The sequence below is a fragment of the Myiozetetes cayanensis genome, unplaced genomic scaffold (genome assembly GCF_022539395.1).
Source record: "Myiozetetes cayanensis isolate MyiCay16 unplaced genomic scaffold, myiCay2020 scf32, whole genome shotgun sequence".
Lineage (NCBI taxonomy): Eukaryota > Metazoa > Chordata > Aves > Passeriformes > Tyrannidae > Myiozetetes > Myiozetetes cayanensis.
In genome coordinates this window covers 5,572,448-5,708,448 of record NW_026087544.1, presented here as the reverse complement: position 1 = coordinate 5,708,448, position 136,001 = coordinate 5,572,448, and the positions used below count along the sequence as shown (strand labels likewise).

At 58.4% G+C, this 136,001-nt stretch overlaps 6 protein-coding genes across 12 annotated transcripts; 5 read left to right on the top strand and 1 right to left on the bottom strand.

Annotated features, from left to right (window-relative positions):
* Nucleotides 1-1,796: 1,796 nt before the first annotated feature.
* CSF1 (colony stimulating factor 1) lies at nucleotides 1,797-9,616 on the top strand. Of its 3 annotated transcripts, none has more exons than XM_050327161.1 (9): nucleotides 1,797-1,880; nucleotides 3,119-3,250; nucleotides 5,082-5,144; nucleotides 5,403-5,582; nucleotides 5,790-5,967; nucleotides 6,792-7,612; nucleotides 7,808-7,863; nucleotides 7,952-8,004; nucleotides 8,281-9,615. In XM_050327161.1, exons 1-8 carry the CDS (start codon nucleotides 1,860-1,862, stop codon nucleotides 8,001-8,003), a joined length of 1,503 nt encoding a protein of 500 aa, XP_050183118.1. In that variant the 5' UTR covers nucleotides 1,797-1,859; the 3' UTR covers nucleotide 8,004; nucleotides 8,281-9,615. The 3 variants fall into 3 exon arrangements, with proteins under 3 accessions (XP_050183118.1, XP_050183120.1, XP_050183119.1); XM_050327163.1 differs by having other exon boundaries at nucleotides 1,798-1,880; nucleotides 7,485-7,612; nucleotides 8,281-9,612; XM_050327162.1 differs by lacking the exon at nucleotides 1,797-1,880 and adding an exon at nucleotides 2,810-2,845 and having other exon boundaries at nucleotides 8,281-9,616.
* Nucleotides 9,617-13,135: 3,519 nt separating this feature from the next.
* AHCYL1 (adenosylhomocysteinase like 1) lies at nucleotides 13,136-37,060 on the top strand. The gene is given in 17 exon segments (XM_050327124.1): nucleotides 13,136-13,402; nucleotides 27,408-27,519; nucleotides 28,248-28,391; nucleotides 28,980-29,080; nucleotides 29,612-29,714; nucleotides 30,617-30,711; nucleotides 31,660-31,766; nucleotides 31,852-31,968; nucleotides 32,077-32,140; nucleotides 33,536-33,624; nucleotides 34,108-34,178; nucleotides 34,820-34,914; nucleotides 34,995-35,030; nucleotides 35,032-35,094; nucleotides 35,588-35,656; nucleotides 36,425-36,503; nucleotides 36,936-37,060. Coding segments are annotated over 17 exon segments (1,575 nt in total). The 5' UTR covers nucleotides 13,136-13,297.
* A 2,933-nt stretch (nucleotides 37,061-39,993) lies between these two features.
* On the top strand, nucleotides 39,994-54,286 carry STRIP1 (striatin interacting protein 1). Of its 3 annotated transcripts, none has more exons than XM_050327112.1 (21): nucleotides 39,994-40,147; nucleotides 41,676-41,745; nucleotides 41,995-42,069; nucleotides 43,278-43,412; nucleotides 45,340-45,460; nucleotides 45,900-45,968; nucleotides 46,561-46,667; nucleotides 47,029-47,156; nucleotides 48,048-48,230; nucleotides 48,398-48,615; nucleotides 48,843-48,908; nucleotides 49,207-49,270; nucleotides 49,637-49,708; nucleotides 49,867-49,941; nucleotides 50,066-50,163; nucleotides 50,489-50,615; nucleotides 50,715-50,815; nucleotides 51,067-51,133; nucleotides 51,815-51,919; nucleotides 52,733-52,937; nucleotides 53,511-54,286. In XM_050327112.1, exons 1-21 carry the CDS (start codon nucleotides 40,097-40,099, stop codon nucleotides 53,756-53,758), a joined length of 2,385 nt encoding a protein of 794 aa, XP_050183069.1. In that variant the 5' UTR covers nucleotides 39,994-40,096; the 3' UTR covers nucleotides 53,759-54,286. The 3 variants fall into 3 exon arrangements, with proteins under 3 accessions (XP_050183069.1, XP_050183067.1, XP_050183068.1); XM_050327110.1 differs by lacking the exon at nucleotides 39,994-40,147 and adding an exon at nucleotides 40,171-40,334; XM_050327111.1 differs by lacking the exon at nucleotides 39,994-40,147 and adding an exon at nucleotides 41,493-41,603.
* Nucleotides 54,287-55,744: 1,458 nt separating this feature from the next.
* On the bottom strand, nucleotides 55,745-61,505 carry ALX3 (ALX homeobox 3). Its single transcript, XM_050327145.1, is given in 7 exon segments — nucleotides 55,745-55,921; nucleotides 55,924-55,976; nucleotides 55,979-56,108; nucleotides 57,021-57,083; nucleotides 58,212-58,513; nucleotides 61,260-61,334; nucleotides 61,337-61,505. Coding segments are annotated over 7 exon segments (912 nt in total). The 3' UTR covers nucleotides 55,745-55,801.
* Nucleotides 61,506-86,055: 24,550 nt separating this feature from the next.
* SLC6A17 (solute carrier family 6 member 17) lies at nucleotides 86,056-106,006 on the top strand. Its single transcript, XM_050327115.1, has 12 exons — nucleotides 86,056-86,480; nucleotides 93,730-94,145; nucleotides 96,333-96,490; nucleotides 96,648-96,774; nucleotides 97,362-97,543; nucleotides 98,040-98,150; nucleotides 98,980-99,221; nucleotides 99,525-99,717; nucleotides 100,053-100,245; nucleotides 100,448-100,607; nucleotides 101,137-101,299; nucleotides 101,621-106,006. The coding sequence occupies exons 2-12, from the start codon at nucleotides 93,860-93,862 to the stop codon at nucleotides 101,987-101,989; spliced, it is 2,184 nt and encodes a 727-aa protein (XP_050183072.1). The 5' UTR covers nucleotides 86,056-86,480; nucleotides 93,730-93,859; the 3' UTR covers nucleotides 101,990-106,006.
* A 2,460-nt stretch (nucleotides 106,007-108,466) lies between these two features.
* Nucleotides 108,467-130,378, top strand: KCNC4 (potassium voltage-gated channel subfamily C member 4). 3 transcript variants are annotated; one of them, XM_050327116.1, is made up of 5 exons: nucleotides 108,467-108,789; nucleotides 110,625-111,371; nucleotides 115,685-116,621; nucleotides 118,123-118,308; nucleotides 123,140-123,825. In XM_050327116.1, exons 2-5 carry the CDS (start codon nucleotides 110,721-110,723, stop codon nucleotides 123,274-123,276), a joined length of 1,911 nt encoding a protein of 636 aa, XP_050183073.1. In that variant the 5' UTR covers nucleotides 108,467-108,789; nucleotides 110,625-110,720; the 3' UTR covers nucleotides 123,277-123,825. The 3 variants fall into 3 exon arrangements, with proteins under 3 accessions (XP_050183073.1, XP_050183075.1, XP_050183074.1); XM_050327118.1 differs by lacking the exon at nucleotides 108,467-108,789 and adding an exon at nucleotides 109,288-109,781; XM_050327117.1 differs by lacking the exons at nucleotides 108,467-108,789; nucleotides 123,140-123,825 and adding an exon at nucleotides 129,493-130,378.
* Nucleotides 130,379-136,001: the final 5,623 nt, after the last annotated feature.

The following is a 136,001-nucleotide window of genomic DNA, read 5'->3' as shown; positions in this document are numbered from 1 at the left end:
TCACCTCCCCTGTGACAGCGCTGTGTCGGTGGAGAGCTTTGTTTGCTGCTTCCCTGTGCGGGTGAGGAGCCCTTGGCACGGCCCTGGATCACCTCGTGGTCGCTGATTGCTCCCAGTGCCTGCAAAACAAACAGGAAGCCAAGGGGAAAATCCTGGAGTTGGGAATGGGGCCGCTGCTGCATGGCCCTGGATCCACCCCACAGGGATCTGTGTGTGCTTCCCTGACCATGGATCCACCTCACAGGGATCTGTGTGGGCTTCCCTGTGCATGGATCTGACCCCACAGGGATCTGTGTGTACTTCCCTGAGCATGGATCTGACCTCACAGGGATCTGTGTGTGCTTCCCTGACCATGGATCCACCTCCCAGGGATCTGTGTGAGCTTCCCTGAGCATGGATCCACCCCACAGGGATCTGTGTGTGCTTCCCTGAGCATGGATCCACCTCCCAGGGATCTGTGTGTGCTTCCCTATGCATGGATCCACCTCCCAGGGATCTGTGTGTGCTTCCCTGTGCATGGATCTAACCCCACAGGGATCTGTGTGTGCTTCCCTGTGCGTGAATCCAGCCATGCACTCATGGATCCCTGCTGCACACATGGAAAAATAGATGTGCACCAACACACAGACCATCCATGCCCATGTGGATCCATCCATGCACACAGATTTGTCCATGCCCACATGGATCCATCCACTCACACAGATCCATCCATGCCCATGGATCCATCCATGCCCACATGGATCCATCCACTCACACAGATCCATCCATGCCCATGGATCCATCCATGCACACAGATCCACCCATGCCCACGGATCTGTCCATGCCCACGTGGATCCATCCATGCACACACACGTGTGTGCAAGCGTGTGGGTGTAGCTGTTTGTACACGTGTGTGCGTGGTGTGTGCACACGTGTGGGCCTGCACATGGGTCTGGGCGTCACGTGTGGGGTCTGGGCACACGGTGTGAGGGCTGGGCACGTGTGTGTGTGTGTGTGATGTCAAGGGTGAGCACGCACACACACACACGTGTGCAAGGCCCAGGGCCCTGTGTGTGTGTGGAGTGTCTGTCCCTGGTGCATGCACATGGGTGCACACGTGTGTGCGTGTGCTATGGGATGATCATGCACATACACACACGTGTGTGTGAGCACATAAAAAAGTTCCCAGGGGTGTTCCTGCCCTTGGGAGATGGGTCTGTTCCTGCTGTGCGTGTGCACACATATGTGCACATACATGTGTGCCTGTGCCCATGCACACACGCGTGTGTGCAGGGCCCGGTGCTGGGCACGTGTGTGTGCATGGACGCGTCCCCAGGGGTGTCCATCTGTGCACACCTGTGTGTGTGTGCGCGGGGTGAGCACACACGTGTGTCCGTGGGGTGGGCCGGGTGTGCCACACGCGGGGTGGGCGCCCCGAGCCGAGCGGTTCCGATCCGCCCCGAACACACCCGAGCGGTTCCGATCCGCCCCGAACACGCCCGAGCGGTTCCGATCCTCGCCGATCCGTGGCTGCCGATCGTACCCGAGCGGTGCCGAACCGCTGGGCTCGGGCGGCCCGGGCGGTGCCGAGCGGTTCCGACGGGCCCCGAAGCGGTTCGGAGCGGCCGCGGTGGCCCCCCCGGTACCGGCGGTGGCCGCGCTGTGCTCGCCCGGTGCCGCTCGGTGCCGGCCCGGCCCGTCCGGTCCCGGCGCGGGGCCCTGGCCGCCCGCCAGCCCCTTTCTCATAAACCACATGCTGCCGCGGCGCTATAAAGGGGAGCGCGGCCGCGGCGGCGGCTCAGCCCGGCCCCGCTCGGCCCCGCCGCTGCCGCCGCCGCCTCGCCCGCTCCGCCCGGCCCCGGCCCCACGGCAGCCCCCCCATGCCCCGCCTCGGAGCCAAGGTACGGCGGCCCCTCCCCGAACCCCCGCGCCCGCTGCCACCTGTGCGGGATCCCCGGTTGTCCCCGGGTCGGTCCCCTCCTCGGGGGGTCCCGGCTGCCGGTGGGGGATGTTCCAGCCCCTGCTCGGTTCGCGGTTCCAGCCCCGGATCCGCGGGATGGAACTCCGGCTCCAGTCCCATTTCCCGGCTCCAACCCCGTCCCGATTCCCATTCCCGGCGCGGGGAGGCCCCGGCTCCAGTCCCGATCGGTCCCCGGCCCCAGCAGAGTGATGCTTCAGCCCCGGCTCCATTCCCCGATCCGCTGGATGAGGCTCCAGCCCTGTCCTGGTCCTCGGTTCTAGCCCCGGACGCGCGGTGAAGCCCCGTTCCCGCCCGGGTTCCGAAATCCAACCCCATCCCGGTCCCCGTTGCCGGCGGGGGGAGGTCCCAGCTCCAGCCCCGTTCCCGGCTCCAGCCCCGGCTCCAGCCCCGCTCCCGGCTCCGTTCCCGGCTCCAGCCCGTCCCCGGCGGGGTGAGGCTCCGTTCAGCCGTGGCCGCATCTCGGCGGTGGCCCGGGAGGCATCTTGGAGTTTCACAAGAGGGGAGGATTCCTGGACACCCTCCAAGGGAAATTCCCCCCCCACCCATCACCCAGGCACCCTGTCCCTGCCGGTGCCCCGGCAGAGGGGCGCACCCCCCACCCCGGGGGTCCCCTCCGTCCCCGCTTCGGGGGTCTTGGCTCTGGGACAAGCCCCCCTTGCCCACCGGGGTCCCGCCACGGTCCGGGGCCTCCCCGTTCCTTTGCAGGGGGACTGGGAGGGGAATTTGGGACGAGGCCAGCGCTGCTGCATGGAAAGAGCCCGGCGGGTGCAGCTGGGGGGGTCCGGAGGGTGGGAAGAGGATTTTTGGGGCTGGGTGGGTCAGTGTGTCAGACGGCTCTGGAGAGCCGGGGCGGAGGAGGAGATTTGCAGGAGAGACGGAGAAATGGTGGGGGAGAGGGGAGAGGGGCTGGATGGGCAACGTGGAGGTGGCCAAGAGCCACATCCAGGCTTGTGTCACTGGGCCCTGGGAAATTCCCTGCTGACCTGGTGCTCCTAAAAATAGGATGGGGACGGGCGCGGGGTTGGAGGACCACAGTGGGATTATCCCGCTGGACCGTGGCCAAGCCTCGTCCACCACAGAGGTGGGGGGTGGTGGGGAAGGGCAGGGGGCTCGGTGTGGGGTTATCCCTGCTCCAAGCTTTTCCTGTGCCGTGCTCAGGTGTCCCTGCTCCGCTGCACCCTCCTGTCGTCCCTCCTCCTCCTCCTGGTCTGCAGCATCCATGAGACGGAGCAGAACAGCTACTGCCAGCAGATCATCACCGAGAGGCACCTGGCCGAGCTGCAGGAGCTGGTGAGTGCCCTCCGGGGGCTGTGCCGGGGGATGGGGGATCGCTCGGGGCTGGGCGGGCACGGATCGACCGTAATTTAGGGCCGAAATAGGGAAATCAGGTGGTTTTCAGCTCCCCCTGTGAAGGGATGGTACCCAGGAGCTGAGCATCCGCGGGCACCGCGGACAAGTGGGCACCGAGGGGTGACAGTTGTCGTGCCTTTAGTAAGGGGTGGCTGTGGAAAAGCGCCAGCAGGAGGGATGGGAGAAGAGGGAAGCAGGAGTGTGGTCGCGGAGGGGTCAGGAGAGGGGCTGGGTGGGCGCGGGGACGCTGGGGAGCGGTGGAGAGGCCGGCGCTGCTGGCTGGGGTGTTTTCCGGGCGGTTCTGCAGGGGTTAAGCGGAGGAATCCGGCTGCATTCCTGAGTCCAGCTGCTTGCCTGGAAGCTGGGCTGGCAATGGGGCTGTGGGTGGGTGGCAGGCAGCGAGGGGGGCCGCTGGCCAGGCCGGGTGGGCGATGGAGCCGGCGGGGCTGGGGCGGTGGGTGCCGGCGTCCCACGGGCAGCTCCGGGGGCCGGCACCCCCACACAAACCCCCGGCCCCACCGGAGCCGCTGCCGGGGCCGTGTCTCCCTCTCCGTGGCCCTTGGCTCACCTCCGAGCGGGGAATCACGCGGATGTTCAGGGCAGAAGCGGGAATCGGGGGCACGCAGGGATTTGCAGGGTTGTCGCAGATTAAATTCCGCCGGGAGTGCGGGAGAGAGGCGGGAGAGAGGCGGGAGCGGCGCCTCCGGATCCGCGGCTGCTTTTGCTCCGAGCTCCGTGTAACCGCCGTGTCCGGGCTCCTTCACCTCTTCCTCTTCAGCCACCACTTTAACCAGAAGCTGCTCAGCTTCCTCTGCCCGAGCCCTCCCTGCCACCCCCAGCCCTGGAGCCTTTGCTTTGCACTCCCGGGGTTTAAAGCTGGGTGCTGGTTGTGAGGGAAGAGGAGATTCCTCCAGCCCCGGAGCCTTTTTGCTCTGCACCCCCGGGGATTCAAATTTTGGCGCTGGTTGTGGGGGAAAAAGGGATCCCCCATCCCTGGAGCCTTTTTACTCTGCACCCCCGGGGGGTTCAAGCCGGGTGCGTGGCTGTGGGATGGAGCAGGTTTGAATGGAAGCCGTGCTTTTCCTGCTGGGGATTGCAGCCCCTCTCCTCGCTGATGGAGGAGCTCCAGCGCCTGCAGGATAATGGAGCAATTGTTTCCGGGCCGGCATCCCAGGCTGGGAGGAGAATCGCCGGGGCCCGGCAATTCTGGCAGCCCTCGCTCCTCCAGGCCTGGGATGCCGGCCCGGAGGGAGGGGATTTTGCTCACAGGGTGGGTTTTTACTCCGCTTGGAAAGGGTCTCGTGGCACGGGGGGCCGGCGGCGGCGCCGCGGGGGCGACCCCGGCGCTGTGGGATGGCGGGGGATGTGTGACCTCGGTGTCACGGTCGCCTCCTGCGAGCCGGGATGCTCCTTTGCAGCCTGGGTTGGGCGGAGGGGCAGACCCGGGGAGGATTCAGCAGGGCTGGGGCTTTGCTGTGGCGCTGGCAGGAAGAGGAAGAGGAGGAGGAGGGGGAGGAAGACAGGTGGGGTGGGAGCAGGCAGGGAGAGGCAGCCAGGGGACTGCAACATCCCGGTGGGAGGAGAAATCCCAGGCTCACCCCTGCCAGAGCATCGGCCTCGGGGATGTGGCTGTGTGAGGAGGAGGAGGATGGCGTGGGATGAAGCAGAGTTGGGAGATTCAGGGGACTCAGGTGCTCAGCTCCAGCCCTTTGGAGCCCCTGCCCTGTCCCCTGGGAATGTGGGTGACGCCCCCCCTGCTCTGTCCTTCCAGGCTGACACCCAGATGCAGCACCCGGGCAGGGTCTCCTTCAAGTTCATCGACAAGGTGCAGTTGGTGAGTGGCTCCTTGCTGGGGACAGAAGGGGACAAGGACCAGGAGTGGTGCGTGGTGGGGGGCTCCCAGATCCCAAATCTCCCCTCTCCTGTCTCCCTGTGTGGGAGGCAGCCCAGGAAGGACCAATCCTGCTTGGCCAGGTGGCTTCCAAGTCCCAGTTTGGGCATCCTGTGGGACTGTAGAAAGGTTTCCCCCAGGCAAGTGCCCACCCAGTAACCACTCACTCTCCCTTTTTTTGGGGGGGGTCTGTGTCCTCAGAACGACTCCATCTGTTATGTGAAAGCCGCCTTTCCTCTGCTGGGCAAGATTTTGGAGCGAACAGAGTTCAAGGAGAACTCCTCCAACGCCAGGAAGATGCAGACGGTGCGCAGGATGTACCGCAACATCGACGAGAACGTCGACCCCTGCATCAGGGAGGAGGACGATGAGGAGAGGATGGTACGGTGTCCTTGGCTCTGGGTCCTCACCCTGGGTTGAAATGGGGTGTCCAGACCATCCTGGGGTGGGTGCACGGGCAGAACCGTGATGTGGAGCAGAGTTGGGGGTGTCCACGCTGTCCACGGACATGAGGAGCCACCAAACCTTGCCCTGAGGGGGACACTGGGTGGGTCACAGGGCTGATGCTGAGCCTGGCACTTCCTCCAGCTGTCCCAGATGTGCTTCAAGGAGTTCACCACCTCCCCCTACGAGATGCTGGTGCTGGTGAAGGATTTCTTCCAGGACATCAACCAGCTGCTGCAGAACCAGGAGACCTTCGAGAAGGATTGCAGCCACGTCTACCGCAGGGCCTGCCCGGGGCCCAGGGGGGCTGAATCCCCACCAGGTGAGAGGCCAGGGCTTTGCTCTGCCCAGTTAAACCTGTGCCAGGCTCGGGGGGGCTTGGGCTGACCTGCATGGAGCAGCTTGAGAGCCACGTGTCCCTGCGTGTGGGCACACGTGGGCACCTCGGTCCTTGTCACTCGGGGCGGGTGTGGTGCTGCGTCAGCGAGCTCTGTGTCAGTGGCAGGGGGAGAAGGGGCTGGCTGCCCTTTGGAGGTGGGGTGTGCTGGAAGCAAGGCCAGGGAGAGGTGCTGAGGGGGGCATAGGGAGCTGTCTCCAAGGGCTGGCTGGAGGCATCAGGCTCGGCTCCCGACTCAAAGGCCCGCAGGAGAAACGGAGGGGCTGGGACTGCCACGCCACCGACGTGCTGCATGACCCGGGCTGTGTCACTGCAGCTGCCTCAGTGTCCCCTGGCCAAGCCTTCAGGGAGAGTGATGCTGCCCCCCCCACCCCGTGCTGTGTTTGCATGGCCCTGGAGGAGCTGTGTCCTGTCACCTGTGGGAGCTGTGTCGTGTCCCTGTGCCCTGGGGGATGTTAAACGTGGCTGGCTGGCTCCTGCAAGTCCTGGATAACCAACCCACTGCCATCGGCTCAGGGGACCCGGTGACACGGGTTTGCTTCATCCCCCCTGCTGCTTGTCACCTCCCTGCCCTGCCTGCTCCTGCCTGCTCCTGCCTGTCCCCTGCCTCTCCCGTTTTTTGGGGGGCTGTTTGACCCGCTTGCTCTGGGGCAGGGCCGGGGGTGCTCCCCCCGCCCTCGGATCTGCTGGCTGTGCCCCTCTTGGAGGCTGGTGACCCCACGGCCCTCTCTTCTCTCTGCTTCTTTCAGGTGTGGGGACAGATCCTGACTGCAATTGCCTGTCCCCTGCCCTCCCTCCTGCCACCCAGCCCTCCCTCTCCGCTGCCACCCGTTCGGGCAGGGCCGTGACCCCCGTTAGCACCCGGCTCCCCCCCAGCCCCCTCCGTGCCACCCTGGCTGACTTAGAGACCCCATCCCAGCCCCCCGGTGCCACGGACGGGGGCTCGGGCACCGAGGAGCTCCCGGGTGCCGCCGTAGGTGACACGGCGTCGGTGCCGCCCCCCGGGATGCCGCAGATCCCGCAGATCCCACCGGATCCCGCCGACAGCGCCGAAGCCGCGCCGGACGCAGCCGGGATGCTGAGCCTGGCGGCGGAGGAGGACGAGAGCCCCGGGGATGGAGAGCTGGGCGAGTGGGGCACCGTCCCCCGGCCGGAGCCGGCCCAGCCGCGGGGAGCCCCCGCGCTCCCGGAGCAGCCCGGCGGGCTCAGGACCACCCCGGCAGCACAGCCCGGCCCCGGCCCCGCGGGCGGAGCCCGGATCCACCCGGCCCCGCCGGCCGAGCCCGTCACGCAGCTCCGCTTCTCCAGGATGGCCCCGGAGCTGCGGGGCGGCCCCGGGACGGGGCCGAGGGCGCGGGGCTGGGGGCTCAGCAGGATGAGGGGCCCCGAGGACGGCGCGGGAGCCGGGCCCAGCTTTGACTCGGGGTTTGTTCCGGGCACAGAGCAGCGCAGGAAGGAGCCGCCCGGCCGGGAGGGCCTCCAGGAGCCCCTGGTGTTCGTCGTGGTGCCCGGCGTGGTGGCCGTGCTGCTGGCAGTGGGGGGGCTGCTCTTCTACAAGTATAAGTGCAGGGTAAGAACCCCCCTGTGCCCGCCCCAACAGCCTCTCCTGCCTCAGTTTCCCCGCGTGGCCAGTGTGGGTTGAGCCTCGTTTTCCCTGTCATTTTGAGATGGGGCAAGTGGAGGAGCTGAGTGGGGTTGGGGGGTGTTATTGGGGAGATCTGCCCCTTCCCCAGGGCTCATTCCCTGTTTCCCTCCCTCCACACAGGTCCTGCAGCGGCCGCTGGAAGACGGAGGCTGTGACCCCGAGGAGCCAGAGAGGAGGTGGGTGTGATACCATCCTGCCTGGGGAGGGCTTTGGGAACCCCCACCCCAGCGACTCTGCCCTAAGCTCCCCACCTTTCCCTCCCAGGGCACTGCAGGGAGCGAGGGAATGTCCAGAGCTGGAGACTCAGGACCTCTGAGGTGAGCAGGGGGCTGGGTGGGACCTCCCCGGGCTCCTGTCCAAGCCAAGGTTGACTCCCTGGACTGTCCACAGGCAGGGAAATTGCGGGTGGGAAGGCGCTGGAGAGGAGCAGGTCTGGGCCCCAGCGCTGCCAGCGTGCGGTTTCTCAGCTCGTTAATCCATTACCGACCGCTTTCTTAATACACCAACTATTTTTTCCTGTGGTTTCCATGCGTTTCTCCCCCTCCCTGGCAGATCCTCAGCTCCCCCTCACGTCTCTCCTGCTTTTTTCCCAGGGCCCCAGGCGGGATGTGAAGCTGGTGGGGGACGGATCCGGGTGGAAGGATCCCGGCGCTCCCTCTTCCCTCGGCCAGAGACTGCAAACCCTCCCTGGCAGGGCCCAAGGGACGGGGGGATGTGCCCCCAGTGGGACCCCTAGCACCGGGAAGCGACGGGCTGGACGGTGTTGGACTGTCACGGGGCGGTGCCAGTGGCTGAGGTGACAACTGTGGCGCTGAGCAGGACGCTGGAGATGCTGGATTTGGGATGGTGGATCCTGCTTGGACGTGGCCGGAGATGGAGAGGTCCAGCTCCCGAATCCGCCGGCTCTTCTGGTTTGGAGCAGCACCCGTTGCCTCCCTCCACCCTGCCTTTCCCGAGGCTTCAGCTGGAGCATCCTGGATGCTGTGGGGGGGCTCCCCCCAGCCCTGACTTGCAACTCAAACCCTCACACTGTGAATATTTAAAATCCCCCACCCCGTGCCCGTGTGGGGCCGGGTTTGGGGGTGACCCTTGGCACCGTCCCTGTTCCCATCCTCCTGCCACTCCGTGTCCGAGCTGGCCTCGGCCTCGCCCTCCTTGGGGGCTGTTTCTGACAGAGCTGATGAGAGTTTTTATCCTGCACAAGTATTTTGGAGGGGCCCCCTTTGCCCCTCACGGGGTCTTCGCCACGAGCTGGACTCGCCGGGATCCCGTTCCTGCGCTCGGAGAAGGGAATGGGGCCGGGAAGGACGGGATCCACGTGGGCCTGAGAGATGGAGCAGCCCCAGCCGCGCCCCCCAGGGGGGCTTTTTAAGCTCAGCTGGATTTGGGAAGAGCCTGGTTTGGGATGCACCAGCCTTGGAGACCCCCTAAAATCCAGCGGCTCCGTCCGGCCCCGGGTGAAGCGTGGCCTGAGCTGCTCTGGGGGTTTGAAGTGTTATTTTTTTTCTGGGAAGGATGAAAATATGGACAAACCAAACTGCTTTTAAGGAAAAGCATCGCTATTAATTTGGGGGTTTTATATATTATGTGTATTTATGAGTGACAGAGGAAGGGGGTTCCTGCGTGAGGGACTGGTGTAAAGCAGGAGGAAAGCCCTGATGCAGCAGGAAGGCCGGGGCCAAACTCCTGCTTGTGGTGTAAATTTACACCGTGGAGGAGCCGATCCTGGAGGGGGAAAACTTGCCTTTACCCCCATTGGATTGAATTTGCCTTTTTTTTTTGTTTGTTTTGTTTTGTTTTGTTTGTTTGTGGGTTTTTTTGTTTTGTTTTTTATACAATGAAATGTTGAAATATTTTATACAAAGGCATTTAAAAAAAATCTATTTAAAGAAAATAATGGAAAACCAGCTTGTATATTTAATATTATTAATAAACAGAGAGGTGTAGCTCGGTGTAAGTGAGGGGGGGGGTGGAGCCTGTGACACCCCTCCTTCCCCCCGGGGTCCCTGAGGGGCAAAGTCCTGGGTTGTGTCACCGTGCCCTGATGCCCTGTGGATGCACAGGGGAGTTCATGGCCACTGGAACGAGGGCAGAGGGATGGGATGGGATGGGATGGATCCATCCTTCCTGCCCCCGGCACTGGGAGCTGCAGGCACCGGATCTGCTGCTGGGGCCCCCCCAAAAAATCTACGTGGAGCAGCTGCCTAAAGCAAACACACTTGAGGCAAAAGTTTCCTGGAGCCGCTTTGCTCGGAGAGACGGCGCTGGAAGAGGCATTTCCTTCCTCTCCCTCAGCCCCCTTGGCTCCGCTTCCCTCTTTCCAGGAGTGGGGGAGCCCCATGTCCCATCCCCTGCGGGGATCCAGCCTTTCCTGGGGGATCCTGGGGCTTCCACCTCATCCTGAGCCGCTCCCAGCTGCTGGGGGGTGCGGGGTGACCCTCCCGTTGCTCATCCCCGAGGAGGGGGGGATGTTGGGAAGGGCAGGATGGGATCCAGGAGCGTTTGTGGGTGTTTGTTTGCTGACAAACAGGATTCCTCGAGGGGAGCTGAGTCAGCCCAGCTCTTCCTCTCCTCAGCGGCAGCCGGGGGTTTCCCAGGTCCACATCCCCTTCCCAGGGAAGTGGGACCTATAAATATCCTATAAATAGCCCTCTGGATCCGGGCCACCATCATTATGGTCGGATTTGGGGGGGTATTTGAGGTCAGAGGCTGCTCTTAGGGGTGGGCAGAGTGCCCAGATTTGAGGGTGCTGGGGGCAAACAGCCCCTTCCCTGCTCCGGGATGCTCCAGGCAGCTCCAGGTGGATGCTGCCCAGGAGAGGGTGTTCCCTCTGGAGCTTAAAGCTTCGGGAGAGCTCGGGGTTTACACCCCACAGTCCCTCAGCCCCAGCTTTTTCTGGCTGTTTTGTGCAGCCCAAACCTGTAGAAGCAAACGTGGAAAATGCAGTAAGAAAGCAAAAGTAAAAGCCTTTCTCCTCATCCTGGGGTTCAGACTGGGAGGGTCCTCCGTGCCTCTCGTGTCCCCAGCCTTTCCCCCACCCTACCCCCGACCCGAGTGGGAGCAGAGAGGAGATTCTGTGCCCCAGGCCCCTGTGATTTGGGAGGGTAAAACCTTCTCTGACCCCCCCACACACACTTTGGGGATCCCACAGCTGGGGGGGGGACACCGAGTTGTGTCCCTGTCTCCCTCCACGCGTGTAGGGAAGGGTGGAAAAGAAACCCCCGTGCCAGGGTTGAGTGACAACAGGGGGTGGTGGCACCCCGGGTGTCCCAAATGGGTGTTTGTGCCTTAAAAAGCTGCTTTGACGGGGTGAGAAAAACGGGATTTGGGGGGAAAAGGTGGATGCTGGGAGGGAAAGCGGCTCCTGGGACTTGGAGCGAGGGCTGGCACAGGACGGGACAAGGCGGGACGGGCTGGGGTCGCCCCGGGGGTCCCCAACATCCCTGGTATCGGCAGGGCTGGGACCTCCCAGGCTCATCTGGGACCTCCCCTTCCCCCCAGGCACCCTGAGACCACCCCAAGAGCCCCCCCCAAGCGCCTCGCGAGCCCCCCGAATGCCCCGAGCGGGCCGTGCCCACCCTGGGAAGCGTCCCCGGCGCGGCCGCGGGCACCGCAGAGCTGCTGACGGGGCAGGAGCGCCGGAAAGGCCCGGGGGCTGCGGCTCCGGGGGCACGGCCGGGCCGGGACAGGGGTTTGGCCCGGGAGCCGCTGCAGGATTTTGGTGGCCAGAGAGAGCGTTTTGCGGCCAGACGGAGCGATTTTGGTTAAAAGCCCTTATCTGTACTTCCCCCTCTTCCCTCCCCCCCCCCTCGGGGTTTAAAGCCAAGTGCTGATGTTTGCCCGGCTTGTGCTTTTTCAGGGAATGCCCTTGGGAAAGAGGGGCTCGGCCCCCCCCGTGCTGTGTGTGGGGTCGGGTCAGGGTGCCCCGGGGTCAGGGGGTGCCTGTGCTGGGACAGGGGCACAGCGGGGCCCCAGAGCCCCTTTGGGGACCCTACAGATGGGGCCCCTCGGTGTCCATGGTGGGGTCAGGGCTGAGCCTGCCCGGGGTCCGGGGGGCTGAGAAACCCCCCACGGCTGGGCACCCACTTCTTTGATTTAACTAAGAATCAGGCTAATTAATCGAATTTATTTGATGAAAATATTGATAGCTAAACGTATATAATGTATGCGTAATGTACGTGTAATTACGTAGTGTTTATGTAATTATTTATTAAATTATTACAATTAAATAATATAATTTAATAAAATGATATGTAAATATTTATTTTAATAAGTTATATAAATTGAATAATATTTAATAACATTAAATAATAAAATTAATTAATATAATTAACATATACATTTAGATCTGATTTATATAAAATTATATAATTAATTTATATAATTTTTGTATTTTTTGTATACAACTAATAAATATAAACATGTGTAACTATTTTAATTTACACAATTGCTATATATTATTATACATACAATTATTATTATATAATTTATTCAATTATATACAACTGATCGTTGATTATTAAAATTAATTAAATTATTTTATAAATCCACATACACATTTAATTTATATATTTATATTTAATTTAATTCCTGTAATAGTTTATAAAAACCCCAATTATTTAATTTATATAGTAATATATATTAATAAACGATGTTGATATAATTTCTTTTAAATTTCTATTATAATTTTATTTAATTCACATAGTTTAATAACTATTAGATATGTATTTATGCATATAATTATAGTATACATAACTATATTATACATTGTATATATAGCATATAATTATAGTATTTCTATTATATACAATATAAAGTATATATATACTAATACGTAATATATATTATATATTGTAATATATATTATATGTCATTATATATGATATATACAATATTTAATACATGATTATAGATTATATATTATATATGACATACATCATATATGTAATATATAATGCATTATGAATATATTATATTATATTATATTATATTATATTATATTATATTATATTGTATTATATTATATTATTATATTATATTATATTATATTATATATAACTATAAATATTAAATATAAATATATTATTTAGAAACATAGAAATATATTATAAATATATAAATAAAATAAAATAAAATAAAATAAAATTCATATATGACGCTTAATTATATAATTTTTATATATAAATTTAATTAATATAATAATTCTATTTAATTCCGATTCTGACCGGTGAATATTTCTATGACCACGCCCCCACCTCTGACCACGCCCCACATCTGACCACGCCCCCAACTGTGACCACGCCCCCGTCCCCTCCTCTCCCTCCCCTCCCCGCTCCGCCAGGGGGCGCCACGTCCCCCGCCCGCTCCTCCCGCCGGCGCGGCGCGGCCTCACCTGCCCGGCGGGTGCGCGGTGACGTCAGCGCGCGGTGACGTCAGGCGGCCCCGCCCCCGGCGCGGCGGCCGCAGTCCCGCCGCAGCCCCCGGAGCGGAGGGACCGGAGGGCTCTGAGGGGACCTGGGAGCCCTGAGGGGTCTGAGGGACCGTGAGGGACCCGCCGGCACACGCCGCCCGCAGCCCGCCCCCGCGCTCCCACGGCCCCGCCGCGCCACCATGTCGGTGCCGGAGCCCGCCGGCGGCGAGGAGAAGCAGGCCAAGGAGGTGGAGGACGCCGAGAAGTATTCCTTCATGGCCACCGTCACCAAGGCGCCCAAGAAGGTAGCGGGGGCGGCGGGCACGGACAGGGGCAGGCCCCGGGTGGGGGGTGGGAACAGCCCCCTTTTGGGAGGGCAGACCCCCGGTGATGGGGGAGAGCCCCGGTGATGGGGGAGCAGCCCCGGTGATGAGGGAAAAGCCCCCGGGGGTGGGGGAGCAGCCCCGGTGATGGGGGAGAAGCCCCAGGGGTGGGGGAGCAGCCCCCGGTGATAGGGGGGTGTGCTTGGAAAGCCATAACTGGTCCAGTTTGGGGTAACTGGGAAGGGTGGGCTGTGCCCCTTCAGTGGAGGGGATGGGCACTGGTACCATCAAGGTGGTCTGGGGGCAGCAGGTACGAGCTGGGAAGGGGCAGAGATGCCCAGCGGGGCTGCTGGCCCAGTTTGGGGTGGGAGGAGAGGGGTTTGGGTACTGGGGACAGAGGGGTCTGTACTGGGGGTGAGGGGAGGGCTGGTTTGGGGGGGCTCTGGGGGGCACAGAGCGGGGCTCGGCTGTGCCACAGGGGTGTGTGGGGACAGGGTGACCCCTGTAAGGGTCGGGGGTCCCTGTGTGGGACTGTGGGGTGACAGGGACAGAGCAGGGCAGCCATTCAATGGGACGAGCCCTGGGATCTGGCTGTGGGTCACTGGGAAGGGCAGCACCGGGAACTGGGGGGCTTGGACTTATTTTGGGACGGGGGGGTGTGTTGAGGGTGTAGGTGGGAGCAGGTTTGGGCTTGGGAAGGGGCTGCTGGTGCTGAGCTCTCCCGAGTCACCCCTGAACCCTTCCATCCTTGAAGGCCTGGAAGGAGCTCTGGGCTCTTCAGCCCCTTCCTCCCCAAACCTCCCCAGTCCCGGCGCTGCTCCCGAGGGATGCACGGGTGGCACTGAGGGTGGGCAGGACCCCCCACTGACCCGGGTAACCCCTCTCAGCAAGGGGGAGAGCTCCCAGCCCTGTGCTCCGGGCTCGGGGCTGAATTCCCGGCGTTCCAGGAGGCAGATCCGTGCTGGGATCCATGTTGGGATCCGCCGTGCTGAGCATCGCGTTCCCCTCGGGGCTGCAACAGCCTGCGAGTGGTGGGGGAATGGCAGGGAATGGGAACATCCTCCCCCTCTGTGGGAATCTGCTCCAGGTGGGCTCAGGGAGCTCTGCCCCTCGGGGAAGGTCGGCTGGGTTGGAAGCACCTCCTCACCCAGGGAGTTGGAGGCTCCTGTTTATCCGGGACGTGGACGTAGCCTGGAGGAAGGAGCAGAGGAATGTGGAGCTGGGATCTTGTGTCTTCCGAGCTCAGGGGTTGTCTGTACCTTTTCATAACCGTCCTCTTTGTCAGAGTGGGGGGACAGCAAACCCCAGAGCACCCAGGGGGCCAAAGCAGGTGAAAAGGAACCGATGCAGCCCCCTCAGAGGCAGAAGCTGTGGTGGCTGAGAGGTGGGGGGTGTTTTGTCCCCCCCCAGATTCGCAGCTGGTTGTTCAGGGAGAGGAGCCCCACTGGGCTCGGCAGCTTTTCCCTTTTCCTGGCCGGGTGAGGATGTTGGAGGTGCCCAGAGCGACACCCGACATTTGAGCTGATAACATCAGCAGGCAGAGAGGGCTGTGCTTGGCCACAAATCGCTCGGGGCCACTGTTTTCCTTGCCTGGCTAATTCCTGCGAAGAGCTGGGGAAGGGCAGAGGCGTTGGCAGGAGGATGAAAGGCCGGGGCAGGACAGGAGAATTTTGCCCTCCTGAGATAAGCTGAGTGCCCCCAGCTCCGCTCCTGGAACAGCAAGCGCAATTAAACCATTAAAGCTCCTTTCTGCTTCCACCAGAAGTGACTTTGGTGTCAGAGGCTGGTGGAGATGGTGGGGGGAGATGATTCCCAGCATGGGGAGCAGCTGGAGCAGCTCCCTCCCGGCTGTTTGGGGCTCCCTGAGCGTGGCCAACGCGCTCTGCGGGCAGGGTGGGAATGTGGCCAAGCTCGGGGCAGGCTCCCTCTCCCCCCTGTGAATGGCTTTTCAGAGGAGCCTTAACTTGTGCTGGAGCTCAGGGAAAGTGCCAGTTTGGGCACTGGGAGCTGGGGGAGCGCCTTGGATGCAGCTGGAAGCTGTGGAGGAGCTCCTTGTTGGGGTACCCGGAGCTGGGATCCAGCCCCAGGGATTGCTGACGTCTCCCTTGTCAGGAACTTGTTTGAGGTGAAAAAGTGAAGCAGCAGGAGGTAAGAGATGAAATATGATCATCCCCAGGTTGAAGCAGGAGCCGGTGAAAGGTGAATGGAGGGGTGGGGGTGAGTTCCTCCCAAAATTTGGCATTGCCTGGCTCTGCCAGAGCTCCCCTTTCCCCTATAGTTCTTCAGGATTGGGCTGTCACAGCTTGCTGGGAGCGGGGTTGTCCTTTGGTGGTCTGCAGGCAGGGGTGGGCCATGCTGAGCTTCCCCCCTTGTCCCGCTGGGGAAGGCTGGGAATGCTGGGGGGGGGCTGGATGGGGCTGGGGGAGCTCAAGGGCAGGCCCTGCCCCTCCCCATCCCCCTGTGCCGTCCCTGCTGGGGCTGGGCATCTGCTCCCCTGCCTCCCTGGAGACTGCAGGTGCCCTTGGCAGCACTTGCTCTCCCGAGCCGTGCCAGTGGAGCCCTAAATCCCTGGGCAGGCCGAGCCGTGGGTGCCCTGGGGCGGGAAGGACGAGCTGTGGGAAGGATGCAGGGCAGGGGGCACTCGGGGCTGTCCCCGTCACCTCCCCGTGCTGTGTCCTCCCCCCCGGGCTCCCCCACCCTGGGGAACCCTGCAGGGCTGTGGAAGGGGCTCTGGGGTGGTCCCTGTGCCCCGGGGGGGGTGTGGGGGGCGCGGGGTCCCTGCGGATGCCGGCGCCGCTCCCGCTCCGGAGGGATCCCCCGCGGAGCCGTGGCAGGGAATGCTGATGCTCCGCGCTGCAGCTCTGCGGTGCCAGCCGGGCACTGCCTGCCTGGGAGGGAGCAGGGGGGGATGGAGCCCCTGGGCAGGGCTGGGTGTCCCCTCTGGAGCCTCCATCCCGGAGCCGCTGACTTTGCCGCATCCCAGCCCCTTCCAAAGACCTTTTTTCTGCCCCGTTTTGCTCAGGTCCTGCAGCTCAGCCAGGCCGGGGGATAATAAAACCACCTTCCCCCTGGGCCTGCCAGGGGGACGGGACTGTCCTTGTTAGTCCTGACAGAGCTCCCAGAGCCGCCCGTTTTTCCTCTTCCTTTTATTCCATTCCTTAGTCTGGGTGTCCATAAATCCTCGGGGCCTTTATGAGCCTGCCTGGGGTCGTGGCCACCACCTCCTGTCCTGGCTGTTCCACAGGCTCCACACACCCGGCTCTCCTTGATCCCTGCCCAAAAATCCTCGCTTCCTTGGCTCCTTTGCTCCATCCCTGCGGTTTTTCCTTCTCAGGATGAGGTGCTGGGGTTGGGATGGGCTGGACAGCTCATCCTCCTTCCTATGGATAACCTGGGATGTGCCTGGCCTTCCTTGGGGTGCAGGAAAACCCTAAAGAATGAAGGTGTTGCTGTGTTAGAAGGTGCCAGGCTGAGCTGGTGGCAGCCTGACCCAGAGCAGGGCAGGGAGGTGTTTGGGGTGCAGGGGATTTCCTGGGGTTGGCAGCAGCCAGGCCCCCCCTCTGTGCTGTGGCACACGACAGGAATGCTCTGTTTTCCTCTCCCAAGTTGTTTCTGGGTCCTTCCTATCGCTCTGGTGTTTTGGGGGGGGTCTCTCCTGGCTGTGCAGAGGGCAGGTTTGTCCCAGTGACCAGCACTGCTGCAAGGCCAGAAGGTGCTTCACTGATTGTTGAGCTGGAGAGCAGGACACAAGGAGATTTTTGGGGTTTTGATGGGCACAAACCGCCTTCAAAACATTCCAGGGCTCGCTGCATCCCTGAGAGAGGCCAGGTTCCCACTCCACATCTGCCCTTTGGAGGTGGGACAGCAGTTGGAGGTGTTTGTTCTCCCCAGCCTTTCGTCACCTTTCGATTGGGTGGGTGTGTGGAGATCCCCCCCCTTCCCGTGGGAGCAGCCAGGTCTGGGCATGGGAATCGTGCTGCTGGTGTTTTCCTGGGCCTGGCATTTTGGGGGAGTTCTGTCTGTGCTGGGGACCAGCCCCCCACAGCAATTCCGTGGGGACCTGAGCAGTTTCCAGCCCGTGCAGGTTTTGGAGGGAGTGGCTGCGCTCCTTCTAAGAGGTTGAAACTGGGTTATTTTGGGTTTTTTTTGCTCTGGAAAACAGGTTCTCAGGGTTCAGGTTGGAGTTGCTCCTTTGCAGGTGAGGATTGTGTCCGTGTTGCTCCTCTGAGGGGTCGGTGGGTGCCTCATCCCAGCTGCTGGAGCAGGGAAGGGCCGGGATTTCAGGGATATTGTCTGTGGTTTGGTCACCTTTGCAAAGGGCTCCTCGTGTTTCCTGCTGAGCCCTTTGGTCAGAGCTGCTTATCTGGAGCCTCTGGCTCACCTTCACTCAGCACGTGGTGGTGACATCCCAGGTGAACGTCCCAGGACCTGCTGGTGGCCTCGGGGGATCGTGTGGAGGAACCTGTGCCAAAACTTCTCCCTCGGTGGATCAAAAGGAAGGGCTGGGAGGAGGGTCAGGGAGTCCCACCAGGGAGCAGCATCGTGGTGACCTCTCAGCAGGCTCTGGGGAGCTTCTTCTCAGGGCACTTGACAATTCCAGGGCTTGGCCCCCCTTGGCAGCGCTGGAATCTGCTCTGCATTGTCCCCCTCTGCCCACATCAGCTCCATAGGCTTCCCTGGCATGGTAAACCTTGGGAATGGCTTGGCTCTGGAGCTCTCTTCCAAGGAAAAAGCTGCTGTGGTTTGGGAATGCTTTGGGTTGGAATGGACCTGAAAGCCCATCCAGTCCCACCCCCTGCCACGGGCAGGGGCACCTTCCACTATCCCAGGCTGCTCCAAGCCCTGTCCAACCTGTCCTTGGACACTCCCAGGGATGGGGCAACCACAGCTTCTCTGGGCAACCTGTGCCAGGGCCTCCAAGGGCAGAATTTGGGGTGTTTTTTTGGGCTCTGTGCCCCTGGGAAAGCTGAGGAAGCTGTTCCTGCCTTCAGGAAGCCGCCCCTGTGCAGTTGGGCTGCCTGGGCTGTGACTGCTCATTACACTGGGGGATCAATACGGTGGCCTTGGCAACGAGCTCATTGCTGCTGCAGAGCCTGTTTGCTCCAGGTTGGTGACAGCCAAGGGACGGAGGTGGCCGAGGACAGGATGTTCCAGCTCCTCCGGCAGCCTCCGTTGTCCCGGGCTGAGCCCTCGGAGGTGGGAGCAGCTTCCCCTTGGCAGCCCCCACGCCCCAGGGAGGGCTGGCAGCACCCATTCCTGCCGGGATTCAGGGGCTGGCACTGGGGTGGGGGCTCTGGGAGCCTGCATTTGGGAACTGGCATTTGGGAGCCTGGATTTAGGAGCCTGCATTTGGGAACTGGCATTTGGGAATTGGCATTTGGGTGGGGGCTCTGGGAGCCTGGATTTGGGAAGTGGCATTTGGGAAGTGGCATTTGGGAAGTGGCATTTGGGAAGTGGCATTTGGGAAGTGGCATTTGGGAAGTGGCATTTGGGAACTGGCATTTGGGAACTGGCATTTGGATGGGGGCTCTGGGAGCCTGGATTTGGGAACTGGCATTTGGGAGCCTGGATTTGGGAACTGGCATTTGGGTGGGGGCTCTGAGAGCCTGGATTTGGGAACTGGCATTTGGGAAGTGGCATTTGGGAACTGGTATTTGGGAATTGGCTTTTGGGTGGGGGCTCTGAGGGCCTGCATTTGGGAACTGGCATTTGGGAACTGGCATTTGGGAACTGGCATTTTGGGAACTGGCATTTGGGAACTGGCATTTGGGAATTGGCATTTGGGAACTGGCATTTGGGTGGGGGCTCTGGGAGCCTGGATTTGGGAGCCTGGATTTGGGAGCCTGGATTTGGGAGCCTGGATTTGGGAACCGGCATTTGGGAACTGGCATTTGGGTGGGGGCTCTGGGATGGGAACCTGGTTTATCTCCAAGGTGTGGGTGGCAGGAATGGCTCCTCCCAGCCCGGAAAAGGAGGGTCCTGGGGCTCTGCCTTCCCGAAATTCGTGTTTTGCTTTCCTCCTTCCAGCTGGCCCCGGGGCTGAGGTTCAACCTGTGTGGCTGCTGTTTTCTGTCCCTCCTCCTTTCCCCTCCCAGCGGGGAGTCCTGGATTTCACACATTCCTGCTCTGTGGGGAGAGTTTTGCGTCCAACCTGGGCATGTTTTGGAGCGGGAACATCTGGCTGGTCCTTGTTGACCTTGGAGCCATCAGCTCTGACAGGCAGCACAGCTCCTCCTGCATTAACCAGCCCCTTCTCCAAGCATTCTCCAAGCTCACCATCCCCAAAGGAGAGGATTTTGTGTCCCTCTCACCTCATTTAAATGGAAGGGGCTCCGTGGAATCAACCCTGTGGAGCAGGAAGGGTTGGCTTTGCTGCCAGGGGCCAGGAGGGTGATGTTTGTCCATCCTGGTGGTGATTCCTCGGACTCCTGAGGGAGGGAACAGCCTGAGGTTTCTCCTGCTTTGCCTCCAACCAAATACATCACAATCCAAGTCATTTCCAGGGCTGAAAATAGCATGTTGATAAAGAGGAGTGGGCAGCTCTGGTGGGAACACCCCTGTGAGGGGCCTTGGGGGTCAGGGCAGGAGCAGGATGGATTCCCACTTTTCCAAAACAGGCTGTTCCTATTTCCATGCCGATCCTGCTGGGAGTTTCCCCCTTTAATGGAGCATCTGCTGAGGGAAGCTGAGAGTAACTGGACCCTCTCCCAGGTGGGATTTGCTCTTTTGGTCCCTGGAAAGACCAAAAGAGGTCTTGGAATGCTGGGATTTGAAAGGCAGCTCGGGGGGAGGGCAGTTCCTCCCCCAAAGCACAGGGGCTGCTTTAGGGATTATGGAGGAGGGGTTTGGGGTCTGCAGTTTGGGGTTTGCCCTGGCCCAGCCTCCCTTCAGCCCACGTGGAGCTGCTGCAGGACCTCCTGGCAGCACTTCCCAGTGTTCCTCTGGTCTTCCACAGCTGTGCTGGGAGAGGAGTTTTTCTAATTAGTTTAAAACTCGATGCTAATTAGAGCTGATTTCCCCTCTCAGCTCTGACACACAAACACATTTCCCTGGGATTCCAGCTCCGCAGCTGCCAGTCCTTGGATTGCCCCACAGGCTGCTGGAAGGGATTTGACCCCCAGTCATGGAATAATGGAATATTTTGGGTGGAAAGGGACCTTAAATCCCATCCAGTTCCACCCCTACCATGGGCAGGGACACCTTCCACTAGCCCAGGTTGCTCCAAGCCCTGTCCAGCCTGACCTTGGGTACTTCCAGGGATGGGGCATCTCCTGGGAAATCCATTCCAGGGCCTCCCCACCCTCAAAGGGAGGAATTTCTTCCCAATATCCCATCCCACCCTGCCCTCTGGCAGTGGGAAGCCATTCCTTGTGTCCTGTCCATGCAGCCCTCCCAGTGTGGTAACTCCAGTTAACACCAGTTATCCCAAATCCTCACTGGGCCCCGGGGATGAATCCAGAGGGGAGAAATCTGGGATGTTGTGAAACCAGCTGCTGTTTGGGTGATCTCCCTGGATACTTCAGGAGCTCTCCCTGTATTCCAGGCTTTATCCCTCTCCATTAAAGCCAGGCCCAAGCCTTTGCCTCCATTCCTGCAGTCCAAGGACTGGATCCCTTATCTGCTGGTGGGGATCTTTCCCTCTGCTCCTGCTGGATCCCACCTTTGACCTCCAGGTGTTCACAGGGCAGGAGTTATTCCTGGAGTTATTCCCAGTTACTGTTTAACACCCAAGATCTCACCTCTTTCCTCGAATCCCTCCTTCTGTTCATTTTCCCTGGCATTTACAGTGATTCCCACCATGACTGGTGTGATTCCCAGCCTGGAAGTGGAGTGGATCCATTTCTTTCTGGGGGGTTTCTTCTTTGGGATTTGTGTGGAAGTCCTTAATTCTCCTCTTGGACTCACAGAAACTTGGTTTGTTGTTTTTTTTTCCCCTCAACCAGCCCTTCCCTGGCCCTGGGAGGAGGGAGGTTGGTTGGGATCAGGGCTTGGCCAGTTTGCTTTGCCAGGAACCTCTGTGTCCTTGTGGGGAGCGCTGGAAAGGTTTCCAGGTGGAGCTTTGGCAGCGATTCCCGCTCAGGGAGCGTGCCAGGCAGGCAGGGAGAGCGACCTGCCCTGGGAGAACCCTCTGGAGGGAGGGGTTGCAGATCCAGGAGCGCTGAATCCCACCCTGGCCGTGCTTCCCTTCCCTGTATTCTCCGAACACAACGCTCGAGGTTTCCTCTCGGGAACCACCAGGAGAAAGTTCTGCTGTGCCTGGAGCAGAAGCAGCTCCTGCTCTGAGGGCTGTGCCACTTCCAGCCCTGCCCAGGCTGTGGAGGGCCAGGAGATGCCTGCTGAGCACCCATCCTGCTCCTCCTGCATCCCTGTGGAATGCTGGGGCTGGAGATGTGGGCGCTGCCCATGAGACCCCCCTGCCTTGCCCTGGGCTCTGCCTGGGATTCCTTTGCTGCTGGGGTGAACTGGGAATGTGGCGCTTCTTCCATGGCTGGGCCGCAGCCCCCTGGGAATTCCTGCAGCCCCCTGGGAATTCCTGCAGCCCCCTGGGAATTCCTGCAGCCCTTTTTACATCCAGGTGTGTCCTGGCTCGCTTGGAAGTGGGAAAAGGGGATGGTTTGAGTCCGGCAGCCGAATCCCCCTCGGACCCCTCCCCTTGGCAGTGCTTTGGGGCTGAGGATGAGGTGGGAGCCTTACTGATCCTGCTCCCCCATCCCTCCACTCTGAGTACCTGGGTTTTATCTTCCCTTCCATCCTTAAGGGCTGCTGGGATCCAGGAATGCCCCTCCAGGCTGGGGAAGCCCTCAGGAGAGGAACCCTAAAAACCCCCCTGCCTGCCTCGCTGTTCCCACCCCAAAAATCCAGAAGGGTTGTGGAGCAGGAGCCGTGTCCCTCCGTGTGTCCCCTGTTCCCAGCCCCATCCTGTGGGAACAGGAGCTGGCTCTTGCAGCCTGGAAACGGGACAGAGGGGGCCTGAGGGGACAGGGCAGCTCCAAACAAACCCAGCGCCCTGGCACGGCCCCGGCAGGACTGGTGCCAACCCCGGGGCCAGCACGGGGAACACGCACAGGGAGCTGGGCTGGCCTCAGCCCCTCATCCAAGGGGGAAACGGGTCAGGAACGTCCTCTTTTCCTCTGGTTGGGAACTGTGGGGGACTGTGGGAACATCCTGGAAGGGTCTGTGCCCTCCCTTGGGGAGGTGGCACAAGGGAACCTGTTCCTCTCCTCTGTTTGACCTGGAAAGGAGGAAATTACTGATTTTCTGGGGTTTTTTTTCTCCCCTCTGCTGATGGGACTGAAGAGTCCCTGGGGTACCTTCATTCTGCAAATAAGTGGATTAAAACAAACTTGTCCTTTAGAGACCCAGCTCCTTCTTGGGAAAACCACAGCATTCCCAGGAGGAAAAGGTCCCTCTGCAGATAAGAAATCCTTGGAACCCGAAACCTGGAGGTGCCCTGGCCGTGCAAAACCCAGCCCTGATCTGAGTGCTGCGGGGCTGGGGAGGAGGAGGGTGATGAGGATGATGCTCATTGGAGCCATGGAACATTCCTAGTCTGGCTGAATTCCCAGGAATGACAGAGAAATGATGAACTTAAAAGACAGGTCACGCCAGGGAGCGCTGGGCACCCCCAGCTCTGCCAGGGGAGGGTTTGTTTGGGAGGACAGATTAAACAAGGGGAACTGGCTGCTCTGAATAGTCTGGGGCCACGGGAGAGCTCCCAGGACTGTGGATCCTTCCAGGAGGGTGGGGTTTGGAGTCTCTCCCTGCCTTTCCAGGGGGTTGCTCCGCTCCTGTTTTGCTGTTTGTCCCCGGGCGGCTGGGCCATGTCCTCACGTCCCTGGATGTGAAACTCCGGAATCTGGAGGGGTTTGGGGGTGTCCTGCTGATCTTGGGTGACGGGGGGGGCGCTGCTCCTGCACCCCCCTTCCCATTATTATCCAGGACAGCAGGGGCTGGGAGGGCACTTTCCCCCCCACTCTGGATGTGCCGATGCTCACGTTGTCCCCAGTTAAAAGTAACAATTAAAACCAGGGGTTGCTGAGGCAAACCTGGGGCTGGTGGGAATAGAGCCTGGAGCTGCTCCTGGCACGTGTCCTTCCTCTGTGGAGCCTGTGCCTGGCTGAGCTGGGTCAGCTGGGAGCTGGTGGATGCTTTCCAAACCCTCCTTCCGCAACCTGCTGTGCCCCGGGGATGGAATCAGGGGTGTGGAGCACGGCAGAGGAGCTCAGCAGCCTCTCTGGAGCTGCTCTGGGATGGAAGGAGCGTTAAAGTGAGTTTTCAGGTGGAAGTGGGGCTGTTCCCCCGTGAGAGGGACGCGCCGGCGGCATCTGCAAATCCGGCCGTGTTTACAAATCCCTCTGGGGTTCGGAGCCAGAGGGTGGAACTTCCCTTACCCTGACAGCTCCAAAAGCTGCTCTCTGGGCTGACTTGCTGGGAAGGTCCTTGGGATCCTGGGGTTTTTGGGGTCTCGGTGTGGGGGCTTGGGAAGGTGCCATGGAGGATGGCACGCCCGGCCGAGGGTGCCCGTCCACACCCGCAATCTCTGCCCTCCCTGTGCCATAATCATTAACCAGCCGAGGCTGTGGGTGCTGGGGACACTCTGCTGCTGCTCCGGGGCTTTGCTCCCACAGGATTCATCCTTAAGAACCCTGGGAGGAGCACCTTGTTCAGCTTCCCTGAGGTTTGGGATGCTCCAGGCAAGGGAGTTGGTGTTGGGAGCATCCAGGGGGCCCTGGTGCCTCATCTGGGCCCTTTTTGGGATGTGGGGCTGTACCAGCAGATGCTCCCTCAGCTCCAGCCCTGGAAGGGGTGGATTGAGCTGAAAACGAGCGGCTGTTGTTGGGAAGGGTCGGATCCGTGTGGGAATGGGCACAGCAGCTCCAGCTTTCCCAAGGGATCGGAGCGTCCTCCTGGCTTGGAGGTGTGACTGGGAGCAGCAGTGCCCTGGGAGAACTTGGCAGGAGACGGTGGATCCCGGTGTTTTCCTACAGGACACCTCCCAAATCCCTGCTGTTCCAAGCCCCTTTGGCTCCCCCCCAGCCCCTTCTCCTCATCCTCCTCCTTTTCTGGGATAGCAACTCTGGAAGCCCCTCTGGAAGCCCCTCTGGAAGCCCTCCGTTCCTGTGCAGGGAAGTGGGTCCTGCCTCATTTTCCCTCCTCGACCGAGAATTCTTGGACAAAAAAAAAAAAATAAACCCAACATTTTCCTTGCTCTCAAAAAGCCCCCTCGCGCTCCACCCGCTCGGAGAAGCCGCTCCCAGCGGGACGAGGTTTGGGATGCGATTCCCAGTGGAGCTGCCTCCAGCTGGGAATGCTGCTCGTCCCAGTCCCAGTGACAGCCCAGGGATTAGGAGATTTTCTCTGCCTCGTTAATGCAGCTGCAGCACTGGGAGGGCTCCAGTCACGCACTCTGCTCCAGAGCCTTTCCCGGCCTCCCTCCGCTCGGGAACATCCCGGGCTCCCAGGGCTTGGATGTGCCCCTGGTTGGTTGGACTCGGGACCTGCCCGTGGTGCTGGAGGGTAATTTTAGCCAGGGCAGAGCTTGCTAAGCTGGGGAGTTGGGCTGAACCTGGTAAAGCCCTGACCAGGATTACTGAGGGTGGTTTTCCTTTCCCCGTGGATTCGATCCCGCTGTTCCCGTGTTTTCCACAGGGGCTGTTTCTCCTGCAGAGTGGGGCTGTGCCTCGCAGCTGGCTCAGCACCCATGCCTGCTGCTCTGAGGGGGTGAGGGAAGATCCATCACGTGGGATGCTGTGGGATCAGGGAGCACAAGAGCCCTCCATCCCCATCCTCTCCTTCCCAACGCATCCCAAACTTTGCTCCGTGGGATCAGCCAGGCAGCCTGTTTCCCTGCAGGGAAGTGCCCTATCCCAGGATTCCCACATCCAGGACAGACAGACAGACCTGCACCCTGGGCTGGAGCACCCTGGGGTGTCTGTGTCTCATTTTTCCCTCTGGGATTCACCTTTTCCCTGGAAACCTTTCCTGGAGCTGGAAGAAGTTCCCTCTTCAAGCTGACCCTTGAGGCTGTTCCAGTGCTTTGTGGGCGTGGGTTTTATTCCCTCTGCCACAGGAAGAGCTTGGTGGGAAGGGATGGGAATCTCGTCCTGGAATTGCTGATATTTTTCCCTCCCTGGAAGTGCCCACTGGGAATATTCCAGCACAGAGGTGGCACAAACCTTTCCCGGAGTGTCCAGGAAGGATTGATCCAAGCAATACCATTCCTTGTTGGGAAACCTGGAGACACTGTTGGTACCTGCCTGGAAGTGCTTCTGCCCCTCTTCTCCCTCCAGCTTTCCTATGGGAATGGGGGTTGTGGAGCCCTCTGGATCCTTTCTCTGCTCTCCCGTGGGAATGGGGGTTGTGATTCCTTCTGGATCCTCCCATTGCTCTCCCATGGGAATGGGGGTTGGGAGACCCTCTGGATCCTTTCTGTGCTTTCCCGTGGGAATGGGGGTTGTGATTCCTTCTGGATCCTCCCTCTGCACCAAACTGCCTCGAAGCAGTTGGGAAATGAAACCTCCACACTCCATTTACCGTTCCCATTCCTTCCACCCACACAAGTGCAAGCAATTCGTGTCAGAATCCAACTGGAATCTGCTGGGAAGTCCGGTCTGGGAAGCAGATCCATGTCCAGGATGGAGGAGCTGGCTGGAAACCTCTCAGCAGGAGCACCCCTGGGAATGCCTGGGATGCTGGTCTGGGTGTGGTGATGGATCTGATCCGTGCTGGGCCATTCCTGGAGTCCCACATCATCATCCCACCTGTCCTCCTGTGGATTCCATGCCCCTGTGTCCCCTCCCAGGGGAATCCCACGCTGCTTTTGACCCATCCTCTGGGATTCTGCAGGATCCATGGCTCCATTTCCCACCCCGAACTGCCCCGCTCAGATTCCTCCTTTCTGGAATGGATCATCCCAACTAAACGCTTGCATTCCTCTCCCTTCCAGGGCTGTTTCCCACATCAAAGCTTTCAGGGGGTTTTGGGGATGGCTGTGGCATGGGAAGCCCCTCCTGGAGGCCTCTCTGGGCTGTCTCTTCCCATCCTCTTGATTTCCCCAGGACTCTCCTCGAGGTCTCCTGGGTGGGGGTTGTCAATCCACTCCTGCCGTGCTGTCTCATCCCTGTTCAAGTGGCAGGATTAAATCCTGGAGAGACACAATCCCAGGGGAGAGGTCACACCAGGGGGACTCTCCTGCACTGCAGCATTCCAGGGAGGGGGCTCCAGGCTGGATTCCCTGGTGCTTTCCCTAATTCCCATTCATCTCCCTTGTCCTTCCCTGGCAGGACCTCATGCCGGGTGAGCGCAGCGGTTTTGGGTGATTTCCCCCTCTTTTAATTAACTGAAATGTGATGATCCCCTGGAAGGTGCTGGATTCTGGAGTTGCCTCTGGCCCAGAGAAGAAGGAGGGGTGGCTTTTTTGCGGGGCTCCTCTTCCAGTGGAAACATCTCCTGCCGAGGAGGGTGGGAGCCAACGCAATGTCAACTTCCCTTTGTTGAAATGTTCTCTCCTGCCGAGGTTTCAGTGTCAGTTTTGGAAGGATGTGCCGTGTTTTTAACCTGTGGGGTTGCTCTGCTCCCAGGGAGGAGCCTGGAAGCACCAGGGATCTGCTGGGACCATCCCAGCTTTCTTGATGCTGCGGTTTTTTTGGGCAGAAATCCGGCGGAATCGGGGTTGTGGATTTGGGTTGGACAAACGTGACCCTTGAAGGAGCCTCCTGGAGCTGGGAATGGGTTAAAGGGGATGTCCCTGGGTGCTCTTTTCACACTTCAGGTGTTGTGTCAAATCTGCTTTAACCTTGGGGTTGGATCAGATGGCAGAGGGGCCAGGGCAGGGGGTTGGATTTTTGGGATCTGCACCTTGTTGTGTTGGGCGACGGTGATTTTTGTGACCGGGGCAGCCCAGGTGGGATCCCATGGGCAGCCAGGGCAGGTGTCATGCCCTGAGGATCACCCTCCCTGATCCAGCACTTCTTCCCTTCGCTCCCAGCAAATCCAGTTTGCAGATGACATGCAGGAGTTCACCAAATTCCCCACCAAGACGGGCCGGCGCTCCCTGTCCCGCTCCATCTCCCAGTCTTCCACCGACAGCTACAGCTCTGGTAGGTGCCAGCTCCTTGTCCCTGTGTGTCCCACATCCCAAATCCGACCCTGGTGCTGCTGGGAATGTGCTGCTCACACCCCGTGGTGGGATCAGTGCTACTCTTTGTGCTTGGACACAGAGGGGATGGTTCCTGAACCAGCTCAGGGAATCAAGTTGATTACTTGAGTAATGTACTATCAGTAAATAATCAAGTTGATTACTGATAACCCTGCTGTGGTAGAGAACAGGAGTGCAAAATTCCTTTGGGATGTTGGCATTCCTTAGGAGATTGGTAGTTTGAGCCACGAGGGAAAGCAGTCCCACTGGGCTCTGCTCAGCAGCCAGGGAGGGCAGGCTGGGATCCATCCTGCATCCAAAGGGGACAGCAGGAGGGGTGGACAGGCTGGGAGAACTGGGAATGCTGAGCCTGGAGGAGAGAAAACTCCAGGGAGATCTTGGAGCCCCTTCCAGTGCCTAAAGGGGCTCCGGGAGAGCTGGAGAAGGCAAGGAGTGGAGGGACAGGACACAGGGAGTGGCTTCCCACTGCCAGGGTTAGATGGGATACTGGGAAGAAATCCTTCCCTGTGAGGGCCCTGAGGGGCTGGGATGGAATTCCCAGAGAAGCTGTGGCTGCCCCATCCCTGGGAGTGCCCAAGGCTGGGCTGGACAGGGCTTGGAGCAACCTGGGCTGGTGGGAGGTGTCCCTGGGCTGGGCTGAGCTCTGAGGGTGTCTCCTCTCTGGTGCAGCTGCCTCATACACAGACAGCTCCGATGACGAGGTGTCCCCCCGGGAGAAGCAGCAAACCAACTCCAAGGGCAGCAGCAACTTCTGCGTGAAGAACATCAAACAGGCCGAGTTCGGGCGCCGCGAGATCGAGATCGCTGAGCAAGGTGCGGCCGGAACGTTGGGGTGGTGGAATCTGGGGCAGCCCTGTGCCCTCTGCAGGCCAGGAGCTGAGCCCTGGGGATTCCCACTCCTGCTCCAGCCTTGGAGAACCTGTTTTTTCCCCTCCAGATCAGTTAGGGAAGAGCTGTATGTGCCAGCAAACATTGGTGCCCTGCCACAGCCATTTTCCAGGGCTGGATTGTTTGGTGGCTTTGGGTGGACGAGGATCTTGGGGTGTTTTGGGAAAGTGGGAGTGCCAAGCTCTTCCCATGAGGCTCGTGGGAAGCTGAGTTCCCATTTCCAGGGGGTGATTGGGTGGCTCTGCTTTCCTGTTGGAAGGGGGAGATAATCCAGGCCCGTTTGGAGCTGTGACTGTCCCTGTGATTGTCCCTGGGTGCCTCCCAGGGCACAGCCAGCCCCACACCTCTCTCCAAGTGACAAATGGCCCCGTGGTTTGGGCCTGCTCTGCACGGGCCAGGCATGGGGAGTTTCCTCTTGGGCTCCAGCACAGGAGGAGGGATCCTGGGAGAGCCCCAAAAAACGGGAGAGGAGCTCTGGCAGCTCTGGCATTAAACCCTCTCTTCCTTTTGCAGACATGTCTGCTCTGATTTCACTCAGGAAACGAGCCCAGGGGGAGAAGCCTTTGGCTGGAGCCAAAATCGTGGGCTGCACCCACATCACGGCCCAGACTGCGGTGAGTGCCGGGGGAGAGCCTGGCCTTTCCCTGGGGAACAAAATCCCAGCCCTGGGGAGCAAAATCCCAGCCCTGGGAAAGGGATGAGGCACCTTCAGAACTCCAGCGACGTTTTGAGAAGATCCTGCTGCAGCGTTTCCCCAGGAGCTGAGCTGGGATCGGTTCCTGTGCCTGTCACTGCTGCCCCAGGCCTTCCATGATCCCAGAGTATCCCTGATACCAGGGTATCCCTGATCCCAGCGGGTATCCCTGATCCCTGGATATATCCCTGATCCCAGGGGTATCCCTGATCCCTGGATATATTGCTGATCCCTGGGGTATCCCTGATCCCTGGGGTATCCCTGTATCCCTGATCCTGATCCCTGATCCTGATCCCTGTATCCCTGGGGTATCCCTATATCCCTGTTCCCTCTGCAGGTGCTGATCAAGACACTCTGTGCCCTGGGTGCTCCTGATCCCTGGGGTATCCCTGTATCCCTGACCCTGATCCCTGTATCCCTGACCCTGATCCCTGTATCCCTGCATTTCCAGGTGCTGATTGAAACACTCTGTGCCCTGGGTGCCCAGTGCCGCTGGGCCGCCTGTAACATTTACTCCACGCAGAACGAGGTGGCAGCTGCCCTGGCAGAGGCTGGTGAGTGCTGGGGGTGCTTTGGGGGAGAATTTCCAGGAATTTCCTCCTTAAGGTTTTTGATTCTATGTTTATTTATGGAATTTATTTTGGTTTGGTTTCATTTAAGCCTAGCCTATTTTATTTATTATTATTTGGTTTTAATGAAATATTTTATTATTATTATTTAGCTGAATCGTGTGTATTTTATTTATTTATTTAAATTAATTTTTATTCACTTTTATCTTATTTTAAGTATTTCCTTATCATTATTTATAATTTATTTCACTTAAATTTGTATTCATAATTTATTTATTATTTTAATAGTTTCTTTTAATATTTTATTTCTTTTATATTTATTTTAATAGTATTTTATTTATTTTTAATTAATTTTATTTATTTTACCTTATTTTATTTAATTATTTATGATTTATTTTAATTTTTATTTGTTAATTTTAATAAATTTCTTAATATAAAAATAATTTTAAAATAATTTTTAATGTAAAAATAATTTAAAAATAATAGTAAAATAATTTATTTTTTCTGCATTTATTTTTACCTTAATAATTATTCATTTATTTTATAATAACATTTTTCATTTTACGCCTTTCCTCTCCTTTATTTTTTACCTCATTTCACTTCTCATTTATTTTATCATTTACTTACTTTTATCTCATTTATTTTATCTTTTTTTGTTTGTTTGTTTGTTTGTTTGTTTTTTTCTCATTTCGTATTTATCTTTTAGGGAATTACTGTTTTCAGGGAGTGTCATTTCGGGAGGGACGGGCAGGTGTAAACGCTGTCCTTGGCTGTGCCGTGACCCTGGCACGGCCCTGGCTCCCGTGCCCGTGTTTTCCCGGAGCTGGCGGGGCAGGGCGGGGCTCTGCCAGGCCCAGGAGGTGCCAGGGATGCTCCTGTTCTTCCAGGGGTGGCCGTGTTCGCCTGGAAGGGGGAGTCGGAGGATGATTTCTGGTGGTGCATCGACCGCTGTGTCAACGTGGACGGCTGGCAGCCCAACATGGTGAGGGCTCCTCCTGCTCCTGCTCCTCCTGCTCCTCCTCCTCACCATTCCCGCCGTCCTGGGGCTGTCCTGCCATCCTGGGGGGCTTCCAGGCAGGCCCTGGAGAAACACAGCTGGGGATGGGCTGGGAAAGGCCATGGGAGCTTCAGGAGCTGCAGGGACAATGTCCTAGGATCAGCCCCTGTGGATCTGCTGGGACAATGTCCTGGTCTGGGAACAGCCCCTGGTGGAGCTGCAGGGACAATGTCCTGGTCTGGGAACAGCCCCTGGTGGAGCTGCAGGGACAATGCCCTGGGCTGGCACATCCCAGTAACACGGGAACAGCTCCTGATGGAGCTGCTGGGACAATGTCCTGGGCTGGCACTTCCCAGCTCCTGAGGGAGCTGGAGAGACATTGGCACATCCCAACAGTGTGAGAACAACTCCTGATGGAGCTGCAGGGACGATGCCCTCAGCTGGCACATTCCAGTGACATGGGAACAGCTCCCAATGGAGCTGCCGTGATCCAAGAAACACAAGACCTCTTTCCTCCTGTGGGAGCTCTCCCAGAGTCGGGATCTGTCCCTTGCTGTGCCCGTGTCCCCCTCGGCCGTGGGCCGTGGTCCCCAGGCCGTGTCCGTGTCTGTGGCAGCTCCCGCAGCCTCTCCTCTCCCGTTTGCTTCCAGGGTGGATGTTGTGTCGTGCTGAGCTCAGCCTGGTTAGTTAGTGCTGCCTGTGCTCACGTGTCCAGGCTGCAGAGCAGTAGGAGAGGCAGGAAATCCCGTTAGGATCCAGCAGCTCCTGGCAGGGGTAAGGAACCCTCCGTGCTGGGAGGAGACCCCGAGTTGCAGGCAGGAGTCCTGGCCCTCCAGCAGTGCCTCAAGATGTTCTCCACCTCTTTTCCCCCCGTCCTGTCCCCAGCCAGTGCTTTCCCCAGTGGGAGGCCTGACTGCTCCGTGTTTTCCCCAGATCCTGGACGATGGTGGGGACCTGACCCACTGGGTTTACAAGAAATACCCCAGCGTGTTCAAGAAGATCCGAGGCATCGTGGAGGAGAGCGTGACTGGCGTGCACAGGTGGGGGATTCGGGAATGCTGATCCTTGGGGCCATCCCTTAGGCATTGCTGCTGCCTGCCCTGACCCCCCCGTGCCCCCTGCCAGGCTGTACCAGCTCTCCAAGGCTGGCAAGCTGTGCGTCCCGGCCATGAACGTGAACGACTCGGTCACCAAGCAGAAGTTTGACAACCTGTACTGCTGCCGGGAGTCCATCCTGGATGGGTGAGTCCAGCTTGTCCCTCCTGGCACCTCCCCACGGGTGGGTTTGGCTCAGGCTCTGGTTCTGGGGGGCTGGGCTGATCCCAACACGGGTCTCTCTCTGTCCCCCAGCCTGAAGAGGACCACGGATGTGATGTTTGGAGGGAAGCAGGTGGTGGTTTGTGGCTATGGGGAGGTGAGTTCCGTGTGTTCAGCTCCCCTGAGCCCAGCCAAGATCCCCCCATTGTCCTTGCCAGGAGGAGTGGATCCAAGCTGGGCACTGATTACCAGGGAAATCTCGCTGCAGGTCAGGGCTCAGCTTTCCCAGTTTGCTGCAGATTAGCTGGGGCTGCACAGCTGACACTGCTGGGAACACTGGCCTGAGTCACAGCTCCCCACGGGGCTCCATCTGCTCTCCCTGGCCCCAGTTCAGCTCCAGCCTGGCTGTCACCGAGCAGGGACAGGCTGGGAATAATGCTCTGGCAGAGGGGGATCATCTCACAGGCTTGTCACTGATTCTGCCCTGGAACTGCAGGGAGCTGCCACCTTCCCTCCATCTGTGCGTGTCTGTGTGGGTGTTTGTCTTCCCACGCTGTGCAGGGCCTGGCAGGAGCTGCAGAGGCTCTTCCCAGCAGGAATTCTGCTCCCTGATTTATTGAGGCACCAGCAGAGCCCAGCTCTGCCCCACTAGGGCTCTGGGCTGCTCTCCAGGGGTTGTCCCCATGGCCTGTCCTGAGTTTTACTGGACTTCTTCAAAGCAAGGGAGTTGTGGAGCCATGGAATCCTGGGATGGTTTGGGTTGGAAGGGACCTGAACGCTCACCTCATTCCTGCCGTGGGCAGGGACATCTCCCACTAGCCCAGGTTGCCCCAAGCCCTGTCCAGTCTGTCCTTGGACACTTCGAGGGATGAGGCAGCCACAGCTTCTCTGGGAATTCCATCCCAGCCCCTCAGTGCCCTGACAGGGAAAGATTTCTTCCCAGTATTCCATCTAGCCCTGCCCTCTGGCAGTGGGAAGCCATTCTCTGTGTCCTGTCCCTCCATCCCTTGTCCCAAATCCCTCTCCAGCTCTCCTGGAGCCCCTTTAGGCCCTGGAAGGGGCCCCAAGGTGTCCCTGGAGCCTTCCCTTCTCCAGGTGAACATTCCCAACTCTCCCAGCCTGGCTCCAGAGCAGAGGGGCTCCAAATCCTGGAATCCCAAATGGGTTTGGGTGGGAAGGGACCTTAAAGCTCATCCACTTCTACCCCCTGCCATGGGCAGGGACACCTTCCACTAGCCCAGGTTGCTCCAAGCCCCATCCAGCCCAGCCTTGGACACTTCCAGGGATGGAGAAAATCCACCCCAGCCCCTCACAGGGAGGAGGAGGAGGAGGAATTCCCTCCCAGTATCCCACCCAACCCTGCCCTCTGGCAGTGGGAAGCTGGAAACCTTGACAGGGGGGGTTGGAGCTGGGCTTGTGTCTGCTGTGCCACTCTCCAGGTCCATCCTGAGCTGCCCCTGGCACCGGGCAGAGGGTTGGGATGAGGATCTGGCAGCCTGGGATGGGTTGGGAAGGGGCTGTGGCCGTGCCCCCCTCACACTGATCTCTGCAGGTGGGGAAGGGCTGCTGTGCCGCCCTCAAGGCCCTGGGGGCCATCGTGTACGTCACCGAGATCGACCCCATCTGCGCCCTCCAGGCCTGGTAAGGGGCTCCCTGCTGCCTGGGAGTGTCTCTCCAGCTGCTCTCCAGCCTCTTCCAAACCCTTCCCAGAGGCTGGAACAGAGCCAGGATGACCTGGGGATCGTTTTTGGGGGAATAAACACCTTGTTGGAGTGTGACGGGGTGGATTTTGGGGTGGGTCCCACACAGAAGGTGTTCCCTGGCTGGCCTGGGGAAGCTGCTCCTTTGGAAATAAGAGGGTAAAACACTGGAATCAAGAGTGGGAGATGTTTCCATAGCCGGTTGTTTTGGTAGGAGCTGTTGAGGGGTGTGAGGTGTTTGGAGGGGCAGCTCGGACATCCACTGCACACCCTTCCTCGTGCAGCCACTGTTCCTGAGGGGGTGGAGGATTCCCTGGCTGGGCAGGAGCAGTTTTGAGCTGTGGGATTCCCTCCTGGCCCGGTGGGTGGGGAGGGAAGAGGCTTCTCCTGCTGGCTGTGATCCCTCTCTCCCTGTTGGTTCCAGCATGGATGGATTTCGGGTGGTGAAGCTGAGCGAAGTGATCCGTCAGGTGGATGTGGTCATCACCTGCACAGGTAGGGCTGGAGGAGGCCATTCCCAAGGGAACTCCCAAGGACACTTTGCTGCTGTGTGCTCCTTATTTTCCAGGAGCAATAGCTGGGCTTTGGAAAGAGCTCTTCCTCCTCCTCCTCCCCACTCTGATATTTGGCCACGGTCCCATGTGCCAGGGATGGAGGGACATCCCAGTGTCCTGAGGGGATTTGGGGGTCTCCTGGTTAATTCATGGGACAAAAGATCAAAGATTTGGGGTTCTGCAGCTCGGATCTCTGCTCTGTGTGAGCAGGGACAGGGCTCAGGGCAGGGCTGGAGCTGTGCCAGGGCAGGGCCAGGTTGGATCTCAGGGAATGGCTCTTCCCCCAGGGAATGGTCACGGCCCCAAGGCTGCCAGAGCTCCAGGGGGTTTGGGTAACACCCTCAGGGACAGGGTGGGATTTTGGGGTGTCCTGGGCAGGGCCAGGGGTGGCTGATCCCTGTGGGTCCCCTCCAGCTCAGCACATCCCACGACAACACCCGTCCCATGCGTTCCTCCCTGTCCCAACCAGGAGCCTCGTCCTGGTGGGAAGTTCATCAGGTGCCGCCCCAAACTGAGCTCCTCCAGATGGAGTTTCAGGGAGGGAGGGAGGATCCAGCGGGGTCGTTTTCGCTGTCCCTGCAGGGAACAAGAACGTGGTGACCCGGGAGCACCTGGACCGGATGAAGAACAGCTGCATCGTCTGCAACATGGGCCACTCCAACACCGAGATCGACGTGGTGAGTCCCGGCCCCTCGGGCTGTTCCCGCCCCTGCTCCTCCTCCTCCCGTGGCTCCAGCTCCTCCTCCTCCTCTTGCAGACCAGCCTGAGGACCCCGGAGCTGACCTGGGAGCGAGGTGCGTTCCCAGGTGGATCACGTCATCTGGCCCGACGGGAAGCGGGTGGTGCTGCTGGCTGAGGTCTGTGTGTGTTGCCTGGAGCTGGGCCGCGATTCCCGGCGGGAAATCGTGGGTTTGGCCAGGTGGAAAAGCGCTGGGGAGGAGCTTCAGGGCTCAGGAAAGGGTTTATTATTGGATTTGTTCTTTTTTATTATTTTGGACGTCCTCTCCCGGAGGCGGGGGCGTGTCCCATCCCACGGGCAGCCACGGCTGGGGCTGTTGGAACGAGCTGGGAGCCATCCCTCAGCCAAACCCCCCTGCTCCAGCTGTGCCAGGGATTCCCAGGCAGGAATCTGGCTCGTCTTCCCACTGGAGCTGCTCTGGCAGGAGGGAGGGACTGGTTTTGGAAAAAACCACAGCACTCCCCAGCCTTTTAGCTCAGGGTTGGGGTGGGAGCTGGGACAGAATTGGGGTGCTCTGGCCACAAAGGGGGCCCTTTGGGAGGGGGTGGAGGTGAATCCCGCCTGGAATGTCGGCTGGGTTTGGATTTGGGGTGACTCCTGCTCTCCCCCAGGGCCGGCTGCTCAACCTGAGCTGCTCCACAGTTCCCACCTTCGTCCTCTCCATCACAGCCACCACTCAGGTCTGTGCCCAGGAGGGGCCCTCAGGGTGGGAGGATTCTTTGGGAACACCCTGGGCTGGGGCCTTGGAATGCCACAGGAACCACCTCTTCCCTGGGCTGGAGTTGATGGGAGTGTGAACTCGGCCTTTTGGGTGCAGGAAGTTTTGGGGAGAGCTTTGAAATGACCCGGATTTCATGGCACAGCTCCTGCTGGGCTGGGAGATGGGCTTAGACCCCTCTAGCACAAGTTTAGGCCCCTCCCAGCACAGGTTTCAGCCCCCAAGCACAGATTTAAGCTCCTCAGCAGAGGTTTAAGCTCCCTAGAACAGGTTTAGGCCCCTTAAACCAGGTTTAGGCTTACCTCAAAGCAAGGCTGGTGGGACTGGGAACATGGAAGGGAACTGGTGGGACTGGAGGGGACTGGAAGGGTTGGGAACAGGGAGGGGACTGGTGGGGCTGGGAACATGGAGGAGATTGGAGAGGTTGGGAACTTGGACACCGCTGGGACTGGGAACAGGGAGGAGACTGGTGGGATTGGGAACACAGAGGGGACTGGTGGGGTTGGGAACATGCAGGGACTCACAATCATCCCCTCCTCCCTGATCCTGCCCCCCTTCCCAGAGGGATTCTGGAGCCCCAGAAGGGGCTGGACATGCCCTGAGCTGGGAACTTGGAAAGGGTTGTGCCCTCCTTGTGGCTCCCAAATCCTTGTCTGTGCTGCTGTGGCCATCCCTGGGTGTTCCTGGGCTGTCCCTGAGCATTCCCAGATTATCCCTGTGCTCTCCACAGGCTCTGGCTCTGATTGAGCTCTACAACGCTCCCGAGGGCCGCTACAAGCAGGACGTTTACCTGCTGCCCAAGAAGATGGGTGAGTGGAGAATTCCTTGGGGAATTCTGTGTGCCAGCAGTGTGGGATGCCAGGAAAAAAACTCTGGGAAACACTTCCAGAGGGAGGAGGGTTGAGGGAAACGAGCAGAGGCAGCGACTTGGAAAGGTTTAGGCCCCCTAGGACAGGGTTGGGGGCGGTTTGATTGATATCCCTTGGGGTCCTGCAGCGTGGGAGGCGTCCCTTCTGCCTGTGCCTCCCTCCTCCAGGGGTATTTCCAGGGTTTTCCATGCCATCCTGGTGCCTTTTGGGGGCTTGGGCTCAGCTCTCCTCTCCAGGCTTCGGGTGGCGGCGGCTCCGTGCGGGTGATGATGGGGTGGTGACTCCACCCCTCAGCTCCCCCCGGGGATGGGGATGGGGTTGGGGGGGGTGTTTGGGCCCCCCCTGATCCCGTTTTCCCTGCCCCATTCCCAGATGAGTACGTGGCCAGCCTGCACCTGCCCTCGTTCGACGCCCACCTGACGGAGCTCACGGACGACCAGGCCAAGTACCTGGGGCTCAACAAGAACGGCCCTTTCAAACCCAACTACTACAGGTGAGGGGCCTGGGAGCAGCTGCCACCTCCACATCCACGCTGGAGCTGCTGGAGTGAACACAGGGAGATGCTCCGAGGGCTGGGAGAGCTGGGAATGCTCAGCCTGGAGAAGGGAAGGATCCAGGGAGACCTCAGAGCCCCTTGCAGGGCCTGAAGGGGCTCCAGGAGAGCTGGAGAGGGACTGGGGATAAGGGATGGAGGGACAGGACACAGGGAATGGCTTCCCACTGCCAGGGGTTAGATGGGATATTGGGAGGAATTCTTCCCAGGGAGAGTGGGGAGGTGCTGGAAGAGAATTCCCAGAGAAGCTGTGGCTACCCTTGAATCCCTGGAAGCGTCCAAGGCCGGGTTGGACAGGGCTTGGAGCAGCCTGGGCTGGTGGGAGGTGTCCCTCCCCACCCAAACCAATCTGGAATTCCATGATTTGGGATCCCCTGGCACAGCCTCAGCTCCTGGGATCTGTGTTCCAGCCCTCTCACTGTGCCCCTTCTCTCCTAGATACTGATGGACCATTCCCAGAAGGACCAGACCACACAAGGCAACATTCGAGAGATTATTTTTAAAAATCATTTTTATTTTGGTTTACCTTTTTTTTTTTTTTTTTTTTGTATTGTTCCTTTTCCTCCTTTCCCCCAAACCCCATTTTTTTTCCCCCCTGTTTTTACATTTCTCGGTGATTTCAAGGCCAGGATTTCTCTTCCCCCCCCTCCTCCTTTTCCCACATCTCAGCCTGACCTCACCACACAAACCTGGCATTTGCTTCTTGCTTCCATGTGCTGGAGCCTGTTGATTCCCCAGCCCTGGATTCGGGAGAGGTTTTTCCCCCCTCTCCTGCTCTTCCCAGGGCACTTCATTCCTGCAGCAAAGTGGGTTTATTTTCCCCTCTCCCTTCGGGGTTTTCTTCCCCTCCTCGGTCTCCCCTGCGGATCCGGAGATGCTCCTTTTTTAATTCCTTTTCCTTTTTCTTTGTGTGGAATTTCTGCAACTTCTTCAATTGCCTTAAAGAGCCCAGTTTTAGCTGCTAGATCCCTGCTCCGGGCGCTTCCCGGGAGCAGAGCGGGGCCTGCAGGGCACCTGGAAGGGGCTGGGGGGGTCCCCAGGCTTTGGGCCCGGCTTTGGTGGCCACAGACCCGGCTTTGGTGGCCACCTGGGGCTTTGGGGGGGGGAAGAGGGGAGGGAGGGGAGGGGAAGTTTTTTCAGGGTGCTAATCTTGAATCCGGATGGGGGTCGCTTTTCCCAGCATTATCCTCATCTCTCCCAATTTTTCTTTTTTTTCCTTTTGTTTTTGTTTTTTTTTAGCCAAACTGCACCTTAATTGAGTTTTAAACCTTTTTTTTTTCTTTCTTTTTTCTTTGTTCAGTCGTGGTGTTTGGTGTTTTTTTTCGCTTCCTCTTTTCCTTCTCCATCCTTCCAGAGCTGTTTTCCAGAGTGGGGATGTTCCAAGGGGATGTTTTCCCAGGATGTGGCTGCTTTCCTGTCTCTCCCCCACACACCGGGAAGCACCGAGGTGGTGGAGGGGGGGAGGAGCTTTCAGGTGGCCTGGGGAGGGGTTTTTTGGGGGTATTCCCTAATTTTTTTTCCCAGCTGGATGCAGAGATGAGCCTTCCCCACACCCAGGGCTCTCCCAGCTCTCTCGTGGCTGTTTTCCAGCCTCTTTCCCGGCTGTTTTCCAGCCCCTTCCCCCCTCTCCAGCTGACATTTCCCTCCCCCATTCCCACAGCTTTTCCCGGGGGTGGAAGAAGCTCCTTCCAAGCCCGGGAGGGTTTCTCTTGCCTCTTTTTCTCCTCCCCAATCCGCCTCTTTCCTTGCTCCAGCCCCTGGGAGGGGTGGGAACAGCCCCCAATCCCGGCATCTCCCGGTACAGGGATCATGGAGATGCTGCGGAACCGGGATTGGAGCTGCTCCTTCCCCCCAGCCCTGGGATCCTCCAGGGAATTTGCAGGGCTGGGGACAGGAGGGGGGATGGCAGAGGTGCTGGTGGATCCCCCCCCTCTCATCCCCTTCCCACCCTGGAATGTTGCTGGGTCGCTCCGTAGATTTTGGGGATCGCCCTCCTCGCCTTCCCCGGAGATTTCGGGGGTCACGTTCCCCTCCACCCCCCCTGCCCCAAACCTCACTGGGAGGGCTCAGTGAGCATCTGTGAGGATGGACTGGGAGTGGGAGCATCCCCCCTTTCCCGGGATTCTCCCACGTTTGGGAATCCCGGCATCCCCCCATCCCCCTTTTCCCACCTTTTTGGGGCGCAAAGGGCTCCGTGTCTGGACAAGCCATGGCAAGGGGAGGGGGCCCGGGGGCAGCAGCAGCAGCAGCAGGGAGAGGTTTATTTTGTATATGAATGATTTTTAATGAATGCAATATTAATCCTCGCAGATGAGCAATAAATCATTAAATCGAATTAAACTATTAGGAAAAGCCGAGCGCTCGTGGTTCCCGAGGGTTTATTTGGTGTCGTGGTGGGGGGACCCTGAGCTGTGTCTGAGTAGGGAATGGGACCTGCCTTGGGCCACCTCCAGGTGGATTTTGGGTCCCAGCAGAACTCCCTGAGCATCGTTAAAAAGGTGGAATTTTGGGGTCTCACCCCCACCTTGGGCACTTTCACTTGGGCTTCAGACACCATCAGGTCCCTCTGCTGGGGTCTGGGTCCCTTCCGAGCACTGCCAGGCCCGCCCTCTTTGGGGTCTGAGCCCCCCAAGCCCCTTGATTTGAGAATTCCCTCAATTCAAATTGAGGGATTTAAATTAAATCCCTCAAATTTGGGATCTCCCCCCCGCCCCTCCCAACATGGCGGCCTCCAGCGGCCGGGGGCACGTGGGGCGGAAGTGCCGCTCCCAGCATGGCGGCGCCCATTGCCGCGCCACTCCCAGTATGGCGGCGCGGGGGCGGAGCCCCGTTTGCCCCGGTCGCCGCGCCGCCCGCGGCCGGCGGGGGCGGGCAGGGCCGGGCCGTGACGCGGCGGCCTCGACGAGGCGGCGAAAGCGGCGGCGGAGCCGCATCCCACCCCACCGGACACACCGAGCGCCACCGCGGCGCCACTCCCAACATGGCGGCGGCGCTGCCCCGGCTGTCGCTGCCGCTCCCGCGAGAGGAGGGGGTGAGTCCTCGCGAGAGCTGGCGGCGGAGCGGCCGCCATGGAGGCGGGCGGCGGCCCCGGGCCGGGCCCGGCAGCGGCTCCGGCAGCGGCTCCGGGCAACAACAACAACAACAACAGGGCCCGCGGCGGGGCCGCCGCGCCCAACCGGGGCCGCGACATGGCCCGCCCGCCCAGGAAGGACTCCGAGGTCAGCGGGGAGGCGCTGCCCGCGCGGGGCCGGCCGCGCCGGGGCTCGGCGGGGCCTGCCCGGCCGTGCCGGTGGCTGAGGGGGTGCCCGTGCCAGGGCAGAGCCGGTGTGTCTGGTGTTTGACGGTGCCGGTGTGGCCGTGCCAGGGCTGTCCGTGTGTCCGGCGGTGCCGCTGTCCGTGGGTGCCGGTGCCGGTACCTGGGCGGTGTTTCCAGCCCCTCTTTGGTCACCGCCTTCCTCCCGGTCAGCCCCGGAGCAGCCGCTGTGCCGGAACCGGCTCCGGTACCGATGGCCAGGGGCGGTCCCGGTGCCCCCCGAGCCGCGGTGGCAGCGGGGCCGGAGCCCGGGGTCGGTGCCGGTTCCCGTCCATCCCATCCCGGTGTGACCGCGATGGTGGCTCGGCCCCAGGAACCCAATCCCGGGGCTCTCCCAGCCCGTCCCGGGGCTCTCCCGGTGTTCCCGGCCCGGAGCAGGGATGGATCCGGGAAGAGGGGTCCGAATTCCCCCCGAGGGGTCTGCTCTGGGTCTGCCCCTCGCTCAGAGCGGGTGCCCCAAAATCCTGCCGTGGCTCTGCCTTCCCCTCAGGGGTGGGTGCCCCGAAATTCAGGTGGTTTTACTGTGGATCTGCCTCTCCCGCAGGGGTGGGTGCCCCGAAATTTAGGAGAGGGTTTTGCTGTGGGTCCGGGTGCCCCGAAATTCAGGAGACTTCTGCCCCACTCAGGGCTGGAATCCCCGAAATTCTCTGGGCCTGCGTTGATGCCGCCCTGAAGGGAGCTGATATTTTGTGCTCTGAAGCTTCTCCTGGGTGTTTATCCCACCTCTCCAAAGTGTTTGGAGTAGTTCCATCCTCACTAATCCTGCTGGGAGGAGCCACGGGGTGGGGGCAGGCAGGGATAGCCCGAATTTTTTCCAATTCTGTGGGAAACGTGGGAGCTCTGAGAGCTCCCTGATCCCATGGGACCTGTTTTCTGATCCCACAGAATTCCCTCCCCGTCTCCTGCCGTTTTTATTGAGCTCTGGGGGTTCCCTCAATGTTTTGAGGGGGTGTTTGGGGTTGTTCTGAGAGCATTTTGGGGCGTTCCGGGGGTGTTTGCGGCGTTCTGGGGGTGCTGCAGCGGCTCCAGCCGGGCGATCCCTGCGGCGCATCCTGGATGGAGCCGCAGGGAGGAGGGGATGGGCTGGAGTTGCCTCGGTAACGTTTGTGCTGCTGCAGGGACATTCCTGGTCCCTAAACCGGGAAAAACAGCCCTGGATTTGCAGGAGGACGAGGTGAACTGTGGCTGCTCGGGGTTTTCCCTGGGATGTGCTGCAGCTGAGTTGGTTTTTCCCGGCTATTTTCAGGGCTATTCCGAGTCTCCGGACCTGGAGTTCGAATATGCAGACACGGATAAATGGGCAGCAGAGCTGTCAGGTGAGGAATTCTCGGGATGAGTCAATTAACCAGTGACTTCCTCTGCTGGGACAATTAGAGGAGCTCTCTCAGCTCCATCATTATCCTTAAACACCTGATGGATGTTAAAAGGGAAAGGATTAATTTAGGGAATGTTTTTAGCCTTCTGCTGGGTGGTGTTTTTTGGGGGAATTTTGAGTATTTGAGGCTAAAACTGCAGTTCCCAAGTTGCAGCTGTGCAGGTTTTTGGAGCTTCCCCTCTCTTGGCAGAGCTTTACAGTTACACAGAGGGGCCAGAATTCCTGCTCAACCGAAAGTGCTTCGAGGAGGACTTCAGGATCCACAGTAAGAGCTGTTCCAGGTGGAGGGACAGGATCTCTCTTCCTGCTCATTGGGATCTGCAGCTTTCCTGGGATGGGCAGCTCGGATCTCTGCTCTGTGTGGGCAGGGACAGGGCCCAGGGCAGGGCTGGAGCTGTGCCAGGGCAGGGTCAGGTTGGATCTCAGGGAAAGGTTCTTCCCCCAGGGAATGGTCACGGCCCCAAGGCTGCCAGAGCTCCAGGACAGGGTGGGATTGGTGGGGGTGTTTGTGCAGGGCCAGGGGTTGGACTGATGATCCCTCTGGATATTCCCTGAGTCCATGACTCATCTGGGAGGCAGAAGAATCCCTCTGTCCATCACATCCCTGGGTGTCCACTGCTCCCAGCAGCACCGTGTTCCCTGTGGTGCTGGATCCCTTGAGCATGTCCCATTCCCTCATCCCACTGCTGTGCTTTCCCATGGTGCTGGATCCCTTGGGATTGTCCATAAGTGTGTTCCATTCCCTCATCCCACTGCTGTGCTTTCCCGTGGTGCTGGATCCCTTGGGATTGTCCATGGGTGTGTCCCATTCCCTCATCCCACTGCTGTGCTTTCCCGTGGTGCTGGATCCCTTGGGATTGTCCGTGGGTGTGTCCCATTCCCTCATCCTACTGTTATGGTTTCCCATGGTGCTGGATCCCTTGGGATTGTCCGTGGGTGTGTCCCATTCTCTCATCCTGCTGTTGTGTTTTCCTGTGGTGCTGGATCCCTTGGGGTTGTCCATAAGTGTGTTCCATTCCCTCACCCCTCTGCTGTGCTTTCCCGTGGTGCTGGATCCCTTGGGATTGTCCATGGGTGTATCCCATTCCCTCATCCCACTGCTGTGCTTTCCTATGGTGCTGGATCCCTTGGCTGTGTCCATGAGTGTGTCCATCCCCTCATCCCACTGTTGTGGTTTCCCGGGGTGGTGGATCCCATTCTCTGGGTCCGGTGTCCGGCCAGCTGGTGGGTCTTCCTCCGGGTTGGCATGTTTTTCCCATGATGGTGGATCCCGCTCCCTCCCGGGGTTGGTGGCCGTGTTTTTCCCGTGGTGGTGGATCCCATTCCCTCCCGGGTTGGTGTCCATGTTTCTCCTGTGGTGGTGGATCCCGGTCCCTCCCGGGTTGGTGTCCATGTTTCTCCCGTGGTGGTGGATCCCGGTCCCTCCCGGGTCGGCAGCCGCGGTTCCCGAGGTGTTTCCCGGTGTCCCCGCAGTGCCGGAGCGGCGCTGGGCGCAGCTGGAGCGGGCTCAGCACCGCACCCACGCCATGCGGCTGCTGGACGGGCTGGAGGTGACGGCGCGGGAGCGGCGCCTGCGCGTGGCCAGGGCCATCCTCTACGTGGCACAAGGTGACACCGCACGGCAGGGACGGGGGGATGGAGGGCAGGGAGGGAGGCACGGTGTGGGTCTGTGGGATTTGTGTGCCTAATTCAGGGAAAATGTATTAAATAGGTGAAATAGATGAGTAACTTCTTGATATGAGCTATATATTTATATAATATGTTATATATATTGTATAACATATATGTGTAATAGAGATTATATTATGGCTTAATAAAATGTGTGTGTTGTATATTATATATGATATATAATGGATTTTATTATCGTATATTAATTATATATTATATAATTATATAATAAATTTATATCTAATATATAGTATGTACATACATATAATTCATAGAAGCTGTATATTCATAGAATATACATATATTACATATAACATATACTATATATAATATATATTATAATATATAATGTATAATATATAATATATAAAATATAACATAATATATAACATATATGTAATATAGATTATGTTGTCTTAATAAAATGTATATGTTGTATATTATATATAGTATATAATAGATATTATTGCCATATATAAATGATATAATATTATATTATTATATAATAAATTTATTTATAATATATGATATATATATGCAATTCATAGAAGCTGTATATTCATGTACTATATATAACATATGATATAGGTTACATTATATATTATTTAATTATATATGTTATATATTTAATTATATGTTATATACTATATATGATATACAATACACATTATAACTATATATAAATTATACAATATTTATATGATTATATAATAAATTATATAATATATATGTAATTTATTTGTATAATATATATATTCCTATATTATGTATAATAATATAGTATGTAATGTATATGTAATATACATTACATATATAATGTATATGTAATATACATTATATTATGTGTTATTTAATAAATTATATGTTTTATATTTTATAAAGTATATTATATGTTATTAATATATATAAATTATATAATATTATATAATTATATAATAAATTATATAATATATAATATATGTAATTTATATAAGTTATATATTAATATAACATATATTACATATAATAATATTTACTATATGTAATATAGATTACATTATGTGTCATTTAATAAATTAAATATATAGTGTAGTTTATAAATAGTATACGATATGTATTAAACATTATTACTATATATGTTATGTAATATGTATATATAAAAATTATAGACTGTGTATACATATATACATATATAAATTACATGAATTATGTATATAGTATGTTATATATAGCATATCTAATATGTTCTTATATATTATATATGTTATTTGTATATATGGTAATATATATGTTATATACTACATGTATACAATTATGTATTATATAATTATTGTACAAATATGCAATGATATGTTGCATATTTTATATGTTATATATAGTATATGTTATATACATTATATAAGAACATGGATGAATATATTATGCATACTCTGGCAATATATATTTATATAATCTATACATAACATGAAATATATTATGAAGTATATATTGCAATATATAATTTATGAAAATCACATATTTATATATTATATATTTTATTTAATATCGTATGTGTTATATATAATATAGTATATTACATATATAGCGTATCACATATATAACATATAACAATATACAACCTATCAATATGTAGTGTAATTAATATCCCATACTAATTTAGTGCAACAATTAATAATCAATATTTTCAATAATTCCCATTCCCCGTGGGTTTCATCCCCCCGGGATGATCCTCACGGATCCAGACACCTCGGAGCAGCCCGTCCCCGTGTCCCTGTGCCCTCCCAGCCCTGCCCCCCCAGGCTGTGATTCCATGGGGGCACTTCCAGCCTGTGCTTCCCACCTTTCCTGCCCCCCTCCCGGCTCCGTGCTCAACGGGTTCTCCCCACAGGGACCTTCGGTGAGTGCAGCTCCGAGGCCGAGGTGCAGGCCTGGATGAGGTACAACATCTTCCTGCTGCTGGAGGTGGGCACCTTCAACGCCCTGGTGGAGCTGCTCAACATGGAGATCGAGTGAGTGTCCCGGGAAAACACCCTGGGAATGGCCCTGGAGCAGCCGGGCAGGTCCCTGGGCTGATTCCTGCATCCACCAGAGCAGTTCCCAGCGTTCTGGGTGGATATGGAACGTAGGATTAGACCTGATACGTTCAATAATTTTTATTTTTTTTAAATATTTTATTTATATAAGATTTTTAATATAGCAGCAACATATATAAGTATGGTTTGTGTTCTATTTATAGAATAATAATTGGTTAAGTCCCAAAGTTCCTCCTGCTGTGAGGAGGGAATTCCTGGCAGGGCTGTCTCTCCCAGAGTAGGCTCTGGCACATGGGATGCCTGTGGCAGAGTCCAGATTCTCCCAGATCCTCCCAAAATCCCCCATATCCCCCCCAGATTCCCCCGGATCCCCTAAATTCCCCCAAATTCCCTCTGGGCTGTTTTCCCTCTGCAGCAACAGCGCAGCGTGTTCCAGTGCCGTGAGGAAACCGGCCATTTCTCTGGCTGACAGCACGGACCTGAGGTATGGAATGGGAATTGTGGGGCTGGAATGGGGGGGACAGGCTTTTCCAGGAGTTTTGGGGAGCTGGGACAAACCCTGGAGGGGTCCCAGAGCTCCGGGAGCATCCACAGGTGTCCCTCGTGCTCAGCAGGAACGGGGCAGGTTGGGGATGTGAGAGCAGGAAAATTTGGGAAAGGAGGGTTTTTCCAGCTTGGATTTGGAGAGACCTTTTTCCTGAGCACTGGCGTGGAATGTGAATGTGGTGTGGGCTGCAAACACTGGAAAAATCAATTCCATTCCAGCATATTCCAGGAAAACCTAAATCCCTGCAAACATCCACCATCCACCTCGTCCTCCTGTGAATCCAGGGCCGTTTTCCCTGGTTTAGAGCCCTAAACTCCCTGAAAACATTCACAATTCACCTCATCCCGCGAATCCAGGACCGTTTTCCCTGGTTTAGAGCCCAGAAAACGTCCCTGCAGGAGCCCAAACCTTACCTGGGCAACTCCAACCCACCTCCTACATCTCCATCCCGGGATGCTAGGTGCCAGCAGTGCTTCCCAAACTCCTCCCAGCTCATCCCAAGCCATGGTTTTTGTTGTTTTTTCCCCAGGGTGCTGCTGAACATCATGTACCTGATCGTGGAGACCGTGCGCCAGGAGGCCGAGGGGGACAAGCCCGAGTGGAAGAGCATGAGGCAAACATTCCGAGCGGAGCTGGGTGAGCATCCCGGAGCTCGGGATGGAGCTGCCCAGGCCTGGAAAGAGGGGGGACAGTGGGATGGGATTTGCCTCCAGGCCTTGGTTAAAACAAGGACTGGCAGCGTTGGGGTGGTTTGTGCTCAGCTTGGAAGGGCGAGCAGAGGGAGCCATCCGGCCTTTCCTGCTGCTCTTCCCGGGAAAAACACGGGGTGTTAGGGCTGTTGTTTCCTCTGAACACAGAGGTGAGAAGTGATGGGGGTTCTGAGGCCTTGGAGAGGAGAGGGAGCTGTCTCTGGGGTGGAATGGGGATGTCTGAGATGGTGGGGGCGAGACCAGGAATGAGGAATTCCTGGGATAAATTCCCCATGTGTGGATTCCAGGAGCCCCCCTGTACAACAACGAGCCCTTCTCCGTGATGCTCTTCGGGATGGTGACCAAGTTCTGCAGCGGCCACGCCCCACATTTCCCCATGAAGAAGGTGCTGCTCCTGCTCTGGAAGACTGTGCTGGTGAGGAGAGGCCGTGGGATGTGGGATATGTGCTTGGATGCTTGGCACAGGAGGGAATTCTGCCCTCAGATCGGGCTGTAAAACTGCTCCATCCTCTTCTGGCATTCAGTTTGCACCTTGTTAAACCCAATCCCAGGCTTTGCCCCGCAGGGAAGTGTTGGATGTTGGGATCTGGAGCTGAGTGGGTATCAAGGAGGGACCCAAAGCGAGGTCCCTGCTGGGATCCAGGAAGGGAAAGCTCTGGACACTCCAGTTGTGGATTCCTGGACACCCTCCTGTCACAAGGACAAGGGGGGAACAGGGACAGGCAGCTCCTGTTTTACACCCTGGAGAAGGATTTAGACCCCCCAGGACAAGAAGGATATTGAGGGGCTGGAGCGTGTGCAGGGAAGGGAGCAGAGCTGGGAAGGGGCTGGAGCAGCAGGAGGGGCTGAGGGAGCTGGGGGGGCTCAGCCTGGAGAAAAGGAGGCTCAGGGGGACCTTCTGGCTCTGCAATCCCTGACAGGAGGGGGGAGCCGGGGGGGATCGGGCTCTGCTCCCAGGGAACAGGGACAGGAGGAGAGGGAATGGCCTCAAACTGTGCCAGGGGAGGGTCAGGTTGGATATTGGGGAAATTCCCTTCTGGAAAGGGTGTTCAGGCACTGGCAGGGGCTGCCCAGGGAGGTTTGGAGTCCCCACCCCTGGAGGTGTCCCAGGAAGGCCTGGCCGTGGCTCTCAGTGCTCTGGGCTGGGGGACCAGGTGGGGATGGGGCACAGGTTGGGCTCGGTGACCTTGGAGGGCTTTTCCAACCTCCGGGATTCCACGACTGGGATTCTGGAGAGCGGTTTTGGGAAGGGCGGGCGGAGCCGCCCCGGGAGCCCCCCACGCTCAGCTCGGGGTGTCCCTTGCAGTGCACCCTGGGGGGCTTTGAGGAGCTGCAGAGCATGAAGGCGGAGAAGAGGGAGATGCTGGGGCTGCCCCCGCTGCCCGAGGACAGCATCCAGGTGATCCGCAACATGAGGGCGGCGTCGCCCCCCGCATCCGCCTCCGACCTCATCGAGCAGCAGCAGAAACGCGGCCGCAGGGAGCACAAGGTGGGGACGGGGACAGCGACAGGGGGGACAGCAGGGAGGGGGTGGTGGCATCAGTGAAGCATGGTGACATCATCGAGGGCATGGGGACATGGCTGAGGGGGTGGTGACACCCACGAGGTCTCTCCCAGGGGCAGGAGCAGACCCATTCCCATTCCTCTTTCCCCCAGGCCCTCATCAAGCAGGACAACCTGGACGCCTTCAACGAGCGGGATCCCTACAAAGCCGACGACTCCCGGGAGGAGGAGGAGGAGAACGACGACGACAACAGCCTGGAGGGGGAGACCTTCCCCCTGGAGCGGGACGAAGTGATGCCCCCCCCCACCCAGCACCCCCCCAGCGACCGCATCACCTGCCCCAAGGGGCTGCCCTGGGCCCCCAAGGTCCGGTGAGTGCAGGGGGGGACGGGGGGCGCAGCTGGAATGGGGGCAGGAAAAGAGGCCGAGCCTCGGGTGGAGGAAGGGGTTGGGGGCAGGGTGGTCACTTGGATGGTTGTTTTTTGGGGGTGGATGGGTTGGGTGTCATCCCCTCCTCAGGCTTTTCCCTGGGGGCTGGAGCTGGGGCATTCCAAGGGGGACAGGGAGAGGTGACTCTTCCCTTCCCCCTTGGCTGCAGGGAGAAGGACATCGAGATGTTCCTGGAGTCCAGCAGGAGCAAATTCATCGGATACACCTTGGGCAGGTGGGGCCAGGGCTGGCCAGGGTGTGGGGGCAGTTTGGGGGGCTTGGGAAAAGGCCAGTTTGGGGGGCTGTGGGAGAGGCCAATTTGAGGGGGCTGTGGAAGAGGCCAGTTCAGGGTGGGGTGGAAGAGGCCAATTTTGGGGAGCTGGGGGAGAGGCCAATTTGGGGGCTGCTGTTGCCTCCATGTGGCAGCAGCAAAGTCCTGGCTGGCTCATGGGTCCTTTCCCACCCCTGGGGGTCCCTTCCCCACCCCTGGGTGCCCCAGCTCTGCTCCCAGCCTGGCTCTGTCCCTCCTGCAGTGACACCAACACGGTGGTGGGTCTGCCCAGGCCCATCCACGAGAGCATCCGCACCCTGAAGCTGGTGAGTCCACCCAGGAATTCCCCCCATCCCTTCCCCAGCCCCTGCTCCCAGCACAGCCCAGGGTGGGGTTTCCTAAACCATCTCCCCCTTCCTCAGCCCCAGGGTGGGAGCAGCCTGAAGTTCTCATCCCATCCCTGCTCTCCCAGGCTGTCCAAACCACTTCCTTAGGGGGCTTCATCCCTTCCATGGGGCGCTTTATTCCTTCTTGGTCTTCCTTTGCTCCTGGGATTGTCCATAGCTGAGTCCAGCAGCTCCCACCCTGCCCATGAACATGGGCTACCCCTGGGACAGGGATCCAGGAGGGATATTATGGGATGGTGGGAGCTGAGGGGAGGGGGCTGTGCTGACCCCCCTGTCCCCCTGCAGCACAAGTACACGTCCATTGCCGAGGTGCAGGTGCACATGGAAGAGGAATTCCTGCGCTCCCCACTGTCTGGAGTAAGTGTGGGATGGTTTGGGATGGGATGGGATGGGATGGGATGGGATGGGATGTTTGCTCTGCTGGGAAGGGGTTTCTCTGGGCTGAGGGTCTCCTGCCCTTGGGATCCTATCCCATGGCTCCTGGGATGAGGTTTTCTGGTCTCTCCTGGCTCCAGGGGGAAGAGGAAGTGGAACAAGTCCCTGCAGAGATCCTGTACCAGGGGCTGCTGCCCAGCCTGCCCCAGTACATGGTGAGCTGGGAGCACTGGGATCCTCTGGGATCAGTCCCTTCCCAGTGGTGCCTCCCAGGTTTATATCCCTGGCCACACCCACACCCCTGCTCCCCTCCCCTCTCCATCTCCCCCTGCTCCCCAGATTGCTCTCCTGAAGATCCTCCTGGCTGCAGCCCCCACCTCCAAAGCCAAGACAGACTCCATCAACATCCTGGCAGACGTCCTGCCGGAGGAGATGCCGTGAGTGCCCCGGGGCAGGGGGCTGGGAAGGGAAGGGGGGACAGGAGGGACCAGGAAGGGGTTGGGTTGGGGCTACCTGGCTGATGTGACCCTGCCCTGCTGCAGGAGCACGGAATCATGGGGTGGTTTGGGTGGGAAGGGACCTTAAAGCCCGTTCCAGGGGCAGGGACACCTTCCACTATCGCGGGTTGCTCCAAGCCCAGTCCAACCTGGCCTTGGACACTTCCAAGGACGGGGCAGCCACAGCTTCTCTGGGAATTGCCTGCCAGCCCCTCCCCACCTCCCAGGGAAGCAGTTCCTGCCAGTGGCCCCCCTGTGTCCCCAGGACCACGGTGCTGCAGAGCATGAAGCTGGGCGTGGACGTCAACCGGCACAAGGAGATCATCGTCAAGGCCATCTCGGCCGTGCTGCTGCTCCTGCTCAAGCACTTCAAGCTCAACCACATCTACCAGGTTAGAGGGTCTGGATCCTCCTCACTTCCCCATTTTGGGGGAATTTAGGCACGGGCAGGACCCCCCTGGTCCCCCTTCACCTGCTTCTCCCCTCCCCAGTTTGAGTACATGGCCCAGCACCTGGTCTTTGCCAACTGCATCCCGCTCATCCTCAAGTTCTTCAACCAGAACATCATGTCCTACATCACTGCCAAGAACAGGTAGGGCAGGGGGGCTGCTCCTCTGCATCCCTGTGGGCTGTGGGGAGGCTTCCTCTTCCTCTTCCTCTTCCTCTGCTTCCTCTTCCCTCTGGAGTTGCTCCCTGGGCGCAGGCACAGCGGGCAGTGCCCACCACAGCTAGTCTCTGGTGGGTGGGAGGTGGGGTCTGCGTTGCCCCCCAGGCCAGGGGGGTCTGGGAGGGATCAGTGGGGGCTCTGGGGGATCAGCAGGACCCCCCCTCTCCTTCCTGCAGCATCTCTGTCCTGGACTATCCCTACTGTGTGGTGCACGAGCTGCCAGAGCTGACGGCTGAGAGCCTGGTGAGTCCAGCTGTGCCAGTCCTGGGGGGCTCCCCCACCCAGCTCTGGCACCCTCAGCACTCCTGTGCCCCTGGGGGCTTTGGGGAGGATGGCAGATCCCTGCTTGGGGTCAGTTTTGGGCCCCTCGGGATGAGAAGGACATTGAGGGGCTGGAGCGTGTCCAGGGAAGGGAAGGGAGCTGGGAAGGGGCTGGAGCAGCAGGAGGGGCTGAGGGAGCTGGGGAGCTGAGAAAAGGAGGCTCAGGGGGGACCTTCTGGCTCTGCAACTCCCTGACAGGAGGGGGGAGCCAGGGTGGGTCGGGCTCTGCTCCCAGGGAACAGGGACAGGAGGAGAGGGAACGGCCTCAGGCTGTGCCAGGGGAGGGGCAGGTTGGACATGAAGAGGGATTTTTTCCTGGAAAGGGTGTTCAGGCACTGGAAGGGGCTGCCCAGGGGGTTGGTGGAATCTCCATCCCTGGAGGTGCCCAAAAATCCTGCGGATGTGGCATTTGGGGTCATGGTCAGGGGTGGCCTTGGCAGTGCTGGGGGATGGTTGGACTTGGTGGTCTGGGAGGGCTTTTCCAACCTTACCAATTTCATGACTGGATCATTCCATGCCTGAATACTCTTTGGACAAGCCCCCCACAGCCTTTGCTCATCCCTGCTCCCTTCCCTGTCCTGACCCTGCCTGTCCTCCCCGCAGGAGGCCGGAGACAACAACCAGTTCTGCTGGAGGAACCTCTTCTCCTGCATCAACCTCCTGCGCATCCTGAACAAACTGACCAAGTGGAAGCATTCCCGCACCATGGTGAGGGCTGGGAACGCTCTGCAGCTCAGCCTGGCTGCACTGGGATCTCACTGGGGGCTTGGAACACCTGGGGGCAACCCAGCCCTCGGTGGGGAGGGAGAGGGGAGCAAGGGGGGATGGAAAGGGGAGAGGAAGCTGAGGGGGGGGTTGACACAGGACCCCATCCCATCCATCCCATCCCACCCACTCCACTCCATCCTGTCTCACCCCACCCATCCCACACTCTTCACCCCGTCCCATCCCACCCCACCCCTGTCCTCCATCCACCCCATCCCACCCCATCCCTGTCTCATCCCATCCCACCCCACCCCATCCATCCCATCCCACCCCTGTCCCACCCCATTCCACCCCATCACCCAATCCCATTCCACCCTCTCGTCCCCCCATCTCATCCCCACCCCATCCTACCCTGTCCCATCCCACCCCACCCCATCCCACTCCACCCCATTCATCTCCTCCATCCCACCTTCCTGTCCCATCCATCCTATCCCTGTCCTCCATCCCACCCCCCATCATCCACCCATCCATCCCACCCCATCCTTCCCATCCCATCCCATCCCATCCCATCCCATCCCATCCCATCCCATCCCATCCATCCCATCCCATCCCATCCACATCCCATCCCACGCTATCCCATTCATTCCACCCTGTCCCACCCCATCCCCATCCCATCCCACCCCATCCCTGTCCCATCCCATCTATCCCTGTCCCACTCCATCCCACCCCATCTACTCCATCCCATTCCACCCTGTCCCACCCCATCCATCCCATTCCACCCCATCCTAATCCCCCATCCCCCGTGTCCCGTGGCAGATGCTGGTGGTGTTCAAGTCGGCTCCGATCCTGAAGCGGGCGCTGAAGGTGAAGCAGGCCATGCTGCAGCTCTACGTGCTCAAGCTGCTCAAGGTGCAGACCAAGTACCTGGGGCGCCAGTGGAGGAAGAGCAACATGAAGACCATGTCAGCCATCTACCAGAAGGTTCGGCACCGCCTCAACGACGACTGGGCCTACGGCAACGGTACCTCCCGGCATTCCCATGGCATTCCCATGGCATTCCCATGGCATTCCCACGGCATTCCCATGGCATTCCCGATGCCTTCCCGCTCGGGGGGCTCTTGCACGTGGGGCGGGGTGACCTTGGCTGGCTGACCTTGACCAGTTGACCTTGACCAGGTGCCCACCAAGCTGCTCTTCCCAGTTCTTTCCCAGCCCTTCCTACCCCTTCCCAGCTCAGTCAGACCCAGCCCAGCTGAGCCAGACCCAATCCAGAGGTCTGGGATGCAGGAGGGATTTCGGGTGGAGGCTTTGCAGGGCTCAAGGGCTGTGCCAGGTCCCTTAGGCTGAAAACCTTGGCTTTTGCCCTAAATCAGGCTGGAACAGCAGGTTCAGTGCCCCCCTCACCCCCCCATCAGGATTTGGGAGCCGGGATGAGGGGACATCCCAGTTTTTCGGGACTCATTTTTGGCCCCAGGGGTCCGAACCAGCGGCGTCTCCTGTTGGAGATGCTCTGGAGCTGCTGCTCCCGCCCTGGCCAGGACCTACAACCCCCTTTTCCCTGTGCCCTGAGCTGTTTGCTCTCTCTCCTGCCCAGACCTGGACGCCCGTCCCTGGGACTTCCAGGCCGAGGAGTGTGCCCTGCGCGCCAGCATCGAGCGCTTCAACTCGCGGCGCTACGACCGCGGCCACGGCAACCCCGAGTTCCTGCCAGTGGACAACTGCCTGCAGAGCGTGCTGGGCCAGAGGGTCGACCTGCCCGAGGACTTCCAGGTCAACTACGACCTGTGGCTGGAGAGGGAGGTGTTCTCCAGGCCCATCTCCTGGGAGGAGCTGCTGCAGTGACGGGACACACACACACACACACAGGGGGTGGGGACGGGGCAGCTCTGCAGGGGGGGTGTCTGGAGATTTTGGTGATGGGAGGGTGGTTGGGGAGAGAGGGTGGGGTTGGGGGGGTCCTTGCTGAGGTGCCATCCTGCCCCTGTGCCCTGTTACAGCTCATCCCAGAGCTGAGGGGAGGAGGGGGTTGGTGTGGTGCCCTGGGGGGGTCTATAGATCCAGGGATGTGCCCCCCTGGGATCTCCCCAGCCCTGGGTGGGATCTGCCCACCCCTGGGTGGATTTACCCCCCTCTGGGTTTGTGCCCCCCCCCCCGAGGTTGCTGTCAGGGGCACCTGCCCCTCCCCAGTGCCCCCTCCATCCCAAAAAAAGGGGGGCAGGTGGCAGTGTGGGAGGGGGTCCCTTGGGTGGGACAACAGGCTGGCCCTGCCCAGCCCCTGCTGGGGGGCTCGAGGGGTTTAGGGGGGTCTCCCCTCACCCCCAGGGGGGGATGAGCTGTATATAAATTATATATATTTGGTGATATCTCTGCCCTGAGTGTGCCCAGGCTCTGTCTGTGCCCCCCACCCCGAGCTGGGAGGGGGGGTCCTCATCTCCCCCCATCACCCCTCCCGACCCACAGGGGTCCTGATCCGTCCCCAGAAGGTTCAATGTTCCCCCCTCTTGTGGGACGAGCTCAGGGCTGAGCCTGTGGAGCTCCAGGGGTGAATCCAACCCTGATGGTCACAGCAAACCCCATTCCCAGAGCCCACCCCAGATCCAGGTGTGAATTTCCCCCCCCACCCCTGCTGGACTTCATAGGCAGTGCCAGAGCCGTAAATAACTTATTAAAAATGTGGTTTATTGCTAAGAAATGAAGAACCAAATCCCCCCTGCCAGGAGAGGGGGGGGTGAGATGTGGAGGGGGGGAGCACCAGGCTGTGCCAGGTTTGGGCTGAAAACCCTGGGGATTGGCCCAGATTGGGCTGGAGCAGCAGGTTTGGTGCCTCCCCAGGAGGGGGTCCAGGTGCCCCACCAGGGTGTGTGTCCCCCCCTCCCCCAGTCAGGATGGGACAGGGTGACATCACAGTTTTGGGGGGTGTTTTTGGTTCTTGGAGGGGCTTGGGGTGACTCCCCCCAGGACCCCCAGAGAAAATGAAATGAGTTGGATGCCATGAGGTGACTCCCCCCATTCCCCCCCCCAGGACTGCTCATACAGGCACCACCACTCAGACCCCCCCCAAAATGGGGAACCTCACCCAGATTGACCAGTTGTGCCCCCAACACTTCCACTTGGGGGGGGGGGGTCCCACCTGGGGGGATTAAAGCACCTCCCACCTCATCCCTACAAGGGGTAACAGGTGACACCCCCCCTCCAAGGGAAACAGGCTTCAATTTGGAATCTTTACCCCCTCAGCCCCCACCCCACGGATTTATTGCCCATCCCGGGGGGCTCCAAGTGCTCCAGAACTGGGGCTGTGCCAGGGCTTGTCCTGGGGGCTTATTTCCCCCTTAAAATGGGGAACAGAAAGGACTGGGGGGAGGCTTTGGGGGCTCCTTGAACACAGCTCTGCCCCCAGTAAACCCCCCCTGAGCACCAGTAGCTGTCCCAGTCCAGGGAGGGCCTTCCCAGTATGGGACTGGGAGTGGAAGAGCCCAATTTCTGCCAGTGCTGGTTGCACTGGGAGGGGGGGTGAGCAGCCAAATTCCAGCTGGGGAGGGCAGAGGAACCCCCAAACACCCCATGTCCCCTGCTGGGAGGGGAGGGCTGCAAACCACCGGGAATCTCCATCAAACCCCCTCCACCAAAGGTGCTTGGGGGGGCTCAGGGAGCCGCTTTTGGGGTCCTGAGCTGCCAGTGCCAGCCTGGGGGGTGGTGGGAGGGGGTGTGTGTGACCCTCTTCCCTCCCCACAGCCCCCCTTTACCCCCTCCCCAGTGCAGCAGCGTCGTGCTGGATTCAGGAAAACTCCTGGAGATCCTGGAGATCGGGGTGTGTGTGGGGTGGGGGGGAGGTGATCCCACCGCCCCGCTCCCAAATCCTGGTGCCGGGGATGGGGGGAAGGAGGATCAGGTGGCCCAGCCCAGCAGGTTCCCGGCCCCCTCTTTGCTCTTCATCCTCAGCGGCATCAGCGGGGGCGCTTTGTAATCGTGCTGGGGGGTGGGGGGCTCGAAGGGGTGGGAGGCCAGGCCCGGGGGGGCAGCCCGTGCAGGGAGTAGAGGCCGCTGATGGCGGGGGGGCGCCGGGGGAGGCGGGAAGGGCCACGAAGCCGTTGCCGTGGGCGGGGGGATACGGGGACAGGCAGGGGGACGGCAGGGGCTCGGCGGGCAGGAGCCCCAGGGGGCTCCCAGGGCTCGGCCACAGGTTGTTCTGCAGCTGAAAAAACCAAAATAAATAAATAATAATAATAATAAACAAACCCAAAGTGAAATTGTGGGGGGTGGGGGGGCAAAGGGAGGTGAGGGTGGGGATGACACCCCACCCTCTCCCCTCAGATCCCACTCGTTCTGTCTTTAGTCCCTCTTAGCTCTCCTTCAGATCGCACTCACTCCCTCTCACATCCCCCCCTCCCACCTCGGATCCCCCTAATCTGCCCTTTGGATCCCTCTTATCCCACCTTGGGCCTCCCTCATTTCCCTTTTCAGACCCCCCCTTGGCCCCCCCATCGGATCCCCCTCAGGTCTCCCCCAGCTCCCCTTTGGATCCTCCTCATTCCCACCCACCTCAGATCCCTCCCACTCCCCCCTCAGATCCCCCAAGCCCCGTTGGATCCTCGTTTTTCCCCCTGGGATCCCCCTCATTGTCCCCTCTGGGATCCCCCTCAGACCCCCCCCAACCCCCCTCGCCTTTTCTCTGTTTTAAGGCCCTGCAGGGGGGAACGAACCTGTTGTTTCCACCCCGGGACAGTTTGGCCTCAGGGATGTGGGTGAAGCCGAATTTTCAATTATTTTTATGCTTTTCAGTATTTGGGGAGGGCGGTTCTGTAGAAAAGGGAGGGGGGGAGCAGGCAGGAAGCCCTGATGGGTCTCTTAAGGTGGGGGAACACCCCAAAACCTGCCCCAAAAGGGCACAACCCCACGGGAGATGGAGTGGGACACAGAGCAGCTTCTTTCCTGCGTGTGGAAAAAAATGCTCTTTTCCCTCTTTTCCATCCAGGGCCACCCTTTTCCCGAGGGTGGAGGGAACCGCGGGGTTCGTGGGGGAGAAAGGGAGGGAATGGGCGATGTGGAACACCCCCGGTTCGGGGGGACGAGCTCCTTCCCCCCGGGAATGGGGGACATCGCTCACCTCCTGCATTTTCCCGTAACGTTCCCGTTTCCGCCACTTGGCCCGACGGTTCTGGAACCAGACCTGGGGATGGAGGAAGGGGGGAGTTAATGAGGAGTGGGGACCCTCCCCCTGCTGCCCTCAGCCTCTCTGCCGAGATCCACCCTCCTTCCCGCACGGAAAATGCCCGGACGCGGTGCCCCCTCCTCCCGGAGAGCCGAGCTGAGCGCAGGGACCCTGCCCGTGCTCGAGTCCCCAGCGGCCTTTTCCGCTACAGACAGTGGGAATGGCTCTTATCCCGCCTGGAAAAACATCGGTCCCGCTCCGTGAGTGGCCCTTTCCCCTCCCTGGCGCTTCGGAGCCTCGTTTATCCCACATTTTGCTGCGGGACGAGGCGGTTTTGGGGTCCTGGTGTCCCTCTGTACCGGGGTGGGGGGATCTCTGGTGCTCCCTGGGGCGGGAGCGGCTCCAGCGGCGATTCCCGGGGAGGAGGAAAGAGGAGATCGGGATACTTGGCTCGGGCCTCCTGTGTTACAGGTGATTTCCTCCAAATCCACCCCAAATCCAGGCCCCGGTGGGCGCTGGGTGGGTTCAGGCTCCGGGGGGCACATCCTGAGCCTTGTCCTCGCTCCCGCCCCTGGGAAGGGCAGTTCCAGCTCCCGGTGGGAGCTCACTGCCTTCATTCCCTCCCTTCTGGGAGTGCTCCAGACTCCTCTTCCCACCTGGAGCCACAACTCCCCCCCAGAGACACTTCTGGAAGCAGCTCCCGGCGGGTGCGATGCCGGTGGAGCCCAGGATAAGGGTCGGGCTCATCCTGCTCCACATCCCAGGATGTGCCACCCCCAGCCCCGCCCGTGCCGAGCTCCCGGGATCCCTCCTGGGCTGGGGAGGGGGCTGGGAATGACGGATTCTGGGGGGGAGGATGCTCCGGGAGCAGGTTGGCAGCGACCTCCCAGATTTCGGCTTCTTCCCACCCCTGGGGTGCTGGAGAGAGGGGAAAAGGGGCAGAGTTTTTAGAGGCAAACAGCGCCCACATCCCAGCGGCGGGTGACGGGCACACGGAGCAGGATTCCCCATCTGGGATTGAACATAATCCTGGGAAAACCAGCTTCCACCTCGGCATGGAGGAGGGGAAAAACACCTCCCAGCCCTGCCTGGCAGCGGCCGGGGTGTCCATTCCCAGCCCTCTGGAGCCAGAGATCCGTTCCTTACCTGCACCCGCGCCTCCGTCAGGTCCGTCCGCAGCGCCAGCTGCTCCCGCGCGTAGACATCGGGATAATGCGTCTTCTGGAAAACCTTCTCCAGCTCCTCCAGCTGGAACGAGCTGAAGGTCGTCCTGTTCCTCCGCTTCTTGCTCTTGCTCTTGCCCAGGGGCTCGGGGAGCTCGGGGACCCCGCGGTCCCTCAGGGCCCCCAGGGGCGCTGCCAGCGGGCACCCCAAATCCCCCGGGGCTCTGTGGGGGGCTCGGCAGGCTCCGGGAAGCGTCTGGAAGCCACTTTTGCAGCCCTTCTCACCTGGGAGGGGGAGATGTCAGTGAGGACACAGCCCCATCCCATCCCTTATCCCGAGGGGTTGGGAGACGGCTCCGAGAGAAAGGACTCGCAGCGGGGCAAATCCATCAGTGGGGAGGGCAAAATCCCGCTCGAGGCGTGGGAGATGAGGGCAGGAAAAGCCCCCCGATGGGGTGGGAAAACCTTGGATGGAGCAGCGGGGGGCTCAGGGACCCACTGGCAGAAAAGCCCCGAGGGGTGGGAAAAGCCTGGATGGGGCAGCGGGGGGCTCAGGGACCCGCTGGGGTGGGGGTAGAGGAGGGGGGCACGGGGTTGTCTTGCAGACGGGGCTTAACTCCCCCGTTCCTCTCCTCCCGTTCCCTTCCCCCCCAGGTCAGAGCCGAAGGACCCCAGCTCTGGGGGTATCGAGCCCCCCCAAAACTCTTGGAAAGGTGTAAAAAACACGCTCCCCCCCTTTTTTTTTTCTTTTTCTTTTTTTTTTTTTTTTCTGGAGAACTTCCCTTCCCCTGGGATGAGGGCAGGAAATTTGGGGGCTCTCCCCTTCCCCTCTGTGCTGGTCGATGGGAAGGGATCGAGGCTCGGGGGTCGCCCCTATCCCCCCGCGAGGGTTGTTTGTCCCCACGTGGGGACACACAGAGCTCGGCGACTCCGAGGGGGCTGTTGGGATCCCGAGGAGCCGAGCCGGGAAAGGGGGAGCTGAGGGGGGAATTAGGGGATGGGGGGAATGGTTTGGGGTCCCCCAGCAGTCGAGGGGACACAGGGAAGGAGACAACCTAAAAATGTTAGGTTTACCCACATCCCACCCCAATCCCCAGCTCCAGGGATTTGGGGTTCCTGGGGGAGCGGATCACTGGCCCCCCTCGGAGGGGCAGGATCAGGAGAATGCCTCCTTTGGAATGGATCCTCCTTCCCAGCCCTTTAACCACCATCCCAAAGGAGCGGGGGAATGGGGTCCCCAAAACCCCCCAAACGAGCCTCTGCACCTCCCAAACCAGCCCCTGAACCCCCCGAACCAGCTCCCGCCGCGGCCTTTTCCGGCCTTTCGGTTTTGATTTTTGGTTGTTTCCTAATTAAGGCAATTTGGGGGTTACGGCGCAGCCGAGCCCGGGTGCAGCTGCTTTGGATTAATGGGTAAATGGAATCTGGGGGAGGTTTGGTGGGACGGTTGTTCCCCGTTCCCCTCCCCGGTACCGACCTGTCCCCGCTCCCGGTCGCGGATAACGGCGAAGGGATGACGCCAAATTCCCGTTTCGGCCTCCGAAGGGCTCGGCCGGAGGGTTTTAGTGATAAAAAACAAGCCCCACTAAAGAGCAGAGCGAAGGCGAAACCCCCCCAGTATCACCAAAATCAGGGAAAATGCGACCAAAATAAACGCCCACTGCACAAAGCATCGAGTTTGGGTTGTTTTTCCCTCCTTTCCAGAGGCAACGTGGAGCGTTTCCGAGCGGGTTTTGGCACTGGGGACAAATAAATAAAATGCCCAGAAAGAAGGAAAAGGCAGGGAGGATCGGGATCCAGGCACGCAGCTCAATAAACACCGAGACAGGGGGGACAAAAGATGGGAAAAAGGGAAGGCAGAGATATTCCCCCTCCCCTCTCCTTCCTAAACTGACACCCCCCGAAAGATTCGGCGGCGCTGGGGGAAGGGGCAGCTGGGGAACAGCTGCACAATTCCTGGGATAGCGGGAGGGGAAAGGAGAGCTCGAAGGGATCATTAGCGAAGGGATGGAGGCACGGAAAGGGCTCCAGGGAACGGCAGCAGGTAAGCGCTGCGGGATCATCCCGGCATCCCCAGCCCGCTGTTCCCGGGGTGTTCTCTACCTGTTCCCCCCCGAAGGGAGGGGGGGCTTTGCTGGGTCCCACCTGGTTCCCATTTCCCCCCGCGCCGCTGCCTTTTGCTTCTCATATTAAAGCGAAACGGGGGATAAAAGAACCCGGGGTTCTCCGAGGAGACCCCGACGGGCCTGGCCGGGTCGGTGCGGGGAGAAGGGGATGAAGCCGGTCCTGCCCGAGCCTGGAGAGGGGAGCGGAGCTCCAGGAACCCCGAGCCGAGGGGAACCGGGAGCTCTGGATCTCCGGAGCCGGGTACCCGGGGGGAGCCCGGAGATAGCAGACACCGGGAAACTGGGATTGCTGGAACCCCGGGGAACTGGGAGCGTTGGAGTCTCGCACCCGGCGGACCAGTGCCCCGGTCCGCCCACCCCCGACCCCAGAGCCCCCCCGGCTGCTGCCTCCGGTCTTGCCCGGGGCGTTCCGCGGACGGGGCGGCTTTCCGGTCTCCTCCGGGGAACGGGGCCGTTCTCTGCCCCCGGTAACGGGCACCGACCCCGCTAAGGGGCTCTGTCCCCGCCGCTCCCCGCCCGGGCCGGTCCTGCCGTCGCAGCGGGGCCGGGTCTCTCCCGCCGCCTCTTCCCCCCTCGTTTCGGCAGAATGGGAACCATCCCGGACCCCGCGCTCTGTGTCGCGACACAGTCCCGGCCGCCGACACTCGGCGACACCGGCGCGGCCTTTGCCGGCTCCGGTTCCCGTCGGGGGGATGCCCTGGCGGTCCCCGATGGGGCCATGTCGCGACAGCGGCCACCTCACTGAAGCCGCGGGGGAGAATGTGGGCGATAGGACCCTCGGGGGGGACGGGGGGGTCCCGGCAGAGCCCGCGGGGGGGGCAGAGAGGGCGAAGAGAAGCAGAGAAGGGGCCAGGAGGGGCTCGGCGGCCGCGCCCTCCCCCCATCACCCGGCGCTCCCCCGGTACCTGCGGGTACCCCGGGCGGGTACGGGGGCTTCCCATGGACGGCCACGGCAGGGGGGCCCGCGCTGGAGACCCCGGGTATCGGGGCTGAGCCCGGGCCGGCGGGCAGCGGGCGGGGCGGGGGCTGAGCGGCGGCGGCCGCCGGGGGCCCAGTGGGCCCAGGGCGAAGGCCGTGGGAGGCCGCGGGACCCCAGGGGAACCCCCGGGCCGGCGAGGCGGGGGGAAGGCCGGGCAGCCCGGAGCCTCCATGGCGCAGGTTGGAGGGGCCGGGGATGGGCGGCGGGAGCGGATTTTGTGCAAGGGACCGGGAGGAGGGGGACGTTTTTGGGGGGTGGAGTGGGGGTGATGGGGAGGAGGGAGGGATCGCCCGGCAGCCCCCAGCCCAGACACCCCCACCCACCGCACCCCCCACTCCACAGTCACGTGCGTCGTCCCAAGCGCTTCGTTAACCCTCTAATCCCAAATCCAACCCCCCCTCCAACCCGGGGGCTCTTTCCCGAGTGGGTCAGACCCTCCATCCTCGGGGCAGTGGCCGCGGGAGGAGCTCTGCTCCCCCCTCCCAGTGCTCCCAGTGTCTCCAAGCCACAGGAAGTGCCCAGGGCCCTTCCTTGACTTAAAACTCCATCCCTGTCCGCTGAGAGCTGCGAGAAATCCCAGGCACGGGGAGAAACTTCCATTCTTCCAACGTCCTCTGGATTATTTTCCCCTTCCCAGGGTCTACTGGGGCAAGTTGGTTCAGGGATGATTGTGAACCCGGGACGTGGAATCCAGATCGGGAATACGGGATTGAGGGATGGTGGTCACCCTGGGACAAGGAATCCAGGCAAAATCACCACCCTGGGACACAGGATCCAGGGATGACAGTGATCCTGGGACACAGAAGCCCTTGGAGCAGGAGCTGGGAGCTGCTGGGCTGGGTGCTGGTTGCTCCAAGCACAGAGGAGGTCCCATCCTGCTTCCCACGTGTCCCTGCCGTTGCTCCCACGCCCCAGGATTTGGATCCTCTCATCCCAGGATCCTGACTTTGGCTTTGGCAGTGGGGACAGAGCAGGTCAGAGCTCACCAGGACTTTTTCCCTTCCCATTTTTACTCCTCTGCTCCCCAGGACTGAGGGTTTGCCTTGTTTGGGGTGAGGGGATGCAGTTTGGGGGGGGGGAGTTTTTGCACAAAACAAAGGGGGCAGATTTGGCATTCAAAGCCTCGGAGAGGGGATTAAACAAAAGGGCCGGGAGAACTGAGCAGAAATCTTGGCCCGGGGGTGTGTGTGTGAAGTTTTACCCTCCCTTTGCCGTTTTCCCCCGGCCACAACAATTTTCGCTGCTCCTTGGGGGTCATTCCTCGCTCCAGCTCCAGGGAAAAACGGCCCTGCAGGTCTAGGGGGGCTGCAGGGCAGGGGATGAGCTGGGTGGGAGCAGCCAAAAGAGGCGGGGAAGGAGCCAGGAGAAGGAGCCAGCAGATCCCAGATGAGTGTTGGGATAACACCGGCCATAAATAACGTTATCACTTTTATTGGTGTTGGTGCTGCCGGGGCAGGACCTTTATCCAGGCACCGGAAAAAAACCCTGGAACGATGAGACAATCCCATTTCAAAGAGTTCATGGCATAAATATAATGTCAGCCCCTCTGCCTGGGCTGAGGGTGGGGTGGTGTTTGGGGGAAATTGGTGGAGCAGCAGGAGAGATGGATTTGGGGTGTAAATCACAGCTGGATTTTCCAGCCCCTGCTCAGGGAGAGGCAAATCGTGGCTGGTTGCTCCAAATTATTCTTCTGGAGGCCTTTGAGGTGCTGGTTCTGCACTGGGAGGGGGTTTGAGAGGGCAGTGCCCCCTCCTCACCCACCCTGGGCATTCCCTGATGGTGGAAATTCCCCAGCTGGAGCTGCCAGGACTTTTCCAGTTTTCCACTGCCCTCAGCTCCCTGTGTGCTGGAAACTGTGGTTAAATTAAGACTGGGAGGCCTCTGGCACGGCACAGATCATTGAATATCCTGAAACACAACTCCTGGAAAGGCTGCTCAGCTTTGACTCCTGGGTTTGTCACTGGTGTTGAGGGGGATTTTGGAGCAGGACGAGTCTCCCCACCTGGGGCAGGGCTGTGGAGCAGGACAGGCTTTGGAAAGGGATCCCTGGGATCCTCCTGGGCAGGTGGAGAGGCCTCAGGCAGGTGGGGTTTGGGGGGTTTGGAGCTGAAGGCAGCGTGAGGTTGGTGAGATTTTAGAGGGAAGGGGTGTGTGGTGTCTGTTCCTGGAGCTGCCAAGGAATTTGGTCCCTTCAGTGGACAGGATTCCAGGGATCTTCTGGACCTGCCACCAATCCCTCTGCTCTGGGATTTCCTACCTGTGGAGCCAGGCCAGGGGGTCTCATCCTCCTGGATTTAGGGGTCTCATCCTCCTGGATTTAGGAGGAGCTCATTTACCACTGACCAGCTTTTTTTTTTGGGCACAGGATGATCCCCCACCCGTTCCTTGGCCGAAAAGCTTCCAGGGAAACTTCTCCCAACATCCCAGTGCCCGACTCCGACATCTCCACAGGCGGAAGAGCTGCTGGGTCAGCTCTTGGATCGGAATGACCTTTTGTGGCCCAGTTTTAATTGGATTTACCACCAAATCCAATTAAAGGCGGCGTCAGCAGAGCCACCAAGTGCAGCAGGAGGACTCCAGAGGGATCCTCTGAGGGAAAACTCTCCCTGCTTTCGGTTTCTCTCTTCTTGTTGAGAGGAGGATTTTTTTTCTCTCTCTCTCTCTTTGCATCCCATTGATTTATTTTTTTTCCCGACCGGAGCTGCAGCTCCTCCGTTGGGATCACGGGGTGTCCTGGAGCTCTGCAGGGTGGTAGAGATCTGTGGTTTGTAGGAACATCCCCTGAGGCTTTCCCAGCATGATCCAGAGCCTTGGGAATGCTGGGGAGGGGCTGGAGCAGTGCCTGATGCGCAGGGAATGGGCTTCTCCTTCCCTAGGGATGCGTTTTCCCTCCCAGCCCCAGGGTTGGGAGATGGAGATGACCACCAGCATCATCATCCTGGTCCGATTCCACCCCCTGGGCTTTTCCTCCAGGAGGGTGGGGTTTATTATTTTATTTCATTATTTTTTTTTAAGGATTTTTAACAGCTTTGGGAAGAAATCCCATCCCTGGAAGCCAGTGGAGGAAAAGCTGTGGATTCCTCTGGAGAGCAGGGGGGGCATCTCAGCTCCACGTGAGCTCCAGGGGACAAGGGACAGTCCTGGGGACAACTGTCCTGGTGGCATTTGGGCTCCCACGGTGCCTCCATCCTGTGGTATTCCTGGTGTTGGGAATTCCGAGCCCAAGGCATTGGGGGATGTTCTCCAGCTCTGCCTCTCTACCCCAGGGAAAAGAATTCCTGGTTTTTCCCAGCCTGGTGACACAAAAGGAGCTGGGACAGCTCACAGAGGCCTTCGTGGCTGAACCTTCTGGGGACACCCGGGAGGTTCTTCCCGGTCCATCCCCAGCCTTTGTCCGTGCCGAATATCCCAGAAAATCCTGCAATTCCCAATGTCCTGCTCCTCACAGAGCTCCAGCCCGAGCTGCAGTTTGATTTTGCTCAGGAATGGGTGCCTTGTTGGCAGGAAAACCGACTCGAAATAATAAATATTTCAGTAATAGGGGGGAAATAATGAAGTAATTTTAATGCATATTTGTTTATTTGTATGAAACAGATGTCGATATAAAAATATGTATTTGTAAGTTTGTTATTTTTAGATAAAATATGCTGTTATATAAACATGCATGCATTTGTATAAAATCTATATAAAATAAACATTTATATAAAATATATGCTTTCTATAAAAACAGATATTTATATACACAATTTACATCTATTTTTTCGGTTGGTCACAACTCCGGGTTTGTGTCAGGGAAGTGGGAGGTGGAACTGGAAACCAGTCGGGATCAGAGAGTTGGGGCTGGATTTGGGATTGGGATCATGGAACGTTCCCAGTTCCAAATCCCACCAGAGCAAAAGCACAAACACGAATATCCCCCCCCGTGGGTTCCCTGATCACACTCGTGTCTCACAGGCACATTGTGTGGATTTAGAGCTGCCAGTTAGATACAATTTAAATATTAATATTACTTTATTGAACACATTAATACAATATATTACTATTTTATGTATTTTATATTATATATTTTATATAATACATATTATTTATATAATATATATAATGTATATAATGTATTAAATACACTCTATTATATATGGTATATTATACACACTAGATTGCATTATATTAATTAGGTAATATTAATTACATTATATTTATTATGCTATATTATTTTCTAACACCTTTTTATCCCTGGAAAGACTCAAGGCCACGTTGGAGCAACCTGGGATAGTGGAAAGCTGAAATGGGAAGAAGCTTTAAAGGTCCCTTCCAGCCCAAACCACTCCAATAATTCTATAATTCCATATACAAACATTAATATTTACATATAAATAAGTGCTTAATCATTATTTTATATTGAAACATCAGTCCACATTTTTATAAATATATTTATTTATAGCCATACTGATAATTTAATGCCATGCAAATGTATCATAATTTTGCCCACAAACGCCGTGTTTGTTCCCATAAAACTTCATATTTTCAGCACGGGAGAACATTAAAACCATGGAATTTTGTGCCTGATAAGGGTGAACATGTGGGAATCACATGCAAACGCTCACAGAAATCCCTAAATTAGTATAAATATATTAAATTTCTGTAGCTTCTGCTTCCAGGGGCAGCGAGGAGGGATAACAGGCGGACCCCCCAGCGCTGCCAGCGGGGGGATTTTTCCCGGAAAACAGCGAATTTCCGCACAAATTCCATTTTTAGCGATTTTTTTTCCCTTTTTTTTCCGCGCTGTTTCAAACCCCGACGATCCCGTTTTCATTCCCGGCTCTGGATCCGGAGCCTCGATCGGTGCCAGCCGGGAATTGATGATCCAACCGAGGGATCAAACACCGGGAAAAGAAACGGCGGGGCCGGGATTTTATCCCGGCGGGAACTCCGAGTCCCGGCGCTTTTGTTTCCCGCTGCATTCCCAAGGAGTTTTTCCTTCGAATTTCCAGGACTTCCCTTCGCGTTTCGAGGAGGAAATCACGATAAAAATCGACGATGTTTTGGCTCGGCTCAAAGAGACGCGAAAACTTCGTGGTTTTGTGTTTTTGTGTTTTTTGGTTTTGGTTTTTTTTTTTGTCGCCGCCGGATGAAAATTCCAAGCTTTTACAAATAAATGGAGTGGCCTTTTTGAGGAGCTGCGGGAATAAATCGGTTTAACTCCCTCGGGCTGCTCCAAAGGGAGGATCCGGCTCCATCCTCGCCCTCAGGGAATTCCACCAGCGGGGCAATTCGGGCTCATAAACTCAATTTTACGCCGGGATTACTCCACGGATCCCTTCTCCCGTCGCTGTCCTGGAATGCCGGGACTGATTTTTGCTTTTTTATTTTTTAAAAAAGGAAGATTTGTGCTTGATCCGTGCGGAGGAATTTCAGGTTGCTTTGGGAAGCGCCGAGTTCAGGCTTGTTTTCCTTCCAGCTGCTCCAAAATATGTATTATAGAGGGGAAAAAAAAAAAAAGGGGGAAAGGAAGCCTGGAAGCGGCAACGAGTTGGGATTTGGGAGAGGTGCTGGGACTGGATGTGTTTTTGCGCCATTAATCCCACTAAAAGTTGTGTAACTGGGAGCAAACCGGGTCTTTTGACTCCCAAAATATCCGATAGCGCCTGGAAAATCAGGAAGGGAGGGAATAAATGGGATTTATCCCGTCTGTGATTAAAAGGAGTTTATTCCAATATTTTCTTTGCTGGGAAGTGGTCGGATTCGAACGGGTTCGAGGTTTTTTTTAATTTATTTTATTTTAGACTGACAGTGGAGGGTTGGAAATCTCTAATATTGCCGTTAAAAAAAAAAAAAAAAAAAAGGGATCACTTTGGATTTAAGATCGACACAACCAGGAGCAGGATCCGGCCCTGGGTTACCACAGCGGCTGGAAAAAAACCCGGGTGTAAATCGGATTAATTTGGATTTTATTGCGGATTTATGCTTCCCGCGGGATGTTCAACAGCCTGGCTGGGGGAATTAATTCCCGGGAGGGAGGGGGGGTGATGGGGTGGAAATTTATTCCCTTGGGGGGTAATTAATTATTCCCATGGTTGGTGCAGGGCTGGGCTGAGCCTCTTGTTGGTTCCGGGTTTCCATGGGGTGACCCCGAGCAGAGTTTGGTTTTTCTCTGGAAAACGACCGGAAAATGGTGGAAATGGGGGGAGAAAAGCAAAGGGGAGGGGATGATTTGGGAGGCAGGAGGAGGGGTGGGGGGGTCGCTCCTGGTCGTGCAGAAAGGGCTGAAAAAACTCCCTGATCCCGGCAGGGATCGGGAATAAACCCGAGCCTTTCCAGGAATCAGCGTTGTAAGGAGCAAATCCGCGCGGCTCCAGCTTTTCCCGGATTGTTTGGGATCGGCGGAGCCGGCGGGCTCTGCATCCCGATGGGGGCATTTCCATTGGGAATGCACAGGGAGAGGGACCCTGACGGTGCCTGGGGGCATCCCAGGATGTTCCCCCCACTCCGGGGGCTCATTCCAACCCCATCCCTCCCGAATTCCCGGCGGGGCTCAGCCATGCCGGGAGCCGATCCCGAATCACCCGAGTGAGGGCCCTGATCGCGCTGCCAAGGAATTCCCTGTGGGATTTGCGAGCACAAAACCCTCTCCCCTGCCCCGGGGGGGATGGATGGGTTTATTTATCCCATCCCTTAATGAGCCGCTTCCAGCTCCCAGTAAATCATACGCACCGGGAAGGGTGAAATCGCTCTCCATAAATCAGATCTGAGGCTGACAAGGACTCCCCGCGTCATTATCCCGGCGAGTTTCGGAGCTCCCAGGTACCGAATCCCCAATAAATCTGGGAGTAATCATTCCCGACAGCGAGGCAGCAAAACACCGGAAACCCCCCCCCCCCCAAAAAAAAAACCAAAAAAAAATTACCCAAACATTTTCTTCCCTTAAAAATGCAAATGGGAAATTTATTGTGAGGGAAAGGAAAAGTTTTGTCCGGAGAGCCCGTAACAAGCGGCGGTGGGAGCCACTCCCCGGGAGATGGGGGGGGATGGCATCGCCTTGGGATTTCTGGGATAAATTCCTTGCAGCACCTAAAAATTAAGGCAGATTTTTTTTTTTCTTGGAGTGAAACACGAGGAAAAAAGTAAAGCCGAGTGTCTCCAGTGTGTCCTGAAAGGACAGGGGAGCCAAGGAGTCTGCTGCCTTCTGGTTTGTGTTTAGCCTTTGGAAAAAAAAAAAAAAAAGAAGAATTCCCCCCCTGCACACCTCCTTTTTCCTTAAGGGGAAGATTGATTTTATTAACTGGCCGACACCTGAAAGTAATCGGCTTTTTTTTTTTTTTTTTTTTTTTTTCTTTTTTTGGTGGCAGGAAAAGGAGCCGTCCCTGGGTTTTCTCACCGCTCCTGCTCCTGCTGGATGCGGAACGGGAGCGCCCACGGGCGATCCGGCCGGGTGGGGGGTGCTGGACATGTCCTTTACCCTCGTGGTGTCCAGCAAGGAGACCTCCCCCAGGTTGTAAATCCCCCCCTCACCGGCTCTTCCTTGGCTGGTTCGTGCGTGGATTGGGAATGTTCGGCCCCAAGGGAGGCAGGAGAAGGGAGGTCGATCCCAAGAAACCCCCTTGGGGCATTCCAGGGGTTGTTTCTCCCCCTCCCTCACCGCGTGCTTCCCGCTCCTCCCGGCCCTCCAAGGAAAGGAGGAGCAGGAGCTCCTGTTTTTCCATAACGGGATTGTCCCTGTCGGGATTTCAAGGGGCTTTGGGGGATGTTTGGACTTGTCTGGATGAATGAGAGGTGACAGCTCTGAGAGCTGGGGAGAGGGAGGGGGAGCTGTGTGGAAACCAGGGGGGTTGTCAGGGAATTCCTCCTTCCCAGTGACCGGATCCACCCACCCCCTGCTCCCGGTGTGGGTGGGTCGGATGGGCTGAGGGGTGTGAGGGAACACCGGGAAGGAGCAGGGAAAGGGGAGATTGGAGTGTCCAACAGCTCAGAGCAGTGGTTGGATGGGCACCCAGGATGGATGGATGGGGGGATGGATGGTGGGAAGAGGGGGATGAAGACTGGGAATAAGGCAAGAGCTGATCCCAGGAACGTTTCAGCTTGGATGTGGTTGGGAGATGCTTCCACTCCGAGTTATTTGGGCTGAAGGGCTCCCGTGGGACACCCGTGTGGCTCTGGGGGGAGCTTGTCAGGCTCAGGAGCCCTCGGTCCTGCACAGCAAACCCTCCTTTTGGCTCCCTCTGGGTTTGGGGGCCTTGTCCTTGGTCACCTCCTTCTGCAGAGCCCTGCAGGGGGTCCCCAAATCCCAGGGGAATCTTCATCCGTGTCAACTGATGAGCCAAAAGAAACCAAACCCAGGGACGTGGGACAGCTCCAGGGAGCTGAGAGGCCACCAGTGGGGACAACCCCACGGCTGCAGTGGCTGAATTGCCACGCTGGGCAGTGGTATCCCCCCAAAACCGCTGTGTCCCACTGCTGTCCCCGCGGTGACCGGGGGGGCTGCCGGGCTGAGGGCAGGCAAAGGATCGTAATTCCCGGCTCCCGGGTTCCTCCCCACCCCTCGCCCCCTGCTCCCGTGACCTCGGGAGGTTTTCCTTGAGCTCGGCCAAGGCTGATAAGGGGAACCAGGAACAGCTTTGACCTTTCAACTGCCAATCTCCCCCCACCGCGAAGGAGCCCCGGGCGGTTCCGTGGCTCAAAGGCCCCTTGATGGGAAACAAAAGCCGTGCCGTTGAACTCTGAAGGAATTCCACCCCACACCTCCCCAAAGAAACCTCTTAGGGGCCTCCAAAAAAAGCCCCGCTGAGGGGCACCAGGTGGGTTTGGTGCTGGTGAGGAGTGGAAGAGGTGCTGTGGGTTGATGATCATCTGCAGGGTTGCTCTTCTGCTTCCTTCCTTTTCCCCTTCTCAGCTCTCCTTCCCCTTTGGGCTGCTGCTCTCACCCCCTGGGGACCCACCGTTGGAGTGCAGAGATTTTGGGAAAACTGGGCAGGTCCTTTGCTGTTCTCTGAGAGTGAGAGACCCTGATGGTGATGGGACTTGACCTCTGCCAGCTCCAGGGCTGGGGAGGGACAGACCCCCCGTCCGAGGCCTGGGGGTGGAACCAACAGATCTTTATTGTCCCTTCCAGCCCAAACCATGCTGTAATTCCCTAATTTCCGTGGATACACGGCATGCCTTGTGGAAGCAAAGCCCCATTCCTCGCTCTCTTTGCCACCCCAAAGCAGAACCATCCACGGTGACATTCCATGGCTGCGCTGGGAAGGTGTTGGAGCTCATTAATTCCTTGGAGCCAGTTAATTGGTACAAACACCACAGCAGGAGGCAGTGGCAGCTCCGGAGAGGGAACTCCGAGGGGATTGGGCAGAGGTTCCGCTTGCCCAGCGCGTGGTGTTTGGATCCTTGCAAGGGGATTAAGGATCCTGGGATCGCATTCCCGTCCCTGCAGGGCTGCGTGTGAGCCCCCAGGGTGGATTGTCCTGATCCATTCCCCAAATACCTCCTGTTTTGGCTGCCGGGGTGTTCACCAACAACATCAGCCGTGGCGGGTGAGGGGATGAATCCCGCAGGATCAGGCCCCAAACACCGGCAGGTTCCCTCTGTCGCCTCCCTCACCAACGCGATGCTTTCCCTGCCCTCACTGAACCCCATTAAGGGCTCTTCAAAGCCTCAGGAGCAGCGGGGAAGGGAAGGGGGAGGGAAAACCTGGAGCAATAAGTGGAGGCGACTCCGCCAAATTGGAGGGAGAGGTGCGTTCCTCCCGCTGCCCGAACAGCCCGCAGCGTTTTCCCATTAAACCTCGGTGCCCAGACCAGTTGGAGAAGAGGGAAGAGCCAGGATCAGCCCCTTCCTGCAAGGAGATAAAGGTGAAAAACTCCCGGAGCCGGGATTGAGGAGTCAGCAGCAGAGCCTGGAGGGACGAGCCGGACAACCGAGATCCCAGGGTGTGAAACCTCTGGGGAAAGTCATCAGATTCGGGTGATTCGGGGGGGGAAAAGTGGGTGTTTGAATGGTTGGATCTGGGGAAAAATGATGCTGGAGGGCATCCACGTTCCTCGTGGGAAACGGGCTGTTCTGGGGGCAAAGCGGTGATTTGGGATTGTGTTTTTTTTTGGCGCTGCTTCTTCCGAGCACCTTCAAAGGCGGTTCCCCACCCCGGCAGAGCTCAAAGGATGGAGGGAAGGAGCCGGAACAGGAAGGAGGAGGGAGCTGGGGATGGATGGACCCCGCGTCCACCGGGTGGGAACTGCCCCACGAGCAGGATCTGACCCGCACCAGCAACTCCCCGTCCCTCCCAGCAGCACCTCTGCCCGTCCCTCCAACCTCCCCTGCTCCGGGGGTTTTCTCCCAGCCCCTTTTTTTGGGAGGGTGTTGCTTGGATGAGAGGAAATGCCCCCGTCCCCCCCCCCTGCCCCCCGTGTGACCCGTGGGATGGGGGGGGGTTAATCGGTCCCAGGCACAACATTCCCGTGGCAGCTCCTTCCCTTCAGCTCCTGGGGGGAAGAAGGAATAAATCCAGGGAGGCTTTCCCTGGAATTAACCCCCCTTTCCGCCGCTGCACGAGGAGTCACGGCTGTTTTATCCCAAATCCGGAGGCACCTGGGGGATGGGGGGGAGGCAGAATGACCCTCTGTGTTGCCTCCCCTGCCTGAGGGGCAGGAAAAGGATTATCCCATTGGGAAAGGGTTATCCTATCCTCTCACCCCGGCTGGAGCCAGGCCTGGGGACCGGGAAGGGGGGGAAGTGGCGCGGGGAGGGTCGATGGACAGCGGGGAGGGAGGAGGCGGGTGCAGCGTCTTCGCTTTGCTCTCCATCCCCCTTCCCCACCCTGGCACTGCAGGAAGGGCAGAGCACCAGGAGGGGATGCTCCGGGCAGGATTTTAGCTCCCCCCCCCCCCCAGGATCCCATGGTCCCCGGGAATGTTTTTGGCACGGGAAGGCACAGAGACTGCTCTGTGTGATTTAATCACCTCCTCTAACTCAGCCCCCAGACTCGCTGAGCCCGTGCAGGCTGGATGGTCTTCCAGGCTGAGATTCAGCCTTTGATTCCAGCAGGACCAGCTCCCAGCCCAGCCAATTCCTTGGATTCATCCCCCTCTCTACTCCTACCCATTAACAGCACCACTGCTGGGCAGGGTTTATCCAAGGGATGAGTGAGGGTTGTACCCAGACCCCAAAACAGGATGAAAGGGCGACAGAAATGCCCAAAATTCCCCCCAGCAGGGTTGGTGACCCCAGAGGGACCCTGGCTCTGTCCTGGCAGCTGCTGATCCAAAGGCATCGACCCCCCAGCCCCATCCTGGCTCCCAGGGCCTCCCATCAGCCCCAATTTCCTCCCGCCCCGGTGATAAGAGGCTGATCCTCAGCCCTGGAAATCCGATGCCCCGGTGTGAGGGAACACAGGTCCTGGGGGACTGTGGAAAAGAGGCTGAGAATGAGCAGATCTTCCTTCTTTCCCTCCTTCCCATTGCCAAAAAAAAAATCCCTTTGGAGGGTGGGCGTGGCCTGGGATCACCCTGATCTGAGAGGGCAGTGGGTAGAAGCTTCCAGGCTCATCTGCACCACCAAAACACCCCAAAATAACTGGGTGCTCATCCTCATGTTTGGTGCCACCCTTTTTTTTTTGTTTGTTTGTTTTTCCCCCAGGCTTTGTTGCTGTTGCTGAATCCCAGGGACTCGTGGATCCCACCTGCTCCCTGGGAACACCCGAGTCAGGGGATGTTCCCGCCTTCTCACCCCCTCGTTTGGGGCCTGGCCGTGCCCAAAATTAGCGAATAAACTTTAAAAATCTCTCTGCCAGGCTTGGCCTGGGAGCACAGGCAGGGTGCTGTGGGTTTGCCTGATTCAGGGGCTGGTTTTTACTGGTTTTACTGGGCTTGGAGGGGGTGTCTTATAACACCCCAGCCCTGGACCCGAGGAGCTGAGTTATTCCAGTGTATTTATTCCCATCTTTTATCGTCCTGGCTGTCCCCTGTCTGTGCTGTGATGTCCCTCTGCTCTGCTGGCCCTGGGGGCTTCCCCCCCCCTGCAGCTGCTCTTGGATTTGGGGTGAATTTCCCCCCAAAATTTTCAGGTGTCCCTGTGCATTCTGACCGGGTGTTTCAGCCCGGGGGGGGCTGCACATCCCAGACCCGACCACGATGGACAGAAACCACCTCCAGTTTCTGCTAGAATTGGTTCAGCTCTGGCACTGCTGCTGCAGAGGGAAGCTGCTGAGGCAGGAAAAATCACACACCTCCCAAAATCCACCCTGCTTGGAGGTCTGTGAATCCAGAGCTGATCCGTGCCCAAGAAATCACACTAATTTAATTTCTGGAGCGGTTCATCCCTGTGCCAAAGCACTGCAGCGATTGAACTAAGCTGATTTTCTCGAGGAATTCCTTGCTTGGGAGTGCTGGAATCCTCGGCTCTGCTGCCAGCGCCCTTGGGGCAGTTTTGGTTCCTCGAGGCTGGTTGTTCCCGTGGGATTGTGCCTGGGTGGAAGAGCCGGATTTTACCCCAAAGGATGGCATGTTTGTCTTCCCTCCCCTTGTCACACGTGCCTGGCCCTGTCCCCGTTCCAGAGGGACCCACGGGCTCTGTGCAAGGGCTGGGGGTTGTTTGCAGCCCCGGGACAGAGTGGGGGATTTGGGATCTGCGTCACACTCGTGTCTGTGCCCGACGTGACCCACACAAGGGTAGGGCACGTGAGCCAGGACCGAGCCCGCTGCGGGAGAAATCCCGGCTGAGCAGCCAAAATCTTCGTTTGTTCCACCCAAATAAAGTCCCAGCCAGGAAACAGGCGGTATCCAGGGAAACGGCGATGCCTCGGAGAGCGGGAATGCCGCGATCCCAGCTGGGATCCCTCCGGACCAGCCGCGGGGGGAGATGAGTGCGGCGATTCCCGCGGGCTCCGCGCGGAGGAGGTGGCAGAGCGGGTGGCAGAGGGGGTGGCAGAGGCTTTGGGGGTCTCCCGAGGCTCACGGAGATGCTCCACTGCCATCTAGTGACAACGGGACCCGGGATAGGGACGGGCCCCTCTGGATCCTCCCTGCTCCTCCCGGGGCTGGGAGCGGGAGCAGAACCATCTTCTCGAGGGAAAACGCGGTTTCTCTCTCGCGATTAATTCCTTTCCTCCAAGCACGGAGCGTTTCCCCGCTGTCCTTCCCACAAAACCCGTTACTGGCATCTGCCAGGTTGGCGTCGCTGGAAGGGACGTGGCTTCTCCAGCCCTGAGAGTGCAAACACGACCTAAACATCTCCAAATCGGGCTGTTACACGTCAGAAACCCCCCTTTTCCAAAGGGCCCGACGAGGCCTGTGTAGCTCTGGCTGTGGGTTCCCAATTCCCTCTGGCGCCCTGGACATGCCAGAACATCCCAGAGCATCCTCCTCCTCCTCCCTCATCACCGCGGTGAAATTATTTTAATGCCTTTAATATAATTAACACTAAACTGCCCAGCCCTGCAATTTCTCCTTCCAGCTGCCCATTAAACGGCTCCCTCCGGGCGATTACAAAGCAGGAAAAGGCCACAAATCCCAGCCCTGTGCCGGAGGAAAAGGAGGAAGCAGGACAAAGGACCCGTGTGTCGTTATCCCACCGCAATCCCAGATTTGCTTGGCAGCTCTTGGATCCTTAATTCATCCTTCCACGGAGCTGGTAAGGTGCGTTATTGCCCCATTCCCTGATTTTTGGAGGCGATTTCCTTCCTTCGTCTCACTCCTCAGTTTGCCACTGAAATCGCGGGAGGAGGATGCGCCTCCGATCTGTAATTATCTTTGCTTATGCTAATTGTGTAATTGGAGGAGGCGATTACCTGGGGAAACGAGGTGGGAAGAGGGGCCGGCTCCCCCTCCCAGCTCGGCTGCTTCCAGGGATCCCTGGGAGGATCCCTACCTGGCCCTGGGGTACGTCGGGGTCGCTACTCAAGGCACCACTTTCCCATCTCCCTGTCCCTCTGTTTTAATGCTCAAACTCCCGATTCCCGGGGTTTATCCCGACAGCTGCGGCTCCCCCAGGAACACCAGTCTCCGTTTCCAACCCCACGTGTTCCCGCTGGGAGAATTCCCCGTGCCGGGGTCAGAAACCCCTCCCACGGGCTCGCGCGTTTGCGGGTGGATGTGCCCAGCGCTGGGCTCGCCCTCACCCCGCCCCTGCTCCCGGCATGGATAAAAGCTTTATCCCCGTGGATAAACCCTCCCGGGGTGCTGGAAAAGGGAGGGTGAAGCCACCAGGGAATGGAGGGGGCACGGAGGGGAGGGCTCAGAGCAGGATTTGCTCCAAGGTGAAGGATCCAGCTCTCCTGTCGGTGCCCTCTGGTTGCATCGAGCTGCCTGGTGAGTGATCCCTTTGGATGGATTCACCTCCACTGCCCTTACCTCTCATCTCCACCCATGGTCTGTCCCAGTCTTTTGGCTTTCCTGGGATAATTTCACTTGCTGGGATTGACAAAGGGTTGCTCAGAGGCCGAGCAGAGGCCTGACCAGCTCACACCACACCTGGCTCCCAGCACCTGGACACCATAACCTTTGGATTTCAACCTCAAGCTTTCCCAAGGGAGGAATTTAAACCCCAGGAAAGGCTCCTTTGCTGTGCTGGTGGCTCTAATCCTGTTTGGAAACGCTCTGGCGAGGGCTGCACAGCTCCAGGGCTCATCCCAACCCCTCGGCTTCCCAACCAGACCCCTCCTGATCCCTGCTGCCCACTCACACCTCCGACACAGCAATAAAGAGCTGCCTTTTCCCCCCCTGAATCCCAAGCCCAGCAGTTCCGAAGGACACGAGGGGATTTCCCAGTGCTCCCAGTATGGAGCCCTGGAATGCCCCACAGGACTGCCCTGCAAAACCTCGTGGTGCCAGGATTTGGGATCCACAGCTCCTGCTGGTTTTTTTTTTTTTTTTTTTTTTTCCGGGGTGTGCACAGAAACGTGGAGTCATCCCTGCCTTTTCCTCGTGAAATCATCCCTGCTGCATCCAAACAATTAAGAGGCTCTGATTAATGGGATTCACAGTGAGGAGGGGTCTCGTGGCTCCCACCTCGTGGGCTGCAGCCCCCCCGTGATGGTGAGGACCCCCCAACCCCACCCAGATTCGGGAGGCAGGGAATGTGGTGCTGATCCTCCAGTGAGAAAGATCCCACCCCAAGGAAGGCAGGCAGGCTGTGCCCTGATTTTTTTTATTCTGGTATTTTGATTTTTATTCCTGCTTCTACCCGTTGGCACGGGTGATTTTGGGGGTGTGGGGACCCCGGGTGAGGGGTTTAGGGGGATCCCAGGCGGGAGGGCAGCCATGGGGAGCAGAGGGGAGATGTTGGGGGTGCAGAAGAAGGAGCAGCTCCAGCAGAAGAAGCTGCTGGAGGAGTAGGGGGATAATTATAGCCCGAGCAGAGCTTGGCAGCCCCAGGTGCACGTCAAGCGCTAGAACTGAGGCATCTTTAAAAAAAAACCTGCGAGGGATTGGGAATCTGCCTGATTGCGGGAAGCATCTGTGGCTCCTCCGAGCAGCTTTTCTATCTATCTCCCGCTCCCTCCTGGCGCTGCCGGAGCCGGAGGTCCCTGGCCCGGGGAGGGGGCGCTTTGGTGCCGGTCCCGTCCTTGGCAGGCTCTGCTCTCCCAGCTCAGCCTCGCAAAACCCTGCTCGGGCCGATGAGGCGGGGTCCGGGCTCATCCCGCCCCATTCCTGAGTGCTCCCGGTGGCCCAGGCTGGTGCCGGGCGCCGGTTCCCATCTCTGGCAGCTCTTGCAGCGGAGCTGAAACGAGCCCGAGCAATTAAAAGCACCGGCGGCAGATGGTCCGTGCCGTCTGTCTCCGCCGCCGCCCCCTCGCTCTTCCCTTTCCTCATCCTCCCTCCCGGCTCCTCTCACTCCTGTGGGTTTTTTTTTTGCTGACTTATCCCCCACCTCGAGGGCTTCCCGACCCTTCCCCTGCGTCCCCATCTCTGTTTCCACCCCGAATTGAGGTGCGCGGTGTGAACCCAAAGCCTCAGGGTGCTGAGGGGAAGGAAACGCCTCCAATACGGAGGGGAAACTGAGGCACGAAGGAGGGACTGGGAGCTGCTGCTTCCATCCGACCTTTCCCGTTCCAGCTGCAGGGATGGAGCCACGTGTTCTGTGTCCTCGGCTCCAGCTCCGAGCATCCTTTTTGAAGGAGCTGTAAATTCCGGGTAAGACAGAGACGAAGGTTAGAGCGTCCGTAAAATCGGCCTGGTTGAATGGTTTCTGGTTTATCCAGGCTCCCCCTGCACTCCTCCTGACTCAGAGCCCCCTCTTCCCACCTCAAACTCCCCCTTTGATTCACAGCCCCCTCCCCAACCCGTGGGTCGTGCCCAGCCCCCGGGTGGGGGGGTTTAAATTTCCAGGTGGGGCAGCCAAAACAGGGCCTGAACTCTCTGAAAAGGCCGCGGGCTTTGCAATCCCTTCTCCCGAACACGAACACCCCCCGTGTCCGCCCCCCTCTCCCCTCCCCGCGGACCCCCGCGTGGCCACATTCCTCGGCGGTCCCTTTCTCATCCTCGCTGAGCCGAGACCAAGCCCCGGAGCGGGGACGGTCCCGGGCTTTATCCCGGGCTCAGAAAGCTGCATTGTTCCTTCGGAGGGGTTGGTTTCTCGGCTTGTTTTGTCTCTTCGCCTCCTCCGGGGTCTCTCTGGCGCTGCCAGTTTTGTTGGGAGCCCGGAGCTCCTCGCGGGTGGCAGCGGATAATCCCGAGCCGGACAATGGAACGTGCTGCTGTCTTGGCAGCGGCTCCCGGCGCCGACAGCCGTGGGGATGCTGGGATGGGATAGGGAACGACAGGCGGTTGCTGTTTGGATGGTTTCCCACCTACAGGCTGAGCTGGGTGGGCGTTTCCAGCGGGAGATGCTCCAGGAGGTCACCGAACGGCCGCTTTTGGGGGGGTGTGGGGGTGTCCCGCGTGGAGCCCGAAGCTCCGAGCACTGCTGGACAAGACAGGGAGGAAAGTCCTGTTTGCTGAGGTCTGAGTAAATCCTGCCCTGATCCCATCAAGTGTTGCTTGATCCCAGCTCTGGATGAGGCTTCTCTCGGCTCCAGACGGTGCTGGAGCTTCCGTGGAAGGGATGGGGCACGAGAGGGGAACCCCCACTTTGCAGCCCTTGGAACTGAGGAAAGGAGGAGAGTCCAGAGACACAGGAGGGAGGAGCAGGTACAGAGACAGACCCCAAAGCACAGCCGGCCCCTGCTCTGGATGGGATCACCTCCCGTCACATCTCCCCTTCAGCAGAGCCACCTCCTGCTGTCACCCCTGCCCAGGGAAGGATGAAAATCCCCCTCTCCCAGCCCCTTGCAGAGCTGCCTTTGGCCTGACAAATCCTCCTCTCCTGGCACCTCGGGGATGCTCAAGGCATGATCCCTCATCCCTGGTGGGAGTGGGACAGGACGGTGTGGGACACACAGAGCTCATCCCAGGAGGTGCTGCCCGGGCAGGAATGCTCCTCAATCCCTGATTCCTCCTCCTCTCGGCCCCTTCGCAGCAGGGCTGGCTCTGTGCTGTTGGATGGGAGGGAAGAATCAACCCCGGGGCTAATAAGGGGATTGTTGATGCCTTTGTCGGTGCCAGATCCAGTGGGGAGCCCGGGCTCTTCCCGATGGGAAGCTGAGCACAGTGGGGATGGGGAGGAGGGTTGGCAATCCAGGCTCTCCTCTCCAGCAGTGCTTCAGGATCCTCAGGGCTCGCTCTGTCATCAGAACCCCAGTGAAATCCCCTTGTTGAGGGGCTTGGAGGGTTGGAGGGGGACACGAGGGAGGGAGGGCCGGGCGGGGCAGCTCATCCCAACCCGCCTGTCTTCACGTGGGTGATCGTTTCCAGCTGAATTCCTGGGATGGGAGGTTTTGTGTTTTTTTTATCAGCTGCTTTGGTCCTGCCAGCGACCTCTCCCAGCCCCGAGCCCTCCAGTGTTTCACTGCTCCAACGGGGGCTGGATCGTGGGTGGAGACATCCCACGGCAGGTGAGATGCAGGAGAACCTGTGGAAACACCTGGCCAGGGGATCCAAAGAGGAAAATCCAGCTGTGCCTGGGGTCTGGGAGCAGGAAAGGGTCCCTCAGGCAGATGTTTGGGGTTTGTCTCGGGCCAGGGGTGCTCCCAGGGCAATGAAGGGTGGGTTTGAGCCACGTGCAGGGCAGTGGGTGTCCCACAGCACCTCCTGCTTCGGGACATCCGAGGAAGGACACGGAGCACTTGCACTGAGATCCAGGGGGAACTGCCGAGGTGGAGCTGCAGGTGAAAATTCCCTGGAGGAGGGAAAATTCCCAGGTGGGATCTTTGCCCTCTGCTGCTCTGCAGGAGTTGTGGCTCAGCCCACGCGGCTGGACGAGCTCGGGGAGGGTCCCTGGGAACACGGTGGGTGTCTCCTGAGTCCCAGGTCTCTGGGAACACAGTGGATGTTTCTGGGATGAGCCGTGCCAGCTCCCAGCTCGGTGTGTGCTGTTGCTGCAGCGCTGCCAAGCCCTGCCCAGCCTCTGGAACCAGCACAGAGCCTGTGCAGCTCTGTCCCTGCCCGTGTCCTTCACCCCTCGAGGCCGGATCCTGCTCCTGGAGGGGCTCCAGCCTGGCAGGTGAGGGACTGGGAGGCTCCGATCCTGGTCTGGGGCCAGGATGCAGTGCTTGGTTTGACACAGGAGAGCAGCTGGGATGGAGGGGATGGATGGGATAAGAGTCTTGCTCCCAGTTTGATGGTGTTTGTCGAGGTGGTTGGTTGGGACACAGGGAGGAATTTTCACTCCAAAAGGAAGGAGGGAGCAGGGTGAACACGCCAGCCTGGTGGGATCCATCTCTCCATGCCTCGCCTCCCAAATCTGCCCCGTGGGGCTGATGGACCAGTCCTGTCCCAAGTCCAATTATCGGGTGAGCCAAGAATCTCACAGCCTGAGGGTTTTCCCACCTTTTCCTCGCTCTCTCCGAGCGGATCGTTAGTGGATCATCATCATCACCTCCCTCCCCCGCAGCTCTGCTCGCTGCCCAGGGCTGACCTGGCTGTGGGGGGAGATCCAGGCCGGGGGAGTTCAGTGCCCGCTGGGGCAAAGCCTGAGAGGGAGATTTGGGAGCCGTTTCGCCCAGAAAACCTGTGGAAAGCAGGCAGCATCCTGGGGAAGGAGGGGTGACGTCAAAGGCAGCGCTTAAAATATACCCAGGGCAGAATCACATGGCAGCTGAAACAGGAGCTCCAAGGACGAGTCCCGTGGGAGCCTCGGGGATGTGGTGGGAAGCATCCCACCATTTGGAGCTGCTCCCTCGGCCCCTGCCACGGCCAGGGAGCTGCTTTGGCAGGCCGGGGACAGCAGGGAAGCGCTGGGGACAGTGGGGACCACAGGTGGCCGCCTGGTTGCCATCTGCTCCCAGCAGCCGGGGCTGCGGCTGCACGGCCCCCGGGGCGGGATTTGGGAGACTTCTCTTGGAAGCAGCTGCCGGTGGGGACCGGCTGGGTGACATTTGGCCGCTTCTCATCAGCTGGGGAGAAAATGACACCGCGTGCCAAGTTGCTGGGGGTTGTTTCCCTCCTCTAGGGGAGGGAGGAGGATGATGAGCAGCTCGGCGGGATTGGCTCAAGAGCCCAGGACGTGCTTTTTCTCCCCCCGGGGTACGTGGATTGGGGTGAAAACCCTCTGGGTTTGGTACTTTGAGCCCTGCTGAGTCCACCAGGCAGGTGGCGCGGTCGGAGCGAGGATCAGAGGAACAAACGGTGTGGGGGTTTGGGAATTATCAGCAGGAACCAGAGCGAGCTCCCTCCCTGCTGGGCTGAGCTCTCCCTCGGGGGCTCAGGGAGGGGACACACAGGTCCCACTCGGAGGAACTGGCCCAAAGTCAGGCTGAGATCTCTCTGTATTCCTGCAGGAACGAGCAGCACAGCCGGCAGTGGCTGTGCAGGGAGATCTGAGCCTGAGCAGCCCTTTGCAGTTTGTTTTGTTTTCCTTCCAAAGGACGGAATGTCCGAGGATCCTGCAGCTCCCCAGGGTGCTGAGGCCATCCCAGATCCCACCTCAGACCTCTGTGCTGAGCGGAGGGGTCTGGATCTGGTTGGGAGGGAGGAATTTTGGGGTCTATCCCACTGCAAACCCTCCAGGGAGAAAGAGGTGGCTCAGCGAGGGTCGGGGTGATGTGAGGAGCAATATCACCCAATTTATAGGCCAAGCCTTCAAAAAGTGCCCTGAGATCACTCAAATCCCTTCCTAAACTGCATCCAGGCCACCAAAACCCACCTGGAAATGCTGGGACAGGCCGAGCCAGTGCAGCACCACCCCGGTGCTCCCCAGCTCCCTGTTGCACAACGCGGCCTCAGCCCTGTCCAACCCGCTGGCATGGGAGGCAAATTAAGACCAGAACTCAGGAGCAGCAGCTCTTTAAAACACATCCCGCTGCTCAGAGCCCTTCCCAGGGGCCGTGGGACGTGGTTCTCATTCCTCTGCCTGGGCTGGGGTTTATTATTTCCCCCTCTATTGTGCAGAGTCCCCTTTATTCCCTGCATGCCTGTCCCCCCCGGGGGCCGAGGGAAGCAGTGTGGTTTTATTTCTTGTGCTCAGACACGGCTCTTTGCCTGCTCCCAACCACCCTTTTGTCTTTTAAACATGATCTCCAGGCCGAAAATAGACGGCCCCCTTCTCCTCCCAGCCCTGCAGACCAACAGGTGAGTTGTAGGGAGGGACATCACGGCCAGATTCATTCAGGTCACTAATAAACGGGTTTAAAGGTAATTTTTTTTTTCCTCCATGATTCCCGATGTTTCCAGCTGGGTCTACCTGGTATCAACCCCTTTTTCGAGGACGTACTGCCCTGTAGGGCTGTCATCCCACTTTTGGGTGACCCAGGAAGGTTTGGGAGCGCTTGGAAGTGCCACCAGTGTGGAGTGGATGGTCCCAGGTGTCCCTTTGTCCCTGTGCTGACGAGGCATTCCAAGTAAACTCAACCAGGGGATATCCTGGCTGGAATTCTGCAGCCTCGGGCACATCCCTTTGCCTCGGGGGATGGGGGAACATCCCGGCACAGGGAGCTGGGATTCTTGGGCGGGAAATGCCCCGTAAGAGCCAGAAATTCCCGTGCTCTGAGTCAGGCCGGGCTCTCCTTTCCCAGGGTCTGCTCCTTTCCCTCCGATTTAGCGGCTCCAGCCTGGAACGAGCCGTGACAGGCCCTGGCTTTGCGGGCAAATACGTCTTTAGAAACCGGAGGGCTTTATCCCCTGCAATTATTATCACTTGAATGTAGGTCGGCTTGACAGCTTAGGTGGAAAATCATCTTCGGAGCGTTCCAGCAGCTCCACGCTCACTGGCCTGTTAATTCTCATCCCGTTCCCCCCTTTTTTAGGGCGGAAAGTCGGTGTTTCACCAGCAGAAGTGAATTATTAAGGCAGGCGTCTCCTCACCAAGTCACAGGGCGGGGGGCCGGGGGTGGCAGAAGCACCTCCCCAGGAGGGGGGAGATGGGGTGGGAAATGCCGGCAGCTCGCTCGGGATGCTCCCAACTGCCCGGGGCAGGGATTCACTCTCCCTGAAGGATCGGTTCATCCCTGCTCCCCGTCCATCCCGGCTCGTCTGTCCGTCCCTCCCTTCCCGCAGCTCTTTCCCGGCTGCGGGGAAACGCAGGCTCTGCCGCATCCCTGCCGGGAGAGGGACCGTTCCAGTCCTCTCCCTCTCTCTCTCTCAGCCTCCCCGCGGTGTTTTTTCTCCTCCCGAAATCACAACTTCCACCCTTCCCCAAAGCCTCCCCCGCGCCGAGCCCCCTCCCCTGGCTATGAATGAACAGTTGGTGGCCCCGCGATGCCATTTCCATGGTGACAGATGGCAGCGGGAAATGCGGGGATCAGGGTCACATGAGAGCAGCGGTAAATTCAGGAGGTTATTTATAGGCTGCTGCTCCAGCGTTTATGGAAATGCGTCTGCCTTGGCCCGTGGAATGAGACCTTCACCAGCTCTCCGGGGCACTGCTCTTCCAGAAGACACATTACTCATGCTCTGCTTTAATCCAGACTGTTCCTGCTGCTCAGGCTGGGCTTGGAAAAGTACCGGGCAGAGGGTTTGGGGGGGATTTTTATTTTTATTTAGGTTTTTTTTTGGTAAGCCTCAGCCTCTGAATCAGCCTCAGCCGAACGCAGCCGTAACCTTCTCGCATCTGCCCGTGGCACCTCCTGTGCTCAGCCTTGCTGTGGGCCATGACCCGGGATTTTGGGCCTGGAAACATCCCTGGCAGAGCCCAAATCCAACCTGGTTTTCAGCCCAGCCTCTGCTTTTGGCTCTGACACAGCTGGGAATCTTTGCCTCAGTTTACCAAGCAGCTCTTGCCTCGGTTTCCCTCTTCCTGCTTTACGGCCAGTCCAAGGGAGCTCTTCAAATCCACGGGGGAGGGTTTATGACACCTTGAGGTGACCCAGGAGCTGCCCTCTGCCCATCCCCAGCAGGCTCATCCCTGCTCCCTGCTGGGATGTGCAGGAGCAGAGGAACTCAAAGGCTGGGTCAGCCCCTCTTAATAAGGTTCCTTGATTTCTCTTTGCTTAAGATCCCCCCCTTAATCAGGCCTCTGGATCTTCTTTGGGTTTAATCTGGCTGTGCAGGGAGGTTCCTACTGCTGGCACTTCCAGCCCAGAGCTCTGCAGATCCACCCCCTTCCCATCCTTCCCAGTTCGTGCCCATCTCCCCACGGAGACGATGCCTGGATGCAATAAAATTCTGGAAATTAGAAAATTGTGGAATCACAGAGTGGTTTAGTTTGAAAGCGACCTTAAGGATCATCTCCTCCCACCCCTGCCACGGGCAGGGACACCTTCCACCAGCCCAGGTTGCTCCAAGCCCCGTCCAACCTGGCCTTGGACACTTCCAGGGATGATGGGGCAGCCACAGCTTCTCTGGACAACCTGTGCCAGGGCCTGCCCACCCTGTCCCCTGTGTGTCCCCACTGATGTCCTGGATGTCTGTCCTGTCCAAGCCTTCCTTTCCCAGCCTGGGCAACTTCCTTCCCTTCCCTGTGTGCTCCCCCATCAACCCAACCGAGCCATCCCCGGGAATCGCCGTGACCAGACACCGCCTTTAAACCCCAGAAACCACCACGAGGGAGGTCACAAGGAGTGACCAGGAACCGGAGCAGCCCCTTGGACAGGCTTTGATCCAGCTCCCACCCCTTCCAGACTGGTTTTTGCATCATTCCCGAGCTCCCTCAGCCCTGTTGAGATCAGTCCCCCCTCCGGGATGTGCAGGGACACGGCCACAAGCTGAGCACTCACCGGGGATTTTGCAGGGGGTGTGTGTGGATTTTCTCTTTATAAATCACGAGTGTGACGGGTTTATTCCCTTTCCAGGGCCGTGCCGAGCTGGGAGAAGAGCAGGTGTAATGGAGTGTGGCCTCATTCCTCCCCCGGGGGCAGGAGGGAGCGCTCCAGCCGCCGCTGCCGGCGCTGGCCGAGCTCCCAAATACCTGCGAGGATTGATCGTTCCGTGCCTAATAGGCTGGAAAGGGAAACGGCTCCAAAGGCCAGGAATGTGGAGAAACATTGCCATTGCTATCCAGAGGCTGGAATGGCGCTGGAGCTTTGAATCCTCTGGCGTTTGTCTCTTGCAAATGTGGTTTTTCCCTCCTGTCAGGGTTTTTTGGCTCTGGATATTGGTAACAGTATCCCCAGCACCAGAGACGTCCAGGCTTCACTGCTGGGGGTTGGATGAGCTGAATTCGGGTTTTTAGGACCAGGAGACTTTAATAATTTCCAGCCAGCAATGAACTCCTTTAATAAATTTACAAACATTTCTGCAAGGACAACAGAAGCACCTTTGCAATCCAAGTGAAACACTTTTCACAGCAATTTGGATCCAAACCAAAAGGACAATTCCTTACCTATATTATCACAAACGCTTTACTTCTTACTTTTCAAATTGTTACTCCCTGTTTTCCCTGCAGTGAACCAGCTGTGGTTTTCCTGATTAACCCGGTGAGGGATTTTTTTTGAGGGGAGGTTTTGGAGGGTTTTCTGACGTTGGGCTCTGCTCCCCATGCCAAAACATCAAAGCTGCCTCAGGGGCTGTGAGAAATCCGGCCCCAAAGGCTGGATTTGGGATCTGCTGGATCCCAAATTTAATCATCTGCATTAAAGGTGGGTTAAAGGTGCGTTAAGGTGGAGACCTCACAGCACCTTCCAGGACCTGAAGGGGCCTACCAGGAAACCAGAGAAGGACTATCCATCAGGAACTGGAGTGGCAGAGCAAGGAGGAATGGCCTCACACTGAAAAAGGGGGAATTTAGGTGGGATATTGGGAAGAAATCCTTCCCTGTGAGGTTGGGCAGGCCCTGGCACAGGTTGCCCAGAGAAGCTGTGGCTGCCCCATCCCTGCAAGTGTCCAAGGCCAGGTTGGATGGGGCTTGGAGCAACCTGGGACAGTGGAAGGTGTCCCTGCCCATGGCAGGGCGCTGGGACTGGATCTCTAAGGTCCCTTCCAAACCAAACCATTCCAGGACAACAGAGGAAAGTGGTGACCCCTCCCCCCAGACACTCCCCTTCCCCCGGGGGGCTTCCCTGGGGCCGCTCTTTTGGGCCATTTCGGTGGGTTTTACTTTCTCCCGCAGCCAAGCCGAGCCCACCCCTCGTGCCGGGACTCGCCTGGTTTTTTTTTCTAACGCAAGAACCTCCCTCGGAGCTGGGGAGGAGGAGGGGGGAGTTGTGGCCCGGCACCCCAGCTTTGACGCGCAGCCCTGTGACTCAAGCCTGCGTCAGGGCTGCGTGTCCCTTCCCATTGAGTATTTTTTTTTTTTTTAAATTTTTCCTTTTCCCCGCTACCTCCCCCACCCCCCACCCCGCCTCTAATTGCTTTCCCTTTATTTATTCATTTCTCGGGAGCGGAGTTACCTCCCTCCCTTCCCCGGGCGAAGGGGAGCGGGGCCGGGCGAGCACATCGCGCATCCACCGGGCGGTGGCGGGGCCAGGGGACACGCAAACACACACACACACACGGAGCGGAGTCACCGGTACCTCGGAGCTTCCCCGCCGCGCCCTGCGGAGCCGTGGCCGGTCGCTGCTCCCCTTTTCCCGGTCACTGCCGCTCCCGTTTTCCCGGTTTCCCGCAGCACCGGCAGCCTCGGACGGGTCTCGCCCCCCCCGCACCGGAGCGGGGGGAAACTGGGTGATTTCCACCGGGAATTTGCGCCGTTTCCTTCGGGATCGGGCCGGTTTTTCCCGGCATCGGGTCGCTTTCCTCCTCCCCGCAGCGCCAAGGTAAGGATGCTCCCCCCGCTCCCCCAGCTCGGGTTCCGCTCCCGGGGGTCTCCCCCCACCTCTCCGGGCGCTCCCGGCTCTGGGTGCCCCCTCCCCAGCAGGGTTTTTTTGGAGGGGAAGATGCTCAGGGAGGAGTCCGGAGGGGAGGGGGGGTTAATGGAGGGTTCACCTAAGCCTGGAGGCATCAGGCGTGGCCCTAAGGGTGGTGGCATCCAGGGCTGGTGGGGGGGACACTGAGAACCGGTAAATGGCTTAAACCACCCCGGGGGCCTGGGGGGTCACTTTGGGGGTGGCACTGGGTGCCTGCCTGGCTCTTGTTGGTTGGGGGCTCATCCCCTTCTGAGGATGGGTGGAAATGCAGCCTCCAGGTTGACCTTGAGGATAACATTGGGAGAGGAGAAAGCGTTTGGCTGCCATGAATATTCCGGTCCTGGCCCCCTGAAGTGTTTGTGTGTGTGTGGTGTTAATTGCCCCTCCTTTTATTTTTTATTTATTTTTATGCTGCTCCCTGAGTGTGGACGGTCGGGTTGGAGGCAGAAAAATGGGGCTTGGGCTCCTGGTTTTGTGAAATCCCCAGCACTGGGTGTGGGGATGCACCCAAAGGTGGTTTTTTTTGGGCTAGGCCAGGTCCAAATTTCCTCCATGCAGGGGAGATGGGGCTTAGACCCGTGGGGATATCTGCTCCCAGCTCTTTATAGAGGACCCAGAAGGTGAAATCCTTCTTCCCAGATCATGCCTTGTGTCTGAGGCACCTGAGGTTTGAGTCCATCAGGAGCTGATGCAACTATTTCTGGTCCGGGTAGGAAAAAAACCCGGAGCTATTCTCGGCAGGGCGGAGAGTTTCTGGCGGATATTTCTCCAGAGGTGTCAGGACTAGGTCAAGGAACCTGGCTGGGCTTTGCCTGCAGCTCAGCTGCTCCGAGGGAAGCAAAATGTGGGTCTGGGCTGTCTGCTGGGATAAACTGGAGGTGGCTCCTCCAAAATCAGTAGGAATTAAAGGGTTTGGTTTAAACCAGGTGGACGCTGCCACTTCAGCGTCCCACAGAGTAGGGAATGGGGAGTCACGAGGATCAAACCGACCCTAAACCAGCTGCTGACCTGCAAATCCAGGCAAAACCAGCCCCCCCTGGGAGGAGAGGCTCTGCTTTTGCCCCATCCCGGGCTGCTGTTTGGAATTGTTTGTTTACAAACGGAGCGGCAGCACCGGGAATTACGACGAGGGGGGGGCGAGCGGGACCCGCGTGCTGCCCCTTTGAGGCTTTTTGGGGTGAATCTCGTCTGCTTTGGGGGTTCAGCCACCAATCCCCGGGCTGGAGCGGGTGAGTTACGAGCCGTGACCGAAAAATGTGAGTGGAAAAAGATCATCTGGTGAATCAAACCGGGCCCTGGGGGGTAGGGGGAGGATGATCATATGATGTCGCTTCGCTCCGGTGTCACGTTATTGCAGCTGATGGGTGTTTTCATGGTACCCAACGAGGCAGGGAAGGAGCCTAGATCCGATGAATCAACGGGCTCCGGGCGCTTCGTGACAAACCCGAGTGCCAAGGCTTTGTCCTCCTCCGGGGTCCGTCTCACGACCCGGCGGCAAAACCATCTTTTCCGGAGGTTTCTTGGCAGCCGCCGGAGGAAAGAGCGGCTGCAAGGCGTGAAAACCCCGGGGTGGGACCGGCACCCACCCGGGATGGAAAAGGGCACCCACCAAGTGGGAAGGACGCCCAGTTCTGGAATGGGAAGGGCACTCAATATCCGGAGTGGGAAGGGAACTCACCTGGCACGGGGAAAGGCACCCTTTGGGTGGAGCAGGGGCTGGAGGAGCCACCTCTGCTTCCCTCCAGAGGAACCGGGGGGTTATTTATAACCTCGGGGCGCTTCTCTGGCAGGAGCCAGCGGGGTGGGTGTAAGACAGAAGCGGGGGCAGCTCTGACTCATCCCAGCTCCAGTGGCACGGAGAGAAAGCGGGACGGGGGGTTTGTTTGCACGGGAAGGACACGGAACCCTTCAAGCCCCTTTTGGGGGGGAAATGCCAGCTCTGGGTCACGGGGTGCTCCAGGACGGGAGTTTGGCTCCCAGTAAAGCTTCTCCTGTGCTCTCACACTCACCCCACCCCAAGTTTGTGCCTCCCCAGGCGTGGGGGGGGTGAGGAGCGAAGGCACCCGGTGGCACTGAGTCACCCCTGAGCCCTCTAATTAGCCAGGCGCTAATTGGAAGGGTTCGTTAACAAAAGGGGAGAATGGGAACAGCCCTAATGAGCCCAGATGGCAAAATCCTTCCCCGTGGAGCCAGAGGCCGAGCAGGGAGGAGCAAACCCCAGCAGGAAATAGGTTTGAGATGGAGATGTCTTTGGAGCAGCTCTGGCTGCTCCCACTCCCTGGTGGAAGGGAATTTTTGTGGGACAGGGGTTCCAGAAAGGTCCTGGGGTTCGGGGTCAGAGCTGCAGCGCTTCTGCCTTGGGTAAAAATCTCCTCTTGGGGCTTGGAAGTGGAGCTTGGATGCTGCTCGGGGGGTCCTGCCATTGGTTTCTTGTGGAAGATCGGGATCCTTCCCAAAGGACTGACTCTGCCAGGGCCATCCCTCTCCCACTGCAGAGCCTCTCCTGACCCTGGAAAGCAGCAGGTAGAGCCTGGAAAAGGTGTTTTTCCCCATGATTTGGGCTCGTAGGATGTGCACCCTGGGCTCCTTCCCCTCGCCCTTGGCCGGGCAGGACCGAGGGACAACGGGAGGGACGATTGTTCCTTCCCTCTCCTCTCTTTCCCGGCCTCCCTGCTTCCTGAGTGACCTTGGATCTGTCCCTTCTCCTCCCAGCTCCAGTCTCCCCATCTGCACAGAACAGCCTGGCCCCAGGGGCAGCATTTCCCCGGGCTCTGGGTGTGCGGGAGCTGCAAATTGACGCTCAGATCTCCCATCCCGAGGGAGGATTCCCACCTCCCGAAATCCCTCTGTGCCTCTGCCCCTCCCCCCCCCCCTTCCCTGCTCCGTGACCTTGATGGGGTGGGCAGGACCTTCCTGGGCCTGGTGAGATGGATCCTTCACCAGGAGCTTCAGCAGGAGAGTCTTCCCCCTCTCCTTTAGGAGCTGTGGGGGGTTTGAGTGGAAGCTCCACAGCAGCTGAAGAAGGGGGAGATACTGGGACAGGGAGGGACCACCAGGGAGCCCCCCTCCTCCAAGGGTTTAAATCTTCATTTTGAACTCACCCAACCCCACCCTGTGGGTTTTGCCTGCCTCAGTTTCCTCTTACAGACCCAAACAGGGGGAGTGAATGTCAAATTTGGGCACGGGGGGAGGAGAAATCTCCCTCCATCCCATCCTTTGGACCCAGATTGTGCTGGCTGTTGGTGGCTGCCGTGACTCCCCCGTGCTCTCTGCCTGTCTCTGCGCTCCCAGGCCCAGCTGAAAGCTTTGCTGACTCTGTTCCAGCCCGTTTATGGCTCCCCAGCCCCGGGGAGCTGAGGCAGGACCTGGCGGCTCCCAACATCCCTCCCCCCGAGCCCCTCGGGGTGCCCCTGCAGGGACGGGGTGCCCTCGGCTCCTGGGGGGCTTCACTCATCCCAAACAGCAGCTTTTCTCCCCTGTGGGTGTTTCTGGGGTCAGTGGGAGCCTCTGGGCAGGGATTAAACCCGCTGGAAAACCACGTGCCTTGGGATCTGCTGCAGGGGGGGCTCCTGTGCTCAATCCCAAGGGATGTGGTGCTTGTGGACCCACCTGGACAGGGGACAGGGATGGGGAGTGTCACCTGGATAAGGGGATATGGATGGGGAGAGTCACCTGGATAGGGTGACCTGGATGGGAGGACAGGGATGGGAGGGTGTCACCTGGACAGGGATGGGGAGTGATACCTGGATAGGGGGATATGGATGGGAGGGTGTCACCAGACAGGGGACAGGGATGGGAGGGTGTCACTGTGCACAAACCGGAGCCCCAGGCTGAGTTCCTGGATCGTGGCTTAAGGAATGGCTGCTTTGCCAGGGTTTGGACACGAAGGAACCCACTGGGAGCAGGAAAGTGGGACATGGAGCAGGAGGAGGGGAGTTATCCCCAGGGGGAGTCCCAACGTCTCCCCTTGTGACTCCTGTGGGATGTGCTGGCTGCAACCAGAGACACCAGAACCAACCCCAGCACAAACCGGTCCTTTCCCTGCTCCTGCTGCAGGAAAATCCACATTCCCTCTCCAGCTGGGTGGCAGCAGCGCTGGTTTTACCTGGGCAAAAGCTGTGGGTGCAAAGGCAACCGGTGAGGTGACTGCTCTGAAAGACCCTCGTCCTCCTTCCACAGAGAGAGAGTAAAAAAAAAAGCACATTTAAGAAAATTAAGGTCACGAGGGCTAAGTAAACAAGCTGAATCTCCATCTGTCAGTGACAAGGGTTTTCTATCTCTCTCCAGCCTGGAAAGCTCCTGGTTGTCAGCTGATCTGCCTCGTCTTTCTCACGGGGTGGTTGTTATTTTTGGCGGATGGATTTTTGACTGAATCCCCTTTTCAATCAAAGGGATGTGTGGAAATACCTCCCCAGGATGTGTTTGGACTGTGCTTTTTTTTTTAGTTTGAGGGTTGGAGACCTCGAGGCTGCTGGGAAATGCTGGGGGAAGGAATAGGAAGACACCTTGGATAAGTGTCCCTGTGCCTGGTGGGTTGGTGGCTCCATGCTGGGATCATCCCACAGTTCCAGCAGGGATGTGGATGGTAAAGGCTGGGTGAGCTCATGGCATCGCTGTTGGGAAGGATTTTTTTCTCCTTCAGGCCTTGGCAACACCTTCATTCCCAGGCTGGGGCTGAGCCACTGGGATGTTCCCAAGAAAGCCGTGGGGACAGCTGTGCCAGAGCCATTCCAGGATCAGAGTTTGGATCTTGGCCACACTTTCCCCCCTCTAGTTTAGTTTGGGTGCCTCTCCCGTGGGGAGGAAGACTCATCCCCTTGCTCCTTCACCCTCATCCCAGTGTCTGGAGAAGCCTTGGTTCCACGTTGAACACCCCTGTGGGAATGTCCCAAATCCTTTGGGAATGTTGCTGTCTGGAGCATCCTGGGGCTTTGGAGGTGCTGCAAGGACCTCTCTCCTCCAGGACCTGCTGCCTCTCAGCCCCTCAGGATAACTCGGGGGCACCTAAACCGAGGCTGAGATCCAGGGTGGGATGTTGGGGGATGTTGTGGGGTCTGTCCTGAGCCCCACAGCGCTGGCCTGGCTCAGCACCCAGGGCTGGGCATCTCCAAGGGGCTGAGCTGTCCTCGGAGAGCCTCTGGAATTCCCCGACCGTGGCAAACGCTGCTCCGGGGCTCAGCCAGCCCCTCCTTGGCTCTGTCCCTGATGCAAAGGATCATCATCCCCGAGGTCGAGTCCTCCCGATGCTCCGAGTCGGAGGAGCCGAAGCAGCTGCCGAGCAGAAAAGGAGCAGCAAAAAGCCCGTGGGGGGTTCACCCGGCTCTGCCCAAATCCAAGCGCAGCCCGATGGAAATCCCAGCGATTTCCTGACCCCTCCCCGGCCGAGACGCTCCAGCCCCCGGGGCAGCCGCGTGCCCGTAAATTGCCACGATGGAGCCGCGAGCGGTTTCTGTGAATGAGCACTCGTTAGGAAATTAAACATCGCCGGCCCAGGCTTGAAAGGATGATTTAAACGGCTCCTCCGGAGGAGCCGGATCCAGGAAAGATGTGGAGCCCAGACGGTTGCCTGGCAACGGATGCAGCCGACAGCCCAAAATAGATTTTTTTTTTTCTTTTTCTTTTTTTTTTTTTTTTTTGTAATAAGAACAAGGCCTGGCAAAGGGCGAACTTTCTTCAGGGGTGAAAAAAAAAACCACCGAGGTGAAGGCGAGGGAGGGTGAGGTTTTCCTGCTGCTGCTGCTGCTGCTTTGCTCCGTGTGGGGACATCAGAGCCCTGGTGGGGAACGGGCTGTGCTGCTGCCCGGGCTGAATCTGCTGCCGTGAAAAGGGTTGGGATTGGGGGCTGGATTGGCTCCAAAATGTTTGCCCGAAGGCAAGAAGGGCTGGGAAAGGCTCTGGAAAATCCTGGAGGTGGAAGGGACAGCGGGAGGCCCACCTTGCATTATCCATCCTCCAGACAGGGGTTGGTTTTCCCCAAGGCTGTGTTTGGGACACATCACCTGTGAGAGGCCACTCGGGCTTGGATGAACTTTGAGCTGACTGAGAAAGCCCCCTGGCTGGGAGGGGTGGGTCATTCCCTGGGTGTGGCACCCAGAGCTCTGCCAGGACCCAGCAACCAGCCCTGTGTCCCCCCAGGAAACAGGGATGGAGAGGATGGGGGAAGCAGGGAGCCTGGCTCTTCAGGAGAGAGAGAGAGAGCCATTTTTGCAACATTGAGGGGTTTGTCGTGGGGTTTCCTGTGTTTTCTCCCCTCCTGGAGAAGCACCACAAATCCCAGCTGGGTTTGGGAGCTGCCAGCCCAACCCCAGTTCTCCCAGTAAGGACAGGAGGGAAGTGGTGATTTCACAGGCTGGGGATCCCCAGAGCAGCAGAGCAGATTCCCACGGTGTCCCCAAGATATCCAAGTTGGGGGGAAGACCTGGAGGGCTCCTCTTGGCCCAGGCTGGAAGCTGGAGGGGCTGGGATTGCTGGCTTTGCCTTGGCTGCTGTTATCTGCTGCAAAGCTGCCTGGCAAGATTTAACATCAGGCTCTGAGGCTTTGATGTCACTCCTGATAATGTCCCGGGATGGGGAGATATCCTGGGTGTTTGTCACTGCCCCCTGAAAGCTCCCAAGTTGCCCTGGAACTTCTCCAGGGCTCTACCAACGGCCAGGAGGGGAGGAAGCAGGGCAGGGAGGGCTGGACCATGGCCAGAGCTGGATTTGGGGTCGGACTTTGTGGGGTTCAGCTGCTGCCTGGGGGTGTTAGAGGGGTGAGAGGTGTCACAGTGATTTGAGTGGCTCCATCACCTGTCCCTGTCCTTTGGAGCCCAGGGAAATTCCCTGCTGTGGGTCACAGGAGGTCCTTCTCCATGAATGAGAGAAGCTGTGGCTGCCCCTGGATCCCTGGAAGTGTCCAAGGCCAGGTTGGACGGGGCTTGGAGCAACCTGGGCTGGGGGAAGGTGTCCCTGCCCATGTCAGGGAGTGGAAATGGATCTTTAAGGTCCCTTCCAACCCAAACCATCCTGGGATTCTGCACTGGAGAAAGGGACCCTCCTGCCTCAGATGAAGGCCCCAAGGCAGGGGATGATGGAAACCCTTCTCCCCCAGCGCTGCTGGTCCCGTCAGAGGACAAACCAAACCCACCCCCACCCTTTTTTCGACCCCTTCCCCACGCAGGTCCCGCCGATGCCGAGGAGGTGAGGCCTGAGCTGAAGCTCACACCGGCGCTGCTCCCCGTGGGACCTTCACCTCCTTCCCTCACCTCATCCCACCCCTTCCCCCCCGGGGGCCCCCCAGAGCCGCCCTCATGCCCAAGAACAGCAAGGTGACGCAGCGGGAGCACAGCAGCGAGCATGTCACCGAGTCGGTGGCCGACCTGCTGGCCCACCAGGAGCCCGTGGACTACAAACGCAGCGTCCTCAACGTGACGGGAGGGGAGGGCTGGGACAAGCAGAAGGAAGGGGAGGAGGACCTGGATGCGGAGAGGCCGGCCTGGAACAGCAAGCTGCAGTACATCCTCGCCCAGATCGGCTACTCTGTGGGGCTGGGCAACGTCTGGCGCTTCCCCTACCTGTGCCAGAAGAATGGAGGAGGTGAGAGCGCTGGAACTCATCCCCAACCCAAACCCAGCCCCTTCCCAGCACTGCTGAGGGGAGCCAGGACCAGCCCAGTGCTCCCCTCTGCCCCTGAGCATTCCCTGTTCCCAGCGCTGCATCCCTTGTGCCCCCGGCCCCTCAGCTGGAAAACCTGCAGTGCCCTCAATAATTCAAACATCTCCAGTCATCATCAGCATGAGTCATCCTGCCAAATGTGCACACAGCAATTCCCTTCCCTTCCCTTCCCTTCCCTTCCCTTCCCTTCCTTCCCTTCCCTTCCTTCCCTTCCCTTCCCTTCCCTTCCCTTCCCTTCCCTTCCTTCCCTTCCTTCCCTTCCCTTCCTTCCCTTCCCTTCCCTTCCCTTCCTTCCCTTCCCTTCCCTTCCCTTCCCTTCCCTTCCCTTCCCTTCCCTTCCCTTCCCTTCCCTTCCCTTCCCTTCCCTTCCTTCCCTTCCTTCCCTTCCCTCCCTCCCCTCCCCTCCCCTCCCCTCCCCTCCCCTCCCCTCCCCTCCCCTCCTCCCCTCCCCTCCCCTCCCCTCTGTTTTACAGACGGGGAAACTGAGGCACAGAGCTGGGAATTGCTTGAGCAGCAATTCCCGAGCTTTGCTGAGGTTTTTCTTTAGCCCAAGTGGCCTCATCTGTCCGTCCCGTGGGACAGGTGCTGATTTCCCGGCTGGAATTCCCGCCGGGCTGTATCCTGGTGCCAGCCAGGTCGGGAAGGAGGGAGGGACAGAGCATTCCTGGCCGTGCTGAGCAGCCCCGGGGAGCGGCGGCGGCTGCTGCTGCTTCTCTGCCGCTCCCTGAGCAGGTGTCCGCGGGGGAGGACGGCTGTGCTGGGAGCAGGATGGGCCGCAGCCAAATTCCCAGGACTCGGTGTGCCAGGAGCTGGCACCGGCTGGCCCCGTCGCTGCTGAGCGTGGCGATGCACGGGCTTGAGCTGGTGCCCAGCGTCCCAGACATCACAGCGAGGAAATCTCCAGCACCGGACACATTTCCCACGTGAATGTGTCCGTCTGTCTCAGGCCGGGATGCCGGGGAGGGCATGGAAGAGATGGGATGCTCATGGTCCTTCCCGAATCACCCCAGCTCCAGTTCCTCTCCCTGCCTCTCCCTCTCCCCTCCCAACCACCCACTTGCATTCCTAACACACCATCCCAGGCTCTGGATTGGCAGAGCCCCTTCTCCAGAGCAGCACCGGCTGCTCCAGGTCCCGGCCGCGGGGTGGTGGCTGTCCCCGGGCTGCCAATCCAGCCGGGAATTTTCTCTGCCTTGGGACGGCTCCGCGTGCCGATCCCGGCTCCCGGCAGGAGGCTGGAGTCGCCCATCGGCTGCAGCGTTGAGTCATCGCATCCTTTAGGGCCACTCGGCCGTGCTTCGGGAGCCCCCGATTTCTCTCCAGCCTCAACAATCAGATAGAGATTGATTGACCGACTCCTTCAATCCGAGCTGTGCCTGCCCCTTTGCCAGAGGGTTCTGCTCTGCCCCGGCTGGCACGTGGGGCGGTGGATGCTGCTCTTTGGGGTGTGTTGGGGCTCGGACAGATGAGCAGGGGCGGGACCCGGGGGAACAGAGGGGTTCCTGCCTCCCTGTGTCCCCGAGATGGCCGGGCACGCGGCTGTGTCCCCGTGGGTTGGCTCCTGGAGGTGTGTCCTCGCACGTGGGGTGCTGTGTCTGTGGGTGCAGGGGGTCTTTGTGGGCGCACTGGGGTCAATCTCGTGTGTCCCCACACTGGCGGGGGGTGTTGCACCCTTTCCTTCCCCACACGCGTGTTTGCTCCTCTCCGCAGCTCCTCTGCTGGCCAGGCTCTGATCTGCATTCCCGGATCATGGAATCACGGAATCTTTTAGGTTGGAAAAGCCCTCCAAGACCACCAGTCCAAAGCCAGCACTAACTGGGTTCACTGGTTCGCTACTAACCCAGGTCCCCAAGTGTCACATCCACACATCTTTTAAACCCCTCCAGAGATGGTGACTCCACCTCTGCCCTGGCCAGCTGTGCCAGGGCCTGACCACCCTTTCCATGGAGAAATTTTCCCTGATATTCGATCTAAACCTTCCCCGGTGCAACTCGAGCTCGTTCGCAAAGGAACTGATGGAGGCAGAGCCCGTCCCTGCCTGCCCACCCCTGTCCCACGTCCTTGGGAACACAGAGAGGGGTCCACGACCACCTTTCCCTCCCCTCCCAGGTGCCTACTTGGTCCCATACCTGGTCCTGCTCGTCATCATCGGGCTCCCGCTGTTCTTCCTGGAGCTGGCGGTGGGGCAGCGGATCCGCCGGGGCAGCATCGGAGTCTGGAATTACATCTGCCCCCGCCTGGGGGGCATCGGCTACGCCAGCTGCCTGGTGAGCACGGCCGGGGGGAGCCCCCAGACCCCACCCCGGGCTGTGTGGGGTGGGTGGAACCAACCCCCGAGGGGTTTGTGCCCAGCGGGCGGGTGGGGGCAGTGACACCGCCCTGTGATTCGAGGCCGCGCCCTCCCTCCTTCCTCTCCCCGCCCAGGTGTGCTTTTTTGTCGGTCTCTATTACAACGTCATCATCGGCTGGAGCATCTTCTACTTCTTCAAGTCCTTCCAGTACCCCCTTCCCTGGAGCGAGTGCCCCCTCGTGAAGAACGGCTCGGTGGCCGGTAGGGAACAGCCCTGGGGCCGGGGGGGGGCTCAGCTGGGAGGGAGCAGCTCCCAGGGAAGGGGGGGCTGAGGGGCACTGGGGACCCCCAACACCTGCAGCTGTCACAGGTTGAGGCGTGTCCTGGGACACCGAGTCCTCTCTGCTCACCCTGAGCTCTCACGTGGGTTGGGTGAGGGTCTCCCACGCTGTCTGTCCCCACTTGGTGGGATTTGGTGACAGTTTGGGAATGCAGAGTGTGGGTTTTCAGGCTCCCTCAGTACATGAGGCCAGGATCTGAGCCGGGACCTGGCTGTTCTGACCGAGACACCTGAGCACCTCCTCGGGACACTCCGAGGGGGTTTATAGCAAATAAAAACCTCTCTCCCTGTATTTAACACCTCATCTTCCCCTGGTAAGGGCTTTATGTTCTGTCTCTCTTTTTTCCTGCTGAAAACAAACCCCCACCAATCCCTGCCTCTCCGTTTCCAGAGGTGCCTCCCTTCCCTGGCCTGCTCCACTGGGTTTTCCACACTAGACTAACCCCAAGAGGCAGTGGGTGGCTGTCCCCCAGCCCCCCTCACGCCTCCTGCCCCTGCTGTGTTGCAGTTGTGGAGACAGAATGCGAGAGGAGCTCGGCCACCACCTACTTCTGGTACCGGGAGACCCTGGACATCTCCAACTCCATCTCGGAGAGCGGGGGGCTCAACTGGAAGATGACCCTGTGTCTGTTGGTGGCCTGGAGCCTTGTTGGCTTGGCCATGATCAAAGGCATCCAGTCCTCGGGGAAGGTGGGTGTTGGTGGCCCCCCCTGAGCCCAGCTGGGCTCTGTCCCCAGGGCAGGAACCTCCTGCCTCGGTCTGGGATGTCAAATGTCCCCTCTGATGTTGGGTTTCAAGCTCTTCAGGTGCTCTGGGAGCGGGAGGTGGCCAGGGAAGGATGGAAACCCTTCCTCCTGCTCTGGGAGGGGTGCTGTGTCCCTTGGGGTGCTCCCACCCGCTCCACAGCTGGGGCCATCTCTGGTGGGGGTGGTGGTGGTTGCAGGATAAGATCAAAGGAGAGCTTGAGGAAGATGTTTAGTCCAACCTGCAGCCAGGGATCGGCCAGGGCAGCAAATCCAGCCGAGCTTCAGCACTGGGAACATCCCGCTCCGAGGGGCCCTGAGGAACGAAGCTCCCCCCGGGGTGGGAACCCCTCCCCTTGTCCCCTGTGTGCTGTGGGTGGGTTGGATGTGGATGGCTGGGTGGGAAATGAGGCTGTGGCCTTGTTGCATCCCTCTTGCTGCAGGTGATGTACTTCAGCTCCCTCTTCCCCTACCTGGTCCTGGTTTGCTTCCTGGTGCGGGGACTCCTCCTGCGTGGGGCAGTGGATGGGATCATGCACATGTTCACACCCAAGGTGAGAGCCCCCAGACCCTAAATAGATTCTCCTCCTGGCTGGTCACCCCCCATTTTCCTCTTTATTTTTCTTATTCCTCTTATTGTTTCCTCATATTTCCCTTATTTTCCTCCCCACCCTAAAAATGAGAGCGCCGACCCCAAACTACCTCGGGGAATCCTGATAGGTCATCAGCACCCAAAATTTAGGGTGTGGCCAGGACAGCCAGGAGCCTCACAAACTCAGTCCCCCCTCAGCATCACCCTGTCCCCCTCAGCTGCCTGGACACCAGGGTGGGGAGTGGGGAGGGGGGCCCGAGGCTGAATATAAACATAAAGACCTCATGGAACGACTCCATCTGGCAGCAAAACCTCTGCTGGTGGTATGTGCCTATTAATTAAGCAGCTAATTAATTAATTAAGCAGTGATGTAGATGAATCAGCTCGGCCGATGAGGCTGTTGGAAGATATTAATTATGGGCTCTTGATGAATGATGCTGGGAGGCCTCCAGGCTCTGGCTCCCGGGAGAGGGGGGATGTGGTTTTAGGGGGGGATTGGGAGTTAAAAACAACTCCCCCTCCTTCCCACCCAAGCAGGATGTTGGATTTCCAGTGCTCCATGTGCTCTGGAAGGAGGAGGAGGTGGCCAGGACACGCATGCCTGGGTGGATTGTGGCTCCCTGGGGCTGGAAAGGACCTTGAGGATCATCCCATTCCACCTCCCCCCACCAAAACTCCGAACCCAACCCAGTCTGGAGGCCCAGCAGCCTTTTTAATGGAGCTCTGGCTGCACTGGGGCGAGCTGTGGGGTCTCCAGACCACTGAACTCCTTCTCCTGTCCTCCTCCCAAGCTGGACAAGATGCTGGACCCCCAGGTGTGGCGAGAGGCGGCCACGCAGGTTTTCTTCGCCCTGGGCCTGGGCTTTGGGGGGGTCATCGCCTTCTCCAGCTACAACAAGCAGGACAACAACTGCCACTTCGACGCCACGCTCGTGTCCTTCATCAACTTCTTCACCTCCGTGCTGGCCACCCTGGTGGTGTTTGCTGTGCTGGGCTTCAAAGCCAACATCATGAACGAGAAATGCGTGGTGGAGTAAGAGCTGTTTTTGGGGTCTTTTTGGGGGATTGGGGGGGTCTTTGATGCCACTGCTGTTGCTGCTGGTTGTGGTGGGTCTGGAGGTGGCAGAGGAAGCGCTCTGGTGTTGGGTGATCCTGGGTTTTGGTGGACACGAGTTCCTGACGGCCAGGACTTGTGTTTCTAGGGATGTCCCGCTAAGAGAATTGGGCATTCAGCTCTTCCAGCCTAAAATCCACCCCCAAGACGGGCTCCTAGTCCACAAATCGCAGGTAAATCCGACCCATCTCCCACCACCTGAGAGGTTCTGCTGTCCCTCAGGAACGCCGAGAAGATCCTGGGCTACCTGAACACCAACGTGCTGAGCCACGACCTCATCCCACCCCACGTGAACTTCTCCCACCTCACTGCCAAGGACTACAGCGAGATGTACAGGGTGATCATGACGGTGAAGGAGGGGAACTTCAAGGAGCTGGGCTTGGACCCCTGCCTGCTGGAGGATGAGCTCAACAAGGTACCCGGTGGCACCCCCAAGGAGCTCCCCCCTGCGCCCACTGCCCCTCCCTGTGCCAATCCTGGGCACGTGGATGTGGGAAAACTCCTTTTAGAGACCCTCCTGGGCTTGGAAATCCACACCCTCGTGTTTTTTTCCCCTTGTGGCCCCTCCTGGGGTCAGGGGGAGGTCTGTCCCTCCTGCACCTTGCAGGGATCGCTCATCACCCAGCAGCAGACTGGGTGATGAGTGATTCTTTCCTTGAGGACCTGTCCAGGGAGGGAGCCCTGAGCCATTCAGGGGCTCGAGGTCCGTGCCCCTGACATGTTTCTGTCTGTCCTGTGTCCCCCCAACAGTCGGTGCAAGGGACTGGCCTGGCCTTCATCGCCTTCACCGAGGCCATGACCCATTTCCCGGCCTCGCCCTTCTGGTCCGTCATGTTCTTCCTGATGCTGATCAACCTGGGCCTGGGCAGCATGATCGGGACCATGTCGGGCATCACCACCCCCATCATCGACACCTTCAAGGTGCGCAAGGAGGTGTTCACAGGTGAGGCCCTTTCTCCTTCAGCCCCCTGGGGAAGGGGGGTGTGTGTGGGAGGGTCCCCCCTGGCCCTGAGGAGACATTCCAGGGGAGTGGGGACACCGTGGGGGTGTGAACTGGGCCTTGCTACTGCGAGAAATGGGCCTTGGGGAGGTCTTGGTGTCCCTCAGGGGTCCCTGCTGAGCACCCCCTGTTTGCTCCCCCTCAGTCAGTTGCTGCATCTTCGCCTTCCTGGTGGGGCTGATCTTCGTGCAGCGCTCTGGGAACTACTTTGTCACCATGTTTGATGATTACTCGGCCACGCTGCCTCTCACCGTGGTGGTGATCCTGGAGAACATCGCCGTGGCCTGGATTTACGGCACCAAAAAGTAAGGAATCTTTGTGCAGCCAAAGGAATAACTCCTGGCTAAAAAAAAAAAAACCACACCCCTCCTTCCAGCTCTTTTCTATATGGATTTTTTTTTTTGCTCCAAGAGAAAAGCTCAGTTCACCTTGACCCTCCTGCCCTGCCCTGGTGTAACCGAGCCCCACTCAGGAGCAGGTCCTTTTTGTGGTTGTCTCCTGGTGGTTGTGGTACCCTTTCCCCCTGAGAACGACCTTTTTTAATGAGGTTTCCAGGTCCTTCTGGAAGGACACCTCATTTTCCCCCCCTCCAGTGCTTCTTGTTGGCCAGAGCGAAGGAGGCTCTGGATAATCCTCAAAAGGCCTTTTCCTTAGGAGTTTCCCACAAGCCCTACAGGCTTGAGGGACACTGAGATGCTCCCCAGGACCAGCTGGGTTCTACTTCAGGTTCTGCCTTGAGCACAATTCACAAGAGGGGCTCCTGGGAGGGAGTTTGTCCCTCAGAGGTGGGGAGAAGAACAGGATTCCACCTCCCCCCCACCCCTTTCCCCCCAGGTTCATGCAGGAGCTGACGGAAATGCTGGGATTCCGGCCCTACCAGTTCTACTACTACACCTGGAAGTACGTGTCGCCCATCTGCATGGCCGTGCTGATGACCGCCAGCATCATCCAGCTGGGAGTCAGCCCGCCGGGATACAGCGCCTGGATCAGGGAGGAGGTGAGCACAGGACCCCCCCCGCCCACCCCAGGGGTCCTGGCTGAGTAGGAGGTCCTGGGGGTGACCCTCAGTGAGCCAGCAGGGTTTGTCCACCCGGCCCAGCTGTCTCCAGTTGGCTCTGAGCACGGACTGGAGTTTGAGTGTGGATTTGGGTTGGTGTCTGTGGGTGGTACCGTGCCCTTCCCCTCGATTGGAACCCCCTTTGTGCCATCTCCAGGATGGAGCCTCGCAGGAATTGTCTCCCACTCCCAGGTCGTGGTGCCTGGTGGGCATCACCTCTGCCGTGACAGCCCCTTGACATTTAATATCTGCTCCTTCCAGGCTGCCGAGAAGTTCCTGTTCTACCCAACCTGGGCCATGGCCATCCTCATCTCCCTGATCATCCTGGCGTCCCTCCCCCTGCCCCTGGTCTTCATCCTCCGGCAGTTCCACCTCGTGTCCGACGGCTCCAACGCCCTCTCCGTCACCTACAAGAAGGGCCGGATGATGAAGGACATCTCCAACCTGGAGGACAACGACGAGACCCGGTTCATCCTGAGCAAAGTGCCCAGCGAGACGCCGTCCCCCATGCCCACCCACCGCTCCTACCTGGGGCCCGGCAGCAATTCCCCCATGGAAATGAGCAGCGCTCCCAACGGACGATACGGGAGCGGTTACCTCCTGGCCAGCACCCCCGAGTCCGAACTGTGACGGCCCCCGCCCTGCCCGCCCCTCCCTTCTCCCCGCTCCGCGCCGGGAGAGGAGGGCACCGGCGAGTGGATCCTGGCTTGGCCGGGCAACGGGAAAAAAAATAAATTGCTAAGGAAGACGAAGAAGAAAACACCCCCCGAACCCCCCCAACTTCTTAAAATCATAGCCCAAAGCAGCCGTTCCTGAGGTGACTCCGGGGAGGAGGGATTGAGGGAGGGGCAGGACTCCTCCGACAACCCTCGGCTGTGGAAGGCAGGGCCGCCCCCGGGGGCGGGAGGAGGAGGAGGAGGAGGAGGAGGAGGAGGAGGAACAAGAGGCGCTGCGACCTTTCCGAGAGCCGCTCTCTCAAATCTGAAGCAAAGAATCTCTTTTTCTAAGCAGCTGATGGTTGGAACAAGGACCTGGAGGCGGGTTGGGAAGCCGAGCCCGCTCCCCTCCTGCCGCCCAGCGCTCTTCCCTCCTGTCCTTTGTCCTTTATCCGGGAGGAGTCATGGCCTTATTCCAACGAGCACAATTTACCCCTCGGTGTTCATAGCACAAAGAGGTGCTCTTGTCGTCACCATCGTCGTTGTTGTTGTATCTCCCCTGTAGGTTTTTATAGCTGTGGACACACCCAAATAACCCCCCCAAAATCGTGACCAGGGTTGGCAGAGGGAGCAGCACCCGGGGTGGGCGGGGGAGTGGTTGGGGCTGTGGATGGTGGATCCTTGGAATCTTTCTTGCCACCAGCACGGGAACGGTGGCTGGGGGTGGTTTGGAGGCACGGAGGTGGCGTGGCTGTGCGATGGAGTGGCAGTTTGTGTGCTGAAGGGACGGTGGTTGGGATGTGTGAGCGTTGTGTGGGGTCAGGCTGGGGGACAGGGACGCTCTCCTGGAGCTGCTCTTCACACGTGGGGTGTTCTGCTGAACCGAAATCCCTGGCATGGTGATCGTCTCCTCTTGCTCCCCTCTTCAGGCTGCCCAGAGGGACGCCCAGAGAGGCTGTGGGACATCCTCAGTCCTGCTTTAGCTCTCAGGAATCCACCCCCCTCCTGATTTACCCCCTGTGCCCCTCCAGCCAAGGGCAGCTGGGCAGTGATTCTCTCTGGACTGGCCTCCTCATTTCTCCTCATGTTCCCTTTGATACCCCCCCCCTTTGGGGGTCCTGTTGCCCCCCCACAGGAGCTCAGCAGCTTTTGGATGGGGTGACCAGTTTTTGGGAACCACAGGCATCCGTTGGAGCAGCAGCTGTTGGGAGTCCCAGGAGTGGGAGATCCCAGATCTCCTCGGCTCTTGATGAGGGTGGGGAGCCCCTGGTAGAGCCCAGGGGCCTCTGCTGTGCCCATCCATGTTTTTTTTGGGGGGTCAGATTGATGTGAATTCAGCTTGTTTCCACCCAGGTTTCTTGGGAAAGGGTGGGATCTCCCAGCCCTGAGTCTCTCCCACCGGGACTGGGGGTCATTTCCCAAATTCCCTGAATGCCACACATGATCAAGCACTTCTGCCGAGGGTCCCACCATAACCTGGCACATTCCCCCTTTCCCAGTGGGGGCTAGGGAAGCAGCAGCCTGCTTGGGCTCTGCCTCTCTCTCAGCACTTTGCTGTGGCCTCCAAAATCTGGGGGAGCAGCTCATCCTTGGTCCTGCTGGGCTTGGGTCGTGTCTGAGGGTCAGGTTTGGGGGTGCTGGTCCATGAATCCTTCTCTCCCTTCCCTCCTCTGCTTTCCTGTCAATGGCTCTTCTTCCACCCTTGGTTTTGTTTGGGAGGTGAAGGCAGAAGGTTCCTGCTCCGTTCCCCACATCCCTGACCTCTCTCAGCATTCCCAGGGCCAGGAGGTTCCCCACTGTGGCATCTCCTGTGGGTTCTGATCCTTTATTTGTAGCCCCTCTTCGTGGGCTTGGCTGGTGACCCAGGCACTCTTCCTGGCCAATTAACTCAAACCCTTCATCAACCATTTTTCCTGGGATAAAAACAGAGGCAGGGACTGAACTGAGGCAGCTCAGTGGTGGCTCTGAGAGGCACCAGATCTGTGTGGTTGGGATCAGCAAAGCTCCTCCAGCAGTGTTCCCCCCTTTCCCCATCCCTCCAAGGTCTTTCTCCTTGCCCTGCCCATGCAGAGGGACAATGAAACGTCCCCACTGCACCACCCCTGGAAGGGAGAAGCCCAAACCTGGGGGGTTTCTCTTGGTGTTACTCAACATGTTCTTTCCCATCTCTGTTTGGATCCCATCTCCACCCGACCAGCAAAACAAATCCTTGCCCAGCATCCCCTTTCCCGTGGAGTCAGCAGAGCAGGACACGTCCCACGGCCAAAGTGCTTCATCCCATCCACCCCCAGGGTGTGGGGTTCCTTTAACCCCGGGGGAAAAAAGGATCCAGCCCCCGTGTCTCCCACCCCCCACCCCAATTCCCAAACCAGCCAGGGAGGCTTTGCTTCCCTCCCCTCTCCTTGCAGCATCGACGGGAGGCGAAGTCAAACAAAAAAAAAAAAAGAGCTATATTATATATATATACACAACTATATATATATAAAATATATACAGAGAGAGGAGATGGAATGATAACCTAGAGATTCTCTATTTCTATTGTATATTTATTCTGTAAATGTCACTGTAAATGCTGTTAAATGACAAACCGTACTCCAAAGTGGCCCGTGATCTATCTTCATTCCCAGTGCTGTACAGATCAATTCTCATTCTAGAGAGGGACGTATTTTTAACCTTTTTATTTCTTGTCCGTGGATATGGGGGAGGGGGTGGGCGTCCCTTTCCCCCCGCCCCCAGCCCAGGGAGGGTCCAACTACCCCGGGCGGATCCCGCAGAGAGGAAGAGGAGGAGGAGGAGGAGAAAGAGGAGGAGGAAGAGGGACGACACCTTTACTTTTATCTGTGGAAATACTGTGTTTTGTCGTGGCATTCGGTGTTAGACGCGGGGTGTTGGGGGTGGGGGGAGTGTGTGTGTGTTTGTTTGGGTGGGGGGGTGTGTGTTTAAGTGGTCCGTGTCGTCGCGTGTGTGTCCGTGCGTGGGGTGTGGTGCGCGTGTCCGTGGGTGTGCCTGGGTTTAGGATTCACTTCTGGCTGTTCTCTCTCACTCTCCGAGCCTGCCTTAGGGCCGGGGCTGCGGTGGGGAGGGGGTTTCTCCTGCTCGCCGGGGCAGGTTCTCCCTCCACGCTCCTCCTCGGGGTCCCAGGCTGTGGGTGGGGCCGACCCCCAGTGGCTTTTTAGCCCCCGAAATCACGTTGGTTTTTTTTCCTCTCTCTCTGCACAGGGAATAGGGAATAGCTGCTAGTTGTGAGCACAGGCACTTTTTCAGTTCTCCTCCGGGCAGTGGGATGAGGACGCTGCCGATGTCACTGTCCCCCCTCCTCCCTGCTCGGTTCCCAGCCCTGATCCTGCTGCCTGGGGACAAGGAGCTGCTGGGGGGACTGGGAGGGGGTCCAAGCCCTGGGCACGGAGCTGGGAGGGGCTCAGCGGGTCTGGAGAAGACAGAAAGTAGGGCTAGCAGTTGGGATATTCCATCCCCCAGCACCGGGCTCTGCTCCAGGGGCTGGACCTTGATCCCGGTGCAGGTCAGAGGGGATGGCTGGAGTCAGAGGGATGGCCCACGGCTCCTTCCCTTCATTTTCCCCCAGAACAGCCCCTGCCTCACCTCCCAGCCCTCACCCAGATCCTGACAGGCCACACGAAACTCCAGCACCTCCAGGAGCGACTCCCACTGCCTTCTCCCGCCCCTGGTCCCCTCCCCGAGCCTGGGTCTCGCTGGCAGGGGTGGAAGCAGAGCTGGGTGGCCTTGGTGGCTGGGACAGTGGCCTTTGGTGGCTGGGAGGGGACAATGCACAGCCACGGGAGCACCCAGGAAGGAGCTGCTTCCCTGGGGAGAGCACAAAGGCTGGTGGAACCCTCCTGTACAGGTAAAAGCACAGATCCCATCGTGGCACATCCCCTGTAGCCCCGTAGTTCCCACTCGGGCCCCTCGGCCGCCGAGAGAAACCCTGTAAGAGCTGTATCCAGAGTCTGATTAAAAGTCTCTTCTTACCAAACCTCTTCTCACCAAGTCTCTTCTCTGCCTCTGTTTCCTTTCTCAGGGTGGGCTTTGGGGGGTCTCTCTGAGTTGTTGGGGATGGCAGAGAGATAAAGGGAAGGGCATCGTTGGCATCCACAGGCATTGGGGTCTGTCCTTCCCTGTCCTGTCCCATCCTGGAGGGGATCCTGGGGGTCTGGAGACTCTCCCTGGATGTTTCCAGCCCTCCCAGATGCCTTCAGCTGCTGGGAATGAGCTCGGCAGCAGGTCTGGTGGGGAGAGGGGTGGCCCTTTCCCTTCCCTCCCCTCTCTGGTGGCTCGTTTGGCTCCTCCAGGGCTGACCCAGCCCCAGGGAACGTGAGGAAGGGGTGGGGGGAGAATTCAGGATGGGTCCCTGGGCTCTGGGAGTGCCATCAGGGCACTGCCACGGCCATCAACTGGAGCAGCACTGCCCAGGGAAGGGACAGGGGGTGGCACAGGGGGTATCTGTGCCCAGAGGGTGTCCAGACCTCAGCTCTGGGGGAAAACACCCCCCAGGAGTGATGATCAGGACAATGGGACACTATGATCCTGCACAGCCCCGTTCTGGGGCAGCAGGGATGGAGATCCCAACCTGCTCCTCATCCTCATCCTCAGAGAGGGAGCCACGGAGGGAGGACCCACGTGTGGGGGTCACTGCTGTGCTGAGCTGGCCAGACTCGGCCCTGCCTGTGCCCCCAGAGGGTCTGGAATCCCAGAGCTCCCCGAAAAAAGCTGAAGGGAAACAAACCTGGGAGGTGGGGGTAGAAAAACAACACAGAAATGGGTCCAAATGTCGAATTTAAGGCAAATACCTACTTTGAAAAAAAAAATTAAAAAACCCCAATTAACTGAATTTCCTGTGCCAGGGAGGGAGGGAGATTTCAGAGCCTGGGGAGAGGTGAGGGTTGATGCTGTGGGATTCAGAGGGTGGGTTTTGGGTGTCCCATCTCAAACCAGCTCTGCACCAGGGCACGGACACACGGTGGAGCTGCCTCGGCAACATCCTGCCGTGATTCCCCGAGCACCTCGGGAAGGGAAAGGACAGTTATCCCGACGCTCAAAGACGGGCAAACCGAGACACAGCACAGCTCCCGCACCGCTCCAAAGGCAAGACGATCTCCACTGGCGTCTCCGCTCCAGCCCAGCCTCCTCCCACTCCCAAATTGCTTTTATGGAGCAAAATTGCATCAGCGATGCGGTGGATGGAGCCAGATTTTCCCCCTGGAGCCAGTCGCGCTCCCGTTGTTTTCCCTGCCTCGGCTCCAGCCGGAGCGCAGGACACAAGGTGGCACTGTCAGACAGGGCACAGGGACCTCGCCGGGGATTTGGGAAGCATTCCCTGCCTGGGAAGCAGGGGATGAGCGAGCTCCTCCGTTCCAGGCAGAGGCCGCAGAGGGGATGGGGCTGCGAACTCCGCCTGTGCGACCCGCACAACTGAAAAAAATGGGTAATTTTAGCCGGGAAAATTCACCTGGCAGAGGCAGGTGGTGGAGATGGATGGGATGGTGGCAGCTTTTTTTGGGAAGACCGTCCTCCAAGAGTGTCCTGAGAGGCTTTTTGGGGCTCACACCCTGGGCAGAGGGTGCTGTGGGCGCCCCCAGCCACAGCTGCCACCACCGGAGACGGATCTATCCCACCCAAAACACGGTGGGAGGAGGGCAGAGACATTGTTTGAGAGCACCCAGGGGTTCCTGAGGCCAACACATCTTTCAGCAGCAGAATCCTGGGCTGGAAGGACCCGGAGAGGTTGGTTTGGCTGTTCCTACACCAAAGCAGGATTGTCCCTCCCCAGGCTGGTGCACCTGCCCCACCTTCCTCCTCCATCCCTTGGTGGATGCAGACCTGGCAGGATCCCAGCGTGTCCCCAAGCCCTCCGTGAGGTCACTCAGCTCTCTGAGCATCCCACGGCCCTCTGTGCTGGTCCCTCCCACCTCTGGGGACCTGCCTGAGGGACCACGGGCGAGGCTCGGGGTGTGGGGCTGGCTCAGGGGGTGAGACCAGCGGGGTGGACCCAAAGACCCCCTCACCACGTCCTCAGGACCTCCCCCCCCCAAGGCGTGTGGCTTTCCATGCTGGAGCTGATCCTCCCTGAGGTCTTCCAGGTCCTGCTCTTCATTCCATCCTTGTCCTGGGTGTTATCTGAGATGCCTTGAGCCTTTGCAGGAGGTCCCTGCAGAATTAACTCCCTCTTGCTCCAAAAAGGCCCTTATTCATCCAGCTCTTGCCATTTCTTTCTCTCTCCCTCTCTTTTCTTTTTTTTTTTTCCCCTTTTTTTTTTTTTTTTTCTCCCATGGACATTAAAAATCCAAAGGCATATTTGGAGAGCAGACAGCTTTGGGCGGGTGTTGCTGGGCTAAAAGATCTCTTCCTTCCCCAGATACAACCCATTTGTCTGCCTGGCCACCTCCTCCCTGTCCCCGGGAACGGCCGCGCTTGGGTGCACGGAGCTCATCCCCCGGCGGGATGAAAGTCTCGGGCTAAAAAAAAAAAAAAAAAAAAAAAAAGAAAGAAAAAAAAAAATTAGCCGCAGGTCGCAGCATTCCTCCTTCCTCCCCGGCCAAACTCGCCTCGCCGCCACCGAGGAGCTGAGCTGCGATGCCTGGCCGGTGATGCAAGGCTCGATTTTTCCAGCACGCTTTTCCCTGGGGCTCCGGGGCGCTCCCGCCGGTGCCGCTCCGGGCTCTTCGGGTGTGGAGCTCCGCCAGCCTCCTCCACCCGCTCGGGATCCGGCCCTGCGAGCTCTGGAGTTGCAGGCACACTTGGAGCAGGGCTTTCTTGGTGGTAAGATCTGAGCGTGGCTCTCGTGCCCCGTGGGGGTTTTTGGTTTTGTTTTGTGTGGTTTTTTTTTTTTTTTTTTTTTGGGTGGAGCGTTTGCCCCAAACACCCCCAACACCCCGTGGATACGGGATGGAGGGTGGGGGGCAACGTATGAAGGGACAAAACCGGGCAGGGGGTGACCAGGGGACCTGGGGGGACGCCCCACACAGCGCTGGGAGGCTCAGAGAGAGATGCTGGGTGAGCATCCCCCACTCAAAAACCACGAGCCCAACCCTCGCCCCGCTCCAAGGACCCCCTCATCCAAGTGCTGGCCCCTCCGGCTCAGCCCCCCACCCCAATAACAGGCCTGTGGCTGGGCTTGGATCCCCTCCACGACCACCAAACCCCCACTCGCGCACACCCCCACACACCTCCTCCCACCAGCACCAGCAGTGCCAGTGCAGGAGTGAACAGCGCCGGCAGGATGAGTCCCTCGGGTCTTCCCCGGGGTGACAGCCTTGGCCCCTGGGGCACCGCAGCTCCTCCGCAGCCCCAGGAGCCCGGAGGGAGCGCCACCAGCACCCCGGGGGTGTCGGACCCCTCCCCAAGGAGGGGGGCTTAGAGGGAGAGCCTCGGGGGTGGTCGGTGCCCCGGGTCCCAGCCTCGGCGGCCGTGGAGGGGAAAGGAAATCGCTCACGCAGGAGCCGAAACAGGGCGGAGAGATGCTCGGGGAGGGCAGTGGGAGGGAAGGGGGGGGGGCAGGTCTGCCTGCGGCCCCCCCAGCTACCCACCGGCCCCGGGGTCGGTGTCTCCTGACCCCTCAGTGAGCGAGGGATTGAGAGCCAGGGAGGGATGGGATCTGCGGGAGCCTCTGCCAAGAGCTGGCTCCAGATCCGCAGGCAGCTCTGGGCTGCATTTCCCCTCCGGCGCGAAGCGGAGCTGGGGTGTCCGAGGTTCACTCCTCGCTGACACCGACCCCCCGAGACCCTCGGCGGCACGGCGGGCCCCGCGGGGAGGTGAGCGGGGCCCGGGGTGCGGGGGGACCTGCGGGGAGGCGGGGGCTGGGCTGGGGGTGGGTGGAGGGGATGGAGGGATGGATGGAGGGATGGGAGGATGGAGGGGAGGGAGGGATGCGGGGATGGGAGGAGGGCAGCGGCGGGGGCGCAGCGGGGGAGAATGGGGGCTGAGGGGCTGGGCGCTGGGGCGGGGGTCTCCGGCCCCCGGCGAGGCGGCGCCGGCTCCCGTAACCCCGCCGCTCGCTCCCAGCCCTATAAAGCCCCGCCGAGCCCCGCAGCCGCTCCCGCCGCCTCCCCGCGCCGAGCCCCGGAGGCAGCGCCGGGAGCAACAGGCCCCCTGGCCCGGCCACGCGTGAGCAGGGCCCCTCCGGGAGCGGGGCGCATCCATCCCCACCTCTCCCTGCCGGAGACCGGGGACTTGCCCCCGGCCGCCGCCCCTCCCCGAGCCCGGCTCGGGGGGGCGGAGGAGCCGCCAGAGCGGGAGGGGCGAGCGGCGGGGCCCCCCCCGCGCCTGGCGCTGCAGGTACCGAGCGGGGTGGGGGGGGACACGGACACGGCGCCCGGCGGGGCTCAGCATCCCCCCAGCCCTTCCCCAGCATCCTCCCGGCTGGGCCCGCAGCCCCCAGCCCTCCCGGGCCCTCTCCATCCCGCACTTGTTGCTGCCCGGCGGGGCTGGACTGGCTCCCGGTTTAGGGCGGTTTTATTCGGGGGGGTGGTTTGGGAGGGGGTGGAGGTTGCAGCCTCCCCTGCTGTCCCCCGGCAGCCAGCGGTGTCCGGCTCGGCTCCAGCTCGTTCCCCCCGAGGCCAGAGCCAAGCCTGAGCCTCCCCTTTTCCCCTCCCCAGTCCCATCCGTGCCCCCTTCTCCCGCCTGTGCCGACCCCCAGCTCCTGGCCCGGAGGAAGGGTGCGCGTTCCGTGCATCTCCCATCCACCGAAATCTATGATCAGCTCGGTGTGTGTCTCCTCCTACCGTGGACGCAAGTCTGGGAACAAACCACCCTCCAAAACATGCCTGAAGGAAGAGATGGGCAAAGGGGAAGAGTCGGACAAGATCACCATCAACGTGGGGGGCACCCGGCATGAGACCTACAAGAGCACCCTGCGGACTTTGCCGGGCACCCGCCTGGCCTGGCTGGCTGACCCCGACGCCCAGAGCAACTTTGACTTCGACGGGAAGAGCAACGAGTTCTTTTTCGACCGGCACCCCGGCATCTTCTCCTACGTGCTCAACTACTACCGCACGGGCAAGCTGCACTGCCCCGCGGACATCTGCGGGCCCCTCTTCGAGGAGGAGCTCACCTACTGGGGCATCGACGAGACCGACGTGGAGCCCTGCTGCTGGATGACCTACCGGCAGCACCGCGACGCCGAGGAGGCCCTGGACATCTTCGAGAGCCCCGAGCCTGGCGGAGGGGCCGGGGGAGAGGAGCCCGAAGAGGAAGGGGGTAGGGAGATGGCCCTGCAGCGCCTGGGCATGGATGACAGGCCCCCCGGGGCCGGGGGGGCCGCCGGAGGGGGCGGCTGCTGTCGGAACTGGCAGCCCAAGATGTGGGCGCTCTTTGAGGATCCCTACTCGTCCAAGGCCGCCAGGGTAAGATCCCGGAACGCGCCGGTGGGGGCGTGGGATGGGGCCCTGCTGGGGTTGTGTCTCCAGCTCTCTGGCCCCGTGGTGAGATGGGCTTTCCCTGTGGTTTATGTGGGTCCCCTCGTTGCCATCCCCCTCCTCCCATCCTACAGGACACGTCTGCCACCAGCTCCCAGTCTCCTCCCAGTGCATCACAATTGGGGAAGCTGGGCTGAAAGTGGAGGCAAACCCAATCCCTGCCTCCTTTGCACCCCTGGGTGCTGCCTGGGCACCTCTTGGGTGCATGGAGATGAGAGATTGTTCTTGGAAGGGTTGAGTCCTGGCAGAGGCCGAGGATGCTCCAGGACAGGTGGAGCGCTGGGGTTCCTCTCACTGGGTTGCTCCCATTGCAGTGCCAAACCCCACCTTCAGTGGTCAAGGTGTGGAGAGGGGACCAGGGCTGGTCCTCAAGCAAATGGGATCCTCGTGGCTGTCCTCAAGAAGCTCGTGCTCCTCTTGTAGCAGCAGCTGCCCCGAAGGACACCCCATGGCCCTCCTGTCCCCCAATGTCACCATGTCGATGCCACCCACGGTGCCCATCAGGACACGGTGCCCATCAGCACGTGAGAGCACAGGCTCTCAGCTGTTAACACACAAAACACACCTCCCCCAGCCCCCACCTCCACACACGTCCCCAGGGCCCCAGCACCGTGTGCTCACACAGAGCAGGACCCCACACTGACAGCCCCACCGGCACTGCAGACAGTCCCTCCCCATGGGCACTGACGTGCCCGGGGTGTTTTCCCCCAAACCAGGCCCATCCCCAGGCTCACTGTGCGTGTCTCCTCTCCCAGCTGCTCTCAGATCATGCCCAAAACGCTGCCCCCCAATCCCCAGACATCACCCCCCCACACACCCACCCAGTCCCATCCCCCGTCACACCCAGCTCATAAACCTGCCCTGCACACTCTGACGGGCATTTGGGGGTCCAAAGGAATTCTGGATGCACTCAGAGGTGTAAAACAAACCCCCGTGGATGGGCAAGAAATCCTGCAGGCATTTCACACCCCCTGGCACCGCGGGGCAGGGGTTGGGTGGGCAGGGAGGGGTCTGTGCAGCACACACAGGCAGGGGATGCTCGGGCAGCGAGGGCTGAACTCCTTCTAAAAGGGGAACCTGCTCCTCTGCCCGTCCCTGCGGGCTCCTCACCTCGGGGAGATGCTGAGTGGTGCAAAGCTCCAAATAAAAACACTCCACAAAATTAAAAATAAACCCAAGCACAAGAATTCAACTCCTTAAACACATCCCCCCCACCACACCCCTCCCCAACCGAGGGGTGGTGTTATTTGGATCTGCTCTTCCCGTGTTTCCTGTTTTCCTGTTGTGCTGAGCTGCTCCTGGAAAGGCTTTAGAGCAGGAGGAATGTGTTGGTGGGAGCAGAGGTGGTTGTGATGGAGCCCTGGCTGGGGTTGGAGCGGGACTGGTTTGTACTGGGAGCTCCCTGCTCCTTTCTTGCCGGTCTGTGCCAAAGGCTCAACAGAGCCAGGGAACGGCCACTTTTCCAGGTCCCCACTGGGAAAAACACCGGTGTGGCTTGGGAGAAAGGGAAATCCGAGCCACAGAGCAGTGGAACCAACCCCCAGTGAGTGCCACCTGCCCAGTGTTCCCAGTTTGGAGCGACCCTTGAGCGCTGGGATGCTCTGGGGCCCACGAGCATCTCTGTGGGTGCAACACTCACGGTGCTGCCCTCGTGTTTCGGGCTGGGGAGGTTTGTGGGGGTGGGGATTCCTTTAACACTGCCCCATTTCAGGGAGGGGGTGAGGTTTTGGGGGTGGTCAGGATTTGGCCCCTTCCTTTCCAGAGCCAAAGGGGTGATGCTGGTGGCAGGGAAGGCTCCAGAGCAGCCGGTCCTGGTGCATTTTGCCAAACCTTGGGAAGCAGCAATCCCAAGGTGTCCATGCAAACCCTCAGCTGTGGCTGAGAGTCCCAGGAGCTGAATTTCTCCTCCCCATGGAGCAGCCCCTCGGGCCCTGACTCAGTTGGCTCCCGGCTCTTTCCATCTTTCCCTCCCTCCAGCCCTTCTCCTCCTGAGCTGGCAGCTGCACCGTCAGAAATCCCTCCCCTAAAAGTTTTTAGCCCCTTTTCCGTGTCCCATTGATGGGATTCCTGGCTCCTCAGCCCACTCTGCTCCCAGGGAATTTGCTTCCTGGTGCAGCTGCTGTCCCAGCTGGAGTTTAACACTCTTCCTCCCCGTGGGAAACTGCCCTGGCTGGGATTTCACCTCTACTTCCAAATTCCTCCTCCGTGGAGCTCCTCATTATTTTTCCCGATTTGGGGAACCCTGGCCTTGCTTCCATGGGCACTGCCAGGCTGGAGAGCCCCTGTAGGACCATGGATTTTTTTTGGGAACACCCATCTCAAGCTGTTGAGTGCGGGATGAGATCATGTAGGTCGTCAACAGGTTCTGGAGGACTTGTTTGAGGGAGCTCTGGTGTGCATTGGTGGCACTGGGTGAATACATTAGATTTGCTTTTATTTTAAAGGCATTCTGGAAAAGAACTTGACTTCTGAGCAGAGACTGAGTGAGACATCTTGGGTCAGACACAAAGCTGGAGCAGCACTGTTGGTCTGGGGGACACACACACACGATGGTTTGCACTGGCTGTGAACCCGACTCTCCTATTTTTAGACTTTGTTTTTGCTCCTGCAGCTAAATCAGGTCCACCTCACCCTCACACAGCAGAGCTGCTTCATTACCCGAGTTTTCACAGGGTCTCACCCCCCTTCCTTGGACTTCTATGTTTTTTCCTGCTTTGCTTCGAGTCCAAGTTTTTACTCCTGAGGTTTTCCCAAGATTCCCCACACAGGGAAGCTCAGGAACATGAGTCAGCCGCCAGCAGATTATTTTGGCTGGGCCACTGCTGTGCAGGGACACTTGTCTGGCCAAACTGGCCTCCAGATCCCACTTTTTGCCGGATTTGCTCCCCAAACTGCACGTGGCTCATCAGCCTGCAGAGCCCCGTGTGACCCAGCGGGGTCTGGTTAAGGGGTGAGGAGCATCTCACCCCATCCCTGAGCCGGTGGGAGAATCACCTTCCAGAGCTTTCTCCAGCCATGAATGCCCAGTTTAACCTTCCCACCAAACCCTGGGAGGGCTGACACTCTCTGTGCTGTCCCCCCCACCCTCCCCAGGGTTTCCCCCTGAGGGAGGACACCCCTCGGGGATGCTCCTGGCAGGCTCTGGCCTTCCAGTGGGAGGTTGGGTTTTATTCCAGCGTGACTCAGGCTCTCTGTGCTGCTGATTCACTCCAGCCAAGGGCCGGGGCTGCCTCCTGGAGCAGCTCCTGGAGCAGCTCTTCCCTCCGCAGCCACTGGGGTGGGTTGGACACGGATGGTCTCATCCTGCTCGGTGCAAAGGGGCTGCAGTAGGATCTGATCTGCCCCCAGGGAGCAGAACCCGCTGTGGTTTTGTGCTGGAGGAGCTTTTCTTCTCAGAGGCTCTTTCTTTCTTTTTTTTTTTTTTTTTTTTTCTTTTTTTTTTTTTCCTGGGGGCTCTTGGAAACAGATTCTCTGGGAAAAGGACTCATCCTGAGCTCATCCTGCCAGGAGGGGGCTGAGCAGGATTGATGGGGCACCACAAGGTGGTTCTTTCTGACACAGCCTCTAGTCTTCCCCCCCCTCCTCGCTGATATCCACGAGGAGGAGGTGGCATGGAGGGGACAAAGGTCTCTCTGGTCTGCCAGAGGGGACAAGTGGGAATCAGCTGGGTGTCACCAGGCCCAGGCCTCAGCTCTGCCTGCTCCTCCCCTTGTCCTGCCCTGTCATTCCTGGGACCTTTTGTGGGCCCATCATCCACCAGGGACCCTCAGGGAGCAGGGAGGGGGGTGAAAGGACATCTCTGACACATCCAGACCCCAAACCTCGCAGTCGTGAACGGTGATGGGAACCTCCCGTCTGGTGTGGTTTGGGATGCACGTGGTGGATTTTGTCCTCTTAAAATTTAAGAACTGAATTCTCAGATTTCTCATCTGTTCCTAGTGGAGTCTCCCTCTAATCCAAGGCTGTTCCAGGTCTCACTTCACCCCCCTCACTGTCATTTCTGGCACATCTCCAGCCACAGCTGGAGCCCAGCTCACCTCCCCACGGGCAGATGGCAGCCCTTGGAGAAAGGTTCCGGCCCCAGGCACTGAGGGTGGCTGCCAACTCACAGGACAGGCCCAGGGACCCTTCCCTGCTCTGCCCCCTTGCCCTTGGTGGCAGCTCCTGGACGAGGAGCCTCCCCCCGGAGAGGACAGGCTGCCCCACAGCACTCACGGCCCGTGCGATTCCCGCTTTCCCAGGTGGTCGCCTTCGCCTCGCTCTTCTTCATCCTGGTCTCCATCACGACCTTCTGCCTGGAGACGCACGAGGCCTTCAACATCGACGTCAACGTGACGGAGACCCTGGTGGTCGGCAACACCACGACGGTGCTGCTGACGCGCAAGGTGGAGACGGAGCCCATCCTCACCTACATCGAGGGCGTCTGTGTCCTGTGGTTCACCCTCGAGTTCCTGGTGCGCGTCGTCTGCTGCCCGGACAAGCTCCTCTTCGTCAAAAACCTGCTCAACATCATTGACTTCGTGGCCATCCTGCCCTTCTACCTGGAGGTGGGGCTCAGCGGCCTGTCCTCCAAAGCGGCCCGGGACGTGCTGGGCTTCCTGCGGGTGGTGCGCTTCGTGCGCATCCTGCGCATCTTCAAGCTGACGCGGCACTTCGTGGGGCTGCGCGTGCTGGGCCACACCCTGCGCGCCAGCACCAACGAGTTCCTGCTGCTCATCATCTTCCTGGCCCTGGGGGTGCTGATCTTCGCCACCATGATCTACTACGCCGAGCGCATCGGCGCCAAGACGTCCGACCCCACCGGCAGCGACCACACCCACTTCAAGAACATCCCCATCGGGTTCTGGTGGGCCGTGGTCACCATGACCACGCTGGGTTACGGGGACATGTACCCCAAGACCTGGTCGGGGATGGTGGTGGGGGCTCTGTGCGCCCTGGCCGGCGTGCTCACCATCGCCATGCCCGTGCCCGTCATCGTCAATAACTTTGGGATGTACTATTCCCTGGCCATGGCCAAGCAGAAGCTGCCAAAGAAGAAGAAGAAGCATATACCCCGCCCAGCCCCCCTGGACTCCCCCACCTACGGCAAATCCGAGGAAAACTCGCCCAGGAACAGCACCCAGAGCGACACCTGCCCCTTGGCAGTAGAGGAGGGGGTGACTGAGCGGAAGCGGTCAGGTGAGACCCCAAAGGTGGGGAGCAGGGAGGGGGAGAAGCTCCAGGAGCAGCCAAGGCAATCTTTGTGGTCTCCTGTATCCCAGAGTCCCCAGGGATGGTGCAGGATGGGGCCTCCAGCTCTGGGGTTGGGGAGAACTCGGTGTAGAAGGGGCTGGGACTCTGGGTGGGAGGGTGTTGGGGGGCCCTGTTGGTGGACCAGGATGCTGCAGATCAATCCCCCCGTCCAGGAAAGGGGGGGAAGGTCACATCCTGTTCTTCCAAAGGACATACCCTGCTCTCCCAAGGGCGTAGATCAGCTCACCATGGTGGGATTCCAGGTGTCCCTTCAGAGCCCACCTCTCCCTCACACTGACAGAGGGAAGGCCACTTGCCCAACTCCCACCTGAGCCTGATCTCAATCTATCTTGGGAGAGATTTTCCTTTGCTTCCTCCCACCATAAATCATGGAAACTTCCATCAAAAAGGATAAATCCATGGATGTTCCCTGAGGCCTGACCCCAAACCTCCCCATTCATTTTCTGCATTGGCTGCTCCAAATCCTGAGCTAAACCAGCCCCTGCAGGTTTGTTGTTTGCTCCCATCCTGCGGTTTGGGGTTTGGCCAGTCCTTCCTTTGGGTCGGGACAGGGCATGGTTTCCAGCTGTGGGCAGCTGTTGGTGCCACCACCCCCTGGGCTCAGCCTGGGAGTCTCTGAGAGCCCTGTCCCCCTGTCACCACTGTCCATGGTGGCTGCTCTGCCCTTTTCCTCCTGGTTTGCTGCCAGTGGCACCTCTGGAATGGTTGGAACAGGAGGGACCATGGCAGGGTCGTGTCCTGCACCAACACGATGCCCCCGAGGTCAGCCCTGAGCCCTGAGGACACACCTGGAACGTGTGTCCTTCAGCTGTGGGGACACAGGCAGCTCTGAATGCCCCCAAAGAGCCTTTTTTTCTTTACAAATCTCCCTTTTCCACGTGCCTGCACACCCTGTGTGCCCTGGGGAGCCCTGGCAGTGGGGAGCAGGAGCTCTGTGGGAGCAGGAGCTCTGTAAGAGCTGGTCAACCCCATCCCTTCAGCCCAACACCCCCCAGGAGCTCAGGCCAGACCCTCACCTGGCAGAGCCTCCTCTCAACCAAGGGACCAGGGCAGTCAGGTGACATAAATTAACACTTCCCACCACCCCGAGCAGCCAGTTCCTCAGCGGTAAGAATTTTTGGAGAGCTAATTCCCACCAATCAGGTGGATGGATCTCGAAGACCCAGGGGTTTATAACCCCTCAGCAGGGCCAGAGCTGCTCTTTGCTGCTTGGAATCAAGCCTGAGATCGTCCTGCTCCCCTGGTTACTCCAAATTAACGTGTCCAGGCTGGGATTGTCCCTGAATCGGTGGGTTTTTGCCTGGACTGTCTACAGCCTGGTTTCATCTGCTGCCTTGAATGGCCTGACCAAACCCTTCTGGCCACCACAAGCACCTGGTCCTGGGGGTCTCTCAGCTGCTGATGGGTCTCTGCCACCTCCCTGCAGACTCCAAGCAGAACGGGGAGGCCAACGTGGTGCTGTCGGACGAGGAGCAGCCGCTGTCGCCGCCGGACGAGGAGAAGCGGCCCGTGCGCCGCTCCAGCACCCGGGACAGGAGCAAGAAATCCTCCACCTGCTTCCTGCTGGCCACGGGGGACTTCTCCTGCACTGCTGATGGAGGCATCCAGAAAGGTAGGGCTGGAGGTGCGAGCTGGCAGGGGGAGGCGGGGGAGGGAGCTGGAGGTTTGTTGTGGGTCCCAGGCAGGGGTTCATCTCCATCCGCTCCCCCCGGCTCTTCTCTGCTCCCCAAATCCATGTCCTCCTGCCTCTCCATCTGCTTCATCACCATCCACCACATCTCTCTGTGCTGGCTGCACCCTTTTTGTTCTCTTCTCCCACTGGCAGCCCCTGTTTGGGGTCTGTGACCCCGTTGCTGGTGGCACTGCCCTGCGTGGGGACAGCTCTGTCCCTTCACCCCCCCAGTGCTTCAACTTCTGCCCCTCCAACTCTTCTCCCTGGGCTTCAATTGTCCATCTGAGGGGGTTGTGAGAGGGACATCTCTCCTGGGCACGTGGTGAGGTTGTGGCTGGAGGTGACCAGAAGGTTTTCAGCAGGGAAAGAAATCCCCACGTTTTCCTTTCCTCTCCCCCCCCCTCCCTCCCCTCACCGGCTTTGGGTGGGTTCGAGCGTGGGGAGCTGTGATGTGTCAAGTGCTGCCTTGCCAGGAGCTCTGGGCTGCCAGGAAGGCTCCTCTGGGTTTGGAAAAGGGAGCTGTGCTGAAGTGTTGAGGTTTTTCCATGGGGAAACTGAGGGGGAGACGAGTCAGGAAAACACAGAACTCTTCCTGCTGTGATGAAACAAAGCCCCCTTCGGTCCTGGCCCTCTCTGCCCCTCTCCCACCAGCTCAGCCCCCCCCATGGGGGAAAATCCAGTGCCACCAAACCCAGCTGCACCCTCAGGGATGCGTTGCTGGTGTGGAACTGGTTGGGATGGTAGAGACTGGATGGGCTTGGAGTGCAGGGATGGGCGTTTTGGGAGCAATCACACTTACCAACAGCAGTAAAAGCAAATTGGTTGTTCCCTCCTGGGAAATCAAGGATTCCCTCTGGCATTCCAGCTCATCCGTAGGGAAGAGGGGAAATGAAAAGCTTTGCTCCTCTTTGGGCAAATACCCTCAAATATTTGCTTGGAATGCTTCATGGTGTTTTTTTTCCCTTTTCCTGGGAATTTGGTCTCTTTTCTGTTAATGGGAAGATGTGAGGGGGAGCTCCAGTCCTGCTCCAGACTGGGAGGGGGAGGCTGGAAGGGATGAAGGAGAGGGATGAAAGCCAGTGCTGACCTTCATCCTGGGAAAATGCTGGAGTTGGGCATCTCCTCAGCTGAGGCATTTGAACCTGGTCCCACTGGAGCCTGGAGGAGCTCGAAGAGCTGAGGATCCAGAGCTGCTTTCCCTTCTCCCAGATCCCAAATTTCCAGGTTCCAGGAGACCAGGAGGTTTTCCCTCCTCGCGTCTGCCAGAGAGGGCACTTTGGGGATGGTTTTTGGGGTGTTCTGGTGTCTTCCCTAAAAACACCAGTGATTTTTACAACTGAAAACAGAGGTTCATTTACCCCCACGTTGCTGAAAGGGCGTTGCACCCGGAGAAAGGTGGATCCAGGGGGGCTTCAGAGCTGCTTGAGACCTTTTTTAGGGAAGAGGCAACCTCAGTACCCCGGGCCCTGCTGGTGGGATGGGTGGGAATTCTGTCCCAGGAGGGGATGCTCCTGAGATCAGAGGTGAGCAGGGGGCACAGCAGCCTCCAGCCAGGAGCCCCTGGGATCTGCAGAGGCTCCTCTTCCCTTGGTGCTGATTTATCTCCTGCTGAGGCTGTTTGTTCTGGTCCTGGGTTCTTGGCAGCTCTGCAAATTGAGATGAGCTTGGTTCTGAGCCCGGCTCGCCGATGGCCATCTGTCAGATCCTGGGACAGGTACTGGTGTCTGTGCAAGCTGTGGAAAGCAGGAGGTGGGGCTGGTGCAGGGAGAAGCTGCAGATCCTGGTGTTTATGGTGGATCAAGCCCAGTTCCAGTGGTTGGTCCTGTTGGGGCAGCTCAAAGGGAAGAGTTGTCCCTGCCCACAGCCCCTTGGACCTGGGGGACACAGAGCTGGGTTGCTGTGGATTCCCACGTGGAATGTGTTTCCTGCCCCTGTGGATGCTTCCAGTGGTGTCCCTTTGCTCCCTTGCTGCCAGGGAAGGTTTCAGAGCCCTGATCTCCCTCCAGCAGTTCCCAAAAACGTGTCCTGCTGGGCTCAGCCATGAGGTTGTTTGGGAATGTGAGCCTTGTCCTCGGTTTGGATGCAGGGATAGGGAGGCAGGAAGAGCCCAGCACCCCCAGTGCCAGAGGGATGGGCTGTGATGGAATCACCGGGATCGTTCAGTTTGGAAAAGAGCCCTGAGGTCGAGTCCCATCGTTCCTCCAGCACTGCCCCTGTCCCCAAGTGCCACATCCACGTGTCCTTTAAATCACTCCACCCCCTTTACCAGCACCTTGACGTGGCTTTTGGCTCCGTGGCCAAGCCCAGAGCGTCGTGCAGCTGATTTTTCTGCCTTTTCTCTTGCTGTCAGGGCAGGGCCATGACCTGGGGATGCTCCCAGGAGCTTCCACTGGCAGTGCCTGGCTGGGGGAGGGAGGACCAGCCCATGCCAGAGGCTGTGTTAGGAACAAGCTCAGGCATTCCCGGGCACCGCTGCCTCCCTCTTCACCCTGTCCCATCCGCTCCCACTGGGAACTGTCCCATCAGCACTGGGAACTGGGTGTTTCCTGTGGGAAGCCCAGCCTGGGAGGTCCCCCTGGGGTCACACGGTGTCCCCCCACTCTCTTTATAGGCAGCAAACTCGTTTGTAAAGCAATTCCAGCCACCTCAGGTGGAGTCACCAGGAATTCTGGCTCTGTTAATGAACTCTGTTAATGAACTGGCAATCAGCAGAACACAACTGGTGCTTCGTGGCTCCTCCTGGCCCTGGGCTTGGTGGAAAACCACGATGGACTTGAGGGATGGAGCCCTGAGCTCCTTCCCAGGTGCTGCTGCGAGTGGGGCTTGGGAATAAACTGATGGAGAGATTGGAGATTGGGCTGGGGGAAGGTTTGTCCTTGGAGCTGCAGAGGGTCCCTGGGGGAATCCAACATCTCTGTGAGGTGCTGCCCCAAACTGTGGTGTTGCAGTGTGATTTTGGCCCTATTCCTGTTCCTCTTTTCCATCCTTTTTTTATTCAGGGAAGGGAGCAAGAGGGCAAAGACCCTCCCTACAAACTCGGGTCACCACGGGGGCTCCCAGCAAGCCTCGACCCCGTAGCTCCTCCTGCCGAACTGGTGCTGTTTGGGTGCTGGATCCAGGGTTATCCCAAGCTTTCAGGGACTGTTGGATCCCAGCAGGATTGCTTCCCACACACACACACGGCTCAGGGAAACACGTGAGCTCCCCGGAGAGCCACAGCTCTCCCAGGAAAAGAGCAAGGGCTGAGAAAGGACGAGCCTAATGCAGGTTTTTTGGGGGGTATTGGGGGAGAACAGGAGGGTCTTTGCAGCTGCTGTAGGTGAGAAACATCCCCAGCTCCTCCCTCAGCCTCCCTGCTCAGGGCTGTGCTCGTTCCCTCCCCTCTCTCCGGGTGGATCCAAGCCAGAAAGTAAATCAGGAAATTGCTCCTGTCCTCGGGGGCTGATTCTGGTCCTGCTTCCACTGCAGAGACTGGGAAAGCTTTGCTGGAGTCAGCAACAGGTTTGTCCCCCTGGCCCCTGGGCCTTCCTCTGCCCGAAAAACGAGGAGCTCCTCAGGGGGCTGAGAGGTGGGAAGGGGTTGAAGAATCCTCGTCCTCCCCGCCGAGTGCTGGAGATGAGAAATGATTAGGGTGAAAAAAAGTATCAAAAGGGGATAAAAATCAGGGTTAAAGTGCTCTGGAGCCTTTGGCAGGCGATGCTTTGTCTCAGCATCCTCCTCGGGGTGGGGGGGGGTTGATGCTGTGATCGTTAATTCCTGATTTGAGCCTAAAACCCTAAAACCAGCCTGGCCCAAAGCAGCAGAACCCAAAACGCCCCAGGAACACCCCGGGGAGGGGGGCACAGGGAGGGATTCCAAGCTTGGCACTGCCCCTGGGGCCATCCATCACCCTGTTTTTGTGCTGTCAGGAGCCGCTCCCACCCGCCCTGTACACACACTGTCACCCCCACTCCCGCTCTCCCTGGATCCTGCTGGTGCTCGGGAAAAGCTCAGGCTGGGCTGGGCTTTGCTCACCCGGGAGGATGCAGGCGCAGGGACATGGCCGGGAGCATCATTAATTTTCCACGTTTTGGCAGCAGAGCCAGGGATCAGATTCATCTTCAACAGTGCCGCAGGTTGGACCCAAAAATGCAATTTTCAGGGCGAATACTTAGCGCCTTTCCAGCAGGAAAAGCGGCTTTTGACCCGTGAGAGCGTTTCTTCTGGCTGTTTGCTTTTCCAATAAAAGCTGGAGCAATTCCTGGCTCTTTGGGAGGAGTGTGAAGGGTTCCCGTGCTTAAAGAAATATAAATATTTGCACTTCAATGCAATTTCTTACGGAAAAATAACGAGCACAGCTACCCGCTCCTTTCCACGCAGGAAGGTGTCAGCAGCAGCTTGGGGTTTAAAACCCGGAGCCGCGGGAACAACTCCTTCTAAATCCCATCTTTGTTTGAGTTCTGCCGTTTCTCCCTGCCTGCTTTAGCCCACGAAATCCCCCCAGTTTCATTCCTCATCCAGAAAAAAAAAATCGGGAAGTAAAATCCAACACCCCAGGAGCGATTTGGTCTCCCAGGATTGACGACTCCCAGAACTCCTGGATTTGGCCAGTGCTGCTTCTCTGCGAAGGGAGGGGGAAGGACCTGGAGGATCTCCCCGGATTTTTTTTAGGGGGTTGATCGATCGGGATTTGGGGCTGGCGACGCTCCCTCCCCCCCACTGGCGCTCCCAGCTTTCCGAGCCTTGGGAACGGGGCTGCTCGGCTCTAACCTGTGTTGTTTTCTCCACCAAGGCTATGGAAAATCCCGGAGCCTGAGCAGCATAGCTGGTGTGGCAGGATCCACGGGGGGCTTGGCCCCGCTCCCGTCCCGCTGCAGCTCTCCCTGTGCTCTGCAGAGCCCCTGCTCTCCCGTCCCTTCCATCCTCTAAAAAAAAAACCAACAAAAACCTCCCGGACCCCGCTCTGTGTCGCGTCGCTCCGCCCTCTCCCCTTCCCAACGATTCCGTGTCTCCAAAGTTTCCAGGCGAGTTCCAGCTGGGACATCTCCACCTCCACTCCCCACCCCACGAGAAGCTGGTGCTGATCCCCTCCAGCTCCCCCTGCCCCGCTCTGCGGGAGCTGTGACGTCTCCACTGGCAGGACGGCCCCCGGAGTGGGATTGGGGCAATTTTCCCCTCGTTAAAACATTACTAATCCCAAATAAACCAGGCCAAACCCCTCGTGATTCCCTGCCCTCCCTCCCACGGGCCGGTGGCACTCGGGCTAAAGGGCGATGGAGACACAAAGAAGGACACGTTGACTTATGAAATTATATCTCATTGTGCTGGAAATGGCTGAGTTCATATAATTCCAGGTTCTGTTCTGTTGGTTTTCTTTTCTATTTTTTTATTTTATTTTATTTTATTTTATTTTACTTTAAAAGCAGCCTCAAGTTTCTGGAGGCAACAGATGAATAAACCTCTATTCCCTGCCCAGCAGTGCTTCCCCTCTCATTTTGTGCCTTTTTTTCTGCCTAAATCACACTTGTTCTTTCCCACATTGTGCCTGGTTCTCCAGCCAGCCTTGGAAAATGGCCCTAGGGGTCCTGTGGGGGCTGAGGGGGCCCTGGGAGAAGTTGGGATAAGAGGTAGGGATGTTCCCAGGAAGAGCTGGGAGGTGGTGGGAAGAGGAACGAGGGGCCCTGGGAAAGCTGCTGCTGGAGCTGAATAGCCAGGATGGGATTTGGGGCAAAATGATGCCTGAGTGGAAAGGGGGGGGGATAAATCCCTTTTTGGAGATGGACACAGGGTGGTGGGGAGGAGCATTCCCATGGGAATGGGATCCCCCATGCCCAGGGAGGAGGAGGCTGGAGCGCCAACCCCTCTGTTGCTCTGCTTTTGCTGGTGTATATTAGTTTTTTTGGGGTGATTTGGGGTGATCTCAGGTGTCTTCTGGACCTCAAACCAACCCTTCAGTCCCTGATTTCTGGCTCATTTCTTGCCCTGTTACCCCAGCTCAGCCTCCCTGGGGGCAGGTGGGTTTTGGGAGGGCTGCAGGGGGATGATTTTTGGGGTGCAGCCCCGCTCTTGAACCCCACCCCGCTGCTCTCTCGATCTCTTTGCTCACCCTGAGGATCCCTGGGAGGCAGCGCTGGGCAAAGGTTGGATTTGGGCATCTTGGAGGTCTTTTCCAAACCTTAACGACTCTGTAATTCCACACCCTGAAGGAGCTGGGGTGGATTTTGGCACTTCCCACAGCCAGGACCCTCCTGCTCCATCCCAAGGCTCCCTGTGCCTCAGTTTCCCCTCAGTTGTAGAGAAGGAGCTGCCAGGAGGAGCCACTTCAACCTGTAAAACAACCCCCCTTTGAGTCCTACACGGGGCCAACAAGAACCCTTTCTCCTTTATTTTGTTTTTCTTCCCCCCCTGCCCTATCCCAGCCCTGGGAGAGTGGAAGGGAAGCAGAAAAGAGGTGGAAAAAAGTGTGGGTTGCCACGAGCTGGATCCTGGGGCTGGATGGCAGGAGCTGGGCCCCGCAGAGATCCCGTGCCAGAGCTGGAATTTCTGGGGATCTGGGGGGAGAAATCGGGATGAGCTGCATCCATCCTCTGCCCAGGATGGCCTGTAGTGGTTCCTGACCCCTGTGCTGGTGATTCACGCCCTGCTGGCAGTGCTGGTGGTGGAGCTGCATTCCTTGGATTTCTGTGATTGAGGTGCTTTCCCACAGGAGCAACCGGGCAGGTCCGTGAATCACCCAAAAATCCACGAACTGGACAAGTCTGGTGGCTCAAGCCGCGTCTCATCCTCCCCTCTGGAAGCAGGAGGAGCTGGAATATCCCCACCCCCTGTGAGAGGGAAGGTGATTTCAGTGGCCCCTGGGCCGTAAATGATTTATCAAGGTCACGCCCTGACTTTGGGGACGAGCCAGCCACGAAACCCCAGACCAAGACGCCTCAGACTTCGGGGTTTTAAGCAGAGGGTCGACCCCAGAGCAGATCCCAGGAGATCCCACCCTCTCCCCACAGCAGGGTTCGTTGTCTGGGGTGGAAAACCTTCAGTGGACACCCCCCCCCACCCCCAAAAATCTGCTCCCCACCGGAGCAGGGAGGGCTGGGCAGGAGCTGCCACAGGCTGCAATTTTTAGCTTGTGCCGTTATGCAACTCGGGAGAGGGGATGACTAATGTGCAAAAAAGCTCCTCTAAAACAACCAAACCCCGAAAGGGAGACGGAGGGATTTCAGTGGGAGGCACCAAACTGCTGAGAAACCCTTTGCATCTTCTCCCTCTCCCTCCCCACCTCCTTCTGATTTGGGGGCTGCAGAAAGCAGCTTGTTGGGGTTTTTTAAGAGGGGTCTGGGTTGGTTTTTGGAGGAGGGGGAGGGAGTTGAGCAGGGCTTGATCCCGTGGGGGGGAAGAGGAGCTGTAGTGGATCAGAGCAGACCTGGAAATCTCTCTGGAGCCCAGGGTTTTATCTCAAACAGTGGCCAAAATTGGCTGCCTGGAGAACAGGATAAGAATAGAGCAGGAATATCTGATACTTCCCCTGAATATCCTCCCAGAGCTTATCTGTGTTTAGGGATCTGGAAGGAGCTCACGTTCCAGCCCAGAAAAAGGAGGGTTCTTGGATTTATTCCCGAGGAACCGAATAAATCCACAGGATTAAATCCAGGGCTGCCTCTGCCCAAGTCCTAAAATGGCATTAAAAAAAATAAACAACCACACAAGGGGATGTGCAGGGACCGTCAGGGCATCCCAGTGTGGACAGGAGAGGTTCCCATGGGATGGGGGGGACTCTGCTGGGTCCTGTTCCCAGCAGGATGCTGGGATTGAGGGGGTTGTGTCCCTTACCTGTGGGTAGTGGAGCTTTAGTGCCCCTTGTCCCTCTCCCCATTGTGGCTGCAGATACAGGTGATGCCCAGCAGAAGGAATGGGAGCAGAAATCATGGAACTGTGGAACGTTTGGGTTGGAAGGGACCTTAAATCCCACCCAGTTCCACGGGCAGGGACACCTCCTACGAGCCCAGGTTGCTCCAAGCCCCATCCAAGCTGGCCTTGGACACTTCCAGGGAGGCTGCACAACATCCCTGGGACTGTCCTGGTGTTGTTGGAGCCCTCACCCCACTCTGTGCCCACCCACCCTGGAACACAGCCCAGCCCTCTGGGACAAGGACCAACCCCTACAGCCAAAAGCACCACAGGGAGCAAAACCAGAGCAGCCTTTGGATCCAGGGAGAGGCGTTTGGGGGGCAATTCCTCCCTTTTCCAGCGTCAGCTTTTCCTTCTCTTCTCCTCCTGGAAGGCTCAGAGCCCAGCACTGCACGGAGGCTGCACCAGAACGCCGGGGTTGCGTGCAAAGTATTAATTTTTTTATTGTTGCAACAACTGCTCTGTTTCTTGGGAGATGCCTGAAAGAGCTGAGAAAATAGAAAGGCCTGTCAGGCAGCCGGGAGGGAGGTGAAGATGTCAAGAGAGTAATTGCTCTGCCCAGAAGGAGCCTGTTCCTGGCTTCCCCCCAGCACTGCCAGGAAAAAAAAAAAAAAAAAAAAAAAAAAAAAGAAAAAAAAAAAAAAAAAAATCCTCAGCGCTCGTTTTGATGACAATAAAGGAAAAATAGAAAAATAAAACAGCAACCCCATGGTTTGCCCGTGCTGAGGAGGAACAGGGAGAGAGCAGAGGCAGATGCAAAATAAGATGCAGTTGAGCTTATAAATAGGAGCCTCCCAGCTCCCAGTCTGTTACTTCCTCACCTCCACCCCGGGCACTTGATCCTTACGCTTTTCCCACAGGAAAGGCAAATGCAGGAGCAGAAAGCATTTTGTAAATTGCTGGGGAGGGGGTCACGCTCTTCCTCCTGTGTGTGGGATGGGCTGGGGCAGGGAATCGAGTCCTGGTGCTGGGGAAAAAATAATCACAGAGCCAGGGAATGGGTTGGGCTGGAAGGGACTCGAAAGCTCATCCTGTCCCATCCCCTGCCACGGGCAGGGACACCTTCCACTAGCCCAGGTTGCTCCAAACCCCATCCAATCTGGCCTTGGGCACTTCCAGGGATGGGGCAGCCACAGCTTCTCTGGGAATTCTACCCCAGTCCCTCAGTACCCCCACAGGAAGGAATTCCTTCCCAATCTCCCATCTCTCCCTGCCCTCTGGCAGTGGGAACCATTCCCCATGTCCTGTCCCTCCATCCCTGGTCCCCAACCCCTCTCCAGCTCTCCTGGAGCCCCTTTAGGCCCTGGAAAGGGCTCCAAGGTCTCCCTGGAGCCTTCTCTTCTCCGGATGAACCCCCCCAGCTCTCCCAGCCTGGCTCCAGAGCAGAGGGGCTCCAGCCTTGGAGCATCTCTGGGGCCTCCTCTGGGCTCTCTCCAGCAGCTCCACATCCTCCTGTTGCTGTTCCCAGGGCTGGGGCAGCTCTGCAGGGGGGTCTCACCTGAGGGGGCAGAGGGGCAGAATTCCCCCCTGTCCTGCTGTCCCTGCTGTGGGATCAGCCCAGGGCAGGGGGGTTTGGGGGCCCAGCACACGTGGCCGGGGCCTCTTGGGTTTTCTGTCCCACCAAACCCCAAGTTCTTCTCCTCAGAGTTCCTGCAGGACCTGCCCAGACATTGTGCTGGCCCAGCTGGGTGCTGGCAGCACTTAAAGGTGTTTGGGGAGATGCTCATGGTGGGACTGTGGGAATTCACCATCCCTGGAATTTTGGGGGGGAAACGGGGACTGCCTTGGTAGCAGCACAGCAAACCCGAGGGGAGTTTTGGAGCTGGGATGTGCAAAGCCAGGGCAGCCCCCCCACACTGATGCTGGGGGGCAGACCTGCACCCCAAAAAAAAGCCTCGAGGAAGGGGCTGTGATGGCCAGAGAGGGTTGGGACTCACCGGTGCAGCAAAAGGAGCCGGCGCTGACAAGCCGAGAGACACCGGGGTGGTTTTCTCGTGGTGGCTTTGTCTGAGGGACCAAAAAAAAGAAAAAAAAATTAAAAATCTGGGCTGTTGTTAGTTATTTTTAGTCGTGCTAACTTTTTTTTTTTAATTTTTTTCCCAAGGCTGGGCAGCTGCTTTCCAAGGCAGGTCCCCGGGGGGCTGCGGGCGGCAGGTCTCGAGCTCGCACCAGCAAATGGCTTTGAAACGGGGGAGGAGGAGGAGGAGATGGGAGTTAAAAGCCGAATTTGTGCCCCTGGTAAATCAATCGACCCGGTGGGGAGCCTTTCCAGCAGGCCACGAGTCCTGCCAAGAGCTTTTAGCTGCTCCCAGGATTGATGGAACCAAGGGCTGGGGTGATTCCCAGTCGCTGCTGGTGAGGGGGTGATGATGTTGGGTCCCCAAACCGGCCCAGTCGTGGCAGCCTGGGAGGTTGGGGAGCTTTCCTGCCAGATCTGGGATTCAGGGGCTCTAATTCCAGCGGGATGTGGGGGTTGGAAAAGCCTCCCTGCCTGGGCATTGCTCACCCAGTGCATGGACCTTTATTTTGGGGGAGATCGGGGCAGTTTTGGAGCCGCTGCGTTGGGTCTGCAGGGAAGGAGGGCAGGTTTGAACCCGGAATTGGGGAGGTTTGGAGCAGAATTCCATGGTTTATCACGTGGATCAGGCACTGTCTCCCTGCCTGACAGCCCCTCGCCTGGAAAGCAGGCCCTGGCACATTGGGGAGAGGCGGTGGGTGACTCAGAGCTCCAATCAATGGTAATTAATTCAATGATAACAAATGAGAGGGAGAGAGAGAGGAGAAAAAACACTGCGGGATTAATGCACCAGCCTTGGCTTTGGGACATCTGGCTTGGGGATGGCTTGGGAAGTTTTGGGCAGGAGCAGCTTTCTGGAAGGGCAAGGCTGCAGCGGGAATGACATTTTTTACTGAGTTCTTCGTTTTCACCCTCAAAATCCCCCCCTGACTCCACGTCTGCTTTCTCCTGGAGAATCATTTCCCAAGTCTCCACCTCTGGCTCCATTCTGAGGCTTTGTTAAACCCTTTTCTCCCGGTTCATTGAATGGAACAGCAGCATTTTGTCCCTGTGGAAAAGGCCATTTTTTTTTTGTTGCTTTGTTGGTTTGTTTGTTCTCTCTCCATCCTCCAAAGTCGGGGTGCCCTGGAAGCTCAGTGTCCCTCTGCCTCCCCTGTTTCTCCTCGAATGGCTGATGGAACACCATGCTTAACGTGTTTAATATTTGTGTCTTTTAATTGCAGACTCCTGCCAGGACGCCCTCGCTGCCAGCTATGCCCAGGGTGAGGTGGTCACCTTCTCCTGAGCCCCCGCTGGATCCAGGCTGTGCCCCGGGGAGGGACGCCCTTCCCGAGGGATTCCCTTCCCAAGGGATGCTCTCCCCAAGGGACACCCTCCCTCAGGGATGTTCTTCCCAAGGGATGCTCTCCCTGAGGCCAAGAGATGCTTTCTCTCCCAGGGATTCTATTCCCCAGGCCAAGGGATGCTCTTCCCAAGGTTGGGATGTGCAATTCCCCGAGGGATTCTCTCCCAGAGGATGGGACGTGCATTCCTCCAGGGATGCTCTGCCTGAGGCCAAGGGATGCTCTTCCCGATGGAAATGGTCTCCCCAGAGCTGAGGGAAGCTCTTCCCAAGGGAGATGCTTCCCCCTCCAAAGCCCAGGGATGCTTCCCCCCAAAAACCTGGGACGTGCATTCCCTCAGGGCTGCTCTTCCCAAACCCCAGGGCTGAGGGATGCTTTTCCCAGTGGACACGCCCTTCCCAAGGCCAAGGGATGCCCTCCCACGGAGCTTTCCTTCCCCAGGGCTCCCAGCTCCGTTCCTGGGGGGAACCCAGAGGTGCCACAGGGCAGGGGGGTCAGCAGGGACATTTGGGGGGTGTCCCCACTCCCCTTCCTGCTGCCAGCCCTGCCCCACACTTCCCACCCCCTGTCCTCTCCCACGCTTTGGGATGCACCTTGTCCCTCTGGAGCCCCTCCAGCTGCTCCCCCCGTGCTCTGACCCCCCCCACATCGTCCCACCGGCACTGGGGACCCTCCTCTGGGGTGCCAAAGGCTCCATCCTGGGTGCCACGGGTGGAGGGGAACCCAGGGATGGCAGATCCCACCTGGATGGCAGATCCCCCTGGGAGGGGGGTGGGATGAGAGGGTGGGTTGGGCCGCAGGGAGGGGGCTGGGGAGGGAGAGGTGGCCGAGGAGGGGGAACCCCGGCTGGCCTGGCGGGCTCAGGGTGTGCCCAGCGCCCTCCACGTCCCTGTGACCAAGGCAATACTCCCGCCTCCCTCTGTCCTGCTCGCATGCCCGTCCCACCCACCTGCACCAGAGCTCCAATAAACACCCCCACGAGCTGAGGCAGCTCCAGGACCCTCCTGACTCCCTGTTTTCGTGCTTCCATCTCCCTGAACCCCCCACGAAGCCCTGTCCCGACCCCCGGGGTGTCCCCCTGGCTGCAGGGATGGGGATTTCAGCAGTGGAGAACCTCGAGGGAGGGGACTCTGCCCCTCTGCTCCGCCCTCCCGAGATCCCACCTGGAGCACTCGCCGAGGTTTGGTGCTCCCAACTGAAGGAGGATGTGGAGGTGTTGGAGCAAGTCCAGAGAAGGCCATGGAAGTCGATGAGGGAATGGAGACAGGCTGGGAGAGCTGGGGGTGTTCAACCTGGAGAGGAGAAAGTTGTGTGGAGACCTCACAGCACCTTCCCAGCACCTGAAGGGGCTCCAGGGAAGCTGGAGGGGGACAGTTCATCCTGAACTGGAGAGACAGGACAAGGGGGAATGGATTCAAATGGAAAGAGGGAAAATTCAGGTTAGATACTGGGGAGAAATTCTTCTCTGTGAGGGTGGGCAGACCCTGGCACAGGTTACCCAGAGAAGCTGTGGCTGCTCCATCCCTGGAAGTGTCCAAGGCCAGGTTGGACAGGGCTTGGAGCAACCTGGGCTGGTGGAAGGTGTGGAAGGTGTCCCTGCCCATGGCAGGGGGTGGCACTGGATGAGCTTTGAGGTTCCTTTGAACCCAAACCCGTCTGGGACTCCTTGTTGTGTCTGAGCTCTTCGCTCTCTCACCCACCTTGGGGCAGAGCCCACGGAAAGCCCACAGCAGAACAACAGGCTTCAACATCCACGGGGAACCCCTTTGCTGGAGGAAAGGCCCTGCAGAGCTGCCACATCCACTGGCTCTGCCTGTTCTCAGCATCCAAGATGAAACAACATCACCATGGCCCAGCAGTGCCATCCTTAGGCTTCAGAGTGAACACTGGGTGGAGGTGCAGGGGCTGAGCTCACTCAGGAGCCCACGGTCAATATTCCACACCCTTTTGGGGCTGCACCCCCCCCAAGGCACAGTGTGAGCCCTCAGAGACCCACTGAGACTTCCCAGTGCTCCAAATCACTGCTACCATGAGCTGGGGGTGGGGGGCTCAGCTGACACCTGACCTGGAGATTTTTTGGGGCTCTACCTGTTGACAACACTCCCCCAGGTCCTTTGTTTGGGAGCAGCAGCACAGGCTGGCCAGGCTGGGAGCTGAAAATCTGCCACAAAACCGGAGAGAAAACGTTCCCAAAATGTGAGCAGACCGTGGGCAGGGGCCAAGGAGCAGCTCCAGGAGGGAGAGGCTGCAGAGCCCTGGGGAGAGCCCTGAGGTGCTGTGGGTGGTTTGGGGCAAAGCTGGCTGGAGATGTCCCCTGCATGTCCCTCAGCAGCAGGACAAGGTCCCTGCTCCCCCCTGGGCAAAGCCTCTTCCCATCCCCACTCTGCACCAAACTCCTGCCTGTTCCTGCTGAGCCCCGAGGCAAAAAATGGGCTCAGGAGGAACAAATTGGTGGCTCAAGGGCTGGGATTGCCCTCAGGGATTCCCCAGCTCTCCTTGGGCGAGGGGTGGAGCCTCTCTCCTTCGTCTTTCCACTTTGGCAGAGGAGGAAAGTCCCTCTACAGGTTGGGAATTGTGATGCCAGCCCAAGCCTGGTGTGGGCGTGGGTGTGACGAGTGGGCAAACCTTTCTGAAGCTGCGTGAAGGTGGGTGTGACCCATCAGCCAGGAAAGGTCCTTCACCCCAAGACACCCGTGGGGGTGTTGGAGTGTGGCAGGGGATGATGAAACCCCATCCCAAATCCCCATCCCAAACCCCCTCCTGTGGGCAGCACCAGGATGGGGTGTGGAGGAGGAGCAACAGCTCCTGGAGGGAGCAGAAATCCCCCCGGAGAGCAGACGATCCTCTCCGGTGGGTGATTCCCGGCGGCCCCCAAGGCTGGCAGGGATTTCCTCGGTGCCTCCGCTTTGTTTGGAGCCGCAAGACTTGGATTCCGGCGCTCCTGGCACGGCTCCCCTCCTGGCCCCGTCGTTCCTTGGCTCTGCCTCCCTCCAGGTACAAACCCAGCCAAGCGGGAGAAGCGAGACAGGGGATGAGGACAGAGCCTGGCACGCCCCGACTCCGCTCCCTTTCTTCTCCCAAATAAAAACCCTGTCATTCCACAGCATTTTTTTTTCTTTCCTCCTTTTCCTTTATTTTTCGCAGCCAGGCAGGCACGTGGAGCACCTGGGGACAAAGGGCAGAAAGACCCCGGGGTAGGGGGGGGTGGATGGTGACGACATCCCTGGCTCGGGAATGGGGTCGGCCACCAGGTGCACCCTGGAGGAATTTTAATCACCAAAAGGCAGGGCTGGCAGTAAAAACAAAGGCCAAGGGATGAGAGCAGGGTTTTTTTAATCTGGGAAAGTGGCTCCTGGGAGGCAACAGCACGTGGATGGGCAGTGGCTCCCAGGGAGCTGCTTCCAGGCTGGGGATAAGCGGGATGGGGCTGGATCTGGGCTGGGAGAGGGGGTTCCCACCCTTTGGGGTGTCACTGCAGGGGCAGGTGCTGGGGGAAGGGGATGGTGGGTTTCTCCACAGCTGGTTCGTGCCTCAGTTTCCCCTTTCCTGGGTGGAGATGGTGGATCACCCCCTTCAGGCAGGCAGGTTTGGTGGGCAGGAGGATAAAAGGAAAATAAAAAGAGGGGGTGGGTGAAGGCACTGAGGGCTGTGGGATGAGCCAGCTCTGGGCAAGGATGGGATGTCCCCTGGATCCCCCATGTCAGGATGCCTCAGGCACATTCCCTGCCTTCCCAGCCTGGCTTGGCCTCACACCACACTCATTTCCAGGCAGAATCCCCCCTGTCCTGCTGCCCCTGCTGTGGGATCAGCCCAGGGCATGGGGGTTTGGGGACCAGGGCCTGTTGAGCTTCCTGTCCCAGCAACACCCTAAGTTCTGCTCCTCAGAGTTCCTGCAGGACCTGCCCAAACTTTGTGCTGGCCCAGCTGGGTGCTGGCAGCACTTAAAGGTGTTTGGGGAGATAGTGGGACTGTGGGAACTCACCATCCCTGCAATTTTGGGGGGGTTTTGGGCATGTTGATGACTGGGGCACGTTGAGCTCCCCCATCCCACACTATTCCCACCATCCTGATTTCTCCCAGTGCATCTTCCCACTTCAGAGCAACTGGAACCAGCTGCTGCTGCTGGCTGGGTGGGGGAGGAAAAGAGGGATTTGGGATTTCTCCCAAGGGTTGGTTCAGTGCCCAGTGAGCTCCCAGCACCCGGAATGGCTTTGCCTGGAAACCTCTGACAGGGGCTAGGATGGATGAATCCCCCCCAGCCCTGATCCCAGGGAAATAGAGATTGGAATGTCCCACCTTGGGGGAAAATGTACAGCCCCTGAGCTCTCAGTGGCCCCCACACCCCCTCCCCAGCTCTCAGTTCAACACTCCTGGTGTGGAAGGGCTGTTGGACACTCCCAGTTCCCAACTCCCTTAAGGTGATGAAATCCCATCAATAACCCGAGCCCAGAATGGTGATTTTTTTTTTATGGCCCAGGAACAGACGAGCCTTGCAGCCCATTTTTGGCTGAGCCCTGCAGGGATTTATTTTGCTGCTCTGCCTACCCAGAGCCAAGGGCCTTAAATCCTTCCCTGCTGCTGGAAGAAACTCTGAGAACCCACCAAAAAAATCACCTAAACTGTTCTTTTTTTTACCCCCATCCCCTACTCTGCAGTGTTTTGAGATGTGTTGAGAAAGGCAGGTGGGAAGGGGAGAGGCTTAGGAGGGGTCCTGGAGTGCTGGGAATGGCTGAGTCCTGAAATGGTTTTACTGGGAAACTGGTTTTTTCCCATTTTGGGCAGGATGGAGGGGGAATTTTCCACTACAAAATGCCCGTTTATCACCCACCCTAAATCCTCTGACTGCAGGCTGGGGATGGCATCACTCCTGCTCCTCCAGATCCCGGTAGAAATGAAAGTTTCAAGCATCATCCCAGGAATGGGGCCGTTCCCCGCAGCTGGGAGGAAAACAAACGTGTAAATGCAGAGTTTCCCCGAGAAAAATCAATCCCAGCTGCAGGAGCCTCCACAAACCCACTTGGGTGGGGGTTCACGTCCTTGCCGCGGGCTTTTAATTAGGAGGCAGCAGTAATTAGGGGCAGGGGAGTTGCCTGGGTGGGGTGTTGCAGGTTGAAATGCTGTCGGGGTTGAAGGGCAGTGCCCGATCCTTGCTCCCAGCTGGGATTTATTCCCAGCCTGCAGACAGGTCTCGCTCGAGCAGGATGGAGCCTCATTTTCCCCATCCGAGTGTTCCCTCCCCGGGCACGCTGCGCTGCCGGGAGAAAGCCTTTAAAATAGTAATTAAAAAAGGCAAATAATCCGCGAGGTGTTTGTGTATTCGGCGAAAAGCAGCTCCGCGAGTCAGCTGAGGACAGTCGCGGCTAATTGCGAGAGCGGAGCGGGGTTTGATCCGCCCCTTACGGCCCCGGCAAGGCTGGGCTGACCCAGGAGCGCAGCGAGGGGCTGGCACTGCCAGCAGCCCCCGGGGCCAGCTCGCTGGAGCTCGGCATCCTTCCTCCAGCCAGGACCAGGCAGGGAGGGAGGGAGGGAGGGAAAGCGCCGTGCCAGCTCCGTGGCTCGCCAGAACCACCCCCCCCTCCCCAGATTGTCCCCAACCCCTCGCTGGGGACAGTTGGCTCCTTCCCCCAACCCCCACGTCGCGGTGCCACCGGTTGAGCTTGGCACAAGCTCGGGCACCGGGGAAAAAAAACCCACAAAACAACCTTGTTTTCCCGCTTTTCCACCTGGAAAAGGGCACCTTGGAGAAGGTGGAACGAAGCCCCGAGGACCTTCCCGTTGCTCGTTCGCCACCCCCGGAGCAGGGACGTGCTTTTCCCCCACCGAGCTGGTGCTCCACGAAAGCTGAGACCCCACCGGTACCTCCCCCATCCCGTTTTATTGGGTTTTTTTTTAGCTGATTCATGAAATTTCTGCTCTGGCAGCACCGTGTTGCTTTAAGCTGTTTACTCGAGTTCAGGAGGCGACAGCACACGGGGTATTTTTAGCTCGCCGGGGAGAGGAGAGGGATTAAAATGCAGTCAGTGTTACAGACGCTGGGGCTGAATCAGTATTCCTGCACCAGCGTCTCCGTGCCAGCGTTTTCCATTGAGTGTCTGAAAAACCCACGTTTCCATGGAGACCCAGCTCCAGGGCAACCCGTTTTTCCTTGCAAAAAAATAATAACACAAAAAAAAAAAGAAAAAAAAAAGAAAAGAGGAAAAGGCAAAGGCAGGTAGAGAGAGAGAGAGAGGGAGGGAAACAGAGAGGGAGGGAGGGATGGCTCCCAGGAGGACGATGGTGGAGATAAATCCTGGTGTCTTCTCACCTGGGATGGTGGGGTGGAAGCAGAGATGGGGGTGTGAGGTTGTGGTTGGCTCTGGGTTGGGTTGGGTTGGGTTGACCCATCCCAT

Coding starts and splice junctions, on each gene's coding strand:
- STRIP1 (XM_050327110.1), top strand. CDS start 40,185: ATGGAGGCGGGCGGCGGCCCCGGGCCGGGCCCGGCAGCGGCTCCGGCA. Junction 43,413..45,339: donor CATCCTCTACGTGGCACAAG/GTGACACCGCAC, acceptor TTCTCCCCACAG/GGACCTTCGGTGAGTGCAGC. Junction 48,616..48,842: donor CCCTGGGCCCCCAAGGTCCG/GTGAGTGCAGGG, acceptor CCTTGGCTGCAG/GGAGAAGGACATCGAGATGT.
- KCNC4 (XM_050327116.1), top strand. CDS start 110,721: ATGATCAGCTCGGTGTGTGTCTCCTCCTACCGTGGACGCAAGTCTGGG. Junction 111,372..115,684: donor ACTCGTCCAAGGCCGCCAGG/GTAAGATCCCGG, acceptor CCGCTTTCCCAG/GTGGTCGCCTTCGCCTCGCT. Junction 116,622..118,122: donor GACTGAGCGGAAGCGGTCAG/GTGAGACCCCAA, acceptor ACCTCCCTGCAG/ACTCCAAGCAGAACGGGGAG.
- SLC6A17 (XM_050327115.1), top strand. CDS start 93,860: ATGCCCAAGAACAGCAAGGTGACGCAGCGGGAGCACAGCAGCGAGCAT. Junction 100,608..101,136: donor TGGATTTACGGCACCAAAAA/GTAAGGAATCTT, acceptor CTTTCCCCCCAG/GTTCATGCAGGAGCTGACGG. Junction 101,300..101,620: donor GCGCCTGGATCAGGGAGGAG/GTGAGCACAGGA, acceptor TGCTCCTTCCAG/GCTGCCGAGAAGTTCCTGTT.
- CSF1 (XM_050327161.1), top strand. CDS start 1,860: ATGCCCCGCCTCGGAGCCAAG. Junction 1,881..3,118: donor TGCCCCGCCTCGGAGCCAAG/GTACGGCGGCCC, acceptor TGCCGTGCTCAG/GTGTCCCTGCTCCGCTGCAC. Junction 5,145..5,402: donor TCATCGACAAGGTGCAGTTG/GTGAGTGGCTCC, acceptor CTGTGTCCTCAG/AACGACTCCATCTGTTATGT.